Below are 136,380 nucleotides of genomic sequence, written 5' to 3'. Positions count from 1 at the left end.
CCATCAGTGTCAGCAGATATTAGCTTAAACTTAATTATCATTATCAGAATATGAAAACCTCTCATGATAATTACAACCAATACAACTGCTGTAAATATCGGCTGTGTGCATGAATAATTCTGTGGATTTTCAGGCAGGATCTACAGACCTACATCAGTGGAGTCCTTTTCTGTGTTCATCTTCAGTCTTTAACCAATAAGTGGGTTTTAGAGAACTGAAGTTTTAGGTCTGAACTACAGTCAGCTGAAATAAAGTTGTAAATACTGGTGTATCAGATATCGGCTTAAATCTAAACTTAATTTATCAGTTTGGACTTTAAGGTTGTTTTCAACCCTGGTAGTCTGGACTTGGTTTGGTTCAGGGCTCAGCCTCTAACACTGTTGAACTTTCATGTGATTTGGTTTGTTTTTCCCATTGCACTTGTACAAACGAGCCAAACCATCTGGACAATGTCAAGTGGTTATAAGTTTATGGTGCTGTCGTCCAGAACTAGGAGCAGTGAAGAATAAATGAAAACGTAGAAGAAGATTAAACTGGAAAACTATCTCCTTACTCCATTTTGTTTTTAAACCACATAAACAATGAAACAAGATCATTTTTGGTGTCTTGGATGATTTACATATTCCTTTAAACAGAGTCAGAAATTTAAACATTTTTATGTTCTGGTGGTTTGACTTGTACCTGATTGTAGAGGTTGCTGCAGGTCCCTCACTACCCGTGCTACCCATGTTCCTGACATGAAAATTAAAAATGTTAATAAATCTGATCCAACATAACAATGCTGATATCTATTACCTCAGTAATAAAACATGACACAGTTGTAAAATACCATGACATTGTCACTAAAAATAAATGTAGTATCAGAGTAGTTCAGATTATACAGGTGTTATTAAAACAACACTAAGTGTTTGTATCTTCTCATTACTTTCTTTTGTCACATTTTGGAGAATGTCATTGCTAATGTGGTGGAAACATCAGGTAGACAAATTCCGGTTTTAGTACAACAAAAGTAGAGTAAATATTTGAAGTGTAGTACTGTCTTCATGATGTGAGTTTTAAATCGTATTTACAGGAGCAATAAAAAGAACAGTGATACAGTTTTAGTAGAAGTTAAATCAGAAACAGATAAAATGGTATGTTAGCTTGAGTACAGCTTCTGTGTGAAATGACTTTCAAATTGTACTGCAATTTTTCTGTGCTATAACTGTAAAAAAGTAAAATGAATCTTAAACAGCCCAGCAGATATTTATAATGTTTGTATTCAAAACATTTTTCCTTTTGTTTTTACAGAGCCGCCTCCAGAGCCGACCAAAGGTGAGATCTTCCCTTTTTAAATTGTCTCGTTGAGTGATTAAGATTTATTTCAGTCTTTGTGTTATACTAATCCTAAAGAACTTCATATTTAAATAATTTTAGAAGGATTGCATCACCATCCAACCTAGTTTAAAACCCTGTTTCTACTGTCTGTATTTAAATGTCACTCCCTTTATCAGTTAATCCATCAATCAATCAATCAGTCAGACTTTAAATGCAAAGCACCAATTCATTATCAAAGTTAACTCAAGACACTGTACAAAGAGGGCAGGGCTAGACCATACTCCAGATTATTAATAAAGACCCAAGATTAATCCAGCATGAGCTCAGCACTATGAAACATTTACCAAAGTCACAGTGGAGAGAAAAAGACTTCCTGTAAAAGGCAGAAACCTGGAGCAGAACCAGACTCATGCTGAACAGAAACCTGCTGAAGCTGTTTTAGGGAAGGTGTTGCATGCCTTCCCCTGCACACAGCTGTGATGACTGCAGAGATTCTTACTCCTTTGTCTCAGTGTGTCACTGCACCCTGAAGAAGGTGGAGGTCATTACGTTGGTGTATTTTTAATGTTTCTATCCCTTTGAATGAAAGGCCTTTTACATTTATCAAATCATCTTGAGTGCCTCGACCTGGATTATCTTTGCCACTGTTTTTGGTCATTGGTCAGCTATCTGGGGTTGAAACAGGGTAGAGGCAGGGCTGTACAGTGCAACATATATTTGTCAAATGCTACAAGAAAATTGGTCTGTGCTAAAAGGTTGCTGCTCCTCATTGTGCACAGGTGCTATGACAAAGTGAGAGAGGTGCATGCATGTTAGGAGCGCAGATGAGACTTTAGGTTTTACTTGTTTCCACAAAAACTTCACTTCACTTTGATTTGAGATTCGAAATTCATGCCCAGTCCATTCATTTTTTATGTCTAGCACACTTTAAATCCAAATATAATGTTATTTCCTCTTGTCATGAGACATTATTAGTTCCACTGAAAAAATGAACACCAAAGCTTTCAAACTAGGACAAGGACAAGGAGAAAGTACCCTCCTTTTATTCTTTTTTGTCTTTTGTGTGGGTAGGGGACACACAACAACATTTTCTCTGCCAAGACAAGCTTTCAGTGTGGCTCTCTGCTCTGGTTTTAAAAATAAATGTGGTCCAGTTCTGTTTAAACTGCCACGTTCTGACAGCGACATCCAAGCTAGCAGCTACCACAGCAGCAGCCCCTAGATACACCAGACAAGCCAAACCTAATGATCACAAACCCATCCTGAAGCAGACAAGGAGTACAAAAACATCTTTACTGTCACAGAAAGCTTTCATTGTTGCTCTCTGTGCTTGTTTTAATAAAGAAATGTTGTCCAGTTCTGGCAAAAGTGCCACTCTGGCTAATAGTTTCACTAGCAGGCATTGTATACAAACATGCACACAAGTAACCCTTTCCCTCTTTCACATAGTCATGCTGAAGCAGGTTGGCAGAGGAGTGAAAACATCTTTCCCAACATGAAAAGCTTTTAGGGTTGTTTTTATTCTTTATTTCCTACAGAAACGTGGTCCAGTAAAACAGACACAATGCTAAAGCTATGTCTGAGGTGTTTACAGCAGTGGAGGCAGCCATTACTGAGTCCTGTCACTCCCTCAGTCAGATACAGTACATACAGAGGCTTCTGTAAATGATTTAAAAAATACAAATCCACTGGATAAAATACACACTGAGACCAATTCATTTATTTTGAAGTGTCCTGTTAGAGCATTTGCATCATTAATATCTTTGTTTCGATAAACATCAGTGATTTTACACTAACTATCCAACTAAATGAGCTGTGACTGTAGTGTTCCCTACAGGATTTACCATGGTGGGGGACTCGAACTGTCTAGGGGGTCCAGGAGCATGCTCCCCTGAGAGAAAAACTGGAATGGAACTTTAAAATGTGGACATTTTAAAGTTTAGTGAACAAATTAGTGAACAAGAGACACAAAACATCAAAACAAGATAATGACATGTTACAGTAATACATGGCTGAGGTAGAATATAGTGTTGATTAGGGAGATGTTTGATCAGGAGTTTTTTTTCCTCAGGTTTCTTCCCTTCCCATTTCAAACATGCAGTGGTTCAGCTCCTTCTTAAATAAAAACAAACCTTGACCCAAATATTTTATCCAATGTTAGACCAATCTCCAAACTTCCATTTTAATCAGAAATTCTAGATAAAGCTGTCTATCAACAAATATCTCATTTTATTTGAAACGCTCCAATCTGGTTTTAAGGAAAATCATAGCACTGAGACAGCTCTTCTAAAGGTTCTTAATGATTTGTTTTTAGCAGCAGACATGGAGACTGTGCCATTCTAATCCTTTTAGACTAAAGTGCCTCCTTCAACACGGTGGATCACAAGCTGCTCACTGCTAGACTTGAAGGCTGGGTTGGGATACAGGGGATCTTAACTTTTTAAATCTTACCTGAATAACAGAAGTTTTAATGTGAATAGGGTAAGTGTACCCATTAAGCCCAGGCACCATTTAAGCCCACTTGCAACTTTGAAGTCAATTTTTTGAGGGGCCTGTCTAATGTTATACATTATTTTGTCCAATCACACAATTTCTTAATAATATGTGAGTTTTTGTTTGACACCAATCACATTTGTCGATACTGAAAAAGGCTCTCCTACATTCGTGCAGTCTCAAGGAGGCTCAGATAAAGTCGCCTCAAAACTTTGGTGTTTTGGGACCCCTCAGAAAAAAACTCTTTCAACTATTTTCAGCCACTGACTTGGTAAATACGTTCATATTATGTAATTTGAGAGATTATTGATTTAATTTTTGTGTATAAAGAAGTAGTTTTTTGTCATTTCTTACTATTTAGTTTTATGTGAAAAGATGAGTCATGCTAGCTAGCGTAGCGAGTGAATTACTAGTCAGTACATGTAGCCCTACTGATAGATACACTGCTTCAGGATTAAAAATGATAAGTACACAAACTAAGTGTTTTCTGATTCATTTTACATAAATCTTCAAATTGAGACACAAAAATGGTTTGGGTGGGTGAAATATTTTCAAAAAATGTCTTTTTTCCAAGGTGGGCTTAAATGGTACAGTGACCCAAAAAACAGCTAGCGTGAGCTAACTTTGAACAAGAACTCCTTGATAATTCAGAAGGTTTGGCAAAAGAGGGATAACTGTGATGAGGATACAGGCATTTCTTTATACATTTGTTTCATTTTAAATATTATCTTTATTTCCCTGGAAGTCACTGTAGAACCATTTAAGCCCATCTGATGTGTTTCAGTAGGAAATAATGAAATGTTTGATAGCTTTTCACTGTAATCCTGTGTTGGATGTTGTTATACTAACTTCATTAACACGAGTACATCACAGATCACACACTGCCCAGAAGAATTGTTATGTCAGTTAATTTTGCATAATAATTTGTTTACAGTGAGAAAAATGCCAACAAAAAAGAAGAATTACAGCAACTGTCCTAAAATCATCATTGTTACAAGCCAAACATTAAATCCAAGATCACTAAGATATTGTTGATGCACTATAATGTCATTTAATACTTTTAAAAACAAATACATTTTTTTATTTTGTCAATATTGAATCAAATTTTGTCAATATTAAATAAAATGTTCAATGAAATGTTAAATACTGAAGCCAATAAAATTAGTTTTAGGCCTACTTAGTCATGTTTGTGGTGGTCCATTTTCACAAGCCAAACATTAAATCCAAGTTCAAAAAATCAATTTTGTTTAACATGTATAACATGTTACTGAATGAAGATGTGTTTACTACCTGAAAAATATCAAAAAAATGTATATTTCTGTCAATAAATGTGGTTGTGGGCTTATTTGGAACACAAGTGGGCTTAAATGGTACTTAGGTACCAATTAAGCCCATGCCAGACTTTTGACTTTATTCATAAAATTTCTTTAATTTGTTCTTTAAAATATGCATAAGTAAATAAATGTACTTTCAAATGAGAGATTAATTCTTCATTTTAACAAATGATCATGTTTATAAACCATCTTTGTATCTATGAAAAATACGTGAACTTAGATTTTGGTGGGCTTAATGGGTACACTTACCTTAACTGTTCCCTCACAGCTCCCCTTTACCTATGGCATCCCTCAGGGCTCAGTTTTAGCTCCTCTTTTATTTTCTCTTTACATGTTTCCTCTGGGTAGCATTATGAAGAAACAGCATTTCATTCCACTGCTTTGCTGATGACACTCCTGAAATCCCACAGCCCTCAGTCCCTACAGCCACTCCTCAATGGTTTCCAGGAAATCAATGATTGGATTGCTCAAAAGTTTATAGAATTTAATCAACATAAAACAGAAGTACTTCTCTTTGACCCCCCTGCCCTCACCACCCAAATCCAAAATCACCTTGGCCCTCTGTCAGCCTGTGTCAAACCCTCTGCTAAAATCCTGGGTGTGATTTTTGATTCCTTTTTTACTTTTGAAAAACAAATAAACTCTAAACTAAAGTGTTTACAGTGTGTCCAGAACGCTGCTGCCAGGTTTTTAACAGAAAAACGTGAACACATCTCCCCTGTGCTCTTTTCCCTCCACTGGCTCCCTGTCCATTTTAGAATCCATTTAAAAATGTTATTACTTGTTTTTAAATCACTCAATGGTTCAGCTCCTTCTTATTTATCAGACCTTTTAACCCCCTACACTCCAACACAACCACTCTGGTCCTCTGATCCGTCTCTCCTGGTCGTCCCTCAGACTCTATGGAAACTCAGAGGTGACCGTTCTTTTTCAGGTGCAACTGCCCCCTCACATTAGATCTGCCAACTCGCTGTGTTCCTTCAAACTCAGCTAAAAACACGTCTTTATTCCTTGGCCTTTGACTCAAGTTAGACCGCTCTCTCATATCCCTTTCTGTTAAACCAACACTCCCGGTATTTTAACATCTGATAACACATTGTGTTTATTGTTTATTGTGCTTTGCTGTTTTTTGTATATGGTTATTTGTATCTTGCCTTTCTCTGTAAAGCACTTTGGTCAGCTAATGCTGTTTCTAAATGTGCTGTATAAATAAATTTGACTTGGCTTAACTAGCAGGCCTTGTGTATAACCAGTCACAACAACCAACCCTTTCCCCGTAACTATTACATACTGGCGGCGAAGACAGGACATAGTTTTCTGTTGTGGAAAGCTTAAAGAAGTAGTGAACACACACAACATTTTTTTCAGCTGTACACTGAAGTATCTGACTGAACTGTGGTTAAATACATCAATGCTGCAAATATATCTGACATTTGCGCCAAAATGATAGAAACCTACCATTGGTAGGTTTATACGTCACAAACTCTATGTAAATGGTGGAGCGTTAACACCTCTACCTGACCTTCCCGGCCGCTGCTGGAGCAAGCGGCGCAAATAGGTAGAACTTAGGACCACCACACTACAGTAATGTTACTCAACCCTGCTCAGCCTAAGAGCCAAATTGTTGAAAAATGCCTTTGCAAAAGCCACAATCTAAGTGGTGAAAAGTGACTAAAATTGGTTGAAGTGCAATGAAAATAAGTGAAAGGTGGCAAAAATGGTCAAAAAGTGGCAAAAAATGAGGGGAAAAGGGGGGAAGTAGGCATACAATGGAGAAAACTGGGTGAAAATGGCAAAAATGGGTGCAAAGTCACAAAAAAATGAGTTACAGGTGGTCAAAGAGCTGCAAGAAATGAGTAAAAAGTGACTAAAATTGGCAAAAAGCTGTATAAAGGTGGGGAAAATGGGGAAAATTGGCATTTAATGGCAAAAGATATCTTAAATGGGAGAAGAATTGCAAAGAAGCAGGATAAAAGTGGCTAAAACTGTTGAAAATTGGCAACAAAAAAGGGACAAAAGTGGCAATAGTGGTCGAGAAGTTGCTACAATAAGTGGTAAAAATTGGCTAAAAGCAAGCGGCAACCTCCGGTCCTGAAAAATGAAGCCAATGTGGAGGTGCAAAAAATTGCAATGAAAATAGAGAAAAAAATACAGTTTGACCATTTAAACCTACTGTATAAGTGTGGGAAACAAACTGATTCATGTGATGATTAATGGATAATTTCTGAGGTAAAAGATTCCATTTGTCAGGTTTTTGGGGGGAATAATGTTTCAAATTAAGACATAAAAGAGCCACAAATCATCACAAAAGAGCCACATGTGGCTCCAGAGCCACGTGTTGAGTATCACTGCTCTACAGCCTGCTTCAGGGGACTCTGGAGGGGAGAAATCCTCCTCCTCTAAAGATCGCTCTGAGGCAGCAGTGTTGTGAACTCTGTGTCACTTTACATTTATGGGACATCACTGTCACTCCTAACCTGGCACACCAGATGGATTTTTTTCACCAGTGAGAAAACACAGAAATGGGCTTTTCCATCTGCTTTGCAATGTTATGTCTGCATCCCCTCCCTCCTCTCAGTACCAAACTGCCCACTTTCTGTGCATTTTTTTGAAATCCTAAAGTGGACAGAGTTAGCTTTGAGCTGGGGGTTCACTTACACTTTAAGGAATGCTGTCCATTTCTGACAAAAGTGCTGCTATGGCTAATTTTGAGCTGAGAGCTCCACTAGCAGGCATTGTATACAAGCATTCGCACAGGAAACCCTCCACCTTTACTATCACACACTCATGCTGAAACAGGTTGGCAGAAAGTTACATCTCTCCCCACATGAAAAACTTACTGGGTTGTTTTTATTCTGTATTTCATACAGAAACATGGTCCAGTTCTAGTAGACAGGATGCAATGCTAAAGCTGCATCTGAGATATTTCCAGCAGAGGAGGCAGCCTTTTGAGGACTGTCAGTACAAGTAAACCCAACTCTAGATCACTCAGTCAGTCAGACACAGACATTGGCATCTGTAAGGCTGACCTCAGCGGTCAGCCAAAAAGTCCATGTTTGTGAAAAAACAAGTTTATCATAGTTGTTGAAAGGACAATTAGATTTGATGATTTGATGAATTTGTGCTGTTTTCTGTTTTAGATCAGAGTCAGTGGTGTCTCTAAATGTTGAATAATTCTGTCTCAGTAAAAAGGTAAATGAAGTCCAGATGTTCTGGGTGTCTTAATGTTTATTGTTTTAGGTGATCTGGGGGTAAAAATGCTCCTTTGGGTGCTCAGCATGTACACTTGGGGACAAAATTATTAGCCCCCCCTATGAAAATGTCTGTTTTTCTAAAGTATTTCCTAAGTGCTGTTAAACTGAGGGGAGAGTTTTTAACAGGGATGTTCTGATACCATTTTTTCCTTCCCAAAAAAATCCCCATACCAAGGTGTTGGGTATCGGCCAATACCAAGTACAGATCCGATACCAGTCTGAACTTTTGAACTGATTGTTCGGACTAACAAATTATCTCAGACCTATATTTGACTCAGAACATGGCTCAACTATTAGAACCATAATGTACAGCATCTCTGTGAGCCTAAAGTTGTTTTTCTGCTGATTATTAAGTTTTGCTGCTAAATATTAAAATAACAATAATACAGGGGGCTGCATCACAGGCTCTATCTCTCTCTCCTTTTTTTAAATACAAACTTTATTGCACTTTTCCAAATACAATGTAAAACTTACAACTGGCATATTAACAATTAATGTATATAGATATGTACCTAATGTATACAGTTGTATAAATCATCAAGTGCATTGAACTTCTCCTCTCCTTTCTGTGATTTTTGTACAGCATCACGTGATTACGGAACAGCCTGCTATTGGCTGACAGACACTCAGAGAGAAACAATATGGCGGTTAGTATTCGAGCTAGCAGTAATAAATGATCATAATTTGGTTAAAATGGATAAAAACACGTTCAATATCGAGTTTACTGGTGTGGATTTAATTATTTAAGTCCCCAAAAGTAACACGAGTTCCAGGCTCACTGAAAATGCTGCTGCACGGGATTCAAAGGCATCAATAGCATCAATGGGATGACACAACGGCTAGCTTCAGGAGGAAAAACGAGTAAGAGGTTTTTAACGATTTATGGTGGAAAGTTATTTAACTTTTTATAAACTTGTACGACAGCGCCAGTCGATCACATTCTGAGAGAAACTGTCACACAGCCTCCATTCTTTGCAGCTGCAGCGGGTCCCGTTGTTGTTCTTTGCTACTGCTGCGCTAAAAACAGAAGCCGTTCATGCAGCGGCACCGAAGACGAATTGATTTCCGGTTTATAGCGCTAACAGTTAGCATGGCTAAACGTAGCAAACTATAAAGTTAAACCCTACAGTATAGGATATGCCTAAACTTGTGTATTCACCAATACCTGCATTTTAAGCAGGATTGGATGTATTTCTGATCCTGGTATCGGTATCAGAACAACCCTTTTTTTTTTTTTTTTTTTTTAACATATTTTATTGTGTCAAAGGCAGTTGATACAATTAACAGTAACAATGTCCAGTGTCCTTTGTCCCCCCCCCCCCCCATCTTTGTCCCTCCCCCAAATTATGAACATCCCTCAGCAACAGAGAGACCTTTGCAGCCATCACATTGACCTCCACCAACAGTGCATGAGGAAATAAAGGAGAGTGGGTCCTAGCAAAGTCTCAAAGTTGAAAACGCTGAAAGAAATCTGAGCTCTATAAGAGCATAACTGATTGAAGCTAGCAAACAGTCCATCTACGTACAGGTCTCCCAGAGATTTAAGACCTCTGTTTGCTAAGATGGAGAAACGTGGGTCAATCTTGGCTGGAACAAATAGATGATTATTACATAAGGGGGTTGCTTGGGGAAGAGTAAGCCAACCAAAGCGACATCTAATTTGCGTCCAAATCTTTAATGTGTTTTTAATGATAGAACTAGCTGTAAAGGTCGAAATAGAGAAGGGTAAAATACTACACACCAAAGCTTGAAGTGAAGAAGAGCAAGAGCTTGCTTCAGTCAGGCACCAACTGTCTTGTGTAGAGATAAACCAAAGTACAATTTTTTGTACATTTGCCGCCCAATAATAGCCTAAGAGGTTAGGTAATCCTAGTCTGCCTAGTGATCTGTTTCTCTGAAGGAGACTTTTATTTGCTCTTGCACGCTTTCCAGCCCAAATAAAAGTGGAAATCATGGCGTTTAAGGATTTAAAATAAGATTTCGGAAGAAAAATTGGAATGCACTGGAAAAGGTACAGATACCTAGGGAGTACATTCATTTTTACAGTTTGTACTCTGGCTGGCAGGGATAGCAGTATACAGTTCCACTTCTGAAAGTCTAATTTGACTGCTGTTGTTTAAGCGGTAAAATTTTCTTCTCGTAGAGAGCAGAGAGGTTGTGTGATAATTATGCCAAGGTATTTAATTCCAACTTTAGCAGTTTTAAAAGAAATGGAGGAAGATGAGAGTTCTACAGCCAGCTGATTAATAGGGAGACACTCAGTTTTAGAGACGTTCAATTTATAGCCAGAGAAGGAGCCAAAGGCATCCAACAATGAGAGGATGGGTGGAATGCTTGATAGAGGGTCACTCACATAAAGAAGAAGGTCGTCAGCATATAACGAAACACAGTGTTCGACTCCCCATCTTTTAATACCCTTGAATCCACACTATGACTTAAGCGCAATTGACAGTGGCTCAATAGCAAGTGCGAATAAAAGAATGGCATTATATCCGGATATAAGGTGAACTATGAAAAAGTGAGATACTACCCCTTACTAAGTTTGAGCACAGAGACCTGTGTCATACAAGCTCCTTTAAGTGGACCTCACAGGAGATAAAATATTTGGGTATTTGGGTGGATAACAACTTAAAAAATCTGTTTAAACTTAACTATCCCAATTTAATCCAAAATATTGAAAATGATCTTAAGAGGTGGTCAGAATTACCCTTAACTTTATTTGGCAAAATAAGTTGCATTAAAATGAATATTTTGCCCAGAATAATGCATTTATTTCAATCCCTCCCTGTGTTCGTCCCTAATAATATTTTCCAAAACCTGAATAAAATTGTTAACAACTTTATCTGGAGTGGTAAAGTGCCACGTCTGAGTCTGGAAAAAATATCATGGAACTATAAAATGGGTGGTCTTCGTTTTCCTAATTTCAAATACTACTATTGGGCAGCACAATTAAGATTTCTGTCATCTCTGTTTGATAACAGCCTCGCCCCCCCATGGACACAAATTGAAATGTATGATCTAGATGAAAAGATGGGAAGTGACTTTATTTACAAATGGAACGAGAAAAACATTATCAACAAAACTGAGAACCCCTTTACTATCCATCTTGTACGAACATGGCATGAGATCCATAAAATACTAGGAGTGAAAAACAACATTTCTCCTAAAATGCCCTTATGGGAAAATAAACTTATACCAATGATTTCTGATAATGAAATTTTCAAGTTCTGGCTTGACAAAGGTGTAAAATATCTTGAACATTGTTATAGTAATGGTAGTTTTATGTCCTTTGAACAGCTAAAAGAGAAATATGAATTATCGAATAAACATTTCTTTTGTTATTTACAACTAAGAGCCTTTCTGAGACAAGCCCTGGGGGAAAGAATGTTACTACCTGAGATGACAAAAATCGAAGAGATCATCCACAGCAAAAGTGGCTCAAAAAAGTTTATTGGCAGGGTGTACTCTGTAATAATCGATCAATATCCAAAACAAAATGTACATCGATCAAGAGAGAGGTGGGAATCTGATTTATGTATCTCCATAGATGAAAATCTATGGTCTGAGCTTTGCCAAAACAGTGTTTTCACTATTACAAATGCTAGATTCAGACTCATCAATTATTATTTTCTTCATCAGCTTTACCTTACCCCTCACAAACTACACTGATATAATTCTAAAATACCAGATCTTTGCTTTAGATGTGGTGTTACGCAAGGAACAGTGCTTCACTGTACATGGCAATGTACTAAATTTACAGCCTTCTGGCTTGATTTATGTGAAGCACTGTCTAAAATAACGGACACACCATTTCCACTTGACCCACAGATCTATCTTCTTGGGAATACAAAATGTCTGAATCTCCACCCTGTCAAAAGCCTTCTCGGCGTCAAGTGATATCACAACCTCTGGATCAGTGGGGGATGTGGGAGTGTGGATGATGTCAAGGATTCTCCTGACATTTGAGAAGGAATGCCTCCCTTTTATGAATCTTATCTGATCCTCTGAAACAATTGCGGTCATGACAGGCTCCAAATGACGCGTTAAGGGTTTTGCAAGAATTTTAACATCCACAGGGAGGAGTGAGATCGGACGGTAAGACGCATGGTTTAAGGGGTCCTTGTCTTTTTTATGGATGAGAGAAATAGAGGCCTGTGTAAGAGTGGTTGGTAGAGAGCCGCTATGGTAAGAGCGATTAGACATATCCAGAAGTAATGGTGCTAGCTGGTTTGAAAAACATGTAAAAGAGTCCACTGGATAACTAGTGTCTTGCCACTATTCTTTGAGTTCGCTTCCTTAATTTCTGTAAGTGTTAAAGGGGCGTCCAATAACTGACTATCCATGGCTAATGCTCTAGGCACATCAAGGTTCTCAAAGAAGGCATTAAGTTGAGTTTCATTGTCAGGAGACTCAGATTCATAAAGTTGGGAATTAAAATAACTTAAAAGCATCATTTATTTTATCTGGATCAGAGGTAATAAATCCTGATTCATCCTGAATTTGTGTTATTTGTTTGGACGCCTGTTTAGCTTTGAGCTGATGCGCTAAGAATTGCCCAGCTTTGTCTCCATGTTCATATATTGAGCCACAAGACTGCAGAAGTTGCTCAGCTTCTGTAGTAAGGAGATTGAGCTGTGTTTGAAGTCCCAGTCTCTCCTTATACAGGTCAGCTGTATGATTTACAGACAATTCTCTGTCTATGCTAGCAATAGATTTTTCTAGCTCCTCCCGACGGGCCCTACGCGGTTTGTTTGCATAAGAAGTATAAGAAATAATCCTACCTCTGATAAGAGCCTTTAGAGTTTCCCATAACAAAGATGGCAAGGTTTTATCATTCTTATTAGACTCGCAAAAAAGGGTGACTGAGTCTGAAATAAATTTACAAACATTTTCCTCAGCTAACAATAGAGGGTCAAGACGCCAAAACTTAAACTGTTTGGGCTTCAGATTAAAGTGAAGATCTAAAATCACGGTTGAGTGTTTAGAGACAGTTATAGATGAATACTGTGTCGAAACAATTGATGGAATAAGCTTTTTATCGATAAGGAAAAAGTCTATCCTGGAAAAGGAATGGTGAGCGTGAGAGTAGTAGGAATATTGCCGAGATGTTGGGTTGAAGAGTCTCCAGGGGTCCACATAGCCAAATTGGTTCATGAAAGTAGTCAGAGTCTGTGCCATTTTGGAGAGAGAGGTAGGCCGAGAGCTGGATCTATCTAAATTCAGGTCAATAACACAGTTCATGTCTCCTCCTAGAATTAAGGTTTGGGAGTTCAAGTTCAGTATGATAGACAGCAACGTTATCATAAAATTCTGATCATCCCAGTTCGGGGCATAAATCCATGCAAGAATCACAGGATTTTGGTATCAGCATTCAAGTTTTTGATGTGTGTCATAACTTTTGTGCTTGGCAGCCAATATGCTGGATTGATCCTGAGATGTGGGCAGCAGAGAATGATTAAGACAGCATACATAGAAACATTAATATGCAAAAGCCAGTGAACCAAAAAAGAAAAACATAATCACCACAAACAACATAGACAAAGGGGTCCCCTTCCTTACGAACCCATGGGATTGGTCCTTCTCCCAAGAAACAGCTTTCCTCCCAAAACTAACTTTCCCAAAACAGATTAAGGCTTCCCTCCCTTGTCCCTCTCTTATACTTCCCTTTTCCAAACAAAGAACATCCCTCAAATCCTCAGTTAACACACCAAATGTATACTTCCCTTTCTGAAGCATCTTTCCTCTATAGATCATCTCAAACCCCACAGCTAATACTTAAGATAACCAGCCTTAAGTCCCTAACTCATCATTGTACTCTGTATGATCGAGTTGGGTGGTCTTCACTGAACACACGTAGACAAAAGCACTGGCATATCCTTATTTATAAGGCTATTCTAAATCTGCTTCTATCATATTTGTGTGGTTACATTAATGTGAAAAGTTCTGAAAGTTATAGTCTTCGCTCTTTGACTCAGTCACAAAATGTACTTTTGCTATCTGTGCCAAAGGTCCGTCTTGAAATGGGTAAAAGGAGTTTCAGGTATGCTGCTCCTGCAGCCTGGAATCTGCTACAGGAGACTTTATGTCTGGGGAAGCTAGTCTCTTTAAATGTATTTAAAAGTAATTTAAAATTACTGGAGGATGAGGCATCTGGCTGTAGATGTTTGGACTAATGACGTATTACTCTGTGACATGGATTTGTTTGATTTGTGTTCGTAATGATTTTCTCTGTTCTATGTTTCTAACCCTGTTCATTGTGCTGCTGCCTGTCTTGGCCAGGACACTCTTGTAAATGAGATTCTTGATCTCAATGAGGTTCTCCTGGGTAAATAAATTTAAATAAATAAATGAATAATAGTTAGAACAAGAAATGCTTGTAATAACCCTTTGAACAGGTAATGAAGTGAAAGATTAGCCCTCCAATCCAGACGTGAACCTGCAAAGAGTGTTACAGCTAGCCTTAAGCAGTGTTAAATATTAAGTTTCCCTTGGTAACAACAACATCTTAGTAACCTGTAATCCTGACCAACGTAAAACGATATTCCTTTGTTCAAGTAGCAATAAGAATTGGTCATAAAGCCCCAAACAAAAAAGAGAAAAGCTCAAGTTGTAAACAAGTTGACCTGTAGCACATGTGGGCTTAAATTATTCCTGTAAACATTGTCGTGCAATATTGGGGTAAACAGGTACAAGAAATAAGGAAAAGAAAGTGTAAAAACATAAAGTGTCCGAGAACAATAGAACTCAGAGTGTTCATCATGAACGTAACCTATTCCCCTTATTTAGCACTTAGCAAGTTAGCCCCAGGTCTGTGTAGCATACTGCTTGCTAGTGGTCAGAGATACACAGGCCCACAGTTCCAAATAAAAGTCAAAGTTCCTTTATTTCAGCCAGACAGTATATTGCAATCCCAGAACACTTGTAGTAGTCTGGATGTAGTAGTGATCCCTAAATAGTGTTCGACAGTCTTGCAGATTTAGTTAGCCCATCTGACGTTTAAGGTAAGCCCAGCTAGCGGCTAAACTAGTCAGGCCTCGAGTTCCGCTTGAAACTTGCCACGAAGGTGGTGGCTTCTTCAGGGGATGAGAACGTCTTCTTCACCCCGCCGTCCAGCGTTACCTGCAGTCAGGCCGGGAAGAGTAGAGCTGGCTTTAGGGCTAAGTTGTACAGCTCGGCCATGACGGTTCGATATTTGGCTCATTCTTTGACTAACTTTGGAGCGTAGTCTTCAAATATCTGGCCTGGAGTCCCCCGGTACCGGAGCTGGCCCCGTCTCTTGGGGGCCAGAGACGGGGCCTGAACTGAAAGAGAACTGAAAATGGTCATGTGTTGAATTTGCAGCATTAGGAGGTCATATTTACTGAAATCAAAGCTATTTCAATCAAAAACATCTTAACAGGCCAAGTTCCATGTTAACATAGCAGCCCTTCTTTGTTATCACCCTCACTATTCCTTCATCCTTTCTTTGCAGGATGTCAGAATATCCTCTCAGAGCTGCTGTTTTGATGTGAACTGCCTCCCACCCTCATAGATCTTTAGCTTGAGGATGCTCCAAAGGTTCTCAACAGGGTTGAGGTCAGGGGAGGATGGGGGCCACACCATGAGTTTCTCTCCTTTTATGCCCATAGCAGCCAATGGCACAGAGGGATTCTTTGCAGCATGAGATGGTGCATTGTCATGCATGAAGAATGTTTTGCTACAGAAGGAACTGTTCTTCTTTTTGTACCATGGAAGAAAGTGGTCAGTCAGAAACTCTATGTACTTTGCCAAGGTCATTTTCACAGCTAAAGGGGCCTACCAGCTCTCTCCTCATGAATCCGGACCAAAACATGACTCCACCCCCTCCTTTCTGACGTCTCAGCCTTGTTGAGACATCCACCAACCATCCACTACTCCTCCATCTGGAACATCCAGGGTTGCACAGCACTAATCAGTCAACAAGACTGTTTGAAAATGAGTCTTCATGTATTTCTGGGCCCACTGCAATAGGATTGGGCAGTAATACGGTAATACCATATACCGGGGTATTAGAAAATAGCCACGGTATTGCCTCAATTACCGTCATTAAGAGGGACCATGTGATGAGTGCAGGTTTTTAAACAAATGCCTTGAAAACATGTGTCTCTCTCCACCAGCAGCACCACTGCCAGTGTGTGAAGATGCTTTAACATGATAAATGAAATCCTGCTTATGATTTCATTTCAATTTGGCAAATGATGAAGGCGCTCAGAGCTATACTGGAGTTTTTAAACTCGTGGCAACAGAGTTTTCCCGCGCTGCACAACACAAATATAAATAATTAAGGCAGATCGTTATCTGTTTAGAAGCACATGGGACATTGCTTCACACTCATAGATGCTGTATTATAACAGTTGAGGATTTTTATTTTAATTTTTCCTCGTACAATAGGGTAAAGATGTCATATATTTAAGTTATTACGCACAGAGACATGGAGAGAAAGAGAGCGAGGGAGAGAGAGAGGAAAAAGGAGACGAAGGATGAGTTCATTCTGCCTTATCTCTTCTTGCCTGTAAGGTGTGAAAGCAAAGGCTTCAACTTAAAGTCACTTCCAGCTAGAAATGAGTGATATCATATGCCGGGGTATTAGTAAATAGCCATGTTATTGCTTTAGTCACTGTCATGAAGACAGTACTGCTTAAAAAAGCACACCTTTATTTAAAAAATGCCTTGAGAGTCTGTGTCCATTCCAACTGTAGCACCAGTGTGTCTGTGTGAAGATGCTTCAGAGGTGATGAAAGAATTTCTGTTAATGATGTCAGCCCAATGACGAACGCGCACATACATACTGACACATAGAAACTCCATCAGCATGCCATCAGCACTGTGCACGCGCTGGACGGAGGACAGGGCTCGGCAATGTTGAACTACGAGGAAATAATATTAAAGGCCAATCTTCTATCTGTTTAAAAGCACGCTGGACATTACTAAACATTCCCATGTCCTGTATGATAATAGGTTATTATGTCTCATAATGGCTCTGGAAGGAGCGGAGGTAAGACAGAGGAATAAGTGCACGTCTGTGTGGAGAGGAAAAAGAGAGAAACGTCATTTGCGGTTAATAAGTAAATGTTTACTTCTATGATAAACATGCTCACCTGTTAATCACATCATGAGCTCCTGCAAACGTCTCCCTATAACCTTTTTGTAACTGAAGCATTTTGATAAAAGAATAAATAAAGCACTGTAGAGGTGTGTGCCGTCGCGCTGCTGGGGGGGAATGACGGTAATACCGTATACCCCGGTAAAATTTGGGGATGGTATGACAGTGTTAAAAAGTGGATACCGCCCAAGCCTACACTGCAACCGTTTCTACTTGTGAGCATTGGTTAGGGGGGGCTGAATAGTAGGTTTATACATGACTGCAAGCCTCTGGAGGATCCTACACCTTGAGGTTGGTGGGACTCCAGAGACACCAGCAGCTTCAAATACCTGTTTGCTGCTTTGTAATGGCATTTTAGCATCTGCTCTCTTAATCTGATGAATTGGTCTGTCAGAAACCTTCCTCATTATGCCTTTATCTGCATGAACCCGTCTGTGCTCTGAATCGGACACAAATTCTTTCACAGTATGATGATCAGGATTAATTTTTCATGAAATATCTCATGTTTTCATTCCTTGTCCAAGGCATTACACTATTTGACACTTTTCGGCAGCAGAGATCATTTTTCTTTCCTATATTGCTTGAAACCGGTGGCCTGCTTAATAATGTGGAACGTGTGGAAAAGTGCATTTAGAGGTTTTTATTTAAAAAAAATTTTGGTTGTCATTATGAAGTTTGTTCAAAAACATTGGAATTATGCTCTAACGGCTGATGACTTGAAAAATACTCTGACTGTCATTTGCATTAATATTTAGGAAAATAAGAGAAAAATGTCATTTGCTTAATAATGTGGAAAGCGGTGTAGATCAGAGAAGAAACTCATTGGTTTGGGACCCTCGATGGATTCTGGAAGGATTCTGGATCCATATGTTATTCTGGCGACTCCGACTCTCCAGGTCTGCCGTCCTCGCTAACTGCTTGGTGTTGCTATCAGCTAAAGCAGTATATTTCATCTCCAGTTCTTTGATACAGTTGTCATTCAGTTCCACACTCACTTCCAAGAGACAATTCGTTCATCGTGGTCCGTGACTTTTGACTGTATCTTGTCCAGCCTTAGTTCCAAGGCAGCGAAAGAGTTCTTAAAGTCCGCCGAGATGCTAGCTCTGAGGCTTTTGAGTAGGCCAGCCATGTTAGTTAATTTGGAGTTAGCACAAGTTGTTGGCGTGCTACTATCAGTCTTTCCCGACAGAAACCTCTGCATTCTAGAGCTCATTCTTCCATATTTCCAAGATAATAAAATATTTCTGGCCACTTTGGATGGTTTAGGGCATCAAAGAGTGTGGGTTTTTAATTTAAGTTGCGGGAGACAGAGACTACGTCGCACTCACATGCTCACCCAACCGGAAGTCCTCACAACCCTAGTTTTTAACACAGCTTTTCTGAACATCCTAGTTTTATTTAGGATGCTTTGCACACAGAAACAAAATTATTTCACAAAAAAACAAAAACTACCAGAGTCAAAATTATAAGCCCCCTTTAGACCTGACCTTTTAGTCCAGCCATAGCAAAAACATTTGCAAAGCTCAAGGCTTGAAAAATAAAGTTAAAACCAACAGTTATTTTCCAGTTTTACACAGAACAAAAGCCTCAGAAAGGATTTGAGATGTCACTTGAGAAGGCACCATGCCAAAACCAAAGAAATCAGTTTAGACTGAGAAAAAGAATTGTTGATGCTCACAAAGCAGAAGGTTCTATAAAGTTCTCACAGTGTTTCCAAGAGTCAAGAACTGGAGTGAGAAGTAAAATCAAAGAGAGCCACACAGTCCAGAGGGAGGAAGAGAAAGAATACTGGAAGCGTGTCCTTTGGTCAGATGAGACTAAACTAGAGCTCTTTGGCCACAGAGACATTGGTGATGTTTGGAGAAAGAAGGGAGAGGCGTGTCACCCAAAGACCACCGTCCCCACAGTGAAACATGGTGGTGGGAGGATTATGCTGTAGGGATGCTTCAGTGTGTCTGGAACTGGAAACCTTGTCAAGGAACAAGGAACCATGAAGAAAAAAAGAACCATGAAGACAGAAGGAACCATGAAGAAAAAAGGAACCATGAAGACAGAAGGAACCATGAAGAAAAAAGGAACCATGAAGACAGAAGGAACCATGAAGAAAAAAAGAACCATGAAGACAGAAGGAACCATGAAGAAAAAAGGAACCATGAAGAAAAAAAGAACCATGAAGACAGAAGGAACCATGAAGACAGAAGGAACCATGAAGAAAAAAGGAACCATGAAGACAGAAGGAACCATGAAGACAGAAGGAACCATGAAGAAAAAAGGAACCATGAAGACAGAAGGAACCATGAAGAAAAAAGGAACCATGAAGACAGAAGGAACCATGAAGAAAAAAAGAACCATGAAGACAGAAGGAACCATGAAGAAAAAAGGAACCATGAAGACAGAAGGAACCATGAAGAAAAAAGGAACCATGAAGACAGAAGGAACCATGAAGACAGAAGGAACCATGAAGACAGAAGGAACCATGAAGAAAAAAGGAACCATGAAGACAGAAGGAACCATGAAGACAGAAGGAACCATGAAGAAAAAAAGAACCATGAAGACAGAAGGAACCATGAAGACAGAAGGAACCATGAAGAAAAAAAGAACCATGAAGACAGAAGGAACCATGAAGAAAAAAAGAACCATGAAGACAGAAGGAACCATGAAGACAGAAGGAACCATGAAGAAAAAAAGAACCATGAAGACAGAAGGAACCATGAAGACAGAAGGAACCATGAAGAAAAAAGGAACCATGAAGACAGAAGGAACCATGAAGACAGAAGGAACCATGAAGAAAAAAAGAACCATGAAGACAGAAGGAACCATGAAGACAGAAGGAACCATGAAGACAGAAGGATATGTGGAGATTTAGAAAAAAACCTGAAGCAGTCAACAAGACTGGGTCTGGGTCGTCGCTTTTTCTTCCAACACAATGACCCAAAACATACGTGGTTCCTGGTGAAGAACTACCTTCAGAAGACCAAAGTGAGCACAAAGCCCTGACTTAAATCCCATTAGAAATCTTTGGGCTGAACTGAAGACGAAGGTCCATGCTAGAAGACCATCAGATCTGGAGGAGCTGGGGAGATTCACCAAAGAAGAATGGGCTGGGATTCCTCAGGAGAAGGAGACCCTACTGACTATTAGCACCAGGGGGGCTAATAATTCAGACCCTGGTAGTTTTTGGTTTATGTGGTGTATTTTCATCTCTGTGTGCAAAGTAAAATAATGTAAGCATCCAAAATAAAACTAGGATGTTTGGAAAAGCTGTGTTAAAACTCATCCTTATGTGTATAGCTCTCATGTAACACTGGTTTAGACCCTGTAAAGTGAAATCCAAAATTTTTGTCTTATCTAAAGAAATGTTGGAATATGGTTGGTGAAAACACTGAGATCTACATGTGACTGAATTCTGGATTTAGACTGTTAGAAAGTTTTAGCTTCAGCTCATCAAACAGACACACCCACACCATCCTGGAGCAGATTTTACTGCCTCATTTTTCATGATTTTGAAGCTTGATTTTATAAACTCAGAGATTTTTTATCTGACTGAAACTTGATTTAGGGGTTCATAACACAGTGACCTGTCATACAACAAACCTAAATACAGATTTATTTTCACTTTACAGGGTCTTTAAGTGAATTCAGATTTTGTTGGTGCTGATGAGCAGCTCGTCTCAGAAAGATGAAGCTCCAACATCAGCCTCCTCACTGCTGAGAGAAAAACCAGATCAGAGCACAGAAAACATCACTGTTCATGATCACATTCAGCACAATGATGATTTTAGCTTTTCTCTGAGTCCACTCTGAGCTCCACTGACACCAACTTTCCCTTTTCAATTTCAGAAACCCACTATGGATGGATTATTACTTCTGGGGTTCTTCTTGTTCTTGTTCTTGTTCTAGCTGGTTGGCTTTGCAGAACAAGAAATTCTACCCCAGGTAAGTTTAGTTTCATATCTCAGCAAATTCACAACATAATTGATTTTCCACAGACGTACACTGTTTAAAGTGATTTCAGTAGCTTTATCTCCTCAGACATGTTGTATTCGTCTGTTTTTACTCCCAGTCAGATCAGTCAGTTGTAGGGGTGTGACGAGACGCTTATCTCACGAGACGAGACAAGACGAGATTTCACACTGTTTTTTTTAATTTTATAAAAAAAGTAGATGGGTGGATAATATGTCCTTTATGCAGCTAAAAGTCATAATTGCAAAGTATTCAGGTCTATTTAGAAATGTTTAAACTTATTCCTTTTCTACTGAATAGGCTATCAATGCTTACACACAGTTTGTCTAACTCTGACTCAAACTGTACATTTTAATGCTCTTCAAATCAGACCTTTCATTTTAACACTCTACAAAATCTTTATTTTACTACACTATGCACTCATCGCTACAATTACAATCATTATTTTTAATATTATATTTAATTATATATAATAAAAGCATTTAGATTATTTTGACAGTACTTTAAACACAACAGACTGAGATATAAAGAGCTGCATCAGTAAAATCAAACTATTTCTCATCCTGTTTTAAGGACATCCATCTGTCTGTATCTGTCTGTCAACACCTTAGCTGTAATTTAGAGAAATAGATTATTTTAGCTTTTTATGGTCTTTTTCTCTCATATGAGCTTTGACAGTGTTGGACACGACACACAGATGAGGGTGTGTGTTAATGTGTGTGTGGGGGTGTGTGTGTTGGTGAGTGTGTGTTTTAATGTGTGTGTGTTGGTGAGCGTGTGTTTTAATGTGTGTGTGTTGGTGAGTGAGTGGGTGTGTTAATGTGTGTGTGTGTTGGTGAGCATGTGTGTTAATGTGTGTGTTGGTGAATGAGTAGGTGTTTTAATGTGTGTGTGTTGGTAAGCGAGTGTGTGTCTCTGCTCTGTCTGCTGTCAGACTAACAGGGATCGTTTAACTGGAGCTAGAACTTCAGATTTTGGAGCTAACAGTGGACTCTATGTCACTCAGACAGTTTGTTTTGCTAAGTTTACCACTGCAGTATTCAACGACCCGTCACGCTACACATGACTGATGATACGCACAGCTAACAGCTGATGGATGAGTGACTGACAGACGGTGAGACGAGAAGGAGACATGACGAAGCAGCAACTGAATCAAAGTTACAAAGTCACAGATACCAGCACTATGAGAGAGTCTGCACTCAAACACAGACTAAACAAACGCTGTATTCTTCTCATGGAGACTGCTCAGGTTTCCAGCAGAAGCACTGAATCATTTCACACCATTATGATGAACTTATTATGCATTGGCGGATCTTGTGCGGCCCCAAGTAACGCACATGGAGGAGGTGGGGTTTGAAGCGTTGATCTTAATGGATAACGAATCAGCTCTGTTTCTTTATTAGCTGTCAAACCAACAATTATAAAAAGTCCAGGGCATCTTTGTGATCTTTTATCATTTCCAGTTTGGTATTGTTTTCTGTAAGAAGAGCTGCTGCTCCTAGTGTCTGTGCAATTTTGATCTTGCAAATAGATTTTTCCACGACGAGAAATGTCGTGGCGTTTTGATCTCATGAGATCTCGTGGCACGTCACACCCCAGTCAGTTGTAATTTTGTCCCTGTTAACTTTGACTTTAATTTTTTCTTGAACCTACAGGAAGGACAGCAGTTCCAACCAACTAGTTAAAAAGAGAAATGGACTGTTCCAGAACCAGAAGCAGTGTGCTGATAAAGTTTGTGTGTGATCATGTTTAATCTTTACACTGTAATGGCGACATTTTGGCTTCTTCAAACTGATTTCAGACAGTGTCAGAGTCCAGACCTGATTTTGAAGTTTTACTTAAATTTCATTTAGGTCAAAGTTAGAATAAGAATTTATTTCAAGGCAGCTAGATTTCCTGGTTTAAAAACTTAGCTCATTTAAGTTTAGTATTGACGTATGTCCCATTACCACAACCACAAACCTGATGATTTGTCTCATTCCAACAGTTTGAAAAGAAAATCAACAGAACTAAATGTTTATCAAAGTGGACCAGAATATTGTCCTGTTTCATAGCTGGCAGATTTGAAAAAATTACCCTACATCTGTTAAATTCAGATCAGATGATGATAAAGAACTTCTGTTTCATTTCTCAACAAAGTCAAGCTATTGGCTGTTAATTTATCCAGCTATGTGTATGTGTTCAGTGTGCAATGCATATACTGTATATAAATGATAAATATAAATGCTCATTTTTATATATTTATCCTTTATTTTACCCACTGAGACAGAGGTCTCTTTTCCAGGGGTGCCCTGCTGCAGTACAATAAAAGAAGGAACTGAAAAATACATAATTAACATTTACAAATACATTTAAAAACACATACTCATCCTTGTTTTCCCATGCCCTGATTAATAAATCAGATTTTGAAACCTCTGTAATCACTTTCTTTAAGCAGTCTAGGCACAAGCTCTTCAAAAAAATCCATCATTTGGAAGTTATTCCACATAATGGGGGCAAAAACATGGCAGCAGTCTTACCTCATTCAGTTCTAAACCTTGGTGTTTTTAAAGTTGTCCAATCAGATAGTACAGGTTGAGATGTTTGTAAACAGGAGAGTAGTCAGGTAAGAAGGGAGTTTACTAATAAGTGCCTATAAAATTTAAAGAATACCGTGATGTTTCCTACAGTGACCCAGAGAGGGACGGCCAACGGACTGATATATAAGTCACAATAATGAGTTCAGAATCTAGCACTGGTGATAAAATGAAGAACACTGTGGTATACAGCATCCAAAAGCTTCAATATGAAAACAGTTCATGTGTATAGAGTGTTTCCATAGGCAGAATTATAGCTTGAACAATCTGTTTTCTTTCATTAATTGTTGAGCAAGTTTTATTCCTGTAAAGAAACCCAGCTGGGACTTTATTTTTCCAATTAAATTTGAAATGTGTGATTTAAAAGACAAGTCCTGTTCCAGCCAAATACCTGATTTGTTAAACACATTCACTGATTACATTGTTAAACCTAGAGAAAGAAACATCAACATATACAAACTTGAATTCAGAATCCACCATTTTTTAATCTCCTCTTCAAAAAGTTAATGTACATAAGAATTTTGTAGTAGCATGAGTTGAATTTGAGTTGTATATAAATTTTAAAAATCTGAGTTTTTTCTGATTCATTCACCTCTAAATCAAAGCAGAGGCTCTCATGCACATTGTTCAAAGAAGCTAATATGGTCCAGCTGTTTAATCCAGTTTCACTTCTTGTGTTTTGAAGGTGCAGTGTGTAACATTCTAGAATGTGATGCTCATTTCTCTGGTGATAACTGTGGAAACTAGAGGAATATTTTAAAAAAGTGTGTTATCTGTTATTTTGTTTCCTTCTGTGGTACTGTAAAACATGCACAGTGCAGAAATCCAATGTGGATAAACTATTTTTTTTTTTTAAGGCAATGAAGCACTAGACAGACCTACTTATAAATATTATGCTTCATTTTTACCAAGTTTGTTCCTCTTAACACTGCTAGCTAAATATTACACACTGCACCTTTAGGAACATTGGGAGCAGTGTAGCAGCGACCACATGAAGATGAGAGCTTCAGCTCCAGCTGGGATTTTACAGACCAAACAACTTCTGTATTTATTTTGTTTCTATTTTTATGTTTCTTTTTGTTTTACTTCAAATGTGTTCATTGTTCCATTTTTAACTTGTGCTCCTGTAAATACAGAGGCAGCTGCATGCATTACAGCCATAATCATCAGAGATAACCGCAAACAAAGTAGAAGTTCATGTTCCTTTTTTTAACTGTGAAGCACTTCAGTCAACACTGGTTGTTTTAAATATGCTTTTTAATAAAGCTGACTTAAAATGGACCAACCGTATTACACTTTGTGTACAAAAAACAATCTCTTTTTTATAAAAGTGGTCCAAGATCAGCGGCTCTTCTCAAGATAAATGTGATAGTTTTGATTTTTTTCCTTTGAGTCTTTGTTAGAAATCAAACTGTTAATCTCAGTGGCAGCAAGTGAAAGATGCAGGAAATGTTTGAATTTTTCCTCTGAGGAAAAAGTTCAAATCCAAATGAGAGTTTCTGGTTTGATGCCTGAAGCGTCCACATGTTGAACAGTGCTTTATAATCGCTGCATATGAAACAAATACATGCATGCTGCCTGTAGCTGTTAAAGGTCCAAACTGAGCTAAACATGAATGTTGAGACTTTATGATGTAAATTAAAGTGAATATTTTTCAGCCAAAGTCAAATGTGTTTGTTTCTTTTTAATTTTCATGTTTGTTTGTAGTATGTGTGCTGAGCCTGAGTCTTCTTTTTAATCCAGAGTGTGTGAGGTACAGTTACACACTGAACTACAGGCTGTGTCCACTTTATTAAGTACACTGAGCTTAAATAGGTAGCAATGAGCTGAATAAGAGAGGAAATGTTCTGTCTAATGCACTCTGTTTTCACACCTTCATTACTGAAACTAAAGTTCAGCTGGTCTGGAAGTGTTTTTTTGTTGTTGTTCTTTGCTGACATTTTAAATCACTTTAAGGTTCAGCTTTTGTTTTCTTTTTTAATACTTTGATAAAATGGGAAAATTTTAGACTAAATGGCGTATGACTGTTATGTAAATTTTATTCACTGTTTGCATGTATGTCTTTGCATTTTTGCAGTAATATTTGTCATGGTTTTCAGTCCTTCAGCAACATAAAGGGGAAAAAGAGGTACTCAGAACATTCAAAAAGGTAAAAATGAGGGGGATTATTTAAAAACACATAGATATGTGCTACTTTTCAGTTTTTCTTCTTCTTTTCACATTTTTAATGCTTTGAGTGTCTGGATTCTTCCCTTTAGTGTTGAGAAGTCTTCCTCAATTTTCCAACCCTATTTTACATTACCACTGACCCATTTTAGCAGATATCCCCCTTTATTTTCAACCAGAAATGTCATCAGATTTTAACGTCTTTTCTTCTGTCTCAGTCAAATAAGAAAAGTCATTTTGAAGAACTTGAGGAATGGGGTAACTTTGTAGTTCTAGGATGGATGTCAAGTTTGATGTTTTTGAGTAATTTATAAATCATCTCTTTAACATTCAGGGAATAAAGCGTCTTTTTCATTCCAGTGCATAGCTTTGAATGCTTTTTCCTTTCACAAATAACATATTTCACATCTTTATGGTGCAAATGTCATATTAAGGTTTGTTAGAAATTAAAGATTTTGTGTTCAGTGACTGAACTTTTTTTCCTCAACACATAAAATTTTAGATTTTATGAATGAGGTACTTCTTAAGGCAATGGTAAATGGTAGCAATGGAAAAACATTAGACAGTCCTACTGAATATAAAGCATTTTCTCAACATTAAACCAGCCAACATTATGACATGGTAAAATTATGACAGCCTTAAATATCTTCACTAACAAGGACCACACCAATAAAGGAATGGGTTTAGATCGTTTAACTCTGACATAATTATAAGGGTCAGGGGTTGAGGGATGTGGGGATAATGGTCAGGTATGAGACTAACACTTGAGCAATGAGCAGATGGGGTGAGGATTGAGGGATGAAGAGACAGGTAAGGGTCAGGTGATGAAGGGCATGGGGATAATGGTGTGGATGGAGGGATGAGTGTCATATTGCAGGGATGAAATTAGGGCATAGGTGAGGGTCAAGGGACTGTGGAATGAAGGGATGAGGATAAGGGTTGAGGGACTGTGGAATGAAGGGATGAGGATAAGGGTTGAGGGATGGTGGAATGTAGGGATGAGGGTTAAAGGTTGTGTGGTAAAAGGATGAGAGTATGGGTTGAGGGATGTGGGGATGGAGGGATGAATTTGAGAGGAACCAAGCAGATAATTCAGAGATGATGCTGTGCACTTGAGAACTGGTTTGATCTGAGAACACCTGAGGATTTGAGACCTGAATAGATGGAGCTGGTTATGGTCTGAGGCAGATGACTGACTTGAGTGGGCAATGATGCAGAGTAAGGAAGCTGGAGGAGTCAGATAACTGACTGCTGTCTGATGACACAAAGTAAACAGGGGTGTTAGACTGTGTGTGAGGAAACCGTCTACTTGCCTCCCTTAGTAAGGAGCCTTTAGTGGTTCCAGTGTTAAGATAGAGAGAAGTTAGAATAAAAGGGGTTTTGGGTGGGAGGCATCAGTGGAGTTAGGGGGTGGCTACATGAGCTTAAGCCCCGGATGTTTTCATTAAAGCCCAGAACCTTTTTGGTCTCAGAGCAACTCACTCCTCCGTTTAGTCATTGACTGTGTGTGAATTTGGGATCAAGTGAGTGCTCTTGTGTGAATATGCAATCTTTGGTAAATGCCGAGCAGGGGTGGAGCTAGGTGTTGCCAACATTAGGGGCTTAGCCCAAACCTAGGGGGGTCTGGGGGTATTCTCCTGGTGAGATTTTTCCTGCTTTACAGACACTATTTTCATTGATTTATGCCATTTGTATTCATGGAATGCACATATTTTAATTGGGATGAACTTAATGTACCTATTAAAACAGTTTCTATAATTTTTAAATGTTGAGTTTATACAGTGCTTAACAAATTTATTAGACCACCCTAACCCTAACCAAAGTAAGGTTTATGCCACAGCTGCCCTAAATTAACAGCATTGGTAATTACCAAAATCATTTTTGATGTTTCTGCAATGGTTAATACACCAATATGTAGAAGCTCTTTAACCCAAATGATATTTTTAATGCTAAAATAGAATTATTATTGTTATCCATGAATTTTCAAATTTACTGATTTACAAAAAAACTGAAAAAATAGTAGAGCACATTAATATTTCTTGATTAATATGTCAAATTATAGTTATTTACTGTCATTCCTGAACAGAAATATTAGTTTTAGTGGTTGAATGTTATGCTTGATTCATTTCTGACTTGTCAGAGAAGCCCAGTGAGCCGGCTCAAATTTGGGTATAAAAAGGTGAATTCAGTTTGAAATTCCTCATTCCTGTTCAAAATGGTAAAACATGGAGAGCTCACTGAAAATGAAGAGTCCGCATAAAAGCACTTCATGATGCTGGATGGTCTCTGAGACAAATATGACAGGTGGTCTAATACATTTGTTAAGCACTGTGTATGATAATATATGATAGTATTATTATAATTAATTATTATCATCATCATAGGCATCATAGTATAGTTATTATTGTTGTTGTTGTCATTATTAATATTATTTTTATTTATTTATTTATCTTTTACATCATCATCTGGGGCATCAGGGGCCACTGCATTAAAAACAAACATGATTCTGGACTGGAAATGACTGCATGGACTCAGGAACGCTTCCAGAAATCATGATCAGGATTTTGGTAGGTAACCTTTTGGACACTGAGGACCCTCGGGTGTCCCTGGGCATGGGTTTGAAAACTTCAGTGTCATTCATCTCTACTTCTGCTCATACTTTTGATCATCTTTATTAAAAGAAAATGAAAAATTCAATCTAAAGTGTAAAAACAAGGAGATGATAAGAAGTGAATAACCTGTGAAAACCTCTCTGATGTCTGACTGTAGCAGTCATCTCCTGTTCTTCAGTCCCTCTCACGTTTATAATGATGTGGCGCCATCTGCTGTCTGTCTCTAACCCTTGAACCTAATTTCTTAATCTTCTAAACCCTTCTAAGGAGAGTCTTTCTGATAAACTGCCCTTTTTCAAAATTCTTATTCATCTCTAAATAAAGCATCTCAGAAATGTTGTGGACCTACTTATAAAACTGATTCAGTTGGTAGCAACATTTCAAAACAGAAGTCCATACTGACAGCATAAACCAGTTCTCCCAGTGTTTCATAGGTTCATACTGACAGTATAAACCAGTTCTCCCAGTGTTCATAGGTGAATCAAACTTTAAGAGATGTATTTATAGTGAGAACTTTTAGACTTAATTTCAAAATGAGTGCTCTGCTCCACCAGTGTGGTCTGAAACCAGGACTCAGAGCTAGGAGACAGCTTCAGAGAGCCTATTCCGTTTCATACACAGCTACACACCGTTAAAGAGGGCGTACATGTGACGTCACAGTCAGCGCGAGTCTCTGCAGTTCCGGAAGAGTTGATTAAACTTTAACTTTTGTGTTTCCTATTCTTGTTTTTGTAGAGTGTGTAGTGTAATAGTGTGGGCGGGAGCTATCGAGGATCTGATCTGTAATCTGTGCAGAGCAGCAGACAGGTTTCTCTGTGCGATGACGTCACGTGTGTGTTTGCAGTGAATCTCAGGCTGTTTCAACCAGAGTGTAGTTTACAGTACCTCCAGTAGAGGGCGCTAGCGTGTCGTGTTTAAAGGTGTGCCCCATGCTTCAGTGTGAACTGTGGAGTAAATCTGAAGCCTTGCAGCTGCTCTTGTAGACTAGTTCCTGTTTTCTTCCTGACATTTGTAATGAATTGTTGTGTCTTAAAACTGTTATTAAAGTATAACATTTGTATTTTTGTTAACCTGCATTCTGTGATTATTTTGGTGGCTCTGATCTGGTTGCAGTTCATTTTTGCTGAAATCTTTGAACCCAGTAATTATTACAGTGTGTTAATAAAGATATAAATGAAGCTGGACTATTACAATAAATACAACAAGCATTCAGTTGGTGATGAATCTAAACTCCACTCCAGTCTCCTTCCTCTTACCTCAAAGGAAAATTAAGACCTTAAATTTCAGCAGATTAACCAGATGGTAAAATAATATCTAAGGAGACAGGCATTTAATGACAATGGATTGTTTTAAAGCTGTTCATATAGTCCTGTGGTTCTGACTAGTGTGTCTGGTGTCATATGGCAAAGACCAAAAGACTCGAGTCCATCAATATATCACAGATTCATTTAAATAACCTCTGAGGTAATCACTGCAATCATGTGATTTCTGTAACACTCAGTGAGACTTCTGCACCTGTCCCAGGTATTTTGGCCCACTCCTTGTGAACAAACTGCTCCAGTTGTCTCAGGTTTAAAGGGTTCCTCCTCCAGACTGCATGTTTCAGCTCCTTCCACAGATGTTCACTAGGATTTAGACCAGGGCTCATAGAAGGCCTCTTCAGAATAGTCCACTGATTTGTTCTCAGCCATTGTTGGCTGTTTCTAGCTCTGTGTTTGGGTCTTTGTCGTGTTGGATGACCCATGACCTGTGACTGAGAACAAGCTTTCTGACACTGGGCAGCACATTTGGCTCCAGAATGCCTTGAAATGAACAAACAGACAAAATAGTAGTTTTACTCTCAGGCTGTAAACGTGTTTCTATCTGCAGTGAATGTGGACATTTTAATATGGGACTAAACAGGGATTGACTCACTTTTACTGCCAGCTTCTAGTGGACAGATGCAGAACTGCACCTTTGAGCCACATTCACCCTGGTTTCTTTAAATCACTGAAGGTTTCCATTAATTACCCATGATCCATCATGTCTGGGTCAGTGTTTCTTCACCATTCTTAAAGTGGATGATGAGAAGATGATTGCAGAGTGCATTTTGAAGTTTCAGTACCAAACTATCGGGAAATGAAAGAGGGTGGAGACTGGAGGAGAAGTGAGATTTCCTGTTTATCAGGCCTCCTATAGTCCACCTCACCAAGGGGGACAGTACGTGTTAAACTACAGTGTTAGTTTTTTAAATTGCATGCTGTGTGTTTACAACAGCACAAGAGGAAGGAAATCTGACACCTTGAACCCTCCATCATTCTTCACTCTGTGGTTTCCTGTTTGATTCTGGTAATATTCAAACATTAAGACAGCAGATCATCTTCATAACGAGAAGAAGGTAAAAGCAAAGCAGTGATAAAAACAACCAACAACACAGATATTAAAATAATTAGATTGTTTATTCACACAACTTTAATCAGCTCCTTCTCTTTGTTTTGGCTACATTAGACTGCTCATGTACTCCCTTTATCTAACTAGATAACACTAGGACGTCTGCAGGACTGAGTGTTGGTGACACTGATCACCTGAACACCAGGTAAATTGGTTTAAATGTGGAGAAAATCATATTTTTTTTATAATGTGTAGGGATCGTACTTAATGAATGTACATTTTTGGTAACACTTTAAGTGGGCCCTAATTCCATACTAATTTTAAAGTAATAAATGTAATGATCTAGTAAATTACTTAGTAATAAGTTGGTATTTTACCAAGTAATATCTCAGTAATATTAGGCAGCATTTACCTTGTAATAATGTATTCATTGTCAAACAATTCCTTATAATTTTGTGGTAATTCTCTGGTAATTCGGTGGTATTTTACCAGGTAATTTCTAAGAAACCAGATGATAATTTTCTATATAAGTTGCTTTATCATGTCCAGGTCATTTATTTATTCTGGTGCACTAAATGTGAGTTCTTCCTGAATAATTATCAAGTCATTTCTAGGGTTAGGGTTAGGGGTTAAGGTTAAAGGACCACCTTATTACCAGAGAACTGTCACATTATTACATAGAATGACTTGATCATTCATACATTATTACTAGGTAAATACTTCCTTATATCACCATATTTCAGAGTTATTACTCAGTTAAATACAAACTTATTACAAGGTCATTCTTACCTTATTCTGGAGAAATGACTAGATAATTACTATTATTACTATAAAATAACTCAGTCATTGGAACCCACTAAAATAAAGTTTACTAAACCATCTGATGATAACTGAAGCATAGAGGTCTATTTATATTGTTTATTGTCTGTCTCTTGAATATGTATGATTTAAAATGACGTGTGCTGCTGACCTCTTGGTCAAAAACAGAGATCTCAGTGGGTTTTATCTGGTTCAGTAGTTTGTTTTGCTTTTTTTTTATTAGAGCTGTTTAGTAATATCTTTCCTCTGTTTCTCTCATTCCTATTGGCTGTCCCCCACTTCCTCATCCCCACAGACATTCAGGCATCATGATGGCTGTAAACCACCTATAAGCAGAAAACGTGTACAAAATATTATCATGTAAAAACACAAAGTAAGAAATACATCAGATTAAAGATCCCCTGTTACAACAAAGACCAAATATTAATGTTTTTATTACAAAATAAGTCCTCAAAAACTATTGACCAACTAAACTAAACTAAAAATATATATTGGGTAAAATTTGCAAAAACAAACCCGGTATGAATCGGTACATCAGTTTCACTTCATTTTGAACTCGAGTTCTTACTCATGCTACCAAGCTGTCATCAGCAGCGCTGCTGAATAAATTTTATTTATAAAACCTCAACACCACCCAAGTTACATCCTGGCCTGAATTGCAGGTGATTGGCTCACCGCCATGACGCGTCTGGACCCCCCTAAGGCTATAAAGGGCCCCGCGCACCTGCCAACATCATTCGAGCTTATTCAGCCCGCTGCTTACAGTGTTACACCACTTATCCCTACTCAAGCCTTTGCAGGATGGTCCTCCGTTGTCTCAGAACCGAAGTTGGGCTACCAGAACATGCCACCTCTGGAGGAGTCCGTGGCCTCTCACCTCTCTTCTTCATCCCGCAAGCGTCAGCTCACAACCTCTCTGGCGGAGAAATCCTACAGAGCGGAGGGGCAGGTGGCTGCCATGACTAACAACCTGGCCATCCTGCAAGCGTACCAGGCCTATCTCCTTCATGACCTGGAAGGTAGGCCACGGCGGAGACCTACACGGAGCTCAGAAAGGCTACCGACTTCTCCCTGTGCATGATTTCATGTGCCGCTCAGGACGCCGGGAGAATTATGGGCTTCTCGGTGGTCACCCATCGCCATTTGTGGCTTAATCTCACCCAGATGTCCGACTGGGAGAAAAAGAGGCTCCTGAATGCCCCTGTTTCCACTACGGGTTTATTTGGTCTTGCGATACAAGATATCGCGCACAAGTTTGAAAAACAACAAAAAGATTCAGTGGCTTTTAAATCTCTGATGCCCCGCCGCTCCCGTGAGCCCGCAGCAGCGGACCGTTCACGTCCTGCCCAACCCAGTCAGAGATATCGCCCTGGCCAGCGCTCCGCGAGCTCCTCCCGGACCCGGGAAAGGCCCCAACAGACAGAGGTAAACCATACCGCCCAGCGCTCCGGGGAGCTGGCTCCCATACCCTCTGCGCCAGCAACAGCAGCAGTCCAGCCAGGCGAGCAGAGGAAGAAAGCCTCGCAGGACCTAGTTACCACCTGTGGGGGAGAGGGGAAAATATGTGGCCCTCTGCTGCTAGGTCGCACAGTCCCACAGCAGCCAGGTGCATTAAAGAGAAAGTTAGCGCTGCAGTGGCCCTTACCAGTGAAAACCGCTCTGCACAATCAGTCCCCAAGCACACGCCCTCACATTTACTCCCTCCCCAAGCACATCTGTCCACTCAGCTCTACAAGAACCGTGGTTACAGAAAGCACTGAAATGATCCCGAAGCCCAGTATAGGGCCGGGACATTTACATACAGGTATAGAACAGATGGAACAGAAGCAAAATGCTCATCTGTAGTTCCCTATTTTTGTTATAATTACACAAAATTACCTGGTAGTTGTCCACAAGCCTGAGAGAAACTCTTGAAATCCAAGATGCACTATGTTGTTTGTAGCCCCTCCTTCCTTTGTTTTCTTCTTCGTTGGTTGTTTGTATATATTCTTTTCGCCCCCCTCCCCTCTCCCCTTTGAAATGACTCCCAGTGGGAGAGAGGATCCGGAGCTGGCTGTGTGTTTATTGGAGTTTCTGTCCTTTGGTTAATGTTTGCCAGTGCCAGTGCCAGCCAATTAAAGTGGTCAAAGTGAGATCCAGTGTCGCAGTCTCATTCCATCCACCATAAACACAACGCAGAGATACTGCCACCGGTTAAACTTGGTGCCGTTTGACCCGCCACATCGCGACCAGCGATCGACGGCTCCGCCGGGTTCGGCTGCCTCCTCCGCTCCTCTCCGCTGCTGCTCTGGGCTCCGGGGATTCCCCTGCTGCATCGCCCTCGAGGGGGTGTGCCCCGCGCATTGCCTGACAGGTGTTTAAAGTGTAGTGATGCCTGCTCGTAATTAAAGTTTGCATGGACGTTTTGAATGAATTGAAAAACAAAAAGTTTTCTCTTCCTCTTTTATTGAATCTTTGGACTGAGAATAAGTGAAATAGAGGGGGAGGGAAAGGGGAAAAAAGATAAACAATTCCTGATCATTTTAGTAGAGTTAACATTGTTCTGTGCCCCGTTTCTTGACTGATATTAGTGATAATAACCTTTGAATTTTATTTTGGGTTATTTTATATCACTATGATGCAAAAAGGGAATTCTATTATTCCATTATAAAGCTTACACAGCTTCCTGATTGTTTCCCACACTTTTCAATGTCATTTCTGTAACATTTCTGTGATGTCTGGTGAGAACACTACTGCTATCAGTAATATGTCTGAGCAGGACTATATGGAACACAATGTTCATTTTAACATAGGCCGAGGACAGAGACTTGCTTCATTGTGTCCTGGTAGGGGGAAGCCAACTGCCCCTGGTAATGATGAATGCACTGTAGGCCAGTCTATGTTTCATCCACCATCAGTCCCTGCAGCTACCTCCACACCTATTAGCCAAGGACCTTCTCAATCCACACAGCTTGTCACAACAGAAGTTTTGGGGAGTGTGATTTCTGATTGGGCTAAACAAATTGGGGAGGGTATTAAAGCTAGCCTCAGCACCAGCCAATCCACACCCAGCCTCAAAGTCCTGATAGCCAGCCTGTGAGTCACATTGATCCATCCCAGCTGAAGATAGTTAATTAGTCTGAAACCAAAGCTCCCCCATACTACAAGGGTGATCACACAGACACCTTCTCCATTCATGAACGGGAGGACATGATGAAGTGTTACTTATCAAGGATGAAATGGGAAACACACACACAGAAGTTTGACCTGATAATGTCAAGACTATCAGGCAAAGCTAGGGATGTGGTCAAAGTGTCACTTCGCTGCCACCCTGAGTTGAGTGATGAGAAAAAGATTGCTGCTGTGTTTGACATCTTGAAGTGTAACTTTAGTGAACTGATGTATTCAAGCATGCCCATGAAAGACTTTTACAGCACTGTGCCACGACCAGGTGAGGATGCTATGGATTACTGGATCCGTCTAAACAAGTCTATTGATTCTGCTGATGAGTGTCTTCGCAGACAGGGCAGGCTGGTAGAAAACCCCAGTGCAGAAGTTGTCATGATGTTCATTAATCATTGTCCTGACCCAGTCCTTGCTTTGTCATTTCAAATGAAAGCTCCTGAGGAGTGGTCTGCAGCAGAGATACAGGACAGGTTAGACAGTCACATGAGGAAACTGAAGACAAGTACAGGTCATTCACAGCACGTTACATGTCTATCAGCCTTTAATCAGTACCACCCTGATGTTACCTGCCACTCTCGAACCAACACACAGTCTCTTAACTGGGTGACGAGTGAAAAGGTACCACACCCTTTGCCCTCCTTTCCATCAGTTACAGCTGATCAGCCTCAGTCTTTGAGTGAAACCCCAGGTCCAAGTCAGCTGCCTGTCTCGAGCTTGTTACCTCCTCTTCATGCCACACCTTCTTCGCCTGCACCTTCTAGCACGAATGCAGCTGCACCTGACACACAAAATATGGTGGCTATGTCTGACAAGGTTTTATCCATGTGCACTGCCTCCCTTGCTGCTGGGCAGAAACGCTTACACCAGCCTGCCCATCCTCGTGGCCAGCAGACCGCTCAGCGTGCTTCATGCAGAGTTTGTGGCTCAAGTGAGCGCTCCACCCATGCTCACTGCAGGCTTTACAGGCTGTGTCTCAACTGCTTCAGCCCTGGGCATGTTAAACATGACTGTAAACAGTCCAACCCAGTGCCGCCAGTCACTCCCTCCTCCAGTGCTGATTTAAACTAGCCAGCCCGTGTGATGAGAGGGGCAACATGGGCAGTTTAGAAGAAACCCTCATCAGTGCAACAGAGTCTCACTCAGCTTATGTTGACAGTTGCAAAAACCTACCTGACAGCAAGACAGTCATTCTTGTGGGGTCCTAGAGAGTTGAAGGAGCAAGTGAGTTGTTTTATGCTCCAGTGTCCATGGGCGGCCGGTGTACCCTGAGGGGGATGCTTGATTCAGGAAGCATGTCTTGCACGTTGAGCAAAGAAGCTGAAAATAAGTTGAGAAACTCTGGTGTCATTCAAAATTCTCTGCCTGTACCTGACAGTGTTGTGCTGGTAGGCTGTGGTGGCCTTCTCACACAGCTGAAATGTATCTATGACTTGGACATTGACATTTATGGATTCAGATTTGTTGTACCCACATTGGTAGTGCCTAGACAAAAAGACGAACTCATCATTGGGAGCAATGTGCTGCGTCCGATCATTCAGGGGATGAAGTCAAGTGAGAGGTACTGGGAGCTTATCTCCTCCAGTAACATAGACCCAGACTGTGAGCAGTTTTTGCAGCTGCTGAGCTGTATCTCCAGGTGGTCGGGTTCTGAGATCCCAGATAAGATAGGCACAGTAAAACTGCAACGAGCCATCACCTTGCAACCACGACAAGAATATGTGGTGTGGGGGAAGCTGCCCCCCTCTGCTCCAGTGTCACCAGGGAGCACTGTCATAGTTGAGCCCTCTTCTGCTCGTTCCACACCTAAGAACATCATGATTGGGAGGGTTATAACACCCATGTGGGGTGATCGTTGGGTACTAATGAAGGTCCTGAATCCCACTGAGAGTCCCATCACACTGCGACGCAATGCTAAGATTGCTGATGTTTTTCCTTGTGTTGCCTTGGACCCATCGCTCAAGGGCTAAGCAAAACCCAAGGGTCAACTTCCACTGATCATGCTCCCTCTCCCAGCTCTGTGCCCTCTTCTCACTCAGCATGTGACCCTGTTGAGCTGCTCTGTGATGCTGGGTTGGCTGACATCGACGTTGACGGCTGTGAGGTTTCAGATGAGTGGAAGAGGAAGCTGGCTGAGCTCTTGTTGAGCTATAAGGACATCTTCTCTAAAGACAAGTTAGACTGTGGTGAGGCCAAGGGGTTTGCTCACCGTATTCACCTCACTGACGATCGCCCCTTTCGACTGCTTTTGCACTTCCAAAAGCTGAGAGAGGTTTTGTCTGAGATGGAAATGAAAGGCATCATCAGCAAGTCCATCAGTGAATATGCTTCACCGCTGGTGATGGTCTGGAAGAAATCAGGTGACTTGAGAAACTGTACAGACTTCCGCTGGCTAAACGCCAAGACCATTAAAGACGCCCATCCTAAAGAATCCTATGTGTAGCTCTGGATGCAGCTAAAGCATTTGACAGGGTGGAGTTTGACTATCTTTTTGATGTGCTTGAAAGATTCGGACTTGGATCTGATTTTATTAAATGGGTGAGACTGCTTTATAGTGCCCCAGTGGCAAGAGTGTTGGTTAACGGCTGTGCCTCTGACGCCTTTAAACTGGGACGAGGAACGCGGCAGGGATGCCCCCTGTCCCCGCTCCTATTTGCATTGGCTATCGAACCGCTTGCAGAGGCTGTAAGGTGCTCTAAAGATATCTCTGGTGTATGTCTTGCTGGAACTGTGCATAAGCTAGCCCTATATGCGGATGATGTCATCCTCTTTATGACTCAGCCTGAAATGTCTATTCCTGGGAACAAAAGTAACATGTTGAACTTTTCATTTAAGTGGTCTGACTCTGGCTTTACATACTTAGGTGTCAGGGTCTCAGCCAATTTAGGCAATCTGTTCAAAATGAATTGTCTTCCCATTATTTCTGCCATTAAAAGTGATCTTCTTAGGTGGTATGACCTCCCTCTCTCTTGGTTTGGTAGAGTCAGTTTAATTAAAATGAACATTCTCCCAAGAATCCTGTACCCAATGCAAATGCTCCCACATGCGCATAGTGTCAGATTGGCTGAGACATTTTCTTGATTCCAAGCAGGAGACCCATGTTGATATCTGGCACTGCCCCTCTTTATCTTTAATTGGTCTCATCACATATAAATTATCTCTTCTTCCAGCTGAGGTACAAAGCAGCCCAATTTTAGTGAATACAATCAAAACCTGGGAGAGGATTGTTAAATTTATTCAGAGAAAGGGGTCCTCATCTATTTTACAACCCATCATCCACAACCCGGCCTTCCCTCCTGGTTTGGGTGCAAGTATTTTCCTACACTGGTATGATTGTGGTGTTAGGATTGTTGGAGATCTGTTTGAAGCTGATAAGTTATTATCATTTGAACAAGTCAGAAACAAATATAACATACCCTCTAAACATTTTTACGGTTATTTACAGGTGAGACATTTCATCAGCAGTCTTGACCTACCTGAAACTTTGCCTAAAGCTTCTGACATTGATTCATTTTTGTTACAATTTTGCCTCAATAAAAAAATTCATATCCCATGCCTATAGGAAGTTAGAGTCTCTCAAGACATTAAACATCAACAAAACTAAACGTTTATGGGAGAGGGACCTTGGGATTGAGTTTGGGGAGCAGGCTTGGTCTGATGCTGTAGAGTCCGTAGGGAAAACTTTTTTGTGCAACAGGATATCAGAAAGTCAGTACAGAATCCTTCACAGATTGCAACGTACACCCCAATCCCTTAATACCTTTTATCCTGAGTTGTCTCCCCTTTGCATAAAGTGTAAGAAAGAGGTCGGTTCTTACATTCATTGTATCTGGAGCTGTTCTGAGGTATATGATTTTTGGGTAAAAGTTTCACAGGAATTAAATCTTATCTTTGGTTAGACAATACAGGTAAATTCCAGTTTGTTTCTTTTAAACACAGCAAGTGAGGAACTCTGTTTGACAAATGTCCAACATAAACTTTTGAGCAAGCTTACTGTCTTGGCAAGAAGATGTGTTTTATTTCAGTGGATTAAACCCAGACCTCCAACTATCAGTCAGTGGCGTGGAGAAATTCTTAAAGTTTTGCCGATGGAGCGTTTAAGTTCAAGGTTGAAGGGAAATGAGAAGTCTTTTGACAAGCTTTGGGGGCCCTTTCTTGACTATCTTCAAGACTGCATAACAGACTTAATAAAGAGGGGGTGTTGTGATGTAAACTGGCGCCCCTCATGTACTCTTCAGAATCCTTGAGATTCTCTAATGTGTATCTTATTTTAATATTAGGTTATTTTATTGTGCTTTATTACCTTTCCTGCTTTGTGGATTCACTGAACCACATTTGATATCCAATTACAGTGATATAGAAATGTCTATGTGGAACCGCCTGTACTAGCACATCATGCTTGTTATAGGGATATTTTGACCATCTCGTTTTATTTTGTCTGTATTGTCTGATCCCACTTGGTTTATACTCTGCTTATTCCAGTACTTGCTGTCATGTGTTTTTTGTTTTTTGTTTTTTTTTTTTTGGTTTTCCTCTTTTTTTTTCCTCTTAAATGTTCAAAAATTCAATAAAACATGTTTAAAAAAAAAAGACACCCATCCTCTGCCTCATCAGGCTGACTGTCTGGCTGCTCTTGGTGGAAACGGCTTCTTCAGTACCATGGATCTGACATCTGGGTTTTATAACATCCCTCTCCATGAGTCTGACAGGCATTACACAGCCTTCACCACTCCTCTCAGCCTTTATGAATATAACAGACTCCCACAAGGCCTCTGCAACAGTCCAGCATCCTTCTTGCGGATGATGCTAAGAATTTTTGGAGACCTGAACGTTTCCAGCCTTATCTGTTATCTTGATGACTTGCTGGTGTTTGCACCTTCAGAGGGGGAGGCCCTTGAAAGACTGGAGGTTGTCTTCTCACGCCTGAGAAACAGCAATCTGAAGCTTGCTCAGAAGAAGTGTCACTTTCTCAGACACTCTGTGAGGTTTTTGGGTCACATGGTTGATGCAGATGGTGTTTCTATGGACAAAGACAAAGTGAAAAAACGTGTTTTACCAGCATTTCATCCCAGGCTGCTCTCGTGTTGCTAAGCCACTCTTTGCTTTGACTGCTGGTCAGAAGAGGAGAGTCAGAGGCCAACGCAAAGCTGGAACATTCCGTGAACTAACACCTCAGGACTTGACTGCTGCTTATGAAAAAGCATTTGAAGATCTCAAGAGTGCTCTTCTGAACTGTGTGGTGCTGGCACACCCTGATTTTAAAAGGCCCTTCCTCCTATCCACAGATGCCTCTATGGATGGTCTGGGTGCTGTCTTGACTCAGGTCCCTGCAGGTGAAGAGAGAGCAAGACCAATTGCCTTCGCGAGCAAGTCCCTCAGCCGCAGCCAGGCCAAGTATCCTGCACACAGGCTGGAATTCTTAGCTTTCAAGTGGGCTGTGTGCGATAAGTTCAGTCATTGGCTCAAAGGTCACAAGTTCACAGTTTGGACTGATTATAATCCTCTCACATACATCCTGACAAAACCAAAGCTGGATGCCTGCGAGCAACGCTGGATCGCCAAACTTGCCCCCTACTCCTTCGAGATCAAGTATGTCCCTGGTAAGCTCAATGTTCTGGCGGACACCCTCAGCAGAGACCCATTTGTGAAGCCCTTGGCTGACCGTCTGCTGACAGAACCATACACCAGCCTTTTAGGGGAAGTTGAGAATCTGAATGACACAGGCATACAAGATGTCTTTCGCTTGACCTACCAGCCACAGTCTCTGCGCGACCCTCCCCTTTCAGCTGCCGTCAATCTGTCCTTGTCTGAGGATGATGTCTCTTCTGTGCTGTCCTCCATTAGTGACTGGGAATCTGCTCCCAGGCAGTGTGTAGCATCCCTAGCAGATCACCTGTCAACACTCGCCTTACCTGATGATGACACCTCTGTTTTCCCCAAAGCTGATCTCATGGCTCATCAGAACAAAGATCCTGTGGTCTTGAGAGTTGTTTTGTATGTGGAACGAAAGCGCCGGCCCTCCAGACGTAAGCGCTATAATGAGAGTCAACAAACACTCAAACTTCTCAAACAGTGGGACAAGCTTACCCTCCTGGATGGTGTCCTCTACAGGGTCTTAAAGGACCCTCTGACCAGAAGCAAAAGATTCCAGTTTGTTGTACCTGAGTCTCTGAAATCAGAAGTTCTGTCTGGTATTCATGATCATGCCGGTCATCAAGGCCAACCACGCACGCTTTCTTTAGCTCGTCAACGTTTCTTTTGGTATGACATGGAGAGAGATGTCCGCAACTATGTGAGCTGTCACAGATGTATCCTCAGTAAGACCCCTGAGCCAGCTGCAAGAGCACCTTTAGAGAGCATAAAGACCAGCGCTCCCCTTGAACTTGTATGCATTGACTTCTGGTCTGCTGAAGATAGCAACAACAAGTCTGTCGATGTTCTTGTGGTCACTGATCACTTCACAAAGTTAGCACATGCATTTCAATGTCAAGACCAGACTGCTAAAAAAGTAGCAAAGAAGCTTTGGGATGGATTTTTCTGTGTTTATGGCTTTCCACAACGCATTCAATTGGACCAAGGAGCAAATTTTGAGAGCAAACTTCTATCTGAGCTTCTGAAGTTGAGTGGTGTTTCAAAGTCTCACACCTCGCCATACCACCCAATGGGAAATGGGAACACAGAGAGGTATAACCGTACCCTTGGAAACATGTTGAGGTCCCTCCCCCCAAGAGCGAAGGAGAAATGGCCTTAAATGATTCAGACAATGACGTTTGTATATAACTGCACTGCTCATGAAACCACAGGCTTTGCACCATTCTATCTGATGTTCGGAAGGGTTCCCAGGCTGCCTGTCGACCTCATGTTTCAAAATGTCCTCCATGATAACACCATATGTGACTACAACACCTATCTCCAGTCTTTGGTTGATGACCTGCGTGCTGCGATGTTACTGGCTCAGAGAAACAGCCAAGCTGAACGAAGACATCAGTCAGATCAGTACAACAAAAAAGCGAAAGGCATGCCTCTTTCACTGGGTGACCAGGTGCTTGTGGCTAACAAAGGAGTCAAAGGCAAGAAAAAGCTCTCAGACAAATGGGACCCTGTTGTCTACACTGTTGTGGATTCCAAACCCACTCTACACATCTACCGGATCAGGGACAGAGATGGCCGTGAGCGTGTGGTGCATCGTAACCTTCTCCTTCAGGTTAATGGATGCCACTCTGGATGATGATGCCCCTCAGCCTGCTGCAGGTGTTACCAATGTCACCTTTGTATCTGGACAGCCTGAGACACAAATGTCAGACATGGATGTTGAGTCTGAGATGGATGGACTTTCTGTGGCCGGTTCCCTCTCCCCTATCGGTGACTGTGATGATGGCCGCACGTCGTCCTGGGTACAAGAACATGCCCCTTCTTCTGCAGTCTCAGAGGCTGCTCCATGCCCCCCTCCCTGTCAATGACATCCTCCCCTACCCCTGAGAGGCTTGCTGATGCTGTTCCCCCCCCCCAGGCTCTTCAGTTAAGCCCCTCCCCTTTCCTACTGACAGTGCAGGGCCCACAGAGTCAGATTTAGGCCATAGGCTTACTACCAGGTTTGGTAGGGTTGTTAGGCCTGTTTGTCGTTTAATTGAGTCTATGGCTCAGGTTGAATCACTCTTTGGTCTTGACCAGGTTCAGCCTTCTGTTATACATGTTTAGTTCTTTGATGTGCTTGTGTTTACCTTTAATGTGTGGTAAACACTGGTTGCTCCTGTGAATAGTTTGTTTTGAGAGATAATGCTGGTGTATTTCTTTTAATTCTGTGCCCACTGTATATGTCTTTTTGTGTGGTGTAAAAGGCATCACTTACTGTCTGTAGAGTTATCCTGAGATTTTGCTAGGCGCCAAGCATGTCTCAGGCCTTTTAACCTGTTCTATAAGGTAGCTGTATGCTGAACTGTCACTTGTTTTAGTGAAATTGTTTAAAGCCAGTTTTGTTTTGTTGGTGAGTTTTGTATGATGTTTTTCTATTTTGTGTAATTCTAGGGGGGTGAATGTAACAGAAGCAAAATGCACATTTGTAGTTCCCTATTTTTGTTACAATTACACAAAATTACCTGGTAGTTGTCCACAAGCCTGAGAGAAACTCTGAAATCCATGATGCACTATGTTGTTTGTAGCCCCTCCTTCTTTTGTTTTCTTCTTTGTTGGTTGTTTATATATATTCTTTTCGCCCCATCCCCTCTCCCCTTTGAAATGACTCCCAGTGGGAGAGGTGGGTGTCCATTGTTTTGTTTAAGTTTGTATCTGTTTCCATCTTTATGTTAAACGTTAAATCTTGTATATATATTTTTAGTTCTTATAATGGCTTTAGTTATTTTTCCACTTGTTTACACGTTTATTTGCTCTAAGTTTCTTCTCTCTTTACTTTTATCAATGTTTGTTTGCTCACGTGCGCATCGTGCGCGGCTAGCTTATGTGCATATTATGTTAGCTAATGTTATGTGCTATATGTTTCATATTGTAGAGGATCCAGAGCTGGCTGTGGAGTTTCTGTCCTTTGGTTATTGTTTGCCAGTGCCAGTGCCAGCCAATTAAAGTTGTCAAAGTGAGATCCAGTGTTGCAGTCTCATTCCATTCACCATAAACACAACGCAGAGATATTGCCACCGGTTACACAGAAACAAATGAGCCCGAAGCCCACTATAGGGCCGGGACATTTATACATATGTCAAAGGCAGGAAAGTCAGGGCCTGAAGCCAATCTTATGGCCAGGCCCTTGCCTAATGTCAATAAAGAACATAAAACCGCAAACAGAGAGCCTGACAGCAGCAGACCCGCTGTCTGCTGTTTCGCCTCCGCGGGTTGACCTCAAAGAAAGGACAATGCTGCCCTATTTTGGCGAGAGGCCGACATTGTCCAACAGAATCTTAACATGCAAGCGGCTTTGTTGCCCCTCTCCATGGGTTCTCAACACTCTGCAGAGGGGCTATGCATTGCAGTTTGTTCGCGGGCTGCCTCGCTTTACGGGTGTCATTCAGTCAACGGTGCAGGCCAGTCTTGCCCCAGTTTTATCACAGGAGATATCCACCCTCCTAGAGAAAGGGGCCATATGCCCAGTGAGGGAGACAGAGTGCAGTTTGGGTTGCTACCACAGATATTTCCTGATCCCAAAGAAGGATGGGTCGAAACGCCCCATTTTAGACGTGAGAAATCTGAACAAGTCACTGAGAAGGATGCCGTTCCGTATGTTGATGCAATGCCATCTATTCAAAGCGATCAGACGGTTGGACTATTTCACATCGGTGGATCTGAAAGACGCATTTTTTCATATCCCCATGGTGGAAAGACAAAGGAAATATCTGAGATTTGCTTTTCAAGGAAAAGCTACGATCAGGTTTCTCAATAAATTGAAAGAAAAGGTCACTGGTACCCAAACAGGTGACGACCTTTTTGGGTCTGGAATTGAATTCCCGGTCGATGTGGGCGCGCCTGTCTCAGGACAGACAGCTGCGTATTCAAAGAACAGCGCAGACTCTGCATCAGAGTCACACAGTCTCAGCGCGTCAGTGTATGGTGATGTTGGGTCTGATGGCTGCAGCATCATCAGTTATTCCACTCGGTTTGCTGCGCATGTGCCCTCTTCAACGATGGTGCATCAGTCAGCGTGTAAATCCAGTGACAGACCGTCACCGCAGGCTGGTGATTATGCAGCAGTGTCGTCAAACACTGACAGTCTGGACCAGCCAGCATTGGCTGACAGCTGGTCATAAAGACAGGATGGTCATAAAGACCGACGCATCCTTGTGGGGATGGGGCGCGGTGTGCGACGACCGCGTGGCAAATGGGCCGTGGGCAGTGCAGGAAAAGCGCCACATAAACATAGAGTTGGAAGCAGTCTGCCGGGCTCTACTATGCTTTATGGAAAAGATAGAGGGTCAACATATGTTGATACGCTTGGAAAATAAGGCCACAGTATCGTATATAAACAGACAAGGGGGGGTCCGCCCTCCAGCTCTGAACCAAGTGGCAACGCAGGTGCACTTGTGGGCGCAAAAACACTTTCTGTCCCTGTCAGTGGCACACATACAAGGCCAGCTAAATTGGGGAGCAGATCTCCTATCGAGGGGCAGTCCTCACCCAGCAGAGTGGACCTGCACCCTCAAGAGGTGGAGGAGATTTGGACTCGGTTCAGCCGTGCACGCGTCGATTTGTTCGCATCCCGGCTCGCAACGCACTTCCCGCTGTGGTTCTCCATTCACAACGACGACCCACCTTTAGGGCATGACAAGTTGGCACACCCTTGGCCAAGAGAAAGATTGTATGCCTTTCCCCCAATCCCACTTATCCAACAGGTTCTGGACAGAGTGAGGGAAGCCAGGCTGCAGGTCATCTTGGTAAAGCCTCATTGGCCATCACAGACATGGTTTGCTGACCTAAGCGCAATGGCACAGGGGACCCCTTGGGCACTCCCGGTGCGCGTGGATCTCCTATCCCAGGCGAGAGTAGAGATTTTCCATCCATCGCCACACAAGTGGAGGTTGGTGGCTTGGGTCCTGAACAGGAACGCCTGCTGGGTGAAGGTTTACCTTTAGCAGTGGTAGAGACAATACAGAGTACCAGGGCTCCATCTACCCGTTCACTGTATGCCTATAGATGGCAAGCTTTTATGCGCTGGTGTGCGGAACGTAATGAAGATCTCATATACTGTGGTATAGGGATTATTCTGTGTTTCTTACAGGGTTTGCTAGAAAAGGTTTATCCTCTTCTTCCCTAAAAGTCTACTTGGCTTTGATTTTGGCCTGCCATGTAGGTATAGAGGGAAAGTCTGTGGGGTGCCACTCCCTAGCATCTTGGTTTATGAAGGGTGCTCGCCGTCTGCGTGTGCCCATTAGACGTGTGTTTTCCAGATGGGATTTGGTTATGGTGCTGGAAGGGCTCTCTGTGCCCCTGTTTGAACCCAATGAAACAATTGATTTAAAATATCTGTCCTTGAAGACAGCATTATTATTAGCCCTGTCCACAGCAAAGAGAGTCAATGATTTGACTGCATCATCGGTGCAGCCATCATGTCTGATTTTTCCAGCTGATAAGCGGCGTGTTATGCTGCTGCCTAACCCAGCTTATCAGCCAAAGTGTATTGAGGTTGGTTTTAAAGCTATGCTGGTGGGTCTGGGGGCATTTTACCCCCCTCCATTCGCTGCAGCAGAAAAGGAGCGCTTGCACAGGCTGTGCCTGGTCCGTGCGCTCTTGGCATATTTGGAGAGGACACACTCGCTGCGCCTTTCTTACCAGCTGTTTGTGTGCTACAGGTCTCAGTCCCGAGGTAGAGCTTTATCCAATGAGCGTCTGTCTCGATGGATAGTGGAGGCTATAGAATTAGCATATTCCTCTTTGGGGAAGGATTCCCCCAGAGGATCTGAAGGCGCATTCCACTCGGGGTGTTTCTACCTCATGGGCGCTTTTACGCGGTGTGTCTTTAGAAGACATGTGTGCTGCTGCTTCATGGATGTGTCAAACGCGCCATTTGCGCACGTTGTATTGCCTGCTGCCAGACATTGAAACGTTTTGGCATTGGCAATTACTGGTAGGGGCTATGTGCTTTTGTCATGGATAACATTGAGTCGCCATGGTTCCCATGTTGCCTTGTCCACTGGTCAAGAGGGTTGCACGTGGCTGTGTCCTCTCATGGCCAGCAAGGACGGTGGTATACGTTGTAGCATGAGTAAGAACTCAAGTTCGAAATGATGTTCGAATGTAAAACGTGAGGGTTGTGCTGCAGCCCAGGTTTTACGAGTGAAGAACGAGAGTTCTTACTATTCCAGCCTTGCTGTCCCGTGTGCGGACGCGGGCTGAAAAGCTGCTTCGAATGATGTTGGCAGGTGCACGGGGCCCTTTATAGCCTTGGGGGGGCCCAGACGCGTCATGGCATTGAGCCAATCACCTGCCATTCAGGCCAAGATGTAACTTGCGTGGTGTTAAGTTTTTATAAATAAAATTTATTCAGCTTGCTAGTATGAGTAAGAACTCTCTTTCTTCACTCGTAAAACCTGGGTTGTAGCATAACCCTTCAGTTTTATTTAGTAGATTTTAGAAGTTGTATGTAATCATGTGATCCTATCTGTGCCCCACAAACATGCTGATTTTAAACAGAATTAACCCTGTAAGGAGAGCGACCGGGTGAAGAGGTGCTGTTCACAAACGAGCCTGTTTTACGAAACAGCTCTCAAATGTGGGCCACTGTAGCTAGCTCCAGTTTGACTACCAGTTTCCTTTCCTCCATCCTTTTGTTGTTTTTTAATCCACATTTAAAAATCCAAACTGGTACCAAATGAAGAGCCGTTTGTGAGCTGAACAACCAGCTGAGCTGAACTGAATGATCTGATCTCTGAAAAGAGACGGATTCGTCACAACCAGCACGGGTAAGATCAGAGTTTAAGGAGCTGAACCATGGGCAAAACTGAACTGAATCAAACTGGACCGCTTTGTGGAAACCAACAATAAACTACAATGTGAGACCGCTCATCCAGACTAAAGCTTTTTAATTCCTGCCTGCTGCTGTTTCTCCATGAGTTTTATAAAACTTTCTTGCCTGAATATTTCACCACTGTCAGGACATGAAAGTTAAGAATCAAGGATGTTTATATTTTGTCACTTTGAAAGCTTGGCATCGTCATAAACAGCTCAAAACATTTGTAGTTTCTCTATGCAGAAATCACTACCTGCCCCCCAAGGGGAGTTTTCCTCCACATCATCTTCAAAGATCCTAAAGTTTGTTTTTCATAGTGAAGATAAAAGCTGGTAAAGGTGTCCAATAGTGGAGAGAAATGAAATCAAGTGCAATGATATAAAGTTCATTCATGCTGACATCCTCTCATATTAAATCTATGGTTTAATAGTTCATCATTACTCTGTATATTGTAGAGGTGAAGTTGGTCCAATCACATAATAAAAAGGTTCAATATTAACCAGGGTTTCACAGTAAATGAATGACATCTCTGGTGTCTGACTGCATGCAGCAAAAGCCTCTTAAACATCCTGAGTCCATCTTTGATTCACAAACAGAGGAGTGCTCTCTTCTTTTATTCTGAAGCTGTGTGGCCCTTTCTGTCCACAGTTCTAGAGGTATAAAGAGGAGGCTTTTATTTTGAAGGGTTTCATCCTCTGTCATGTGGTCGTTGCAGTTCCTGGAAGCTTTTCGGAGATGAAACCGAAAGTAGTGAATAACAGACCAATCAGGTCTGTGGGAGTGTCAGAAACGTCCTTAAAGTCAGGGCTGTACCCACAGAGAGGTGAAGTCTGTCCGCAGTGATGCTTCATGACCAGAGAACCATGGCGCTCCTCTTCCTCCTCTCTCTCCTCCTCATCCAGACTCTGATCTCATCTGCTGCTGACGGTAAGAAGTCTGCCGTTATTGCTCACTAGTTTCTGATGAATCATGTAGAAAAATCAGAGGAAGGAGAGGATGCAGAAGGCGTCTGGAGCCTTTTGATTGAAATCATCACATCTCCGGATCAATCATAAACATCATTCTGTTATAAAGAGGGTTTTAATGATCATCGATCACTAATGCAGGTGCGGGTCTGTGCCCGCGCACGCGTGCATGTGCGTAGCAGGGCGTCGTCCAATCCTGTCGCAGGAAAACAGCTCAGTGATGAGTTGCAGACTCACTGTTCACCATTTACAGGAAACAACCTGATGATGTATGCAGAGACTGAGACTTTGGACTCTGATTGACCCAGGAAATCAAAGATCTGTGCGTGTTTGACAGATTCAGGAAGAAAATAAGATTTAAAATAAGGTTTTACAGGATTCAGTGTTTGTTTTTGTCCTAATTTAAGGAAAAACAAGAACAATTTAAGATAATAATAATAACTAATTTTGAAATTATTTTGGATTGAGAGAGCGCTATGGTAACTTAGAGGCTTAATACATTAAACAGGTCACAGACACAAAAACTAAAAGTTGAACTAGAAGCAGAAAGACTTAAAAGAAAGGAGCTGATGATAAAGGACAAGAGCACCGGAAGTGTTCACTTTGGGTTCATAATGTCAAAATATGAATTTCACCTTCACTGCTCAACTTAATTCACACTGTTGTCTGCAGGGCTTAATTTGGGCCGGATCCCGGCGGAACAAGATCCGGCGCCTCTCAGATCATGACCGGCACTTATTTTATTGGATCCAGCACCTCCAGGGGAGGCGGGTACATGATACATTTCTGCCAGTGAGTGTGTAAACATAACGTCTAGTGTGTAGAGGAGTACTGACTGTGTGTGACTGTATGTTGTAGCCTATGGGTAGGCAGGCTAAACAAAAAAAAGCGTCATATCCACGTAGCCTATCACATCCTGACTTGTGCGCAAAAGCATATCGGTAAACAACCGACCAATCACAGACAGTCAGGCGCTGTTTTCTAGTGGTGGGCGATACTGCAAAATTTAATATCGATCCAATACCAAGTAAATACAGGACCAGTATCAGCGATACCGATACTCGATACGATACTTTTTACCTATAAAAGCAACGGTATACATAATTATTAAATTGATATGAATAAGGCCAATAAAAACTCAAAAAACATAATCTATCATTTATTTATCAGTCTTAATAAATAGAACTGATTCTTTAACGAGTTATCTTTAACTATCAACTAAGTATTTGGGGTAAAACATATTTCAAAGCAGGATTTTAACTTATATGTTTTTTGTAATATGGGACTTGATTTTATCTTTTTTGTTTTCCCAGTGTACCTAATGGTTAGACTGTTTAAATTAGTTCATTAATCCGTGGACTATTCAATGTGTGGTTTGAGAAAATGCTGCAAAAAACGTTTTAAACTTTGGAAAACGCAGTCAAATTATAGAAGAAAAACTGGTAAACAGTAATAAAGAGGAACACATTTAGAAGTAAACTCTCAAAGTCAATTAAAATTAATCGCAAATGTATCAGAGTCAGCTACAGAACTTCTTTCGTTCCTGGTTTTTATGACTAACGGCACTAGCTGTGGCTTTGGCTCAATGAAAAACACCATCAATGTCTTTCTTCGGAAAGTGAGCGGTGCAGATTTGTCATGAATCTCACATCCTCTTCATGCATCAGTTTTTTTATAACTTTGAGATAAAAACTTATTAGACACTGGAAATGCTGACTCAGCTTTGCATTTTTGTGGAAAGTTATTTCACAAAGCTGCAGCAGTTTATTTCTGCCATTCTCTCCAGTTTGATACAGACATGAGGCCTCTGAATAACCGTGTGTGTGTGCCTTGAGTGTGTATGTGTGCGTTTGCTCTATCTGATTGGTCGCCAAAGTCACGTGACACGGAAAACTGTGCAGTAGCGGACCTTTGGCCCAACAGACAGACGAGAGCGACTGCAAACAAACAGATGGGGTGCATGGTTAGACGTTTTTTAAAGTACCCATTTAATATCGATACTTTTAAAAAGTACTCGATACCAAATGAGTACTTTGTAAATATCGATATATCGATACTTTAGGATCGATACGCCCACCACTACTGTTTTCAAAGTTAACACTAGCAGCGAGAGTTAATTTCAGCTAACAAAATGGACAACCGAACATTTATGAAGGTAAAAGATAAAAACAGCTGCGTCTCAGGAGTCATCAGCAGCAGTCACTGAAACAACAGCTGATGCACCTGCAGACACTGAGTTACTGTCACCTGTACAGGCAGCTGAGAGCTGAGATGAAGAGTTAGCAACACCCGCTAGCAGGCTGCTATCACTGGGTACCTGAATCACAGCAGGACAAACGGGACAGCCCATAGGGAAAAAGGCAGCTGTTCATCCGTGTCACAGTGTCACATATTGCTATATTAAGGTAAGACCAAGTTATAATTATAAATTTGGCCACCATGCCTTAACGCTAGCTCTTTATTTTTGCTATCATTATTTTTGGATGCATTTATAGCGTTATTACGAGATAAAATAAGCTGTCAGCAGATCATTCAGTGACGCCTGAAGTGTGTGAATTCTGACGTGAGCAGTGCAGGGCTGTAGTTTCAGCCTTTCTACTGTCTGTTTTGGCATAGATATAACGTAGGCTTGTGTGCTGTGAACTGTGGAAGCAGTCCACAGATCTTTGAATGAAAAGGCACTAAGATGAGAGACAGAGGGTCATCCATGATCAGCTGATAGAAAAGTTTAGTTTTAGCAGACAAGCTCTGATTGGATAACAGTAATATCTACTAAATACTAAATGAAGTGACAGGTACAATTTCATAAATAATTATTTCAACAGAATAAGCTGTGTGTTGTGAAAGTTTAGTAATGTTTATGCTGAGAGAGGCTAAATGAGCTGTCCTTGGTGCTGAAACACGGCAGATTTGACTGACAGCTGCCGCTCAGAGAGAGTGAGTGAGGGAGAGAGACGGTCTCCGTCAATGGGTGATTGTACGTGCTTTTCTGCAGCTGATTTTTTTTAATCATTTAGGTTAATAGGTTGTTTGCAGTCACACGATCTTCTTGGCCCGTTTTTACACATGGCACTGATTTTTTCGTTTTTTGATGTATTCCATGACTTTTTTGTCTCTGCCTTACCGCCGGAACAACACCCGGTCTGCGTTCCGGGACCTGAACATTTATAAATTAAGCACTGGTTGTCTGACTTATTGGCTGTATGGATGTGCATGAATGAAAGTGTAAAGATTTTTAATCCTGTTTTTTACATTGGCATTTATTCAAAGATTGCATACACAGTATTTTTGTCCCTGACCTGATCAGCAATATTACTCAAGAGATCTCCTTGGCACATGTACAGTGTCTATGAAAGGTATTCACCTTCTTGGATGTTTGATCCATTTACAGGCTTTTTACAATCAATATATGCTGATATTCACAGAAAAATATCAGATGTAAAAATGGGCAGAAATTTTGATATCTGCTGATTCTGATATCAGGCTGATGATATCGTGTATCTCCAGACATCGCATTTTCTGCTAGAGAGAAGAATTCATGGTTCTAGTGGTCCAGGTCCTGGTCCAGACCATCACACTACCACCACCATGTCTGACTGTTGGTCTGATGTTCTCCTGATGAAATGCTGTGTTAGTTTGACTCCAGATGGAACGGGACGCACACCTTCCAGAAAGTTCAGCTTTTGTCTGGTCAGTATTTTCCCAAAAGTCTTGGGGATCATCAGGATGTTTTTAGTCAAATGTGAGACGAGCCTTTGTGTTCTTGTTGCTCAGCAGTGGTTTTGGTCTTGGAACTCTCCCATGATGCCATTGTTGCCCAGTCTCTTTCTGATTGTTGAATCATGAACTCTGACCTTAACTGAGTCAGTGAGGCCTGCAGGTCTTCGGATGTTGTTCTGGGTTCTTCTGAGACCTCCTGGATGAGTCACCATTCACCTCTGTTCACAGTTTTCTCCGTGTGTGGATAATGGCTCAGAGAGGTTGGTTGGAGTGTTTCAGCCCTGCTCAGAATGGGCAGAGGGGTTTTTAGACATACAAAAATCCGAATGTTATTTTCTTCTTGTGTTTTTTCAGCAACAAACTTCATGGATGGTCCAGATTTTGCTAGGCTAAAAGAGATAATTAGTAATGAAGCTCCTTTCATTATCATTTAGAGAATTCAAACAGCCTTTATAATGGCTGACACTCAAATACTTCCAGGTCATTTCACTCTAGTGATGAGAAGTTCGGCTCTTTTCAAAGAGCCGGCTCTTTTGGCTTGGCTCCCAAAAAAGAGCCGGCTCTTTCGACTCCCAAACGGCTCTTTATTTAGGATCTTTTGTAGCCCTATATTTTAGAGAACAGCACTGAGGCCCACTGGTTCCTCATTCAGAGAACAGTACTGAGGCCCACTGGTTCTTTCAGAGAACAGCACTGAGGCCCACTGGTTCTTTCAGAGAACAGTACTGAGGCCCACTGGTTCCTCATTCAGAGAACAGTACTGAGGCCCACTGGTTCCTCATTCAGAGAACTGTACTGAGGCCCACTGGTTCTTTCAGAGAACAGCACTGAGGCCCACTGGTTCATTCAGAGAACAGCACTGAGGCCCACTGGTTCCTCATTCAGAGAACAGCACTGAGGCCCACTGGTTCCTCATTCAGAGAACAGCACTGAGGCCCACTGGTTCATTCAGAGAACAGCACTGAGGCCCACTGGTTCCTCATTCAGAGAACAGCACTGAGGCCCACTGGTTCATTCAGAGAACAGCACTGAGGCCCACTGGTTCCTCATTCAGAGAACAGCACTGAGGCCCACTGGTTCATTCAGAGAACAGCACTGAGGCCCACTGGTTCCTCATTCAGAGAACAGTACTGAGGCCCACTGGTTCCTCATTCAGAGAACAGCACTGAGGCCCACTGGTTCTTTCAGAGAACAGTACTGAGGCCCACTGGTTCCTCATTCAGAGAACTGTACTGAGGCCCACTGGTTCTTCATTCAGAGAACAGCACTGAGGCCCACTGGTTCCTCATTCAGAGAACAGTACTGAGGCCCACTGGTTCTTCATTCAGAGAACAGCACTGAGGCCCACTGGTTCATTCAGAGAACAGCACTGAGGCCCACTGGTTCCTCAATCAGAGAACAGTAATGAGGCTTTGCAAAAAATAATGGTAAATGGCGCATGTGCAAACACGCCTTTACATCCGCTCGGCTTTAGGTTAGGTTTAGCATTTTAATTTCCACTGGTTAAGGTTAGAACTAATGCTGAGCAGAAGTAGACGAGTGTTTGCACATGCGCAGTACAAGTCGGGTATCCGGGACGGATCGGGTAGCGACACCCCCCTCTGTGTTTTCACATATTGGTATAATCCTTTATCCTCACATGTGATTGGCCGCATGGCTGCCATGCCGCCATGCAAGGTTCTGACCAGAGCTGGGGCTGAACACTGTGAGAGCTAAGCTGTGAAAGGAAAAAACTGGGAGCCGGCTCTCACTCTATGCGAGCCAGCTCTTCTGATTCACTACAAAGCATCGGCTCTCAGAGCCGCAGCTTTTGCTCATGACCCATCACTATTTCACTCTGTTAGGATTCTTCCTAAGCTAAAAGGACTATTCATATGGACCCCAGGTGTCCTCTCTCACTAGTCTCCTTCTTGCACGTTCACTCAGTTTGTGAGGACGGTCTGATCTAGGCAGATTTACACATGTGACATATTCCTTCATTTCTTCATGATGGATTTAACTGAACTCTGGGGGATGTTCAGAGCCAAGGAGATGTTTCTGTAGCCATCCTCTGACTCAGAACTTTCAATTACATTTTCACTGATATGCTTGGAGTGTTCTTTTGTTTTCATGGTGTAATGGTAGCCAGAAATACTGATTAACCAGTGACCGGACCTTTCAGACACAGGTGCCTTCATTCTACAACCACTTGAGACACATTCCCTGACCTCAGCTGATCCCTATTTCACTAACTGTGAGACCACTAGCACCAATCGTCTGGACCTCTGTTGAATAAGATAAATCTCTTTAAAGGGGCTGAATATTTATTCAGTCACTTATTTTACATTACAGATTTATATTGAATTGGCATTACCTGTTTTCACTTTGATATTACAGTTTTTGTTGTTGTTGTTGTTGTTTTTGTCAAAAAGCCAAATTATTTTACCATGATTGATTTTTAAAACAAAAACAGGTAAAACATCCCAGAGAATGAATACCTTAAAAAATTATCTATCTTTCTATCTATAGGCACTGTGTAAAGTTTTGGTTTTGAAAATGACTGAAAAATTCTCCATAGGACTTCAACAGATACTTTATCACCATTAGTTTGCATTAATTGTTTTTGGATAGACTTATTGATTACTTGACTCATCATTGATAATGCCCCTTTTTAACTTTGAGCACCTACCCATCTAAAGGTCTCTGCAGGGGTCTGCTTTCATGTGACTGTTTAAGTGCCTTTGCATGCAAACAAACTGATCCATCCATGTGTTTGTATTTCAGAAACAGTGCTGAAAGTGGAAGAAGACAGAGACGTTGTTTTGCCATGTTCCCTCAGCTCCAAGGACGAGAACCTTGAGTCAAAGCTATTTGGCTGGAAGAAAGACCTGAACATTGAGGTGTTTATGTACGACAGTGGCCACTATTATGGCCACGGTTTTTCAGGTCAAGATAAACAGTTTGAAGGTCGAGTCTCACATTTTCAAGATGAACTGAAGAACGGTAATGCCTCCATAAAGATCACAAAGGCAAAGTTGGCTGATAGGGGAAACTACACCTGTATTTTCCCACGTCAGAGTCAGAGTCAGACGTTCCACATTCAGCTTCTTGTAGGTAAGTTTTGTCATCAGATGCTTTTTAGAGTTTAAGACACACAGGTTGCTTCTGGCTGGTTTTAAAGCCACAGGTGATTATAATGGAATTTCCCCTTGTGGGGCAAATAAAGGAATATCTGATCTTATCTTGATAATTAAGTCAAGATCTTGAAAAAACAACATCTGAAAATTACTTGATATATTTCTGAAAAACTTATCAATCAAAATACATGGAAGCATGTCCACTGTAGGCTTTGGTCACTTCTCATAATCCAAATACTCTAAATCAGCGATCACATGACTAATATGGCAGAAATTTACTAGCTATGTGGACCTCATATAATTTCAAACATTTGAATCTTAGATTGGTTTAAACAATGAAAAGACATTTTATATATATTTATACATATTTTTCAGATTCTGTTATTATTTACTACTTTAACTATTACTACTTTTAAAGGCAATATTTTTTTCTGTTTTAATTTTAAATAAATATTGTAAAACATGTAATTCAATGAGTTCTTAGGCTTGTAGCCGACTGGTATTACCCTGAGGCAAAGCAGAGCCAGCTCTGTTGTCTTACTTCTAGTCTTTGTGCAGCTGGCTTTAAATAGATTAAGAGAGATAAATGTGTGGTATCCAGTTCTTATTTTACAGAGGAATATAATCAAAAATACCTTAAAAAAAGAAAAAAGGTCAATAAGAGACAATTATGATTAGTTTTATCAAACAACTAACAGTTAGTGAAGCTGAATCCATTTCTATCCTGATTATTTGATTGGAGGAGACTCTTCCAGGTTTCTTATCACTCAGAGTTAGGGGTGTTTTAAAAATGTCTCACAATAGAATTATAAAGAGGCCATTAAATGTTTTTGAGTTTAATCTCCAGGATCAGAGCAGAAAAGACTGGTTGTGAATTTACTGCCAGCTAAAAATGTTTTTAAATCAGAAACATGAATGTTTTGTATTTATTTCATAAAACTGGTTCTAATTCTCATTTATATGGCAGTGATATCTGTGTATCATGTTAATAATATCATAAAACAATCTAATCTTTTTCAGTGTTTTGATTTTCTTCCCAGAGTGTATCTTAAAGGACCGAACAGCAGAGAAGAAACCAGGTGAGTCCTGATGGTGTGCACACACACACACCCCCCCACACACACACACACATATAACTTTCTGATTACTATTATTATGGGAAATTGATTCAGTCCTGAATAATTCAGTTACAATTGTATGAGCTCTATTGGCTTGGAAAATGTGTTTGCATTGCCAAAGCAGTGTACTTATAAATTATATATTTGATACATCTATAGGACAAAAATATAGCATAATAATAGCTAATAGTAAATACAAAAATAACACGTAAGTAATTATAAAATTAGTAGACTGATTAATGATAAATTATTTACATTGGTAAGAAACTGAGAAATATTGCTGTAGATACAGGCAGATAAAGTTTTGTACTTCACCTAGCAAAGATGGATGTAAGGAATGCACAATATTGGATTTTTGCAGATATTTTAAAATCCTTTTCAGCAAGTATTTAAATGTATTTAGACTAAAGCTGGGCATTTAATAGAAATTTAGATAAAATCACACTATTTCTCACTGCAATTTTCAAATCACAGCAGGTGCAATATTTTTTTTATCTGAACTGTGTGTCAAAATACCAGTTTAATACAGTTTTTGAGGCAGAGATGTTATGCTTGACACGTCATGCAAACATTCAAGAGTAAATTTATCTTCAAGAACAACTTCAAAAAAAAAAGTACTTACCTTGTTTTGATGCTTGACAGACATACAGACAGGATGTCCGCGCATCCTTAAAAAGTCTTAAAAAGTCTTAAATTCATGTATCTAAAAATTAAGGCCTTAAAAGGTCTTAAATTCATTAAAAATGTTATATGCTGGTCTGAAATTCATTACTCATTTTCGGGGCAGGACTATTTAAAGGTTTTTTTTTTTTTTTGGTTTTTTTTTTATCTTTTTAAATCTTATTTTTAAACCTTTCCTGCTCCGGCACCCCGACCGTAGTCAGAACGCACAGGACAGAGTGGCTACCGCTCTCTCACTCTCACTCGCCCCACCCAGACGCAATTTGACCTGAAAATACGCTGGTACGACTTTGTCTCTCTAAACGACGCAAAAAGCTGCGGACATGTGAGTTCTGAGGGAAATGTGCACCATCGTACTCATGTCTGACAGCAGATGCAGCAGCCTGGTGAAGCAGTTTAAACTAATTATGCAGAGTAGCGGAGAATAACGAGTCTGCTGAACCGTTATATCCCCGCTCCCCCTCCTTCCTGCCCTCTGCCTCCCTCCCCTTGGAGGTGAGAGAGGTGCGCTTGCCAGGCGCGCAGTTTTACCTGTTGCCACAGAAACTTCACTTTGATTTAAGATTTGAAATTCATGCCCAATCCTTTAATTTTTATTTCCTCTCGTCATGCATAATCCTCTGTGTCTGGAGACTGAGCGGCCACGCGCCGCAGCTGATACGATGATGAGAAAGTGACCTGCACGAGCTCATACGTCACGGTGTGTTGGCTGTCAGTGAGAGGACAGAGCGCTCAGTCTGCGCTAACTTCTGATTAAAGATTAGTGTATTAAACGATGCATTTTCTCTTCACTAATATTGTAGCTGCTGCTGTTTGGTTAACAAGCTAATAGGAGTCTGATTATAGCATACAGGTCTGATATGACACGGACAGACAGACAGCAGTGTCTGAGAGAGAGAGACAGGAGCACACTGCATAAACTTTGTGTGTATCGTTAGGGTAAAGACACGATTTGGTGATAGATTTTTTGTTTTATTTACAATTAAACTCCAATAGTGCTGATGTTATGATTACACTGTTAGAGAGATCAGCTCTATAAACATCAGACTCAGTGTGATAGTACAATATCCAAACTCTAGCAGTGTTTAATGAACTTCTAATAATGTTACAAATATTTTCCTATTACTCTGAGTATTAGTAAATATGTAAGGGGTGTCCAAACTATGGCCTGTGGGCCAACTGTGGCCCTTGGTCCTTATGAATTGGCCTGCAAGAAATCCATTAAAAAGGCCCACATAAGAACATAAAACTTGTACTTCACTGTTTTTCTTAGTTTGACTAGGCTTAACAATATTGAGGTTTATACAATATGGAGATATTGGCAAATTAGATTTAGCCAATATCAATACCAATATAAAAATGCATAGACCTAACACTTCAGTCCTTGAAACTCAGGTAAAGGGTGAACACAGAAACATACTTCAGTCTCTAGAACACACTAAAGTTTAAGTAAATAGGATGAACACAGAAAAAACTTCAGCTGTCTGTTGGTCCTGCCTAAAGTAAAAAAAAAGAATGATAAAAGGATTACAGCAGCAAATAACAGCATGAATGGAGCTCATTTTCTCCTCTGTCTGATCCATCTCAAAGTGTGATTTCCAAATCATATTGTTGTAATTGTCTTCAAGCACCAACACTTCTATAAAGTTAGTCAGCTTCCTGCAGGTTGCTCTTGTTTTGTGTCTGAATGTGGAGATGGACCATCAGCGTCTCTATTCTATGCTGCACCCCAAAATCCTTAACAATGATTGGCTGTTAGCTTTGTTAGACATTAATGTAGGGCTCTAATTTAGGCTGTTTTTCAAGTACTTTCACTTACTGAACATATATTTTGGTTACATGTTGGTAACCATGTAAGAAATATTTTATATATTGTGCTACAGGTTTTAACTTTAAGAGCCTCCCATGGACAGGTGTTGAAAATTAGCACTTTACTATAAACACTTACAGCGGTGCATCTGGGACCTGTGTATGAGTAAATGTCACAGCATCAGTGTTACTGTGTGTCCATGTCAAATAAATGCTTAATAAATACAAAAAAAATATTTGTTCTGTGCTACAAGATTGTCAACCTCTGTAGCACCAGTGCTATGTATATGTATGTGTTCCAGTTCGTGAAGCAATTCAGACAGTGAATGGGGAAATTACTGTGTGCAAAGCAAAGGAGTTGCAAAAATCTGTGAGAAATGCCACTCGACTCAAGTGGTACTCAAAATATTTTGCCAAGGTTGGCAGGTCTAACATAATTCTCGCAGGACTTTTCGAGATATAGAGAGGCTAGTTTCTTACTAGCTGCTGATATAAATGGTTATCTGCATGCTTGCTAGCTAGTCTGCGATTATGGGTAAGTGCAAATTTATTGAGAGTTGGCTGGACGACGTCCGTTTTCGAAGTTGGCTCTTGTCTGTTGCCAACCCAGACGAGGCCAGATGCATTCCGTGCAAAAGGACCTTCAAGCTCGGCACCATGGGGGTTAAGGCTCTCGAAAGCCACATGCAGTGCGAAAAGCACAAAACCACTGCCAGGAGCCACAAACAGACCCCAGCCATATCACAGTTTTGCGTCTCTGCCCCTGGGCCAGCGCCGCAGACAACGGTCCCGAGTGACACACATGCTATGCTTGGGTTGTAATACAGTGGGATCCCCCAACCATCGCCTATATTTATAGTGTTTTTGGTCTTAAATTTCATTCAAGGTGGCATTAAAAAGGTCTTAAAAAGTCTTAAATTTGACTTGCTGAAACCTGCAGATACCCTGACAGAGACATCAGATCATCCTTCCCTTCAATACAACAATTCATATTGAATGTAATGAGTCAAAATAATCACATTTAGATCTGTTTTCATTTAGATATGCCTTTGTTGAATCTACCAAATATTGTGTTCATAAAAATATAGAATGATTTACTGCTTGTTTGTTGAGAAATACATAAGATGAGGAACTTAAATATTAATTGCAAACTGCAATTACAATGTTGGGAAAAAATAATTGCATTTTCCCAAATTGTTCAGCCCTAGTTCAGACCTAAAATTTCAGTCTTTAAAACACAAATTTGAAGTTTGAAAATGAACAGTTAAACATATTTATGAAGAATAAGTTTGTACTTTAAATTTATATACACTTACTCACATATGTGTGTGTGTAATATATGTAAGGGTTAATGCCCAAAGAGGTGTCCAATTATTAGGGATTAATGGACTTCATGGAAGCCTGAACCGTCCTCCACTGCCTATATATATAATCTCCACACACACACATACACACAGTGTATGAAACTGGCTCATCAATAAAAAGAGCTCAGCACATAGAACTGTACAATTGACTCACTATGACAGTTCACACAACTGTAGAGCGCTTACCACTCTGGAGTTGTTCACTGTATACGCATCAAGGCTTACATGCACACATGGGTTCACTGCAGAGTAGACTGATGAGCTTTACTGCATTGTTATGTTGGTGAGGCAAATTAGACGATGAAGGTCAAATTAAGACTATGGTGGAGCAGCATGGTCTAGGTGATGGGGGACAGATGGGAAATGCTGCTTTATCCTGGGTACACTGAAGTGAAAAGTCTCAACAGGTCAAGTTATTCAGTCCGTCTAGTTGGTGAAGTCTGAGTGTCCTAATAACAAAAGGAAATACTGTTACATCTAGTATTTGTGTTATGATGAGCAGGGTTGTTGATTGGTACTTTGTGGAGTCTTTTTAACATGTCCCTGTGAAAAACACCAGGATCTTTAATTGAGCCTTATTAGGATTTTTTGTTCCTGTCTCTTCCTCTTTTTTATCTCTTAATGCACATGTAGTATACATGCAGATATGTGATAAACAAAACAATTACATTATTATATTTCTAATGTTGTAAATGGTCTAAATTAATATGTTCTTGTTTTCTGTTGACAGGTGCATGTCCAGAGCCATATATCACACTTGATGAAACAAACAACAAGGCAGAGCTCCAGTGTAAGGTTCGTGGAGTTTGTAATGACCTTAAAATAGAGTGGAGGAACAGCTCTAATCACAGCCTCTCTGCTACAAATACAACACACAAAAGAGAAGATGGCAGCTACGACATCGTCCTCAATGCTACTGTGACCAAGTCTGACACCTACCGCTGTGTTATTACTCAGGAGGACATTTGTCATCAGGTTTCCTCTCCACTGAAAGTGGCCATCAATGGTAAGACTCTTCATATTGATTTAATGTGAAGATAATTTCTAGAACTTTTTTCTATGTAAAGACTAAAATCATGCTAATTTACCTTAAACGAGGTAAATAAGATAAAGTCACATTTCCACATTTTTTTATGTTTCAAAGTGACTGAAAAAGTTAATGCATGAAACTTTGACACTTTGATAAATAAAGTTAGTTCATGCAGGACATGAAGTCATATACCCTGCTGGAATCAGCTGTCTGCCTGCTGAATGAATTATTCTCAACAGCTCATTCTCTCACCAAGGCAGTACATTTAAATAAGACTACCTTGTTACAGATCAATGCTACACCAACACTGATCACCTCGATCTGCTGCTACTCCACCACCCCAGTCTCCTCTTTGATAGTCTAAAGTTTTGGTTGTACCAGTACCAGTAGAAACAGGAACAGGGGCAACTAGTAGAGAATGAAAGAGACGTGGCTAATCCATGTAGAGGTCCTGGACACATCTGTCAGCCCAGACACATCTGGTACCAACACCAGGTTAACATCATCAAAAATGCGTCCTGAACTCATAATACCGACTTCAGACATAAGTCTGAGTAACCCCCAGTACCTCCAGTTACAAGTTTGTAGCAAATGGAACACATTCAACTAGGGTGTGACATCATTCCCAGTTTCAACATCCAAGGTAAATAGAGCACAGCATCAACATAGCTTTACTTGTCTAAACCAGGCTTTGCTTGACTAGTGTGGGAGTTTTTCTGTGTTTCAGAGGAGGATGATGAAAATTTTTGGACTATGATCAATACTTTGGCAGAAAGTATGAAAAGGCACTAGGTTCATCTGCTGGAGCCCAGAAGAAGTTTTCAAATCAGACACTGAGACCAGTATCCATCAGTCTTGTGGGACTCGAGTCACGAGATCTGATTTGGAGGACTCGTGACTTGACTTGGACCCAGGTGCTGATGACTCGGGCTCAGACTTGAACTTGGACTCGAGCTTCAGGACTCGAGGATGAGAGAGGAGGGCTAGAACTTTTTTTTGCTGAAGACTATTTTATTCCGTAATATTTGTTGTTTTTGTGTGAGAAAACCCCTCATAACTGATCAGTGTTCATGCAGCACCCAGTGTGCGTTCACCTGCATGCGCGTTCACATGAGTCTAACCTGCTGTCTGTGAAAACAACCAGAGGAAAGAGAGAGGAGGAGCGGGCGAGCCTGGGTGACAGAGAGAGGAGCTGATAGGTTGATAGGAAGTTTAAGCTTGTGACTCTTCTCTGTAATCTACAAGAAATTAAACTAAAATGCAGCCAGCCTACCTGTAAGCAACCCCTTACTGAAGGATGGTCTGGCTCTCAAACTGATGTTTCAGTCATTTTTAATTTTTATGATAGTTCCTAAACCATTCTGTGCTGAAAACACTGTAAGAAGTAAAAAATCAAAACAAAACAAAATATTACTACACATGTGCACTGAAAAATTGATCATTTTAGCTCTTATAAAATTTCAGATGTATAAAACTTGACTTTAATATTATGCCATTTTATCCTTCACAGCGAATATTAGCTTATTGATTCTAACATGAATTTCACCTTTCTCTTTTTGTACATGAAAATTTCACATTAGAATGCACCAGGTAAACATAAACAACTCAAAATAAAATATTGTAACTGTCCCTTTTTAAATCTTAATCAATATGAAATGCATTTTGACCTTGTTTATGCACATTTTCACTTGTATTTGCAAATGCAATACGCACATTCGTTAATCGGAGTCATGAAATGCAGAAACTTGCTAGCCCACACACGTGCTACAGTTGAACAAAACTACTATTTAGCACTTAAAAGTAGCTCTCTAATGATGAAAATGTAGAACAAATAAAGTTCAAACCTTGTTCACCAAACAGCAGGGTGCTTAACCAGAAAAATCGCTATTATTTATGTCGTAATTAGGGTTGTTCCTAGGGATGCTCCGATCCACTTTTTTCAGTTCCGATCCGATGCTGATAAATATGTGCCAATACCGATACTGATTCCGATATACAGTGCTTAACAAATTTATTAGACCACCCTAACCCTAACCAAAGTAAGGTTTATGCCACAGCTGCCCTAAATTAACAGCATTGGTAATTAGGGCTGCAATAATGAATCAATAAAATCGATAAAAATTGATGATTCAAAAAGTTGGCAACGAATTTGTGTGTCGATTCGTTGTGTCGCACGATTATGGCGTCACTTGGAGTGACACGGAGCTGTTTACGTCACACGCAGACGGCTGATAAACTTTACTTTGGCTTGGTTTAGTACTTCTCTGATTATAATCCAGTGTTAGTATACCAGACTGAATAAAAACAACCGTGCTGGACTGTCAGGCGTTCATGTAATCCATGATATTTGCCTCACTTTGTGTTCTAAATATTTGCTTAAACAGGAGAGAGGAGGAAAAGCTTGAGCTGGATGGCTATCCATAGTTGGGTGTGTGTGTCTGTGTGACAGAGAGAGTTTGTGTGTCCGTCTGTGAGTTCGGGTCGGTCTGTCAACAAACATCAACAAACTAACATTAGCTTGTTGAATAAGTGAGTGATAAATGTTTAGTCATCATAATATCAATAACTTTAAGAGGCTGAGGCTGACCTGTGGCTTCTCTGGGATAAAATAATTGCAAGAGGACGTAATAAAAGCAGAATCCTACTATAAGAGTCTTTTATTCAAATCATATCATCAGGCTATTGCCATTAGTATGATCTTTAAGTGTTTATGTATGTTTGTAAGGAGGGAGGCAAAGTAATAGCATAGAAAATATTTTAATATTTATAAAATAATTTATTATATTTTTGGTGTTTATTCTGTGGAATGTTCAAGTTATTTAATTTAACAGAACTCAAAAATTATTTTTTTTTAGTTTTTAGAATAAAGACATTTAAACTCTAACATTATTTTGACAGCTTTGGAATATCCATGTTGAATTTTTAAATAAGGGACCCCGCCCCCGGAAACATCTGATTCATCGATTAATCAGGGAAATAATAATCCGATTCATCGATGATTGAAATCAGCGTTTGTTGCAGCCCTATTGGTAATTACCAAAATCATTTTTTATGTTTCTGCAATGAATTGAATGTTATGCTTGATTCATTTCTGACTTCTCAGAGAAGCCCAGTGAGCCAGCTCAAATTTGGGTGAATTCAGTTTGAAATCCCTCATTCCTGTTCAAAATGGTAAAATGTCAAAGCTCACTGAAAATGAAAGAGTCTGCATTAAAGCACTTCATGATGCTGGATGGTCTCTGAGACAAATAAGCAAAAAAAAAAAAAAAAAAATATATATATATATATATATATATATATATTTTTTTTTTTTACAATTATTATTGTTGTTGGTATAATGTGTGAGGTTACATGAAGCTGTAGTAAACCACCCAGCTCCTCTTATTACAAAGCAAAACAAAAATTACAAAAATGAATTGAATTTAAATGTATTCCAAACAAACTTATTTGAACTACTGCTAAAAAATAAATATCACTTTTTATCAACACGGGCTTGAAATCCCTGTCTGTAATGCTCTTTAATGAACCCCCCGCCACTAGAGACTGTTGTTGTATATTGGGGGTCACTGCCTCCTGTTCATGAGATAGTGCTGCCACCTGTTGGCGATAGCCTGTTACACACTACGTTTATGTGGTACCACACAACTGTGTGATTAAACCAGCCTGGCAGCAAGTTGAAGTTTAAGTCTGCCTCGAGTCTCTTAATCAGTTGTAACTAGTAGTATAAGTTGTAGAAATACACTAGTAAGGACAGAAAAGCTGTAGCTTCAGTTAATGGCTGCAGCCTTCCTCTCTGACCTTTCACCCAGTGTAAACAATGAGAGCTCGCCGGTGGCTAAGCTAAGCTGTAGTAGGAAGACCGTTGTACGACAGTTTGCCAAAGTAGTAAATGGTAATAAAGTGGTTTGTGGGCTGTCGTGGGTTAAGCTCAAGTATGACTACTCACCCAGAGTGAAAAGAGGCCAAATATCAAAGCACGATATTAATCTGCAAAGAGGAACGAAGGCGGGCGGCACTAGCTATCAGTGCTAGCCATGCTAACGTCACACCCCCTCTTTTTTGTGTTCTCTCATCTTTAGACCTAGTTTTGACTATTCTAAATATAGATTTACATTTAATCTCCTAGGTAATCATACCGCTAAGAACATCCCCAACTAATACTAGCTCAGTTACACACGGACTGTCTCGTGTTAGACTGTGGTGCGTTCATGGTCTACCGCAAACTGTAGGATGGATTTGGATCAGTCACTTGGATTGGTGCCGTCAGTCAGATATCCGATCTATTAATTCCGTCCATATCAGACCTGATACCAATATTGGATCAGATCGGTCCCATCCCTAATTCCAATACCAGTATTGGAAATACAGTACATCTGATACCGCTTAAAATGCAGTTACTGGTATTAGCGAGTACACGAGTTTATGCATGGATCCGATACCATTTGGTTTAACTTTAGATTTTGCTTTGTTTAGCCATGCTGAATGTTAACGCTATAAACTGGAAATTAATTCTTCTTTGCTGTTGGAAAGCAGGTCATACATGGGTTACCGTTTTTAGAGCAGCGAAGTAGAAGCAAAGGACCCACTGCAGCAGCAAGGAATGGTGTCTGTGTGACAGTTTTCCTCTGAATGTGATCATTAAAATGCCTTCCAGACCGGCGCTGTTGTAAATGACAAGGATTGACAGTTTATCAAAAGTTAAATAACCTGTATTATTGTTATTTTAATATTGATCAGTAAAACCCAATAATCAGCAGGAAAACAACTTTAGGGTCACAGAGATGCTGTACATTATGATTCTATTTGTTGAGCCATGTTCTGAGTCAAATATAGGTCTAAAGTCATTTATTAGTCTGCACAGTCAGTCTAGAAAGTTCATGCTGGTATCAGATCAGTACTCGGTATCGGCCAATACCCAACACCTTGGTATTAGAATCATATCGGGAAGGGAAAAATGGTATCGGAACATCCCTAGTGAAAAGTGACTAAAATTGGTTAAAGTGGCAAAGAAAAGAGACTTCCGGTTATAGCACCCACGCAGATGGACGTGTTTTGCCTCGCTGTTGCTTCTAAAATAACTTCTAAAAAACTACTGCTCACGCACAATATCGGTAAAACAGAAGCATTATGATATCGCTAACCCAAACAAGACACAAAAGGGGAAGAATGAGCCGCCATCCAAGCAGACGAAGCTATTCGACTACAATCTCCGTGGCAGTGAAGCTCCGAAAGCTAGCAATAGCATGGCTATGCTAGACACTGATAAAGAGCCTGCAGACGGAGAGCCAGTGGTCGGCAAAGAGGGCGGGTCTGTGGGAGATAAGGTTGACCAGGTGTTGGCCATGTTGAGCTCAGTAAAAGATGAGATTGCTACAATGAAAACAGATTTCACCACGAAGCTCGACAACATGACGGCGGCCATACGAGACCTGATAAAGGAGATGGGCGAATGTAATGAACGCGTCTCACAGGGGTAACATCGTATATCTGGCACCGAGGATGAGGTGCTTGGCCTGCAGGCTAAAGTGTGCATGTTGCAAACTAAAAACAAGGATATGGAGGACAAACTTTTGGACTTGGAGGCCAGGTCACGTTTGAACAACTTAAGACTCGTCTATATGCCAGAAGGAGCTGAGGGAACCAATGTGTGCGCTTTCTTAGAGAGATGGATATGAGAGGCACTGGGAGGAGGTACTGGAGAGAGTGCACAGGATCGGGCTGAAGAGGGACAACACATCGCGCCTAAGAGCATTGATAATGCGTTTTCTCAACTACAGAGATAAGCAGGCGGTCCTCCAGGCTGCGTGGGACAAAAAGGACATTCACTACAACAACCAGCAGGTTCGTTTCTATTCAGATTTGGCCACAGGGCTGCTCCAGCAGAGGAGGAAGTTTGATCCCATCTGAGAGGAGCTCCAAAAGATGAACATTAGACATGGAGTGGCTTATCCTGCTAAACTTTTGGTGACTTATAGGGGTAAGACACATGTAATCAAAACAACTGCAGAAATGAATGTGTTCCTCAAGAACATCCAAGAAGTCTCAAGCCATGAAGAGCAGTAAAGAGCAGTAGAGTGACCTGATGGTCTGACATAGGGCAAGTGGACACAAATGACTGACACTTTATGTAGCACTTTTGTTAATTTGGTGATGTTCATGTTATCAAACTGAAGGTGGATGCTACGTAGGCATTTGCTGGATACATTTTTTGTTTATTTATGTATATAAGATGTTTACTTTTAAATGCATACATTTAGTTAAATGCTATGCGTTGGTGTTATGTTTATGTTACAAAACTAAGAGTGGAGGCTAAGTAGGCCATTTGTTTTATACATGTGTTTTTTAATTACATACATTTAGTTAAATGCTCTGTGCTAGTAATTAAGTGAGCAGGAGTTAAAACAAGATCATAATATGGCAGCAGCAGTGATTAGCAGTTTAGGGAAGTGGTTCAACCGATCCTCACTAGTGGTCCTTAGCGATAACAGGAGATGAACTGGGGGTGGTTGGGGAACACCCAGTGTGGGATGTGGGTAAAGGGAAGTGTTTATGTTCTACCTGTTGGATGTATGTTCTATCATCTGTTTTTGTTGTGCCCAAAAAATATAGTTTCATATCACAAAGAAACCTCATAGCCAAGTCACTATCAGTGTTGGCACATAACTTTAAAAAAGTAATTAGTTATAGTTACTAGTTACTTCTCCCAAAAAGTAACTGAGTTAGTAACTGAATTACTCCACTATAGAAGTAACTAGTTACCAGGGAAAGTAACTATTGCATTCCTTTTTTTTAGTTTAAATACGTCTAAGAACTTGGATTTTTTTCTAAGCAGGTTTCACAAGTCAGTTGCATAGAGCAACTTTTACCACTTTTTCAGCCACATTTCCCAGTTTGATATACCCGTTTATGCCAGTTTCTGACTTTTTCTGCCTTTGCTAACCCTTTTTTGCCAGTTTATCTCAATTTTCATCCCATTTCACAAAATTTCCACCTATTTTTTCCACTTTAACGCAATTTCAGCTACTTTTGAATTCACTTTTACCACTAGTAAATTTTTTGCCTTTTTTGGTTATTTTTCCATGTTTATCCAATTTTTGGCATTTCTAACCATTTCTGCTACTTTTAAAATCCAATTGCACCACCTTTCCCACCATGACTTGCCATTATTAACCAATTTTAGCTATTTTTATTGTATTTGAATTCTGTTTTCAACAAAAGGATTTACATTTTTAAGAGGGCTACTTACTACACAAATGAATCAAAATTTGTTTCTTTGGTTAGAGTGGTTATTATTCAGGATAAATATAAAATACCACAACTTTACAATGGACCATGATTTTGCTGGCCCCCAGTTTGGCTGGGCCCCAGAAATTTCTCCCATTTCCCCCCTAATGGGCAGCCTTGTCTCCTCATGACTATTCTCTGAATGTGCATGGCTGTGTTCAACCACCTTCAAGTACAGTGGGGGTCCCCGGTCTCTGGCATCTTTATTTTGGGGGTCGCAGGCTGAAAAAGTTGAGAACCCCTGGCATAGAGTAGAATTGCATAGACAGGTACTTAAACAGAACTTTTCCATTCAGTTCAGTCTGTGTCACAAGTTTTTGTGAAGCTGGAACAGAAAAATCCAGCTTTAGCTGCTTGGACAGCATGGCTCCGTATTCTTCCTTGTTAGCAGAGCTCACGTTAGCCACACTGCTATCATCATCAGCAGTGTCAACAACAACAGTGGTTTTGGCCACTAGTTTTGTAGAAGCGCGGGCCGTTGAGAGATGCTTCATTAGCTTAGAGTTGCGTACAACGGACGTGGACAAACACTTCACTCCGGGACATAATCTACCCTTCACATGTACGTTCTTGCCTTTTACCTCAAGGAGAATAAAGTAGTGTCTGTACTTCCACTTTGAAAACGCCAACTTTCCCTCCAGACTCTCCATTACTGTAGCTTACCTCTGATAGTTTTGGTGTGTGCGTGTGTGGTTTGTGTGTAAACTGAACACTGCCTCTGATTGGCTTACCATGAAAGCTTACTCTACTTTAGCCAATCATCCTCAGTTATGCAGTTGTCTCGTCCCTCCCTCCTCCCACACCAAAGAAAAAAATAAACAGTTTTGCAGCTCCTGTGGCTGAGAGCCAAGTTGGATGACAAGAGCTTCAATGAGTAGCTTTAGTTTATAACACACCCCATTTAATTCTCTGTAACGGTAATGGCGTTGTAACGATGGAAACAGTAATTAGTTAGATTGCCCGTTACTGAAAAAAATAACACCGTTAGTAAGACTGTTTATTTTAACACCGTTATTCCCATCACTGGTCACGATACAGTACTTATGTCTCAAGTTGTAGATCTTAATTTTATAACATGGAACTGTAGGGGCCTGCAACGCCTCCAAAAAGTTAAACAAGTTATGAATAAATTAAAGGAGATGGATTCCAAAATAGTGTTTTTGCAGGAACTCATCGTCTTGATGACGGGGGTGAGGAGGAGATGGAGGGGTAATGTGTATACGGCACCATTCTCATCCCAATCTAGAGGGGTCACGACACTAATACACGAGTCAGTTCCCTTTCAAATTAAAAACACTATTAAGGACAAAAGAGGAAAGAATCTGATTCTCCAGGGCGCTCTTTTTTCTGAATTTCTAAATCTAACAAATATTTACAGACGTAATGTTGGATGACAGTAACTTTTACGGTGATCTTGTCAGAGTTCAGGCAAAAAACTCAAAATGGAGGACCCAAATGCAGATAAAACGAGGATTTAATGAAACGAAAGAACTTACTTGAACAAAAAACCAGGAATCAAAATCAACTAAACAAAATCCAAAAGAAGCCCGAGGAGTAACAGGAGTAACAACGGGGAAGACATCAAATGAACCGACACAGACACAGGGAGACAGAGAGCTTAAATGCACAGGGAGTGATTAACAACGGAGGACAGGTGTGGACAATCAGACACAGGTGGAACTGGTGAAGGTAATCACAGTGGAGGGAAACTGAGGCAGGAAGCAAAACTAGAATCACACACAAGGGAAGGTAACTACAAAATAAAACAGGAAACATGGAACCTAACACAAGAAGCACATGAGGACTAAATGACAAAACTAAACACTAGAAGCTGAACAAGGAAACACAGGAGGATACAAAGAACCAAACACAAGGAGGGAAACTCAAACACATGGAGGAAAACTGAACATGAAACACAGGGAGTAATTCTAAACATGGAATAACTAAACAAGAAGCACAGGGAATAAACTACACAAGAAATACAGCAAGTAAAACTAAACATGAGACACAGAAATTAACTAAACATGAAACACAGGGAATGTAAAACTAACAGGAAGCAGGGAATTACTAAACATGAAACATGAGGAGTAAAACTAGACATGAAACAAGGAATAAACTAGACAAGAACTTGAACTAACATAAGGCACAAAATACACAGAAACACAAGGACTACAAGAAACACCTAAGAACTAAACACCAGAAATATACAAACTAGAAAACTTAAGTACAATGTAAAACTAGAAACATGGAAATCACAGAACAAACAAGGAAAACACGAGGGATCAAGAACTAAACTGAACTATACAGAATAAACACAGGAAAATACTAGAGAATCTCAAAAACATAACAAATCAGAACCTGGATCATGACAGATCTTTTTTTTGTTAACTCTTTCTTCTCTTCAGGGTTCTCACATAATTGGGGGAGATTTTAACTGTGCGTTAAACCCAAAATTGGACAGATCAAGTGGAGTAGATGAGTCACATACTAGCTGTAGAGCTACAATTCATAGATTTGTACAATTCATAGATTTGTGAGAGACTTAAAGTTAATGGATATATGGAGGGAAAGGAATCAAAATACTAAAACCTATTCTTGTCATTTAGGTACTCACCAAACTTACTATAGAATAGATTTTTTTCTCCTCTCTACCAAATTGCAATCCAAAGTATATGATTGCTCTTATGATAATATTGTGATCTCGGATCAGGCTCCCTGCTGCTTGGTCCATAGAGATGCTGAGCTTAAAAGAGACTCTCCAAGGTGGCAATTTCAGCATAAATGGTTACAAGATGAAGACTTGGTGAAATATTGAAGCAAACACATTGATGATTTTTTTTTTTAATTAATACTACACAAACAAAAGCATGAACTAAATGGGAAGCATTTAAGGCATTCCTTAGAGGACATATAATTAGCTATACAGGTTTTAAATCTAAAAAGAATCAAGAAGTTAGGTCACAATTAGAAAGTAAAATAAAAGTACTTCAAGATAAAGTTAACAGAGATCACAATCCACAATTAGAAAAAGAACTGTTGATTCTGAGAGCAGAATACGATAAGCATTCTGCTTTTAGAGCTGCATCAAGTCTTTTGCGTCTTAAACATTCAGAATAACAGACAGTGCATTAAATTTAAAGGCAACACTGACATGTTCATTTAAACACCACCCTGATTAAGGTTCTTCTTTTCCTCTCTGACTGAAGGAAACTTAGTAAAACAACCACATCCTTTTTATGCTTAACAGTGCAAAGAGGAAACTGTTTCTGATCTCTGGAAAGTTCTTGCATAATAAAAACTGCAGTACACTTCAATCAGCTCTCACAGACAGCAGGCTGATCTTTATTTATGCTGTGCTGTTACTGTCCTCATCTTTAGATGCTTAATCCAATAAGGCCAATTGTTTTGTTCACCCAGATAACTGCATATCAGCTCAGCGTCTCTGCTCGCCTGGGTGTATGTGTGATGATAGGCCTACAACACAGTGAGGGGAGCATTAAAGCGTTAAAGCTGTACCTTTTGACTTTTTTACAAAGTTTGCGAGCACACACTTTTTTGTGAAGCTTTACAGGAAAGAAGACTGATGCTGGTTTTGCGGAGACAGACACATATTCAGACATATTTACCAGCATCAGTGGCTATGGCCGACAAAACAGCTATCATTCCGTTATTTTTTAGTGGATTATTGTAACAGCAGTGTGTGACACATCCCTGTATTATCTTGTTTAATATCCATTCAGGAGAAGTGCTTTAAAGAGAGAATATTTTGATCAGGTATCGTTGAAGTGTATCTTTTAATTCAAAAACTTTTCCTTGTGGGCATGTTTCAACAAAGTTCAGTTGTTTTTCTGCTCTATCACTAACATTTATGAGCTTGTGGCAAATAAAACACATTTAACTAGGGTTTGATGTCATTCCCATCTTCAGCATCCAAGGTGAATGGAAGATAGCACAAATCCCTGAATGATGACTTGGCACAACATTTTGGGAGTTTATTAAAAATCTATACATACATATGAATTTTTCATGGCACCAGTTTCAAACAGTACACCCAAGAAGTGTTCTGAGAGTATCAAGGACAATTGAAGCAACATTGTGGTGTGCAAATCGATACAGACACACACATAGAAACACCAATTATAGTAGTAAGATGAGCAGCAGGTCATCCACTTCAATGCTCCAGAGCCACTAATGAGTAGGATTTTTGATTCTTAGTAGTGACATAATGAAAAAATGAGTAAACGTGGCTCCTTGTGACATCTAAACTTTTTAGAAGCTTTTAAAACAGCTGAAGAAATACATTTATGTAACACAGGAAGGATGGCACACTGGTAGATTAAGTAAAGAAGGAGCAATGAAGGACAGATTATTGATCTGTTATAAATGGTAAATAAATGAAAGTGAATGCTTGGCTTGAGTTTTGTTGGGGTTTAAAAAACTGCTTTAGATGGTCATATTATCAATGACATCAGAGTGCAACAGGACTTGGCTGTTTCCAGTTTTTAATGCCTTTTTAACCATCCTAAAATTTTCTGCAGTACACATTATTAGCACCAAATAAATATCACATTATGTAGGAAGGAGGTCAGACCAAGCAATGAAGCACACTGAAGTGTGTATGGAACATGTTACAGGCATCAAATTCAGAGTGTGTGCATATTTCCATCAGTGTCAGCAGATATTAGCTTAAAGTTAATTATCAGTATCAGAATATGAAAACCTCTCATGATAATTACAACCGATACAACTGCTGTAAATATCGGCTGTGTGCATGAATAATTCTGTGGATTTTCAGGCAGGATCTACAGACCTACATCAGCGGAGTCCTTTTCTGTGTTCATCCTCAGTCTTTAACCAATAAAGTTGGTTTTAGAGAACTGAAGTTTTAGGTCTGAACTACAGTCAGCTGAAATAAAGTTGTAAATACTGGTGTATCAGATATCGGCTTAAATCTAAACTTAATTTATCAGTTTGGACTTTAAGGTTGTTTTCAACCCTGGTAGTCTGGACTTGGTTTGGTTCAGGGCTCAGCCTCTAACACTGTTGAACTTTCATGTGATTTGGTTTGTTTTTCCCATTGCACTTGTACAAACGAGCCAAACCATCTGGACAATGTCAAGTGGTTATAAGTTTATGGTGCTGTCGTCCAGAACTAGGAGCAGTGAAGAATAAATGAAAACGTAGAAGAAGATTAAACTAAAAAACTATCTCCTTACTCCATTTTGTTTTTAAACCACATAAACAATGAAACAAGATCATTTTTGGTGTCTTGGATGATCTACACATTCCTTTAAACAGAGTCAGGAATTTAAACATTTTTATGTTCTGGTGGTTTGACTTGTACCTGATTGTAGAGGTTGCTGCAGGTCCCTCACTACCCATGTTTCTGACATGAAAATTAAAAATGTTAAATAAATCTGAATAAATCTGATCCAACATAACAATACTGATATCTATTACCTCAGTAATAAAACATGACACAGTTGTAAAATACTATGACATTGTCACTAAAAATAAATGTAGTATCAGAGTAGTTCAGATTATACAGGTGTTATTAAAACAACACTAAGTGTTTGTATCTTCTCATTACTTTCTTTTGTCACATTTTGGAGAGTGTGATTGCTAATGTGGTGGAAACATCAGGTAGAAAAATTCAGTTTGTTAGTACAACAAAAGTAGAGTAAATATTTGAAGTGTAGTACTGTCTTCATGATGTGAGTTTTAAATCAGATTTACAGGAGCAATAAAAAGAACAGTGATACAGTTTTAGTAGAAGTTAAATCAAAAACAAATAAAATGGTATGTTACCTGAGTATAGCTTCTGTGTAAAATGACTTTCATATTGTACTGCAATTTTTCTGTACTATAACTGTAAAAAAGTAAAATGAATCTTAAACAGCCCAGCAGATATTTATAATGTTTGTATTCAAAACATTTTTCCTTTTGTTTTTACAGAGCCGTCTACAGAGCCGACCAAAGGTGAGATCTTCCCTTTTTAAATTGTCTAGTTGAGTGATTAATTAAGATTTATTTCAGTCTTTGTGTTATACTAATCCTAAAGAACTTCATATTTAAATAATTTTAGAAGGATTGCATCACCGTCCAACCTAGTTTAAAACCCTGTTTCTACTGTCTGTATTTAAATGTCACTCCCTTTATCAGTTAATCCATCAATCAATCAATCAGTCAGACTTTATATGCATAGCACCAATTCATTATCAAAGTTAACTCAAGACACTGTACAAAGAGGGCAGGGCTAGACCATACTCCAGATTATTAATAAAGACCCAAGATTAATCCAGCATGAGCTCAGCACTATGAAACATTTACCAAAGTCACAGTGGAGAGAAAAAGACTTCCTGTAAAAGGCAGAAACCTGGAGCAGAACCAGACTCATGATGAACAGAAATCTGCTGAAGCTGTGTTAGGGAAGGTGTTGCATGCCTTCCCCTGCACACAGCTGTGGTGACTGCAGAGATTCTTACTCCTTTGTCTCAGTGTGTCACTGCACCCTGAAGAAGGTGGAGGTCATTACGTGTTGGTGCATTTTTAATGTTTCTATCCCTTTGAATGAAAGGCCTTTTACATTTATCAAACCATCTTGAGTGTCTCGACCTGGATTATCTTTGCCACTGTTTTTGGTCATTGGTCAGCTATCTGGGGTTGAAACAGGGTAGAGGCAGGGCTGTACAGTGCAACATACATTTGTCAAATGCTACAAGAAAATCGGTCTGTGCTAAGAGGTTGCTGCTCCTCATTGTGCACAGGTGCTATAGCAAAGTGAGAGAGGTGCGTGCATGTTAGGAGCGCAGATAAGACTTTAGGTTTTACTTGTTTCCACAAAAACTTCACTTCACTTTGATTTGAGATTCGAAATTCATGCCCAGTCCATTCATTTTTTATGTCTAGCACACTTTAAATCCAAGTGTAATATTATTTCCTCTTGTCATGAGTCATTTTTAATTCCACTGAAAAAACCATCACCCAAGCTTTCAAACTAAGTGTAATATGAGAGTATAGACACCTATAGTCACAGGAACAAATATTTAGTTTATATTTATTAATCCTCAAGTGCGTTACTCAGGTCGCATGCAACCTCCACGTCTTAAAAGGTTAAAGGACCGAACAGCGGAGAAGAAACCAGGTGAGTCCTGATGAAGTCACAATACCATTCACCTGCTCAGTGAGACCCCACAGACCTGACACAATCCACAAACATTTAAAATCTTCATAATTCAATCTGTGGGACAATAAACTTCATTTAGCGATGTTAAGATTCACTACCCGTCAACAAAGAATTTATCACACCATAAAACAAGTGGGTTCTGCTTCATTTTATGATAGATAAAACACATTTTTTTAAACTAAACCCTCAAAAATTATAAGAAGAGTGGCTCAATTCTCGGGAGGGACCTGAATGCATCAGAGGATCTTCACATCACGACGGAAACTGGATGAGCGGCACCATATCTCGTCTTCTACTGGAAGTCACTTGAACTGAACGTCTTCTTCGTTGTTTCCTTCGTGCATCGCCGCCATTTTAATATAGGCAAGTTCGTTACATAAGGAAATATAAGTAGACCAACAATATGTGACTTTTCAGACAAGCAAGCACAGTGATTACAATACATTAATTTTAATAATTGAGTTATGATCCAAATTCAACAGAAAACAATGAAGAAGACGTTCAGTTCAAGTGACGTCTGGTATTAGAAGACAAGATATGGCGTCGGTTTTCCGACTTCTGGTGTGAAGTTGAGGTCCTCAGATGCATCAAGAACTCTTTCAGTTTTCTAGACATTGTTTTAATCAGTGTAATATTGTTTTTATTAATGTCTTAGCATTGTTTAAGGCATTTTTGCTTGTAGAAATAGATAACTTACTGATTGTATCAGTGCTGAATAATTCAATTCAGTAAACTCTGATATGGAAACGTGTTTGCATATCAAACCCAGGTCAAAAGGAAGTGTTCTGAAGTGGGTAACAAATTTACTCAAAATTCTCAACATATGTTCTATTACATTTATATTTCATTTGCACTTACATAGAGTAGATTTAACATGCATTAATCTGTACTTGAATATACTTTTTAAAAATATACTTCACACACGGAAAATAGATATGTAGTATACTTTTAAAAGATATGTTAAATTGTCAGTATATTAGAAATTTAATTGTAGTGTATTCACCAAAAGTACATTGTTTTCACACTTAAAATGCCATTTAGTTTTATTTTATTTCCGTACATTCTTAAATAATCCACTAATAGTGCACTAAGGCATTTGTCTACTAACTCTGAGTATATTTAATGAATATTATCTTCTACCTGAAATACTAAGCATATGCTTAGTTTAGTTTAAATGAATAAAATTAAATGTATGCATATTTACTTAACATATATTTACCCATTCTTACTTTAAATACCATTTGATTTTGCTTTGTTTCAGTACATTCTTAACTCATCAGTTTTAACTGTTCTAAAAAGGCATTCTTGTACAGATGCACTTACTTTAAAGTAGTGTAAAAGTAAATTATAGATTACATATCATATAAAACTACAGGAAAAACTGATTCTAGTATCATTAGACTAGTTATAAGTAAATATTATGATGATAATAAACTTATGAATAACACTTAAAGTATTTACAAATAATTAGGCTGATTTGTGATAAATAAAAATTCAAATTGAAACATGTAGAAACTCTAGATGTGTACAGATTAGTGGTGTTTTTGTTTGAACTGTTATTTACAGTGGTAAGAAATATTGGTTTAGATTCACACAGAAACGGCTTTTTTATGACAGCACCTCTGCCCTTCATCCAGCAGAAATAGAAGTGAGGGTTGCACAGTTATGAATTTTTGGCTATATCCAATAAGCCAATATTTACATAATAATTTTAGCTTAGACCATTTTCAGAATTGAAATTAAAATCTAGTTCAGACTTGAGCTGGGCAATACATAGGATTTTAGATTAAATTGCAAAATGTCCAACTGCAGTTTTCAAATCCCAGAAGGTGCAATATTTCTTTGACCTGAACTGTGTGTCGAAAGACCAGCTTAATACATTTTTGAGGCAGAGATGTTATGCTCAACACACCATGCAAACATTCAAGTGTCAATTTTTTGTAGAATAATTTGCAGAAAAATTATGGAGCTATATTTGTTGCAAAAGTATTTGCAAACGGTACAAAATCTGCGCACAAATCCACAAATGCGTGCACAAATCCACAAATGCATGCACAAATCCACAAATGCATGTACAGATCTGCAAATGCTTGCACAAATCCACAAATACATGCACAAATCCACAAATGCATGCACAAATCCACAAATGCATGTACAGATCTGCAAATGTGTGCAAAGTTTTGAAAATCTGTACAAAGATCCACAAATCCATGCACTAATCTGCAAATATGTAGACCAATTTGTAATTGTGGAATTAGTTCATTTTGGTTCAGAATCTGCCTCTCAATTGGCTGTCATACACACGCGACTTTTGTAACACTTGTACCGCAAATGATTTGTACTGAGATCCATAAGCGTGTGCTTGGATCTGTAAGCGTAGAGCCTGGGTCTTTGCCCTCAGTGAAGGCTCACAGGCAAGGCTGCCTTTCTCATCAGATACGCTTAACACAGGAGGCAGCAGTTAAGACTTAGTAACAGCTCTATATAACGTCAATGTGAAATGAAAAATGTTATCTTATTATACTGTTATATTATTATTATTATTATTATTGTTGTTTTGTTGTTGTTGTTGTTGTTATTATTATTTTTATTATGACTTCCTTATCTCCAAAGTCATATCACAGCGGTGGTTGAGTTGCCATCTCTACAAGACAGGGGGTTCATTGTGTCTTATTTAACAGAAATCACCATTATGACGCTGTATGAGCCTGGTGATGTTAGCAATAGGATCGATAGAGTGGTCTGTAACAAATATATATTTATATGAATAACATAGGAAGAGAAAGATTGTTGGTCTCGCACGGAGTTGAACGGCACTGACCAACGTTGATATCTAATTACATTACTCCGCAATGTCGGATTGTGTGGATCAAGTAGCTGAATGGCAACATCGCGGATTTTCCGTGCAGATCCGTGCATGCATTTGTGGATTTGTGCATGCATTTGCAGATCTGTGCACACATTTGCAGATCCGTGCATGCATTTGTGGATTTGTGCACGCATTTGCAGATTTGTGTGCAGATCTTTGTACGCATTTGCAAATACTTTTTCAACAAATATAGCTCCATAAAAAATCCTTCTTACCTTGTTTTTGTAAGCTTGGCAGACATACAAAGTCATCAGATCATCATTCCCTTCAATACAACAATTCATATCAATGAGTCAAAATAATCACATTTAGATATGTTCATGTCAATATAGAATGGTTAATTGCTTGTATGTTGAGAAATACATAAGGCAAGGAACTAAAGTATTAATTGCAAAAATGAACAAATAGGAATTGTATTATCTTGGAAAAATAACTGGGTTGAGAATTGAAGAACCCTTAAAGTTTAAAACATAAAGTCCTGTCAGCAGGAAACAGCTAACCTGATACACCAGATCACCTCATATCCATGCATGAATATATTTGACATTCATCTGGGAAAGCTCCAGTTCTTTAACGTTTCTTAATATGTAGAATGCTTTAATTTGTTTTTACATTAAACAAAAAACAAATTTTGACACAGCACGAAAGCCCTGATTCCCGGCCCAGTGGATTCACAAACTTCTCAGGGTTATTGACAATACTTGACGATCCCGGGCTGAAACTTACCCAGGTTTCCAGGTCAAAGACTGTCAGAAATGTACTCGGGGGGAGGGAGGGGGGTGCGGAGCTGCGGGGGGTTGGAGGATTTGTGAAGCTGTGAAAGCCCTCCCTCACTGCATCAACTCTCGCGGTCAGTTTAATTAACCTGTCAGTAAATAGGCTGCGTAGTATAATCTCATTTTATAATCTCCTTAAAGTGTTCACGTTAGCGTTAGCTTCTCTTACAGTCACACAGAAAGGAGAGGTGATGAAAGGCGATGTCAGCTGGTCATCAAGTCGCAACGAGCGAACTTTTTTCCTCTCACCTCCGTAAATAAACGCTGCATGCTGCCTGCTTTATGCTCATAAATGACACAGCGCGGGCTGGATCAAGTGATCCTGTTATTAGTTACTGTTACAAACGAATGAAAGACGATGATCTGAGGTTATTTTGTAGGCTGTATGAGTTTAAAGAGTTACCGCGCCGGGATCACGGAGATCAAAGGCAGGTGCGCGCTGATCGTCTCTCAATTAATTCTACTATACAGTAAGACGTGATGAGTAGAAAAGATGTGTTAATGCTTCCAAAGGCTTGTTACGTTCATTTTAGGATCATTTAGAGTACCAAGCAGGTGCAGTGAGGAGCCTGGATGGATTGAATTAGTCCCCGACGAGGTAACTTTTTATAATGAATGAATGTTTTACCTGAACGTCCAATTGATTAATTGGTGCCTGGGTGCGATTTTGGTCGACCAAGTTTTTCTTTGGTTGACTACAGCCCTAAATTTAACCAGTAAAACAATGTGTGATTGGTGAAAGAGAACTGTTACTATTGGTCGGACAGTACACCCCTGTGGGTAAGCCCCTCCCTTTTCATATCGTTACCATATTTTTATATTCATATTTTATCATAATGGAATAATATTCACCCATTCTTCTTCCTATACACATTAGAGCCCGACCGATATTGATTGATTGATTGATTGATTGATATGGGATTTTTTTTGGGCCAATGCCAATACCGATATTGGGGGCCAAAAAAAAAGCCGATATCCGATATATCGGCTGATATCTGATATATTGGCCGATAACCAATATTTTGGCCAATATATCAAATAAGAACATTGATATACACAGGATATATACTGTACATGAACACAAATGTGGACATGTGAATAACCAGTTGCATTTATCTTTGTTTATTTCTCAAAGATGCTACTTAGACGACATTAAATGCTGTATAATAGTCTTATACTGTGGCTGTGGACAATATTAGACAGGAAAATAACAAATGGAGAGCATATTTACATCATTGTGGCAAATATGCACATAGAATATGTTTACAATGTGTTTCTTGATAACCCTGAGGACGGCCACGAGCTTAAATGCCCCTGTTTTATAAAGTTGTTCTCTAAAGATCTACTATTAGTGAAACTTTCTGTCTCCACACTGGGAGAATATGTCACAGGAAAGATAAACACCGTATGAGTGCTTTTCTGGTTTGTGCTTTTCAAAGTAAAAGCCTGGTTTAGCATTTCTATAGAGAAACTCCGTTCACTTGTACAGAATGCTTTTATTTTGAAAAGTTCCCAACACACTTTCTCTGTACACTGAATCAAGTAGCTTTTAGCGGTGTTTACTGAAGTAAAACTTATGAAGTACAGGGCTTTGAGAGCAGGGAGATGCGGCTGACATGCAGAAAACTCGCGTCCTGTGTGAAAGCCGCACCGGCAGGAACCGGAGCTGACACGCGCAGCACACAAGAGCAGCAAAACACGATCCCAGTCTGAAACGGGCGTTAGTCCTCCTCTGCTGCAGTCGAACTGCACGAGGACGAGGCTGCCTGTGAGTGCTTAGGGACGGGGAGGGGCCCATGGCAGCAGCGCTGCTCAGTGAGAAGGACAACAACGATACGTGCTTTCACATCAAAGTCTCCAAAACTCTCCAGGAACACCAGAAGAAGTTGCTAGATTTGTCGCTAGTTGCTTTTTTGAAAAAGAGTCGCCAGAGGGGTCTGAAAACTCGATAAATATAGCGACGAAGTCACAAAGTTGGCAACACTGAGTGAGGGAGAGCTGCTGCTGCACTCTGCATCTGAGGGGGAGGAGCCAGGCACTCGGGCTGAGTCCAGCATGGACTCGGGCTGAGTCCAGCATGGACACACAACACAGGCAACACTGAGTGAGGGAGAGCTGCTGCTGCACTCTGCATCTGAGGGGGAGGAGCCAGGCACTCGGGCTGAGTCCAGCATGGACACACAACACAGAGCGACAGGAGACAATCACCACAGAGCAAAAAAAGTTAATATATCTGCTACATTTTGGCCGATGTTGATTAGTCTGTGAAACGCTATAATCGGCCCGATTAATCAGCCCGCTGATAAATCGGTCGGGCTCTAATACACATCCCTTCTACTTTATAAATATTATAAAGCTATATGTTTCAGGTTCTAAACATTATATTTATATAATATTATTAAACATGGCCATTGTAAAATAAAAAAGAAGGCAGATCAGAATGAAAAAAGCTTTATTTGCACATTGAAGAATCACGAGCATTCAGCCTTTAACGATGACAAACTCAGGAGAAAACAGACATTTCTGCACAAAACAAGGGAGAACAGTTCATGTTTTCTTGTCTCATCTGATGCTCCATCACTACATCATCTCCTCTGGTCTGTGATGCTCCTCATGGCTCCCAGCCAGGGGTGGATCTAGAAGAATATTCCTGGGGTGGCACGAGGTTGGCAGGAGATTCTTTAGGGGTGGCATCCCATGGCAATGTGTATTTGTTGGTTCAATCACATTATCAATGAATATTTACATGGAAAGCCTCCAAATGAAATTATGTTGACTCAGTAAAGTTTGGCTCCCTCATTTTGGCACATAAGTAAATCTACTAATCAAAATGTACAAGATGAAAGACAATAACTGAATGAATTATAACCAGATAACTAAATTATACTGCTTTACAACAAAATACTACTTTTTACACTATTTCACCAGCAGCGGGCACCTAGTCTATGCAAAGGCTGATACAAAAAAGGTATTAATTACACAAAAAGTCAGTCAGTGTTAAATTGGGATATTTCTATCAGCTATTGATCATTAGTCCAACTTGAGCGCAACAACCATTTTATGAACAGACTTCATTATCATACATTCAGTATTAATTAAAAAAACAGCTGATAACTGAAAATGTGGATGCATATAAAATAGTCAGATCTGACATGAGCACAGAGACCACTGTCTTTGAGTTTGGTCTTTTAATCACAGCGCTAACCAGCTGAAATAAAAACAGTCTTCAGGTCAGGAGAAAATGTCAGGAAGGGAAACAATTAGTCCCATCTTCGGACTGTGGAACCTTCTTTAGCCTGCTTCATGAAGGTTCTTTGGGAAACAGTCCTGTTTCAGCTTAGCTGGCCCTTTACACCTGGATTTGGATGTCTAAAGGAGGAGATTAAAAAAGATCTAAACTTAAATAGAGCATTACTGATTAAAATATATATGAACTACTATTAACACGATGTGAAGCTGTCACTGATAAGACATGTTGAACTCAGGTTGTATTTCAGCACAGAGCAGAACATTTTGGCCTGGGTGTGCATTTCGTTAATTTTGGAGTTTCAACCTCAAATGCCATAGTAGTTCTAAAACACAGTGTACACAGAACACAGTGGCTCTCCTCTGAATCACAGATTTTTTACTAAATCCCACTAAAAGCAAACACTTTAATTAGAATGAGTTTTCCCTTGTTGCTCAGTGTCTGTCACCTTAGTCTTTAGTGAGAGAAAAATGACATTGTCATCTTTTGTATTCCTTATATAAAGTTCTAAGTGACTTTACTGTGGTTTTCCTTTAATTTTAACTGTAATGTATATATTTATAGTAATAATGGTCTTCATCTTAACATTAAATGCTGGGTGTGTAAATGGCTGTTTTCCCACTTACTGTCTAATTCCACTGCCTGTAGCGTGAGCTTCTTAAGACTGGAATCCAAACAGATTTCTGCAACAAGATTCAAAGTTTTCAGTAAATGAGAGCTTTCTTTGTGAGCTGAATGGGATTGTTAAGCCTTTAGATTTTTGTACATCCAGGGGCCAATTTAAGAAAGTGATTTAACAAAATTATTCAGAGCAGAGAGTGATGGAGTATCGAAGCCACATAGCAAAATAAAAATGTTGACATTAAAGTTGTAATATTTAAAGATTAAAGTGATATATTCATGGGAATGAAGTCCTAAATGTTTTAGATTAAAGTGGGGAATTTACAAGTAAAGTTTGAATGCAAGTCCATGGTCAGTTGTTTTATTTTGAAGCCTTCATATATTCAGGCTATATGCTATATATTTCAGCATTTGCTTTCAAATGATGCTTGGAATCATTTACAGACAGTATGAACATGACCTATGATGCATACTCGTTACAACGAAACCTACATGGTAATTTTAAGCTTATTATTTGAACTTTGAAGCATATTAACATTGGACAATCAGAATAAAACATCGTCATGAGAGATTTGTAAATTAACATTAAGATAACCTTGCCTGCTTCAGCCTATGTTTCTCTCTGAAACGGACCTCTGCTCAGTGACATCTTACATTTGAGCATGCATGAAAAACCTCAGTAAGTGTTCCTACATTAAACAGACCTGACGCCAGACCTAGCTAACATTACATACAAACCAGGAAAGTGCTGTGAGTTGCGTTTTTCCAACAAGATTTATAAAAGTATCACAACACCATTAGCCATACACTTTTTGGATTATTGTTTTATTGCAGATGAACAGGCAATAGAGGGAGTTGCGACAAGTTAATGACACAGACAAAAACTCTATCGCCATCATGGTAGAGTCAAATAAAACATCACATTTAAGTTAACTTACTATGAAATGGAATATTTCTCCTCATTTTCTAGCCAGAGCTGCAAACAGGGCTGTTGTGTTTAACAGACATAGTGGGAATTGGCTCTTAGGTGAAAAACGATGAAGGAAGGAGCAGTTTAGTGAACGATGGCTTACTTTATTTCCAGAGGTAACATTCTGCTCTCTCTGCCTCTTTCAGACTACATTACTGAACACAGGGCACTCCACAGCACATTACCGCCACCTTGCGGTGGTTTTAAGTAACAACACTATACCTCAAAATAAGATTGGCATTTAACAACGCATCCTTCTGTTTTCTTTACAACTATGCATTTTTCTTTAAACACCACAGGGGCCAGGCGGCGTCATCATAGCCTAGGGGTTCACATACTTTTTCCACCCTGCACTGTGAATGTTTAAATGGTTTGATCAATAAAAACATGTAAACATACCATTTTTTTGCACGGTATTAGTTTAAGCAGACTGTGTTTGTCTATTGTTGTGAATTAGATGATCAGACCACATTTGATGACCAATTTATGCAGAAATCCAAGAAATCTCAAAGGGTTCACATACTTTTTCTAGGGACTGTAGGCTTATATCTAACATTATCGACGACAAAAGGGAACATTAACGGCTAATTCAAAGACCAGCATTCATTGGGGATACTTCCAGCACACCACAGGTCATCAAACTCACCGTCCTGCAGCTTGTTTTGTCCCTTTGTTGTTCTCGCTGTTTAGCTGCTTCCTGTAACGAAGGATGACATTTATCAGTACTTTTGTTGAAAAAATAGACACATGCTACGCAACAATAATCACTTACAATCACCCGCCACGATACGCTGAATGTTTACCACATTTCGGGCAAAGGGAGCCTAAAAGGTAAACAACATGGACCATGTCCCGGAGAGCTAGCAAAACACGGGCATGAACTTAACCAGCTAACTGCTAGCATTGCTTTCTGTTCTTTACTCAGTCACAGGTACAGTCTCAAGAAGAAGAGAAGGAATCACGGCTGTGCTACCCGATGCAGGGAAGCTGAATAAACCAACCAACAACTAAGTGTGCATGCGTGGCGTTGCAGTGTGTCAGTGCGACGTTGCCCTCAGCCTCGGTTTAAAAAAAGGTGAAATACAGAGAAACTGTCGACTCATTCTGTGTAAAAGTTATTTACACGTTTTTGTAACATTATGACGGATAGAGGAGACCGCACTACGCGACAAAAAGAGAAAAAAGAAGACGAGGACGGCGACATGAACGCCATCCTGGTGGAACTCAGGTTGCACTGCGAGGAGTTCAAGACGCTGAAATCACAAAGTGTTTCACTACAATCACAAATTGGTGAGATACACTCATCCATTGAAAGACTTTTGGACTGTGAAGTGGAACATCTGGAGAGACTTATTACGGATAACAGGGAGGATCTAAAGGCAGAGTTGGAGAGAAAGTAAGAGAAATTCAAAAGAGTTTTGATCTAGATATTGGACATCTCTCTGCTCGAATTGATAGGATGGAGGCAAAGCTAGATGAAGCAAAGCGCCCAGCCTTTAAATTTCAATCTGACGTTTCGATCATTATCGTGGGCCTTCCTTTTGAAGACGGGGAAATTCCCCTTGGAAGAGTGAAATCCCTCCTGGCAGACGTGCTGCGCTGTGACCCCATACCAGAGATCATTAACGCGGAGCGGATAAGACCACGCGGACGCAGGCCAGGTGTAATCAAGGTGGAATTTCGGACTCACCAGGATAAAGTGGCCGTGCTCCGTCGTAAACAGACTTTGAGAGATAACGAGAGGTTTAGTCACGTTTACATCCACTCTGCAAAGTCACATACGGAGAGGCTCATCAGCATGAACTTTAAAACTCTCCTCAATGAAATCCCTTCTGGAAAGGAATATTTCCTTTCAGGTAGTGGGAGACTGCTGAGGTGTGACCAACCGGGATCAGCAAACAGGATCAGCACGAGGAACAGAAGGATAACAAGAGACAATCTGGAAACCTGATAGGTAACTGCCCAACCCATAAACTCTGACAATATCACATTAGTGCACTGGAACGTGAATGGCTGGACAGCTTGGAACTGTGAGCTTAGAAAAAGAATATTACTGGACCATAATCCTGACGTGATCTCATTAAATGAGACACATTTAAAAGGGAATGAAATTATTGATTTTCAGGCTTATACCTGGTATGGACACAATAGAGCAATGCATAAGAGAGCAGTTAAAGGATCAGGAGGAGTTGGTTTTTTAGTTAAGAATAAATTGTTTGATTCCTATGATGTTTCGGGTAAAGACAAATCAGTGGAAGGAATACTTGCGTTACAATTTCAGAATAAGCTGTCTGGTTATTGCTTTGTTATTTTACTTGTTACCTACCTCCAGAGAGACCAACAAGAATAATTGGCTCTTAATCTTTTTTTGGTCATTTAATGGCCCAGATGTTTAGTTTGTCTGAGGTGGATGCAGTTTGCATATGTGGAGATTTAAATAGTAGTATTGGTAATCTTGATGATTGTATAAATGATGTGGACTGCATACCTGACAGACCTAATTTAGACAGTATTATCAATAGGTATGGGGAAATCCTTATTGAGTTCTTGAGAGAATCAAAATGCTGTGTAGTTAATGGAAGAATACCTTTGGGTAAAGATAATTTCCCCTCTGTCTCAGTTAAAGGTAAAGCCGTAGTAGATTATATTATCACCCCACATGAAAGCTTAGAAAACTGTGTTGCATTTTCTGTTCTCTCTCCTAGTGAGCTATTAGAGAGGTTAGAAGATGGATTTGGTTTATTGGGGGACAGGTGTAGGTTACCTGACCATTCTTTATTGATGCTTAAAATCCAGGTAAAGCCGATCTTTGCAAAAGAAAATCCACATTTTTCATAAAGGCAAGCAAGAAAAATTAGAGTACTAAGGCAACTTCCTGATTCTTTTTTCTTGTCTAGCCAATGTGATAATTTACTGATGGACCTTACTAAGCAGTTATTATGTACAAAAAATAACCAACAGGATATGGATAATTGGTATGAAAGATTCTGTAGTAGTATTCACACAGAACTAAGTAAATATGGGAAAGGGAAGAAGAAGAATAGTAATAAAAAATTTAGAAAACCCTCAAAACCATATTGGAACAAAGAACTGCAGACGCTTTGGGATAATCTGACTATAGCAGAGAGAAGTTTTCTTAGAAGTAAGGATAACCATATGAAGGAGAGACTGAGAAAGGAATATAGGAATGCACAAACCAAATTTGATAGGAGGCTGCGTTCTTTAAAAAGAAAATATAACAGAGGTTTTTCATTACATATTGAAAAATTACAAACTCACAACCCTCAACAATTTTGGAATGAAATTAATAGGTTGGGTCCTAGAAAGTCAAGGGCAATTCCTATAGAAACAAAATTTGAAAATGGTCAGTGTATTTCTGATTTAGAAACTGTGTTGGATAAGTGGGAAAAGAATTTTTCAAATCTCTTTTCTGGGTGCAATAATTCATCTGATGATGTATTTCTGAATGAAATTATTTCTCTGAAAAATAGAAAGGAATTTGAAATGCTATCTGATATGAACAATACCAATAGGCAAACACACAATTTATTTCAGTTCTGTTTCGATAATAGCATTATTCCAACACAGTGGCATAAGACTATCATTAAACCTATCCCAAAATCTTTGAGAAATGACCCCAGGATTCCCCTCAACTACAGGGGTATTAGTCTTATTAGCTGTGTGTATAAATTATATTCTTCACTGTTAAACTGGTTGACTATCTAGAGAGAATGGATGTACTAGTGGATGAGCAAAATGGCTTTAGAAAAAGAAGGGCATGTATTGATCATATCTATATAGTCACTTCAATTATTCGAGCTAGAATTAAAGAGAGCAGATCAATCTTTGTTTGTTTTATTGATTTCAAGAAGGCATTTGATTGGATAAATAGGGATCTTCTGCAATACAAGTTGTTAAATGTTGGTGTAAATGGGAAGTTTTATTCTGCCATTAAGTCACTATATCAAGCACCTGTTGCCTGTGTTCAGGTCAATGAATATACAACAGGATAGTTTCGGCAACAGTATGGTGTTAAACAAGGAGATATTTTGTCCCCAACATTGTTTTCTATTTACATAAATGACCTAGCCTCACAGATTAAAGCCTCTGATATTTGAGTTACAATTGAAGATCAGAATGTTGGAATATTATTATATGCAGATGACGTGGTTTTACTAGCTGAACATGAAGAAGACTTACAGATAATGCTGAACATGGTGGCAGAATGGTGCTTGAAGTGGAGACTTGTGGTAAACCAAGACAAAACACAAGTAGTGCATTTTAGGATAAAACCTGCTGAGAGAAGCTCTGCTGTTTTTAATTTAGGTTCATTGGTGCTGTCATACAATGAACATTATAAATATCTTGGTTTGACATTAGATGAACATATGACTTTTAAAGAAGCAGTGAGTGTTCTCTCTCAGTTAGCAGGTAGAGCTTTAGGATCAGTATTAAACAAAGCTAAACATTGTGATAATCTTGGATTTCAATCTTACACACAGCTTTATAATTCATGTGTATGCCCAGTGTCTGACTATGCCTCTGGTGTTTGGGGGTCCCGGGAGCACCAGAGCTCTAACTCTATACATTACAGAGCCATCCGGGCTTTCTTGGGAGTTCACAAATTCACATCAGTCCTGGCTATGAGTGGAGACAGGATGGGAGCCTCCAAACATCAGACACAAATGTGAAATGCTGCGGCTTTGGAATAGGCTTGTAAGGATGTCTGATCAGAGACTCACTAAAAAGATTTTTAGTTGGGATGTCTCTAATTGTCATCCCTGGGCCAAAGAACTGAAAATTGTCTTTAAAGCAAATAACATGTCATTTATTTTCCAAAACAAGTTAATATGTGACATCCAGGACATTAAGAGTTCTATGTTTTCTAAGTATAAACAGAAATGGTCTGTCGATATATGGTGTAAACCAAAACTGCGAACGTATTGTCTTATGAAGAATAGCTATGATGTAGAGTTTTATGTGAAATATAACCTCACTAGAAGACAGAGATCATTATGTGCACAGTTGCAGTCAGGAACTTTACCCCTGGCCATAGAGACTGGTAGGTTTAATGCCATTCCAGAGGAAGACAGAGTGTGTTTATTGTGTAACTTTGGTGAAACTGAGAACGAGATTCATTTTCTGTTTTACTGTCCAATTTATGATGATTTAAGGGACTTACTTTTCAGGAAAATGTCCTTGATTAATGCAGACTTCTTCTGGTTTGATGACTATGAAAAACTTGAGTTCTGTTTCATAAAAGGTACTTTTGCCATAGCAGATTTTATCTGCAAAGCTTGGGAGAAAAGGCAGAGTTTATTGTTTACTACTGAGCTGAGAAAAGATCACGCAACTTCGTAATTGTTATGATTTATTTTATTTTGTAAAACACTGCAATTGTATTTTTTGGGTGTCTTATAAACCCATGAAGGGTTGGGCACTTTTTGTGCATGACACGTAAATAAAGTACAATCATCAATCATCATCACAACAGAGCCCTAACTTACCTTTATCAGTGGATAGCCTCAACTTAGCTCCATTAGCGCTGCTCCCCTCCTCTTGACCACAAATGAGGGTCCATTCTTCTTTTCTTTTCCGTCACTTTCTTGCGATGAGGGACAGAAAATGTTACACACCCCACTCATTTGGTCGAGAAATGCAGCAGTAAATAACAAAAATACTCAACATTTTCTTAAAATGCCCCCGCTCTGGGACTTCCGGTGGTGACGATGTAAGAGAAAGTCGCTTGGAAGAGGTCTCTCGGTTAAACTGTTAATACAGCCCTGTAAACACCACTTTTTTTCTGAGAAAGTGATAGATAAAGTTTATAGCTTCAGCTTAATCGTGAAATGAGTGGTTCTAAATCCAGACCGAGTTATATACCAAGTTACCAAGGCACTCGTAGCGGGGCGGCTACTGTAGCTAGCAAACTTGCTAAAATGGCAGCCGCTAGCGAGGTTGCTAGCAAAACAACTGACCTCGTTAAAGACACGCCGGGCATTCTATCAACCAGCCAGCTGGTTTCTGAGCTGGAGAAGCAACGAGCCTCGCTTCTTAAGGACATGTCTGTGTTAATCCAGGAGTCTGTTAAACCATTACAGACCTCGGTAGATGCACTCCGCGAGACGGTGAATAACTTTAATGGCCGCCTCGCCGCTGCAGAGTCACTGGCTGGAGATAACTTTGAGCGCATAACAAACACTGAAAAGACTGTGAAGCTACTGCAGGCCCAGAATCAGTCTCTTCAGGACCGCCTTGATGATCTTGAAAACAGGTCCCGTAGATGCAACCCCCGGATAATTAATGTTCCTGAAGGCAGTGAAAAAGGATGGGACCCGACTGAGTTTATATCCGATCTGCTGATGGAAAACCTCGGCCCCGACGTCCTCTCCAAACCCCTGGAGCTCGAGAGAGCACATCGCTCTCTCACCCCAAAACCCAGCCCGGGAGGTAGACCCAGGCCCTTTGTGATATGCTTTCATCGTTTTCAGGAGAAGGATAAAGTGCTTCGCTGGGCGAGACTACATGAGCTTAAACACCGCGGAACAACGCTGCGAGTACACCCAGACGTCAGCGCCATCACTGCAAAGAAACGAGCTGATTTCAACAAAATTAAGCAAGCCCTCTACCAGAAAGGAGTGAAGTTCAGACTTCTCTTCCCTGCTCGCCTGCAAGTTTCATATGAGGATAAAACATTCACTTTCGAGACCCCGGAGGACGCACATGCTTTTTACAACGAGCGAGTAATGGAGAAGGAATAGGACACAATAGAAGGCTCCCGGCTGGGGCACCCACACCTGGGGCTCTCTTCGCTGCCGGGTTGGATGAGGCCGCCTGCTCCTGCTGCTGCATGCCGCCCGTGGACTTTCTGCTTTGCGGACTTCTTCGATGAGCGTCATGGTTACCATGGAAACGGGTAGGCGTGCGAGCTGTGTTAACTCTTACTTTGCTCCAAGAACGATGGACATAGACTTCTTGATTTTTTTTTTTTTTCTTTTCTTCTTCTCTGTGTCATATTGTGAACCTAATTTACTTCCATATACGGTCTGCCTTATGTGAGGTTACTACTGCCTTTTCTTTCTTTATTCTGAATGTGATGGTAAACTACTTAAGTTGGTTCCAGTGGAAAACTCAGTTTGACTGAGGTGCCTCTGATGTTCTTCAACCTATCCTATTTCAGGTATTGCGTTTTTATGCACTTTATTCATTTATTTTTTATTATTAATATTATTATCATTTATTTGTTTAATTATTTTTTTCCTCTTCTAACCTCACTACCTTTGTTTGTTTTTACCTGCCTGGGTTAAATGTTATCCTGCAGTAGGAGTTATTGAATCTGACGTTTCTGTAGGCGAGTTAAATATCAATGCAAACTTGTTGATGACCTGTTTACCTGAGTTAAATGTTAAGATGAACGTTGCCTTTCTTCATGTGTTCTTTATAGTTGTGGTGTATGTTTTAGATATTGTTCACCTGGATGACCTCTTGAGCAAGAGAAGGTTATGGAAGCAGAAAGTGTTATCCTGTTGGGATTGAAGATGTGGATGTATATGGTTTGTATGAGGGAATGGGAAATGGGAGGGATGTTTTGTTGTCTTTATTTTTGTAGGTTTGGTGTTTTTGTTGTGGTTTTTTTGTTTATGTTTTTTTCCCCCATTTTCTTTTGGCTCAGGAGTCACTTCAGACATGGCAGAGTTACCGCTCCTTGTTTTCTCTGAGATATGATGACTCAGGGTAAGAATCTTCGCTTTATCTCCTGGAATCTGAAGTGTGCCAACCAGTCCATTAAACGTAACAAGGTAATGACTCATTTAAAGCAACTCAGGGGTGATGTCTTCTTCTTACAGGAAACTCACCTTTGCTCCTCGGAGGTCAACCGTATCAAGCGACCCTGGATAGGGCATGTGTTTCACTCTAAATTTCCAGTAAAAGCAAGAGGGGCAGCTATCCTCATACATAGGAGTGTTCCATTTGAGTTATCAAACTCCGTTGAGGACCCTAATGGTCGATTTGTAATAGTTTCTGGTAGATTATGTGGCATGCCTGTGGTCATGGCCTGTGCTTATGCACCTACATGGGATGATGATAAATTCATTACAAGTTTTTTCTCCTCTCTTCCCAAAGTTGATGACCATTACTTAATTATTGGAGGTGACTTCAATTTAGTCTAAGACCCCTCCCTAGACAGGTCTTCCTCTAACCCTCAGGTGTTATCCAGGTCAGCTAAAGTCCTTGACTCATTTAAGACCAGCTTAGGTCTGTTTGACCCATGGAGACATAAATCCCATTCGGACAAAGCTTTTTCCTTTTTTTCGCAAGTCCATCATTCCTATTCTCGGATTGATTTTTTTCTCTTAGATAATTATTTTCTATCTGATGTCCACTCATGTGAATACCATAGCATTGTTATCTCAGACCACGCCCCTGTATCAATTGAGAATAGCTTCCCTAGTCATGTCCCCCCGTCCAGACAGTGGAGACTTAACTCATCTTTACTTGCCCAGGCCTCCTTTAAAGTTCACACTCACTCACCCACTCACAGATCTCTTTGTTCTTTGATGCTAATGACTCTCCAGAGATCTCTAGATGCATTTTATGGGAGACTTTTAAGGCTTACATGCGTGGGCAAATTATATCGTATGTCTCAACTCTAAATAGGATGGAGAGGGTGGAGTCGGAGCCACTCGGCAGGGAGATATTTAGAATTGACAATTTCTATGCCTTGGCTCCTACCCCCGCTCTTTATAAAGAACGCCTTCAACTTCAGTCCAAATTTGATTTATTATCCACAAGTAAAACACAGAAGCAATTATTCCTTGCTAAACAACGTTTCTTTGAAACGGGGGATAAAGCAGGTAGGTTGTTAGCGCACCAGGCGCGTGCAGCCACACTATCCAGATTGATCCCTGAGATCAAGTCCACATCAGGTGTAGCTACCTCTGACCCAGTTGAGATTAATAAGATATTTAGATCTTTCTACTCTAACCTCTACTCTTCACAATGTCCTTCGGACATTTGGGATAGGGATAACCCTCTAGATAAGATTGTTTTCCCTAAAGTAAATACGGATCTGTGTAAGGACTTGGGAAGCCCAATCTCTATTAAGGAGGTGCAGGAGGCAATTATGTCACTTCAGAATGGTAAAACTCCAGGCCCCGATGGGTTCACTGTTGAGTTTTTTAAGTTGTTTCCTGACACCATTGCACCAGCCCTCCAGAGAATGTATAATGAAGCCTTCGCAGAGGGCAGCCTACCTCCCACCCTGTCGGAAGCTTCCATCTCCCTCCTGCTTCAGAGTGATAAAGACCCGCTTATGTGCAGCAGCTATAGGCCTATTTCCCTCTTGAATGTTGACCTTAAGATCCTATCAAAGATCCTTGCCCAACGCCTACAACGGGTCCTACCAAGCATAATATCATCCGATTAAACGGGTTTTATGCTTGGAAGACACTCATTTCATTATACGAGGAGGCTCTTAAATATTATTAGCTCTCCTAGCTCGAACATTTCGGAGGTCATTATTTCGCTGGATGCAGAGAAAGCCTTCGATAGAGTGGAGTGGAGTTTCCTTTTTTTTGTTTTGCAGGAATTCAGTTTCAATCCAGAATTTATATCTTGGATAAAATTACTTTACGCTAATCCAGTCGCCTCAGTCATCACTAATGGACTCCGGTCTGCCCCTTTTCCCCTTTATCGTGGAACCAGACAGGGCTGCCCCCTTTCCCCCCGCTTACTTGCCTTAGCAATTGAGCCTCTAGCCATCTGGCTGCGTCAGGAGGATGGGTTTGAGGGTATCTCCAGAGCTGGGAAAGTGCATAAATTGTCTTTGTATGCAGATGACCTCCTTTTATGTCTAATCCTGCTGCTTCTCTCCCCGTGGTCCTATTCAGGTTATAAACTTAACCTCCATAAAAGTGAATTTCTTCCCATTAATTCTCCAGCCAAAAATATACCCCCATCTTTTTTCCCTTTCAAATATGCTAGAGACTTTTTAAGTACTTAGGGGGTCCATTACAAGGTCAATTAACCGACTTTTCTCCACAGATTTTTCTCTTCTCCTACTAGACTTTGACAGATGGTCTGTTCTCCCACTTTCCCTGGTAGATCATGTTAGTTTGGTTAAGATGGTCATTTTGCCCAAGTTTTTATATTTTTTTTCACACATTCCCGTCCTTATTAGACGGTCCTTTTTCAAATCACTAGACCAACTCATAAACTCCTTCCTCTGGGGCAATAAAAATCCACGCATCAGAAAATCAGTGTTACAGCTTCCGAGAGCCTTTGGTGGCTTGGCATTGCCTAATTTTACACACTACTACTGGTCCTGTAACATTCATAAACTTTTATACTGGATCAATAATACAGCAGACGAAGAACGCCCTGTGTGGGTCGATATGGAAGTTGCCTCCTCTAAACTCTCTCTCCATTCCCTGGTTTGTTCTCAACTCCCTTTGACTGCCCCCGACTTTACCTCATCCCCAGTGGTAGCTAACGCCGTTAAAATCTGGATGCAAGTTAAGAAAAGCCTGGGCCTCCATGAGGCCTCAAACCTCTCCCCTATTGTGAAAAATCACTTATTTTTGCCCTCTTGCACTGATTTGACTTTTCAGATTTGGTCTGACAAAGGGATAACTAAGTTAAAGACCTTTACAATCAGGAGACTTTCATGTCTTTTTCTGAACTCTCGAAGAAATTTGACTTGCCTAAATCCCACCTTTTTCGTTTTTTTCAAATAAGGCATTTTATTCAAAATCAAAATCCCAAGTTTCCTAGTCGACCTCCGGAAACTTTGGTTGATTCATTATTGGCTCTTGATCCTGAATGAAAGCGACTAATTTCTGTCATTTACAGCCTCATTAATTCTACTTTTGACTCCCCAGCATCCGGTCCCAAGGACTCTTGGGAGCAAGAGCTTGGAATCACGCTGCCTGATGGTTATTGGCGTCGAGTCTTACGGCTGGTTCACTCCTCATCCATCTGTGCAAGGCACGGCCTCTTACAACGTAAAGTTGTACACAAAATCCACTATACTAATTTGAGGCTCTCTCTAATCTATCCCAATGTAATTGACTCATGTAACAGGTGCAAACAATCTCCAGCCAACCACTCCCATATGTTTTGGTCCTGTCCCAGGCTTGCCACATTTTGGTCTGAAATCTTTAAAACCCTTAGCGCAGCATATAGCTGCTTGTGTGTGAGGGGGAGGGGCCAGGCACTCGGGCTGACTTCAGCAGGGACACACAGGAACAGAGCAACAATATATCGGCTACATATCAGCAGATGTTGATTAATCTGTGATATGCTATAATCGGTCTAATTTTTATTGTGGATATCTTGTTAAGCGGCAGTACGAACAGTTAGTGGCGCTCAAGCTTCTTGGCAGAGGAAGTGCTGCGCTCATGTTCTGCTTTACTGTCCAGGAGAGGTGTACAATTTCATCTCTGGTTTTCCTCTAACAGTAGCGGGTGAGTTCACCGGGATTTAAGAACAGATAAAAACATCACGGTACACAGCAGGAAGAGTGCAGAATGCATCTATCTGTTAAGATGCTGTCATGGATCATCCATGAAAGCTGTCAGCTGTGGAGAGGACAGGAAAGCGTACCGGCAACTGATGAGTTGTCCCAGTACGCCAAGGGGCAAAATTTAGAAGTGCCGGTACTGCGTACCGATGCATACCGGCCCACTTAAAGCACTGCTCTGTTGTAATATCCCATCCTGGGTTTACATGAGCTAGTCTAGGGTCCTTTACTGACGTAGACGAGTCAGGATTTTATACAAGTAACTGCTGCAGCGGCTTTTTTGATAAAACAGTGTAACAGAACTCTTCATAAATTATAAATATGATACATTGTTATAATAAGCACTGTACAGTATCACTAAGGTTAATACACAAATGCATTGATAAACAGTGTTGTACAGAAGTGAAGGCTACAGGAATCCAGTCGACTTGGTAAGCCGACTGCACATTTGAGAGACAAAAAAGGCACAACACAGAAAGTCACACATGCTTACATTGACAACACATAGCATATACTATAACTTAAAACAAAAGTAAGGAAATTTGTTTTTGGTAGATTATTTCTTTGTTGTAACAGTGCTTCTTGGTAATAAATCTAATACTGCTGGAAAGCCTGTTAATTACCCTTTTAAATGATGCCACATTTGTAACGATCATGCATTTGTGGGATGAGCAGCAGAGCTGAGTATGTGGGTTGTGCCAAATGTTCTCTGCCAATCAGTGGCGTGCACAGACTTTTTCAAGGGCAGGGGCGAAAAGAGAAAAAAAGGGCACATACAGCGCGTTCTTGCCACTGAAGAGGGCACTAAGTTTCGCGTGTTTTCGAGGCACTTTAGATATGTTTATATTTTATACAAGTGGCACATTATATAGCCTTGAAACAGACTAACTAGACAGACTACTCAAGTTAGTTTGTAGTCAGGATCAGCATCCACAAGAACTGTGTAGATTCAACATGGGACTGTGAAGAACACACAGAAATAAATAAATAAATCCCTGGGGGGTTTGGGGGTCTTTCCCCAGAACATTTTCAATTAAGTAGATGCTATTTCCTGTATTCTAGTGCATTTTAACACCATATTAGCACCAGATAATTCAAACTGGTTCTGTGAGATATACTAGTAGTTCTGGGTGAATATAGATCAAGAAAGGGCACAACATAAAAGTCATTGCAACAGTATTGTTTCAAAGTATTTCTTGGTACTAATGGTCTTCTGGAGTTTAGTGTGTTTTTTCCACCCAAGAGGGCAGTTTAGTGTGTTTTGTCAACCAGGAGGGCACTTTAGCACACTTTTTGGCTCCTAAGAGGGCACTTTAGCACACGTTTTGGCTCTCGAGGGCACTTTAGCACGTGTTTTGGCTCTTGAGGCCACTTTAGCTCACGTTTTGGCTCCCAAGAGGGCACTTCAGCTCACGTTTTCTCTCTCAAGAGGGCACTTTAGCGCACGTTTTTCAACAATTGGGCCACGAGGGGGGGCGACCGTCCCCCCTGCACCCCCCTTGTGCACACCACTGCTGCCAATGCCAAACAGCTTATTTTGCTGTTGCTATTGACTCTTGCTTTGAGCTTCTGGTACCCCCAGGTGCTGGCAGCACCTGTAAGCATGGGCCCTGCTACAGTGGTCAGTAGATGTCTGCTTCAAGAATTGGCATGTGTCGTGAGAATCTATCCAGAACAACTAAAGATGCAACCAAAATCTAAGGCTGTTGATATCACACCCTCTAAGGAGGAAAGATAATGATACAAGGGGGGAGAGGTCCTTTCTCCTTCCTAAACCTACACCTTCAGAGATCCTTCAGGAATGTCACTGAAGGGGGGGGGGGGGGGGGGATTCTCTTTCCCTCATGGCTGACAACTTATCAAGGAACCATGTTCGAAAAACAAGAGTTTCTCAGGCAGTAGGACTCTTTAACTGCCATTTTGATGAAAGACAGCTCCCAACAGAGATAAACACCTTAAAATCTGAATCTTTCGATTGGTCGACCAAATGGTGACCCTCCTTAGACTAAATCCTGTCTTCCTGAAAGCTGTAAGAAACTTTGCACTATGCCTCATAAATCTAAGGACTCTGTCTTCCTACAGAGCCATGGCAGAAAGCAGGCGCATATCGTAAATTCCTGGTGTTATCTCGACCACATGAAGCTGCAAGGATTGGAAGTATCAAAAAACTGTCTTAAATGTTATGTTTCTAACAGGACATGTTCATATTTGGTTGAGTCTGTTTACAAGGAACAGAATGACTTGCCATACTAATCTCTGGCATTTTCCCTTACTGAATTATGGTTTTATGATATAATTTAGATGTATTTCTCCAAGTTGACGAACAGAGACTGAAAATCGTCCCTGGATCAACATTGCCACCTCGTGGTCAAGTTCTGTCACACCCAAATGCAGAAACATTTTCTAATGTATAATTGTGCGTATAAAAAATTAACTGTGTTTCTAATGTTTGTGTGATAGTTTATTGATAGTATTCTAGAGTTTTATAACCATGTTGTGTTATCTCTACATTATCCGATTAACTTGATGATCTGGTGGAGTGGATTTAATCAAACACTGGGAGGGCTTCAAAACCAAAACCCCTCCCTCTTGTATAAGAGTAACTTCAGAACTCACAAGAGTTCAGAGAGAAGCAGAGAGTGTGGAGTTCGGTGTGCAGTTCCAGCGGTCAGGTCTGGACAGTCCAAGAAGATGCTCACTGAGGAGAGCTCTGTTGAGTCTCCTTGGGCCTCCTAGGCCCATTCTTGATCCAAGCATTGTGCCAAGTCTGATAAACAATCAGACTTAGAATTTTTCTTATCCAGTACAAGATTTTTCCTAACCTTTTTTTATAGCTTCGTGCTAGATTTTTGTAACGCAGAGTTTTTGTTTTTCCTTTTTATCACACAATCGACTTCACTGTGAGCCAGCAGTCACGTGGTGTCGATGCGTTTGAGTTTATCCGATTTTTAATTGGACGATCAAGAGCTGTTTTTGGAACGAGAGACAATCCTTCCAATTCATCTCTCTGGGGCTGATGTCTCCAAAGTTCCAATAAATTAGTTCAGATCTATTTTTCTTCCAAATTCACGCTCCAAATTCTTAACATTGGTTAAAATTTTTCCGTTCGGATTATTAGAATAATCCACTCTCACCAACTAAGTTAGCATCCTTTCTCTTTACCATATTTAGTCATGTTCTGTTTATTCATTTACATTATCTATTCATATAACCTGTGATTTATGTCTGTTATTTTGTGATTTTATAATAAATCTTCAAAAGACAGTCGTAGTTCGGGAATTCATTCTATTAAGCAGAGAAATAGAGTCAATGTTATGAGAATTTACTACTTTAGAAATGAGATTGATTTACAGTTAATGTTCTTGTTAATTAATTAAAGGTTTTGATTAATTAATAATTGCAATATTTTATTGGTTATTAAATAACCAATCCACGTAAGCGGTGGTGCCCTATTCTTTACGAGGTTTACTTGATAATATTAATTTATTATCAACACATTTTCACTACAGCATGCCTCATTTGACTGATCTGGATAGGGCCCATTGGTTGGGCAACTTCAAGCTGGTGTTCTACAAAACCAAGTTGCGGCATTGTTTGGAGTGAACCCTAGTACCATCTCCAAACTGAAGGCCAAGTTCCATATAACAGGGAATGTCAGAGACAGGCTGCGAAGTAGGCGTCCCAAGAAGATGACACCCCAAGAATACTGTTTTCTCACCGCTGCAGCAAGAACTCTGTCCTCCAAGATGACAACACTCACCCCCACAGAGCGGGGTTTATCAGAGACTACCTCAAGAATTTGGGAGTGGAGAGGATGGAATGGCCGAATAAGCTGTTTGGCATGGGCAGAGAAGATTTGGTACATTTTTCATGAGAGTAACCCACATACTCAGCTCTGCTGCTCATCCCACAAATGCACGATCCTTACAAATGTGGCACCATTTAAAAGAGTAATAAACAGGCTTTCCAATAGTACAGGGTTGCCAGGTCTGTGTGACAAAACCAGCCCAATGGCCGATAAAACTAGCCCAAAAACAAGCCCAATGCTGAAATTCAAAATAATACAGTTAAAACCTCTGCCATACTGCATATATTGCTTGAGTGCCTGCAGACATTCTGCTTTTCTGTGGGTGCCGTGTATGGCTATGTGCCATGTTCCATGTTTTCCTGCCTCTCTGCAGGTTGTTTTAGTTGTACTTGAGTGTAAATAGAGTAGTTTCTCTGCTACAGATATTAAATACTCATACACAAGACACAGGGGTGCAACTACCTACTTTCTGAGGGGTATGTGGATACATCACAGCCCCCCCGCCCACTTAGAGCTGTGAGAAGCTTTTCAAATAGCTGATGAATTATGGGTGTCTGGATATTTCTATTTCATATTTGGACATTTACTGTAGTTCTGTGACTCTGTAAATTTAAAGGGATGCTTTCTAATTTTTTTCCTCTAATTTTTGATACTTTTTTTCTTTGCCCTGGGCCTCCAAATGGCTAAAACCGGCCCTGCCTCACACCTGCAGCTCCCCCTCACAAATCGTTCTGCCAGTTTGTTGCATTCATTTTTCTGTTTCTGCCCTTTTGACAGTATTTATCATTACTACGTTTACGATCAAATAAAACACCCACGTTTGGACAAGTTTTACTCAGTTTTACATTGTTTTAAGATGTGATCCATGTGTGTTTGGCTCGTTGATGATGATGTGCATCATAAAAGTCATCATCAAATACAAGTATGGGAGAGCATCAGCAGGAAATGACTGAAGAAATGTGTTAAAACGAGAGCATTAGAAGCTTCAACACCAGACAGCACACCTCTATGAAGGTATTATGGACTTACTGAAGGGAAGCGCCGTCAGCGGACGTCCTCTGCGCTCTTTTACGCACATTCCTCTGTCCTGACCCGACGGTAATAATACACAAGTTTTCATTTGAATTTGGCAGTTAAAGTCTGTCTTCTTTGTGTGGACTTAGATTTATTGATATGACTTGTTGCAGTCTTTAGGCTACTGCTGACAGTTTTCACCTTTATAGAGGATTTCGGGAGAATTTTTTTTGTAAAGTAAGCCTTATAAGAGCCACGATTCAAATGAAAGCACCCTCATGCAGGAGGAGAGGTGAAGGAGCGGAGGGGCACCTAATCAGAGACGTGCCTCTGTTATTGATCATATCGTTTACACATGCACAAACAGCTGTTAAATACAGAAAATGCCGACTCGAAATAATTTTACCCCCATTGCTTTGGCGCTCCTATGCGCCGCATATAGTGCATACCCACTTTTTGCACCACTGACAAGACATAAAAAATGGGTTTGCTCAACCTGCGGACAACAAAATCTACCCATGGCAGTATGTTAAAAGTAGCCCAATTCCCCAGTAAGACCGCGGACCTGGCAACCCTGCAACAGTATAAGATTTATTACCAAAAAGTATTGTTACAACAAAGAAATAATGTACCAAACACAAATGTACTTACTTTTTGTTTTTAGTTATGTTTATCACTTCCTTTGACAGCTTCTGTCCTGAGTGTGACTCTCTGTACCCAAAGGAGGAAACCGGATAGGGAAACACTGTATGACGGGCTCCACCCCCGTGAACATAAATGTCATACACACCCGGAACAAATCTCTCTTCTCTGCCCTGCGTAGTTTGAGCAAGAGACACCCACCTGAGTATATTTATACTTCACATGTGATTTTTGGAATAAAGTTTGAGTCTAGAACTGAACTTAATCCTCTCTTGTCCTTCTGTCCAACAGAGAACTGGCTGTATTTATCAGCACATTTCTCAATTTGCATATTATGTTGGGGTTTTTTTTAAATTTTCAAATCAGGAGATGTTGGGCTGTTTTCTGTTTAGTTTTTCATTCAGCATATTTTTTTATTCCTCTTTTTTGTCTTACAATAATAATAATAATCTTTATTTATAGAGCACTTTTCAAAACAAAAGTTACAAAGAGCTTCACAAGAAAGAGAAATACAATGCAATAAAGGAAATACAATGCAAATAAAATACCAGTAGTCAGGCAGCAAAGTGGGTACAGGTAAAAAGATCTAGACATGTCAAACTCAGATAAAATCAGGTAAATAAGAGGAGTTGAAATTTAAGAAAAATCCAGAAAGGCTCTTCGATAAAAGTATTTCTTAAGAAGAGATTTAAAAGAAGTCACTGACTCAGCTAATCTGATTTCCTCAGGCAGGGAGTTCCAGAGCCCTGGGGCCCTGACCACAAAAGCCCTTGCGTTGATTATATCACGGGCTGTACCAACTTTCACTAAAAATTCTTAAGAACAGTTAGATTTAAATTTATATCTTAAACATGTTAAATAAAATTATTAGCTACACTAACGGCGGTTAAAGAAAAATAAAAATAAGAGAGGGAAATATAGCATTGTAAATCTAGGAGTTTTTTATTTCTTTTAATTGATGAACCGAACTGTGACCTAGAAACTGAGATACAAACTGAACTGTGACCTCTGTGATCTGTTACACCCATACTCAACAGTGTAGTTCATACATGCAAAGGAAAAACAATCAAATTTTGATGTAGACTTATAAGATCATGCCCGTGGGAAATACTGTTATAAAATCTCTGTACATTGTTGTATGCGGGGGGGGGGGCTCAATTACAAGAAGAAAAGTTAATGTGAAAGTCCATGTCTGTTAAAACACTGAAAAAACCTGAAAGATGAGAAAATGCTAATACAACTTAGGTATTTGATGAGTTTGTGCTGCTTTTTTTTTTTTTTTTTTTTTTTTTATCTGAGTCAGTGGTGTCTCTAAATGTTGAATAATTCTTATGCAGTTAAAAGATAAATGGAGTTCAGATGTTCTGGGTGTCTAAATGTAAATGTTGAAGGTGATCTGGAAAAATGCTCCTTTGGGTGCTCAGCGTATACAGCTGTGATGTAAACAGAGTGAAGTGGATTCAAACTTTGTTGGTGCTGATGTTTTAAATGGAGGATGAAGCTCCAACATCAGCTTCCTTTCTGCTCACAGAGCACAGATAACTTCTCTGTTCCTGATGACATTCAGCACACAAACAGACACAGAGATACATTTCTGCTCCATCAGCAGCTTCAGTTGTGCTGTTTCCACTCTGACCTCCACCTCCATCAGTAAGTCATATGAAGATATGCTCTGATATCAGACTCTCTCTTTTTGATTTCAGCTGTGTCCCATGTTGGATGGATCGCTTTGGGTGCATTTCTAGCTGGTGTTGTTGCTGGAATTGCTGGTGGAATTGCTTTTCTAGCCAAGCATGACTTCACAAAAAAATCTACAAAAAGGTAAATTTATCTAATTCTTTCAAACCGAGCAAAAAACAGATATTAAATCTTAAAAGCTGTTTTATTTCCTCGGGTATACAATATAAGCTTTATTTTTACCCTTGGAGATGGATCAGTCACTTGTGTTTTTTTTCTGGTAATATAATGGATTTTTTCTTTCTGCAGACAAAAGGAGGAGAGACCCCTGAAGAGCTCTACTGATCAAGTCCAAAATGGATCCAGTTAACATGATCTGAGGTCTGCTGATGAAGTGTGTTTTTGTTGATTTCAAAAGTAGGAGGACCAGTTTAAGTTCTCTACAGTACTCTGTGATGGAGGGGACATTTTATTTGTTCCTCATTTATGTCAGACAGTTTCAGAGTTCAGACCTCAAACGTCAAACTAATGTTTGGTTTAGGTCAGAATAAAAACTGTTTTGGAAGAGCGCAAACAAACCAACAAACTAATATGCCTGTTTTTCTGCTTTCATATAAAAATATTTCATGTTGCCACGAACATAAAGCTTTTCTGACAGTGAAAAAGTTTATATCAAATGTTGTCATAATAACTATGATATTGCATGATTCTGTACCAAAAGAATAATCACCACGTGTGCAGCCTTACATTCTTTGTCACAGTCTGAGGTGTGTCTGATGTGCTTTTTCATTTCTCATTTCACTAGCTCATTTTTTATTAAAGGGTTGGCCCTCCCCCACTTGGAGGAAAGTTCCACCGTCCTCTAACTGATCCTCTCAGCTACCAGCTGAGATGCTGAGATGGTACAGAATGCAGCAGCTCATGTTTTGACCAGAGTGAATAAATATGAGCATGTTACTCCAGAGCTGGCCTCTCTTCATTGGCTTCCTTTTCAATGTAGAGCAGACTTTAAAGTGCTGCTTCTAACTTATAAAATAGTAAATAACTGCACCATCGTCCTTGTCAGGGTTGGTAAACCTGTAGGCTATATACCTGCATGTGTTTTGCGTTCCCAGGGGACTGGGTTTTTGAGTGTCCCAAAGGTCCGTAAAAAGACTGTTGGTGAGCGAGCTTTTTCTTCCCATGCTCCAACATTGTGGAACAGTCTTCCTGTTTGGCAGGATCCTCCAATTGTAGTTTTCAAAGCAACACTGAAGACCCACCTCTTTATTGTTGTATATGAGTCCTGAATTGTTCGTCTGTTTCTCTAATGTCCCTTTTTTGTTTTGTTAGTGTGTTTTTATATGTTTGTAGTTTTTTAAATGCTTTTATTGTCAAGTGTTTTTGTTCTTTTAAATTTCCATGTACAGCACTTTGATTGAAAGCTCTTAATAAACAATTTTATTATTACTGCTATTATGAATACTATAAGTAACTTAATTTCTCACCACACATAGCAAATATTCATTCTGTTCCAAAACTTTAACCCCTTAAATGCTTTTTGTGATTACAACATGATTTTTATTTTAACCTCCTGTGTCCCTAGGGTTGTTTTTTTTTAAACCCTTTTGGATTTTTGTTTGTGAATTACTTTGGTTGTGTTGATACATATGGCATACACTCTGCTAAAGGTGTGGGGGTTTTTTGGGTGAATTTTGGTATTTCAGGAGAACAAGAAACATTTTAAAGTCTTTTATACACTGTGTAAAAAATAGCCATACCTGTGTCCCCTGCAGTATTTTTTTTATCCCATTGACTCCCATTTCAAAACATTTTTGAATACATTGCCGTTGTGTTTTGATTTCTTTTCTTTTTCATTCATTTGTTGAAATCCCTTGAAAATGTTATTATTTTGTTGTTTTCCACTAGTGGGTGATATTTTCTCATGTACTGTATATCTACCACTGAGAGGCCATGTCAGTTTTTTTTTTCAGTATCATATTATATCATGCAGTGAAGGCCAAATCAACTGATATCTAGAAGAAGGAATTGTAAGAGGGATGCCATAGTGTAGGTGTGTCAAACTCAGTTATGTTCAGGGGCTGGATTTGCTATATATAGATGTATTTATGTATGTATTTAAGACGGCTTCTTGCAAGTAATCTAAACAGGTCAGGCGTAAATATGCTGTCCTTGTTTCAAAGGGCAATTTTCCTTCAGATTTTTAACGCTTTTAAGACCCACTGATGTTAAATCTACAAGACTGGAAAATTCATTATAAATATACATTCAGCATGACTGTTTATGGCTTTAAAACGGCAACTTGTTCACAAAATCTTATCTGATCCTTATTTCACCTGGCCTGGGATCAGTTGACAGAGTCCAGAGAGGAGATGAGTGAGAGAAAAGAGGGGAGAGATGGGAGAGAGAGAGAGAGAGAGAGAGAGAGAGAGAGAGAGAGTATCCTGCGGAGACTGATTCCAGACTGCTGCGCTATCATACTGCTCATAGTGCTACAAACCCTCACCTGCTGAGTGAAAACTTGACTTTTAAGCACATGTCTGAGCCCAGTCGTTCTTCTGCATGTCCGTTCTCTCTGAATCATCCTGACATCTGTGCACGCGTCATGAACGGGGCCATCTCCATGCAAATTTGATGTATTTTAGCGCTGCACCAGATTAAAAATGCCGATCTCTCATGTCATAGGACAGCCTGTGTCCAGATTAGGATTAAATTTTCAGTTATTAAGAATCTGTTTTATCATCATAAGAGGAGTTTTTACCATTTGAAGAGACCTGGAGTTAAGTATGCTACAGGATTTATAAACTATGTCCTGCTTGAACATAAGTGACCAAGACCATAATTGCACTTCTTGTTGACATAAAATTAAATTGTATGTAAGCAAATCTAGTTGCTATTAGTTTGGCATCACACATTTTTATAATGAGGGGTTAAATCAGGCTGGAGACTGAACTGAGTCACTCATCAGGACAGATACAATGTCTGCATTTGTGGCTGACGAACTATTACACAGGGAAAGTGTTTGCTATCCTGAGAGCAGCTTCAATCCCCCACAGGGATAGAAGTTTAGTTTAACAAGGCAAAACCCTCTGACATTCATTCAGGCCCGAGAGAGGAAACAGGAAAACTGAGGTGCAGACTGGACCGGAGTCTATGAGACAGTGAGGTGCAGCTGTGCACGGTGGCTATGTTCTTCATCTTAATTGATTAATAAATGAATAAATAAATAAATAGATGAAATAAATCCCTCTCCTTCAGTTTCAAAAATCATGCAGTCTGTATCAGCATCTCTTTTAAAAAGGCGTGTTTGCAGAACCTAGATGAAGCAGCTGTGCTGCAGTGTGCTCTGATGTGTGTCCTTTTTATGTTCCTCTCTGCTCTAAAGAGAGTTCAACGTACCATATTTACTGATTTATTGCATTGTATAATGATCTTTCTTTTCTATAGTATAGATAGATCATGAAAAATGAGTGAAAATTGGTATTTTAAAGACCTAAGTCAGTAAATATCCACAATTTATATTTTTTAAAAATGTCCATCTTATTCCCCAAATGTCTAGCAGATGTGGCACCTGCTGGTGAGCTGTAAGTGGTCCGCTGACCCTAAGTTTGACACCCCTGCCATAGTGTAGTGTGCATGTTTGTGTTGAGGAATTTGTGTGTGTGTGTGGGTGTGTGTGTGGGGGGGGGGGTAACACTTCCTGTTTCCCCTAGGTTTACAGCTCAACGCCAAGGAACCCCTTCTGCTGGGCTGAGCCGTGCATCCATGTTGGCTTCCATGAACAATTGCTTTAAAAAAATTAAACAAAATTATTTCCATCTCCTGCCATGAAGTGATTTTCTATACCATGTTTGTTTCCTTCTTTAAAGTACATTCCATTTCATTCATTTTTAGTTAGCCTAATTTTATCTTTCACATCATTCAAAAATGCAACACTGGACTTCATTCAAAGTCGACCACAGTTTGGAGACTGCCTCGAATCATCCAAACAGGTGTTGAGGTTATGCAATGAAGAACAAACAGAAATCCACTTTACTTCATTTACCTGTATGTGTATTTGAAAAGAAGTTATCTTTAAACATCAGGGGCCTGTTGCACAAAACTAGGATAAGGGATTAAGCCGGGATATCTTGGTTATCCTGGCTCAACTTATCCGAGATCCGGTTGCACAAAAGCAGGATAGTGGAAAACGGGATATGTCATGGCATAAGTTACCATGGAGATTTATTCTGTGGAGCTAGCCTGCTCCAGACCAGGCTAAGTTCCAGGATCTATTTAATCTCATCCCTTATCACCACAAATGGAAACTAATAGTTATCCCACTGCCCACTACACAATGTTATCACAATCAACTAGACCCACTGTCATTATCCAAACATTTGTGATATTAAATTTCAATCATTTTAGATGAATGATTATTTTAGATGATTTTGCAATCATTAGATAATTTACAGTTTTCTAGAGACTATTTATGCCATATAAATATAAATACACATCAAAGAGTAACATGAAGTTCCTTTATTGAATAAGGATAAATCAAAGCAAGTAAAGCATCAGCTCCTTTCAAAACTGAAGTCACACAGTGACAAGATAGAAAGCACAGAATCAAAGCATATTATAGAACATAAGAATAAATACACATTCAATGGTCTGTATATAATACACCCCACATGTCTACACACTGAAATAAATGCAGGACAAATCCATACACAACAAATGAATGCATGCAGTAGTCTCCCTGCAAGCGTGTATACACACAGTATACAACACAAACATCATAAGAGGCCAAATCAGTTTAAATTGAATTTAAAAAAAAAAAACACAACTTCCTCTGCCAATGCATGTCATATTTAACTGAATTTCACAGCATGCATCTCTGCCATTGCAGCACATATTTAACTGAAATTTAAAGCATGCATGTTAACTCAAATAATTTAACACATATTGGTCCCTGACCAGCCGACCACTGTAGTCATCAGGGAAGATGGCAGGATTGTCCCAGTTCATGTGTGATGGCACTCTGGAGGCCCTCTCCTTCCTCAGGCAGGCCACATTGTGGAAGACAGCACAGGCCACAGTGATGTCACATGCCCTCAAAGGGCTGACCCTTAAGTCTTGAAGACAGTGAAAGCATGCTTTCAGGAGGCCAAAGGTCATTTCAATCCTGGCTCTTGTCCTGGCATGGGCATGACTGTAGGCCTGCTGTGCTTCCTGGGGGTCTGTGAATGGTGTCAGGAGAAAAGGCTGGCAGACAGACCCCTTGTCCCCCAGCAACATACCAGAGAATTCACCTGTCAATACAAAATCTCATCATCACAACCTCATAACAGAGTGACATTCTTGACAGAGCCATGACGTAAAAGTGGTTTTTAATAGAGGTTATGTGGCTCACCTTGTGATAGGCGCTGATAGATTCCAGAGGTCTGAAAGACTCGGGAGTCATGGACCGAGCCAGGCCACTTTGCCATAACATTGCTGATGAGACAGTCAGCATTGCAGACCATCTGAAATTATAAGACGAAGACTATTTAAACCAACCAATGCACATCACAAGCAATGCACAGTGTTCATTAATTAACAATTTGAAAAAGTCATGTTCACCTGAACATTAATGCGGTGAAAGGATTTCCTATTCACAAAATCCGCCACCCGTGCCTTGCTTGTGGGTTTTCTTTTTGACAGCTAAAACAGTACAGACAATGTGTGAGCAGGCACCCTCTGGGTACAATGTACGCATGTGCATTAAGTATTAGTCAGGGCACTTACCATTCTGCAAGATGTTCTTGTATGTAATCTTGACTTGCTGCCATGTCCGTTTTGGCACAGTCATGTTTAATCTACACACACACACCCACACACACCCCCCCCACACACACACAAACACACTTGGATACATATAGGCTAATTAAAAAGCAGAGGAACATGGAGCAAGAGGAGCTAAGATAAGATTTTACAATCTGATGGAGTTACATTTACACAATTTCACTCACATCTGCAGTCAATTTCACTTACAATTTCAAATGATTCATAATCAGAGTACAACTACGTTTTTGGAGATGTTAATTAACTATTTGGATTGTAATTGTGATGGTTTCAACGGAGCAATGAGTGTGTATTTGCACACTACTTACGCATTCAGGCGTTCTGCAATACTTTGCCACCTTTCTCTCGTTGTTTTACTGTGGCGGTGTTGCCTTTCTTTTATATTTGGTCCTTCACCTCCTCCTAAGCCTCCATGAGGATTTCTGCCTCTGACAGGGAAAGTACGCCGCCCTCGATGTCATGGTGAATCGCTGAATCTGTGATCAATGGTGGGGTCTATTTGAGGAAGCCACGTGTGCGCACTAATCCAGGATTGGTTTCACCTGGCTTGATCAATCCATGTCTGCTCATCCTGGCTTGGTCTTTGTGCAACCAATTAAGCCTGAATTCTCTTGTTTTGGATTTGATGAACCCAGCTCAGTCATTTATCCTGGATGTCTGAATCCTACTTTTGAGCAACGGGCCCCTGTTCTCTTCATAGAATGTTCCCATTTGTTTCCTTCAGTACACTGTTCTTACTTACATATATAAGGCTTTTTTCATACCACTCTTTGAGTGAACAATAGAATAAAATTAAACTTAAGACATAATTGACCTATGGCTAAGCCACGCCCCCTCCAGTCACTCGGACAAACAATGAACAGTCAGGGACAGGCGTTATGGCAGTTGTCACAGTTGGAGACATTTCACAGGAGACCACTGATAATTTTTGGAGACAGAAAGATCACATATCATCTAGAAGTCACCAAAAGGGTCTAAAGTACACACTGGAGGGATATATTAATCATTTTATTGACGAGAAGGTCAATAAAAAGCTTCAGTTACAAGCCAAAATTTACAGGTCCGAGTGCAAACGTGATAAACCCCATCTCGTTGCCATCACAATCTCAGACCACAAGATAGAGGATCAGCATCAAAGAGCCACTGAAGTTCAGGTTTTTGGCTCAGAATATGAGAAAAATATAACGGCCTTTTTACCAGCTTTACCAAGAGTGTCTCTCTGTTAGTCTGGTGCTATAGTATATTTACATTGAATCATTCAGCATAACGTTTGCCAACCTTTGTTGTCTCGGCTTTTACAGATAAGTTCATGAAGCTAAGCTCCAGAAGTTAATGTTAGTTTAACTAGAGCGCTTTGGACAACAGCTAACAATGATGTACGATCACCAAAGAACAAAAACTAGAACAAAAAAATGCCAATGAACTCCCAATAAACAACGTGACACAACGAACAACACAGCTAGGAACTAACGTTAGGCTAACTTCAGCTAATGTTAGAGATGTTAAAAATAACTTTATATTTCTTTCCAGCACAGTGACAACATGTAGCCTCAAATACAATGTTGGCTTACCTTAGGACAGATGTAGACATCTGTGTTAATTTTATTCATGTTGAGTTGATGTTGTGGTCTACCGTACAATTATATCCAAAGAAGACACTTTTGTCGGTTTAGATGTGGCTTAGAAAAGGGTTAAAAATACACTCCTTCACCCAGTCTCTCAGGATACCTTGTGTTGGAGTCGCATGTACCTCATGAACACTGTTTGACCATTTTTAAACCTAAAATCTCAAAAAAACCCTCATGAAACTGGATGAAAACTGACTTTCTCTGATTCATTTCAACGGACGTCCAGGCAGCATTTGTCCGACTGTATGGAATGGCTATACGTTCTGTGATTGGCTCATCACGTTTGATGGCGGGACTTAGCCATAGGTCAATTATTCTGACATAGCAGGGAATCATGCATTACTCCCAAAAGTAAGCATATCAATAATCCCTGACCTCATAACAAACTTTCAGTATGGGGATTATAAAGGTAATGAGTGGTCTTCAGTGTTGTGTTTAACATACTTTTGGCTTATGTTAGCCTCATGTTCGCCATATCAAACAGACATAGAAGGCTAGAAATAAAATTTTAGCCCAAGGTCAGGGGGGTGGGATTGTTGGTGTTGATTATTTATTCTTTCACACTTTTGTCCCATTCAAGGCCCATAGTTAGAAGTTCAAGAAGTACAAGAGACAATTGGTAGGTATTTGGCTCTGTGATACCTTAATGTGTTTTTTTCTGTGTTTTGGTGTTGGAAATGCACATTTGCATGTGACCTTTCAAATTGAAAAGTGATATTTTCTCTAGACTTACAGCCCCAGTTGCTGAAAGAAAGTTCGATGGAGGATCCATTAGATTGTTCAGGTTTAACAGACACTGTGTGTAGGACCTGGGAGACACAGCAGACACTGTCAGGTGAGAAATTGGAGAATGCAAAGCCACATCTCTTACAGTCAATGCTTTCAGCAGACAACTCTGCACAAGTAATGAGCAGTGGTGTAGTCTACATGATACGCAGGTACACGCCGTATACCCCCAAGAAAAGGTCAATGATTATAGAGAGCAACTCTAAGGGGGGTGCCGTCATGAGCCCTGACATTTTGAATAGTTCCACCGATGTAACAGATCACCAACTCCTGCACTCCTCTAACCTCTGCGCCCCTCGTTCGTGAAACAGTCCAGACTCGCCACTCTCTGTGTCTCTCTCCACACACACCCCATGCACACTGGGAGCCCAGCAAGACGCTGACATTAAAAGAAAGTTCTCTTTTTCCTCATTCACACAGTGTTGAACAGACAGGATGTTGAGATAGAGCCCTGTGTGGGACTGCTAACACCCTACCTGCCCATTCCTCTTGAATTCCTAACCGTGAACACCTGCCTGTGCATGGTGTGTCATCCCTCCTTCCCACCTGTACCTGCAACATGTGCGTTCAGCCGTAAAGCACAGACTCGGCGTTCAGTTTAAGAAATCATAATATTGCGTTCACTTAAGCACTGCCCTTGACATATAAGGGTTTTCATTATTCTGATCAAAGTTTTCTGACTGAATGAAGCATGAAAGAAAACTCTCACATCCTCATAAGACATAATGTTGCAAAAACATTGGCTCTAACAGCTGACAGCCTGGACTAATTTAGCCCTGGTTATATTGATAAGAGTAACGTCGGGTTCACGTCATAGACTTTATGTACACATTGTTTGTTTTTAAGAGCGTAGCATACTTCAGTCAGCTCCCACATTAGGTGGTGATGGTGCTTTTGAGGTGTTGCTCCAAGATGGCTGTTGTTCTGAGATGGCTGTTGCTCTGGGACGGGTGAGTGTGAGTATAGACAGCATACCGACTACAAAAAAATAGACCACACCTCTGGTTATGAGGCCGCTGCAACATGCAGCAGGCTGTAATCTGAAGTGGAGACTGCCTACCCAATGAACTGTTTTGCAGTGGCTGTGATATGTCCCAGCATAAAAATTGTGTTTTACACAATAGGGACTCTGTTTTGGAAGGCAGTTCCACCCACATGCTTTATACTAGTGGATGAAAATGAACAGTCAGTATCTGAACAAGGTACGTCTAGAAATTTAAATTTTAGGTTCTTGATATCTTAAAAATTTAATTTGTGTTTCTTTTTCTGCCTATTTTTTGCCCATCGCTTTGCCAAGTAGAATTTGTAGTTGTGATACTGTAGACAACACTGTTAATGCTGGGCGAGCCATAATCTTGGTCACTGTGAATGGTAAACATTGATCTTCTTAAAATGCATATTTAGAGCAGTAATTTATTGATTTGGGAATATGAAAATGTTCTGTGGCTTTATTCCACAGGACGCTTTGATCTCTCCCTGCCAATCATTACCTGTAACTCCTGCTTGACTTCTGGCCTTGTGGATCTCCAGGCCAGAGGTTTACTAGCCTGGTAATGTCGATTTTCAAACCATCTACACACCATCGATGTGTTTCACACCTTTGACAAGTTAAAAGTTACTGCACCAGGTTTATCCAAGCAAGCATAAGATGCTTGGCTGAGGACATCATGGTTGATGAGCTCAAAGGATTTATTACAGAATATGCTGACATGTTAAACCTTAACATGACAGTTTCTGTGACTCTGCATGGAAACTAACAGATTAACCCTCGTGTTTATTTTGCAGGACCAGTGCTAAGTGTGAAAGAAGGAGAGGAAGTTGTTCTACCCTGTTCCATCAATAGAAACATTGAGTTAGCAACCTTTGAGTGGATTCAAGCCGGTAAAGAGGTGTTCTTTTATGAGAAAGATGGGCCAATCAGCAACAGCAACCCTGGTCAGGACCAACAGTTTAAAGGTCGAACATCACATTTTCAAGAAGATCTGAGGAATGGCGACGCCTCTATTAAGATCACAGAGACAGAAGTGGCTGACAGGCGAGAATACACGTGTTCTTTCATAAATCCACCAGGTCCAACGTTCTCCGTTCAGCTTGTTGTTGTTGAGTTTTTTCATTAAATGGTTTAAAAATACCAAGACAGTCATTCAGTGTTTGGTCCAACCTCTGCCAGTTAAGATGAACTTTATGTCTCCTCTGTGACCAAAGATGGCCAATCTTAAAGACCCTGTAAAGTGAAAATAAATCAGTATTTAGGTTTGTTGTATGACAGCTCACTGTGTTATGAACCCCAGGTCAATTTTCAGTCAAATAAAACATCTCTAAGTTTATAAAATTTAACTTCAAAATCATGAAAAATGAGGCTGTAAAATCTGCTCCAGGATGGTGTGGGCTTGTCTGATGAATGAGCTGAAGCCACGCCCACTCAGGAGGAATAAGATCTTCTAAAATAGTAAAAATGCTTCAATCTGCATTTAGGAAAGCACTCATGCTATTAGCCTGTCTTTTGACCTTTTGTTGACCTTAGAAGAAGAGACAAAGTCCATATTCTGGCTCAAATCTCTGTTATGATGCTTTCAATGATCCATAGACCACTGTGGCTGATAGATTTAGTAAATTTACCTCACAATGAACAAATAACAGCATTTAACTGACTGTTAACTTTCAATAAAGGCAGTGACATCAGTTAACAACAGAATGGACTGAGATGAACCGCTCTGTGATCACAAATTATGGATTTTACTTTACAGTCATTAAGTTCAAACCAAATAACTAGAGTCAGCGAAGAGTTCAGTTTGGATACACAACTTTAGATAAAACTTACAGCGTGTCTTAACAGTACTTAAAGAGTTAAATTTAATACTGTGTCCAAGTGTATTTGGTCCTAACCAGAATTGGTGTTAAATTAACTCTTTCCACGGTGTTAAAATTTCAGAGTAAAATTAACTCAAAATTGAGTAAAAATTTAACACTGGTGAACACTGTACAGTGTTAATAAAACTTAACACTAAGTTACAGGTTAATCAACTCTGAACAGTGTAAAAATTACTCCCAGTTGTGTTAGTTATCTATTCTTCAGTAATAACAAATCAACTCTATATCAGTGGTAATTCAACTCCCAAAGATGTTTTTTTAACACCGTAGTAAGATCATTTTTTTCTAATGTGTTTCAGCAGATTGATTAATAACATAATCAATCAATCGTTTAAGTGTATTACTCAGGCAATTTAACAAGGCCAATACATGGTTGAGACTACACTTTCCTTATTTATGCAGCCTCTGTTGCTTCACACTGTTGCCACAGGCAGGAAGTCACTTACTCAGTAAACAATTTCACTCACGGTGCAAAGTTTAAAAACTTAAAAATCTTCAACAATCCAACAGAAACTTGAACAAAGGACAAAGGACTCCAAGAAAGGAAAACTGTAGAATAGGCATCATCTGAACATATCCAAACACAATCTAAAACATCAAACACAGATAAACATTCTGCATGAAGGCATCATGGGAAAATTATTCAAATTTTGAAATGAAAGTAGACGGAGCTTATATCAATTGACTCTCTGCAGTGTTGATGGGATCAACACTGTCAAACAACTCCAACACTGAAGACCAATTAACTCAGGGTGGAGTTAAAGTTACACTTAGGGAGTTAAATCAAGGTAACTCTGAGAAATTAACACTCCAATTTTTGCTGTGAAGCAAGTATTAGCCAGGAGATCTTTTTTTCTTTTCTTTTATTCTAGACTAACAGCCTGTGGCTGACTTATAGCTTGTCCTAACTTCACACTAGCTTCAGATATCACCCTAGTACTGGAGCCTTTTTGGGTCAAGCCGTTACTTCTTCACATCAAAAGGAGTCCGTTTAGGGGTTTGAGGATCTAAATAGGATACTTCCTGGTTGTCTCTCTGTGGAGGTCATCCAGGCAGTTCAGCTGGGGTAGACCTTAGATTAGACCCAGCACCTGGTGTTCATCAACTTAACACAGGTGTAAACAATTCAGCAGTAGAAATCATGTCATGAATCCCACATAGGTTTCCGTTGACATTCTCTCAAGAAGGAAGATGTTGGTGGCTAAGGCCCAATACTGGGACAAAAATTAATTTTACCACTGAAATATGATTGATAATTGGGTATACTCTAGAGAGTAAAAAAAAAAAAAAAAAAGTGGGCATACTCCCTGCTCGACACCACTGGGCTACAGTCTCTGATGCCCCGGTTGCAGGTTTGAGTCCTAATCCTGGAGCATATTTTGCATGTTTTTCTCCATTTTCCCCTCCATATTTCCTGTCTCCCTTCAACTTTTCTATCCAAAAAATGTAAAGCCACAAAAATAGTCTTTGAATAAATAAACAGGCTGAGATCTGAAGATAACCGAAAGAAACTACTTGTTAACACAAGGAAACTGAAAAGATTGAAAATACATGGATGCAGATGCACTAATGCTTTCATGCATTATGAGGCTTTCTCCACCATAGCACAGACTAGTGTTGTATTTCTCCTTTAACACTTCTGTGATGACTACACACATGCCACACGTGATGAGGAAGGTAACACTGCATTGACTTGCCAGCTAGAAAGCTGTGGTTTCACTGTTCTGTCCTCAATTCATGTGCCGTATACAGTATATCTTGACAGACGGGTAAGGAGCTGCAGAGCTCAGAGACAGAGGCTATCAGTCCAGGCTACAGAAACATTTCTGCTGCTCTGAAGGTTCCCAAGAGAACAGTGGCCTCCAGAATTCTCACACGAAGAAGTTTAGACTAGGGGTGCACCAATCGATTGGCCCCGATTTCCTTAATTTTGGGGGATCCGCGATCGGCCGATACATATGAAACTGATCTTATCTACCTCTACCTACTAAAATGTGAAAAATGAACGACTAAAGGAACTGATATAAATTAGTAGTTTGGACAGCAATGCTCTAAACTTCTCATTTATATTTGAGAGAACTACCTCGTGCAGTTGAAACAATAAGTTTGTATTGTTTCACGGGTATTGTTCAATGTTTTTCAATAAAATAAGATTGGAACATTGAAGGTGTATGCTGTCAGTTATAAAAAAAATTGGTATTGGCCAACAGTGGAATTGGCAGGTCAGGCTTTTCAGAAAATTGCAATTGGTGCACCCCTAGTTTAGACCAACAAGGACTCTTCCCAGAGCTGGTCGCCAAACTGAGCAATCAGGGGAGAGGGTCCTTAGTAAGAGAGGAGACCAAGAACCTGATGGTCATTCTGAGTGAGCTCCAGAGTTCCTGTGTGGAGATGAGACAAAGTTCCAGAAGGACAGCCATCACTGCAGCCCTCCACTGATCTGGGCTTTATGGCAGAGTGGAGAGATTTCCATCTCCTCCTCACCTCTCCTCAGTGGAAAACACATGAAAACCCACACTGACTTTGCCAAATAGCAACTGAAGGACTCTCAGGCCTTGTCCCCACTGAGATGAAAACGATATATTTCCATTTCGTTTTGAAAAAGTTTTTGTTAAACACGGGACTGTTTCAGAAAATATCTGTGTAACCACAGAACCTCTGAAAACGACTGGAAATGCTATAGTTTATATGCCAAGCCTGTACGTGGTGTAAATTTCATAAATTACGTAATTTATGTAATTACGTAAATTTCACTGCCGTGCTAGGATGGTGATGATGAGGAGTGATGAATCAAACCCGTGTATAGTAAAAATGTGACACATTATCCTGACGACAGAACCAAAAGATATATTGTGATTGATTGTGCAGTAAATCATTTCACTACAGAGTTTTTGTGTTTTCTCTGGTCTCGTGTGCAAAGAGATTGTTTTCAATATGTCGCCATCTGAATGTGGAACTATTTGAAAATGGAGATGGAAAACAAAGCAGAACGTTGTTGTGAAAACACAGCCTGAGTCTACAGTTCACACAGGTGCACAGAAACTGGACAAAAGAAGATTCCCTGGTCTGAGGAGTCTGGATTTCAGCAGCAACATTCAGATGGTAGGGTCAGAATCTGATGAAACCATGAATCCATCCTGCCTTCTCAACTCCTCAGGCTGCTGGTGGTGTAATGGCATGGGAGATATTTTCTCTGCACACTTTGGAGCATGGTTTAAACCCCCCAGCCTGCCTGAGTATTGTTGCTGACCATCTCCATGCCTTTATGACCACCATGTTCCATCTCCTGATGGCTACATCCAGCAGGATCATCCACCAAAGCTCAGATCATCTCAAACTTGTGTATTGAACATGATAATGAGTTTACTGTACTCCAATGGCCTCCACAGTCACCAGATCTCAGTCCAGATCTCAAAACCTCTGAGGTACATTTCAACACATTGTTGAAGCTATGCCATGAAGAATTAAGGCAGTCCTGAAGGCAAAAGGAGGTCCAACCCGGTACAAGCAAGGTGTACCTAATAAAGTGGCCCGTGAGTGTATGTGTCTGTATCCTCTGTGTTCCTGGAGTAAACCTCTAGAGCAGGTGTTCCCAAAATGTAAGAATATATGAATATAACAGAGCAGTGGCATGATTTAATCAAGACAGACTTTTAAATGTGAAAAAATGTTTCTTGTACAGTGCTTAACAAATTTATTAGACCACCTGTCATATTTGTCTCAGAGACCATCCAGCATCATGAAGTGCTTTAATGCGGAATCTTTCATTTTCAGTGAGCTCTCCAGATTTTACCATTTTGAGCAAGAATGAGGGATTTCAAACTGAATTCACCCAAATTTGAGCCGGCTCACTGGGCTTCTCTGAGAAGTTAGAAATTAATCAAGCATAACTTTCAACCACTAAAACTAATTTTTCTGTTCAGGAATGCAATTTGACTGAAACACAAGATACTTGTGCCCTATAAAGAGGATCAGCGCTCAGTGAAGAAATCCCTAATCCCTTACTATTGCCTCCACAAATCAACCGTGGGTAGTAAGAAACCAGCACTTCTCAGGGGTTGTCAGGTGGGAAACCTCCTTCGTCAGTGTTTCGTCCAGTTAGTCCCACGACACCTCCAGAGGGCTGAACAGTGATCTCCAGCATCCCAGAGCCACTCCCCTCCATGCCAGCTCTCACCACCCACCATGCCAACACGCAGACATCATCTTACCTACCTTACCACATGGCCCACACAGCCTCAACAGCATGACACCTTCAACAGACCCAGGCTCCGTACATGCAAGCTCCAGGTAGTGACAATGCCGATACTACCTTCCTTAACACCACTCATGATTACAGTGCAACAATTATTACCACCTCATTTTCATGAGGGAAGACAGAGTAGAGAGAGGATTAAACAAAAGGAATGGATAGAGAAGTTACAGGGTTTTGTCAACCTTCATTTTGCCCCAGCTGGCATTACTCCTCCTCATCCAGATCCACTGACTGGCCTGAGCTGCTTCATCTGAGATCTCCTTAACTGTCTTTCGCAAATTCTGTCCCTGCACTCCCAGCTCTCTAAGTAATGAAACAGCTGACCTTGCTACAAACCCTCTACATCCCACTTCTACTGGATGAGTCCTAACTTTCCATCCTTGCTGTTCAGCTTCTGCTCCTAACTCTGCATATCTCAGCTTCTTCCTTTCATAGGCTTCCTCCACAGAATCCTCCAGGGAACTGGCAGACCACAGCACTATGTCAGGCCTAAGATTGGTGCAAACTATCTCCTGTGGCACAACAAGTTTCCCTCCTAAATCTACCTGCATCTCCCAGTCCTTAGCATCCTTTAACTGGCCTAACTGGTGTCTACCTAAAAACCTGCCTCCTTTAACCTTCTCTCCTTCTTGTACAAACTGAACCGTCCTTGTTCCCTGATTACATCCTGCATTCACCTCTCGCCTTCTGTCTTCTGACTTCTGACTTTTCAAAACCCTGTCATGCCTCCATGTATATCTACCTTGTGACAGACTGATCTTACATCCTGTCAAAATGTGCCTCAAGGTTGCTGTCTTGGTGCACAAAGGACACAATGGGTCCCCGTCAACCCAGCACTTTAGGTTCTGGGGTGATGGTAGGACATCATAGATAGGCCCTAGCAGGAATTGATCTGCCTATCTTCCATACTCCATAGGTCTCTCCAACTCAGCTTCCTCTTCTCTACACTCTCCCAGTTCATCCACTTTCCCTGCTTAGCCTGAGTCACAGCCTTAGTACACCTTACTACTTAGTCCTGTCTACATACCTGTTCCACTACCAGTCTCCTTCTATCTTTAGGACCTGCTTTGTTCCACTCCGGTCTACCTGAGCCAAGACCCAGGCCTCCCCGACCTATCTGGACATTGCCTACAATCTCAGCATGCCTAAGAGCTGCCTCTGTCTCCTCTACTGCCCGTCTTGGGTTCCTTTTCCTTCCCCTGATTGGATTTGGAACTACACTGCTAACTATTCTATCTTTGCTCCCTGCTAACAGTAACTCTGTTCTAACCTTTGAGCACTTGAACTCTTCTGTTAAGCTAGCGATCGGGAGTCTTTCCAGCTTCTCTACCTTTGATATTGGGATCTCATAAACTGACATGGGCCACATCAGTCTAGGAAATAGCCCAAACTGCAAGCACCATAACTTCAACCTCCCTGGGAGCCCTGATTTATCAATCCTCCCTAATCCCTCCACTACATCTTTTCTAAACTGCTCTACCTGTTCACTGTCATTAAGCTCTTCATTATACCACCTCCCTAAGCTTTTTACTGGCTTCTCCCTGATCGATGGTATCTCCTCCTCATCTACAACAATTCCTGTCAACAATCTTCCCTCTGGATACTGAGATGCTCCTGGACTTACTAGGCTTGATCTTCATGCTAGCCACCTTGAGATACTTATTTAGCCTCTCCAGTAGACTTCTCGTGCATGGTACTGTCGTGGTGACCAGCATCATGTCATCCATGTAAGCCCTGATTGGTAGGAAGCACATCCCATCCTGCCATCTTTCCCCTCCTACCATCCACTTGGAGGCTCTAACAATGACCTCCATCACCATTGTGAAAGCTAGAGGGGAAATCATGCAGCCTGCCATAATACCTAACTCTAGTCTCTGCCAGCCTGTCGTAAAGTTCTTAGTACTAATACACATCCTAACATCTCTGAAATACATCTTCACTAAGTTTACCACTATCTCTGGCACTCTGAAGAAATTAAATGCCCTCCAGATCAGACTATGAGGTACTGACCCAAATGCATTTGCTAGATCTAAAAATACTACGTGTAACTCCCTATTCTCTGCCTTAGCTGCCTGGATCTGATGCCAGATCATACTGGTGTGCTCTGTGCACCCTGCAAAACCTGAGATCCCTGCTTTCTGTACCGTTGTGTCTATTAGTCTATTTACCTCTAAATAACTGGATAACCTCTTTGCAATTATGCTGAAGAAAATCTTCCCTTCCACATTCAGAAGTGATATAGTACGAAACTGGCTCAGATCAGAGGATTCCTTCTCCTTAGGAATCAGGATCCCCACTGCTCTACACCAGGCCTTTGGGATAGACTGTTTCTCGCAGACTAACCTTAATAACCACCACAGGAACCTCAGGACATCAGGCGTGTTTTTGTAAACCCTGTAGGGGACTCCGTTTGGCCCTGGGGCCGAAGAAGCCTTTGCACGCCTAACTACATCCTGCACTTCCTTCCATCTTGGTGGTTTAACATCATACTAAACTCTATCTCCCCTAGTGGTGGCATGTTGGGTGGGAGGCCCAACTCCCTATTCTGTCCTGGAGCTGAATGTGTTCTTTTTAAATACTCCTCTACCTCCTGCTTTGATGCTCTAAGCTGCCCTCCCTTTTCCTGAACGAAAAACCCTTTAGTAAACTTAAAAGGATCCCTATAAAATGCTGTCCTAGCTCACTCCTTCTGCTTCCTTTTTTTCCTCTTCCTTGTCCAAGTAAATAACTATAATTTGACATATTGATCAAGAAATAATAATGTGCTTTACTATTTTTTCATTTTTTTTTTTTTTTTGGAAATCAGTAAATTTGAAATTTCATGGATAACAATAATAATTCTATTTTAGCATTAAAACTGTTATTTGAGTTAAAGAGCTTCTACATATTGGTGTATTAACCATTGCAGAAACATCAAAAATGATTTAGGTAATTACCAATGCTGTTAATTTAGGGCAGCTGTAGCATAAACCTTACTTTGGTTAGGGTTAGGGTGGTTTGATAAATTTGTTAATCAGTGTACCTTTAATAAGAAAACAGGAAAACAGGGCCTCATTTATGACGGCAGATGCAGATCTCAGATTAACCCTTTACTGCCTCTTCTTTACAGCTGCATGGAGCACAGCCTCCCTTTACACTTCATCTTCTATTTCTACAAAAACATGTGATGTAATTCTGCTGTAGAAAAATATCATTTTTACCAGAATAAAGCATAAATCTCCTGTATAAACGTGACACACTGAAATGTTATCCAGTGAAGCTGCTGTAAATCATTTTTAAACTTTGTATTAAAGATTTCCATCAAAACAAAGTAATTCAAAGTTCATTAGTTCATTTGGATGATTTAAGGGTCATGTCTTTGAGTTAATGAGTAGAAACACCACAGGACCTTAAAGGTTTACTAAACACCTTGACATGTGGCAGAGGAGTTAAGTATCTTGGAGTATTTCTATCCCAGTAAATGTGGTAAAGTGTGGCGCTCCTGTTTGTTGTCTTTGGCCCTGCGGCGTCCGTCCCTGCAGATACGGTCCGGGAGAATGAGCTGCTGACAGTGCAGCGAGTGTCCCGGCCCACGCTGTGGAGCAGAGGATGTTATGTAACATACACAGACTGGTAGACACACATATGAAGAACATAAAGAGGCTGTGTACTTCAGCATTTAATTCAATCTGCCTGCTGGACGCTCAGAGAGCCAAAAGCAACAGTTCATCTCTGACTGTGAGATTCATTCATTCAAATATAGAAGAGAAGCTCCACTCTTAATAAAGACAGGAAGTTTACACCACTCATTACTAAAGATAATGAAGCCTTTGTTTAAACAGACCCATTTCCAAAAAAGTTGGGGCGCTGTATAAAATGTAAATAAAAACAGAAGTCAATGATTGTTAAATCTCATAAACTCATATTTATTCATGATAGAACATAAAAAACATATCAGATGTTAAACAGACATTTTACTGTTTCATTGAAAAGGTTAGATTTTGAATTAGATGGCAGCAACAAAATAGTAGGGACAGGGCAACATAAAGTTTGGAAAGTAATGAAAAATGGCTGGAGGAGCATTTTACTACTAATTAGGTTAACAAGCAACAGGTCATTAACAGGATGGTATAAAAGGAGCATTTTAGAGAGGCTGAGTCTCTCAGAAGTAAAGATGGGACGAGGTTCACCAATCTGTTAAAAACTTCTAAAACTTGTGGAACAATTTCAGGAAAATGTCCTGAATATAAAATTGCAAAGACTTTGAATATCCCATCAGTCCGTAATATCATCAAAAGATTCAGAGAATCTAGAAAATATTATCTATTCGTGCTATTTTGATTCTTCATATCTGTTATGCTCTTATAGCTCTGGTCTTTGGGTCTGTTTCATGTAGTTTGGTTCCTGTATTGCCTGGATTTACCCAAGGTATTCTGGGTTTTTATGTTTCTGGGTTTATATGAAGTCTTTCTTCGTTGATCTGGTATGTCCTCAGGTTTTACAATGTGACCCCTGAGTTCTTCTGTTGTCGGGTTTTGTCTTTCTTGTTGTGTTTTGATGCTTTGTCTTAATTGTGATTCTGTTTATTGTCAAATCACTTAATGAACCTTTTTAGAGGTACTACACAAATAATAATAATAAAAATAATTATAACAATAACAACAACAATGATAATATGTTATTATTATTATTATTTATTATTATGATTATAATTTAAATAATAAGAATAATGATGACAATCTTATTGTTGTTAATAATAATGATAATGATTTTAGATATTTATTTAGTTATTTATTTATATATTTCGTTGTTTATTATTATGATTATGATGATGATGATGATAATATATTATTTTAATATAATATATGATAATTTATGATAGTATTATTTAAATTAATTATTATTATCCTCATATACATCATAGTATAGTTATTATTGTTGTTGTCATTATTAATATTATTTTTATGTATTCATTTATATTTTGTACATCATAATCTTAAGGTATCAGGGGCCACTGCATTAAAAACAAACATGATTCTGTACTGGAAATGACTGCATGGGCTCAGGAACACTTCCAGAAATCATGATCAGGATTTTGGTAGGTAATTTTTTGGACACAGGATTGAAAACCTAAGTGTCATTCATCTCTACTGCTGCTCGTACTTTTGATCATCTTTATTAAAAGAAAATGAAAAATTCAGTCTAAGGTGTAAAAATAAGGAGAAGAAAAGAAGTGAATAACCTGTGAAAACCTCTCTGATGTCTGCAGCAGTCATCTCCTGTTCTTCAGTCCCTCTCACGTTTATAATGATGTGGCGCCATCTGCTGTCTGTCCCTAACCTTGAACCTAATTTCTTAATCTTTTAAACCTTTCTACAGAGAGTCTTTTTAAGGTACTGTCCTTTTTCAAAATTCTTATTCATCTCTAAATAAAGCATCTCAGAAATGTTGTGGACCTACTTATAAAACTGATTCAGTTGGTAGCAACATTTCAAAACAGAAGTCCATACTGACAGCATAAACCAGTTCTCCCAGTGTTTCATAGGTTCATACTGACAGTATAAACCAGTTCTCCCAGTGTTTCATAGGTTCATACTGACAGCATAAACCAGTTCTCCCAGTGTTTCATAGGTTCATACTGACAGCATAAACCAGTTCTCCCAGTGTTTCATAGGTTCATACTGACAGTATAAACCAGTTCTCCCAGTGTTTCATAGGTTCATACTGACAGCATAAACCAGTTCTCCGTGTGTTTCATAGGTTCATACTGACAGTATAAACCAGTTCTCCCAGTGTTTCATAGGTTCATACTGACAGCATAAACCAGTTCTCCCAGTGTTTCATAGGTTCATACTGACAGTATAAACCAGTTCTCCCAGTGTTTCATAGGTTCATACTGACAGCATAAACCAGTTCTCCGTGTGTTTACAGTATAAACCAGTTCTAGTACTGACAGCATAAGTCTCTGCAGTTCGGAAGAGTTGATTAAACTTTTACTTTTGTGTTTCCTATTCTTGTTTTTGTAGAGTGTGTAGTGTAATAGTGTGGGCGGGAGCTATCGAGGATCTGATCTGTAATCTGTGCAGAGCAGCAGACAGGTTTCTCTGTGCGATGACGTCACGTGTGTTTGCAGTGAATCTCAGGCTGTTCCAATCAGAGTGTAGTTTACAGTACCTCCAGTAGAGGGCGCTAGCGTGTCGTGTTTAAAGGTGTGCCCCATGCTTCAGTGTGAACTGTGGAGTAAATCTGAAGCCTTGCAGCTGCTCTTGTAGACTAGTTCCTGTTTTCTTCCTGACATTTGTAATGAATTGTTGTGTCTTAAAACTTTTATTAAAGTATAACATTTGTATTTTTGTTAACCTGCATTCTTTGATTATTTTAGTGGCTCTGATCTGGTTGCAGTTCATTTTTGCTGAAATCTTTATAGTGAGAACTTTTAGACTTAATTTCAAAATGAGTGCTCTGCTCCACCAGTGTGGTCTGAAACCAGGACTATAAATGAAGCTGGACTATTACAATAAATACAACAAGCATTCAGTTGGTGATTGAATCTAAACTCCACTCCAGTCTCCTTCCTCTTACCTCAAAGGAAAATTAAGACCTTAAATTTCAGCAGATTAACCAGATGGTAAAATAATATCTCAGGAGACAGGCACTTAATGACAATGGATTGATTTAAAGCTGTTCATATAGTCCTGTGGTTCTGACTAGTGTGTCTGGTGTCATATGGCAAAGACCAAAAGACTCTGTAGACTAGTTCCATCAATATATCTGACATTTGTAATGAATTGTTGTTCATTTATTAATAACCTCTGAGGTAATCACTGCAATCATGTGATTTCTCTAACACTTAGTGAGACTTCTGCACCTGTCCCAGGTATTTTCAAACTGCTCCAGCTGTCTCAGGTTTAAAGGGTTCCTCCTCCAGACTGCATGTTTGATTTAGACCAGGGCTCATAGAGGGCCTCTTCAGAATAGTCCACTGATTTGTTCTCAGCCATTGTTGGCTGTTTCTTATTACAGTGTGTTAATCAAGATATAAATGAAGCTGGACTATTACAATAAATACAACAAGCATTCACTTGGTGATTGAATCTAAACTCCACTCCAGTCTCCTTCCTCTTACCTCAAAGGAAAATTAAGACCTTAAATTTCAGCAGATTAACCAGATGGTAAAATAATATCTAAGGAGACAGGCATTTAATGACAATGGATTGTTTTAAAGCTGTTCATATAGTCCTGTGGTTCTGACTAGTGTGTCTGGTGTCATATGGCAAAGACCAAAAGACTCGAGTCCATCAATATATCACAGATTCATTTAAGTAACTTCTGAGGTAATCACTGCAATCATGTGGTTTCTCTAACACTCAGTGAGACTTCTGCACCTGTCCCAGGTATTTTGGCCCACTCCTTGTGAACAAACTGCTCCAGTTGTCTCAGGTTTAAAGGGTTCCTCCTCCAGACTGCATGTTTCAGCTCCTTCCACAGATGTTCACTAGGATTTAGACCAGGGCTCATAGAAGGCCTCTTCAGAATAGTCCACTGATTTGTTCTCAGCCAATGCCTTGAAATGAACAAACAGACAAAATAGTAGTGTTACTCTCAGGCTGTAAACGTGTTTCTATCTGCAGTGAAAGTGGACATTTTAATATGGGACTAAACAGGGATTGACTCACTTTTACTGCCAGCTTCTAGTGGACAGATGCAGAACTGCACCTTTGAGCCACCTCCACCCTGGTTTCTTTGAATCACTGAAGGTTTCCATTAATTACCCATGATCCATCATGTCTGGGTCAGTGTTTCTTCACCATTCTTAAAGTGGATGATGAGAAGATGATTGCAGAGTGCATTTTAAAGGTTCAGTACCAAACTATCGGGAAATGAAAGAGGGTGGAGACTGGAGGAGAAGTGAGATTTCCTGTTTATCAGGCCTCCTATAGTCCACCTCACCAAGGGGGACAGTACGTGTTAAACTGCAGCGTTAGTTTTTTAAATTGCATACTGTGTGTTTACAACAGCATAAGAGGAAGGAAATCTGACATCTTGAACCCTCCATCATTCTTCACTCTGTGGTTTCCTGTTTGATTCTGGTAATATTCAAACATTAAGACAGCAGATTATCTTCATACTGAGAGGAAGGAAAAGGCAAAGCAGCAATAAAAACAGCCAACACAGATATTAAAATACTTACATTGTTTCTTCACACAACTTTAATCAGCTCCTTCTCTTTGTTTTGTCTACATTAGACTGCTCATGTATTCTGACATTAAATTCTCAGCTCTCCTGAATGTTTCCTGTGAGTGCTGCACGTGTGAATGCAGACGCTGGAATCTGCACCACCATGTCTGTCATCAGGCAGATCCATCTTTCAAAGCTTCACGCTGATAACGCCCAGTCTAAGAATGATCAGACCATCAGTCAGGGGCAGCAAGACTAGCACTGCTACCTGTTAAAAATGAAAATGAGCCTTTTTTTTCATCATTGAAAAGTTTTTCTGAAATGTGTGTGGAATCAGTTACTTGTTCAGTATGCAAAGCTTCTGTTCATAACACCTGTTTATAAAACTAGTATGAATTCTGTGGACTTTTGGGATGTTTTTACTGTTTTCATTAAGATGCACCATTTTCCCCACAATTACCTCTGATATACATTGATGTTACCAGACCATCGCTGAATAAATGTTAACAAAAGAAAAGAAGGGCTTACTGTTCTGGTTGAGAAGATTTGAAAGAGTCACATCTTACAGCAAAAATGTATTCTGGTGACTGACTTGTTAAAATTACCATCTTTAATTTGTTGCAAAGTATTCTAATATAACAAGGATCTAACCTGACATGTCAGACGGATTTCTTTCACACATCCATCTGGCAAACCTCTCATACACAGTGTTTGGGAAAGGGCAGAGCCTTTAAAAAACACTCTGAGTACACAGCGTGTGTGTATCTGCAAATATTTCTGTGCATGTGAACAATCTGAAAAATTTTCTACAATTTTTACTATTTTAGTATTAAGGCAAGCATACTAAAGATGAGAATGCTTTTCATTATGACCAACAGTGTGTAGTTGATTAGACAAAAACCTGGTAATATGAATGAAGTGTGTGCCATTTGGTGCAAAAGTTTGATTTTGATAATGCTATATGCAGTGTTGGGCACGTTACTTTAAAAAATTAGTTAAAGTTACTAGTTACTTCACCCAAAAAGTAACTGAGTCAGTAACTGAATTACTCCACTATAAAAGTAACTAGTTACCAGGGAAAGTAACTATTGCATTCCTTTTTTTAAGTTTAAATATGCCTAAGAATTTGGATTTTTTCCAAGCAGGTTTCACAAGTCAGTTGCATAGAGCAGGGGTTCTCAACATTAGGGTCGGTACCCAATTTGGGGTCAGGAGACACTGAGAGGGGGTCTCCAGATGCCTTAAAAACTAAGAACATATTTTAAATGACACTGTTGCCACTTACATCAATTTTGTCAAATTTTAACCCATTTTCATCACTTTTTTCCCACCAATTTTATCAAATTTAACACATTTTTGCAACTTAAAATATGTTTTTTGTCAATTTCAAACCCTTTCCACCACTTTTTCTGCCTGTTTTTGCCACTTCTAAACCAAATCTTGCAACTCTCTGCCTATTGTTGGCTCTGTTAACACATTATTGCCACTATTAACCCCTTTTAGCACTTTTCAAGCCACATTTCCCAATTAGATATACCCGTTTATGCCAGTTTCTGACTTCTGCTGCCTTTGCTAACCCTTTTTTGCCAGTTTATATTAATTTTCATCCCATTTCACAGAATTTCCTCCTATGTTTGCCACTTCAACGCAATTTCAGCTACTTTTGAATTCACTTTTACCACTAGTAAATAAGCCCATTTTTGCCTTTTTTGGTTATTTTTCCATGTTTATCCAATTTTTGGCGTTTCTAACCATTTCTGCTACTTTTAAGATCCAGTTGCACCACCTTTCCCACCATGCCTTGCCATTATTAACCAATTTCAGCTATTTTTTATTGTATTTGAGTTCTGTTTCCAACAAAAGGATTTACATTTTTAAGAGGGCTACTTACTACACAAATGAATTAAAATTTGTATCCTTGATAGGAGTGGTTATTATTCAGGATAAATATAAAATACCACAACTTTACAATGGACCATGATTTTGCTGGCCCCCAGTTTGGCTGGGCCCCAGAAATTTCTCCCATTTCCCCCCTAATGGGCAGCCTTGTCTCCACATGACTATTCTCTGAATGTTCATGGCTGTGTTCAACCACCTTCAAGTACAGTGGGGGTCCACGGTCTCTGGCATCTTTATTTTGGGGGGCCCTGGGCTGAAAAAGTTGAGAACCCCTGGCATAGAGTAGAATTGCATAGACAGGTACTTAAACAGAACTTTTCCATTCAGTTCAGTCTGTGTCACAAGTTTCTGTGTAGCTGGAACAGAAAAATCCAGCGCAGCATGGCTCTGTATTCTTCTCTGTTAGTGGAGCTCACGTTAGCCACACTGCTATCATCATCAGCAGTGTCAACAACAACGGTGGTTTTGGCCACTAGTTTTGTAGAAGCGTGTGCCGTTGAGAGATGCTTCATGAGCTTAGAGTTGCTTACAATGGACGTGGACAAACACTTCACTCCAGGACATAATCTACCCTTCACATGTATGTTCTTGCCTTTTACCTCAAGGAGAATAAAGTAGTGTCTGTACTTCCACTTTGAAAACACCAACTTTCCCTCCAAACTCGCCATTACTGCAGCTTACCTCAGATAGTTTTGGTGTGTGCGTGTGTGGTAAACTGAACACTGCCTCTGATTGGCTTACCATGAAAGCTTACTCTACTTTAGCCAATCATCTTCAGTTATGCAGTTGTCTCGTCCCTCCCTCCTCCCGCACCAAAGAAAAAGATAAACAGTTTTGCAGCTCCTGTGGCTGAGAGCCATGTCGGATGACAAGAGCTTCAATGAGTAACTTTAGTTTATAACGCACTCAATGGAAATAGTAATTAGTTAGATTGCCTGTTACTGAAAAAAATAAAGCCGTGAGTAACGCTGTTTATTTTAACGCCGTTATTTCCATCACTGGCTAAAAACCAGTATTTTGATAAAACCAGCCTAATTTGCAAAATTGTGTTTTAGAAGTTGGAAAAAACTGTAAACTGAACTGAACTGTGTTGTTTTTGATTTGGAAAAACCGGAACGGACTTTTATTTTTGATGAACTGAACTGAGCTGATGACAGTGAACTAACATACACACACACGCACCCCTGGCAGCAAAATGTGAACACAACTCCAACACAGCTGTCATCTTTTACACACAAAAACTCAAAATTGAACACACATGTTTCTAATGATGTGATCAGACCAACTGGGCAGTTCAGAGTGCACAGGTGGCACATGTACTTCATCTACAATGGACAGAAACACACAGAGAGGCAGAGGAGTTCGTATGAGAGGTGGTGGACGAGGAGGAAGGGGACGAGGAAGAGGCCGAGGAAGACCAAGAACAATCATCACTGATGAAATTCAGGCAACTATCATACACCATGTCCTTGTTCATGGGATGACAAAGAGAGAAGTAGGACAAAGAGTCCAACCCAATTTGAGCAGATTCTCTGTGGCCAGCATCATCAGGACATTCAGAGAAGAGAACAGGTAATTGTTTCTTGTTGTGCAACATTTTACATACAGAATACTATACTGTAAGTACTGTAATGCTCATTACAATACTATTTTTCATGGCTGTATATGTTTGTAAGTACATTTTCCTCTTTGTAGTATTGAAAGATGATCAAATGAGGGTGGAAGGACTGCTCTTTTCTCCAAACAACAAGAAGCACTCATTGTTGACATGGTCCTTCAAAATAATGCCATCCGACTCAATGAAATCCGGCAGAAATTGATTGAAGACAATGTCAACTTTGATGGAATCAACAGTGTGTCTCTGTCAGCTATTGACCGTGTCCTCCAACACAACAGACTTAGCATGAAACAAGTGTACAGAGTTAACCTGACACGCCAGATGGATGTGTGAAACACATCCATCTGGGAAAGCTTCAATAGGAAACATTTGAGAAAAGGCAGAGGATTTGAAAAGAGTGTGATTGAATGAACGTTCTGTCTGCCACATCTTCATGGGCCAAACAGAGCAACAAAAAACGTGACGTAGCCGCTATCGAGCGGCGCTTGTGCTGCTACCAAGGATTAACACGAAACATGGCGACTATAGACATGTAAGTACTCGACTTTTGTCGTTTTTGAAAAGAAAACAACTCACTGCTGATCTTTGTTCTTCTTTTCATGAAGACATGTCATCAAGTTCTGACAAAACTGGTGCTTTAGCAGCATCCACGCTAATCTCTTCCTCCATAACTGCACCAGCTCTTGCTGCTGCTTGTTTAAGTCACGACATTGCCGTGCCTGAAAGTACTGCCCCTCGTCGCTGATTGGTCCTGTCACTGGCTAACCGGGCCCAAACGGTTCAGATGGGAGCTTAACAAGATGGATTCGCCAGTGAAAAACAAGGAAACGGGCGTATCCATCTGCTTTGCAAGGTTAGTACAGAGTACCCTTTGATCACAACTCCACAAGAATCAAAGATCTAAGATATCAGTGTGTGCAAGTAAGTGTAACCTACACACGCTTTGAGTACTGATGTTTTCAGTACAATTCTATGCTCATAGGCCAACTGTTACTGTAGGCTAGTAGTTGCAGTTGTTACTTTTACAGTACAATGAACTATATTGTAATGTATGTAAATCTGGAGTGCATACTGTAAATACAGTATTGCAGAAGTCTGTCTTTCTGTATTACTTACTGTACTAAACTCCTTTTTAATGTATTTTTATAGAGAGTGTTTGAACTGGATTCCATGGAAAGGCCCCATGAATACATTTTCATAGATGAAGCAGGGTTCAATCTGGCAAAAAGGAGGTGGAGAGACAGCAACATAATTGGTCAACGTGCCATTGTGGAAATCCCTGGCCAGCGTGGTGGCAATGTCACCATTTGTGCAGCCATTAGTAACTGAGGGGTTCTCCACCATCATGCAAACCTGGGGCCATATAACACCGAACATAACACCGACATTTCTGGGTGGTCTACAGGATATTATGACTGCACGTGAGCAGCTGGATCAGCAAGCAGTGCATCCTGTACATGTCATAGTTTGGGACAATGTGAGCTTTCACCATGCTGTCCTGATACGTGAGGGGTTCACCAACAACCAGTGCTTCTTTAAGGTTTTTCTTCCACCCTACAGCCCCTTCCTGAATCCAGTAGAAGAGTTTTTTGCTGCATGGCCGTGGAAGGTCTATGACTGATTCCCCTACACCAGGGAACATTTATTGGAGGCAGGCTGGTGATGATATAACTGTGGAGTCTTGTCAAGGCTGGGTTCGGCACACCAGACGGTTCTTCCTCTGTTTTCTGGCAAGGGAAAATATAGCCTGTGATGTGGATGAAGTCCTCTGGCCGGACCCCGCACAAAGACAAGATGATGGAGACTGAATCTCAGTGACTTTGACTATGCAGTAATGTGCTTTTCATTTTTTTGTTTGTTTGTTTGTTTGTTTGTTTGTTTGTTTTTTAGTATGAAAGTGCTGAATGTAGACTTTGACTACGATAATTTTTTTGCTCAATGCATTTACTATAAACATTTTCTGTTAACTACATGCCCTGGATGCTGTGTCCTAAATTATTTTATGTAGTGTCTAACGAATGCTCTGTGGTGAACATATTTTTACTTGCTGTGTGTATGATCTGAACACATTGTTTGGTTTTGAACACAGGATAACTGGTTTTAAGGTGATAGTTTGATTGTGATAGAAAAGTCTGGGGTTTTGTGAATTTAGTTTGAATTTTTGGATTTGTGTTTAAGGTTTTGAGAAAATGGGTGGAGGTTTAAAGAATGTGTTTTAGGAACTGTGAAAAACTGTAAATTGCATGTTGAGCAAAGCTGTGAGGTTACAACAGCACAAGAGGACGGAAATCTGACACCCTGAACCCTCCATCAGTCTGCACTCTGGTTTCCTGTTTGAGTCTGGTAATACAGTTTTTCACAGGAAGTTTGAATTTGTGTTAAAGGTTTTGAGAAAATGGGTGGAGGTTTCAAGAACTGTGTTTCAGCAATTGTGAATTTGCATGTTCTCTCTGTGCATGCGTGGGTTCTCTCCAGGTACTCCAACTTCCTCCCACCATCAAAAACATGCTCATTAGGTGGAAATATTAGAAATATATTTGCTTATATTTCACTTATTCTTAGGCTGTAGGGAGGTCAGTTTTAAGCAATCTCAGCTTAAAACCAGCATTTTCTGCTTATTTAAGCCTTTTGAAGGGTTCTGCCGACTTACTTATTACTAGATTTAAAAATCTTATTTCAAGATATCTTATCAAGTCAAATGATCTTGCTGCATGGACAGATAATTTCACTAGTTTTGAGGACCTTTCCTCTCAGTTTTAGTGTTTTTATCTTATATCAAGGCACCAATTTTTTGCAGTGTGTGTATGAGAGATTTACCAGATAGATGTGTGAAACAAATCCATCTGGTGTGCAAATTCTTAGACCAAATTAGACCTACACAAAATTAAAAGAAATGTAAATACTTCATCAGCTTCACCTCAGTATTTATATCTAGGTACTGCAGTGTCTGCAGTCGACATGAGTGAACAAAGATCAGTGTTAATGTGCATCAGTGATTATTGAATAAAGGGGCTGTTACATTAGCATCTGTTGAAACAGCTGTGACATTTAAACGCTCCAGTCTACATGAGTGAAGAGACAAAGATCACTGTGTGCTGTCTCTGCAGTAACAAAGAGGCCTCTTAAATCTAAAAGTTTAAACAGTTTATCAGCTTTTAAGAGCATTTTACTTTTGGTTTCATTCTTACTGCTCCTAAAATGTCGTTAAAGCAGAGCCCCAGGCCTCGATCCTTCACATAAAGCTCTTCTTTGACACTTCAGTGTTGTAACACATTATCATTCTTTATCTGGTGTTTCTGAGGAAGTGTCATGTGTGGGCGTGAAAGGAGCTGGAGTTTACTAACATCCACATGTTTGTCTCAGTTACTGGCAGCATAGTTTCTCATTCTGTGCTTTTTCATTCTACATTCTACATTATTATGTGAACTTTTTGCTCTGGAATGTCAGAATAAAAAAATAAATGTTATACATTTCATTCTAAAAAATATTTTATCATAGAGTACTTCCATATCCTCATACTGTATATGCCTTATCCACAATAGATCATTCCAGAATACAAGAAGGGAGGTTTTCAGAAAGCCTTCAACTGTACTGGTCCGAGAGTTTCCCAGTTACCTAAAAATAAATTCAGGTATTGATGGAAAATTGCATAATTCTCTACAGACTGTCTACCAGAACCCACTATCATGTGTGCATGACTACAGAACAGACTGCTTCCCAACACCATTTGGTGTCAAACAGGGATGTGCCTCTCCTTCACTGTCTGTTATCTGTCTAAATGATTAAATGATCAAAATCAAACAAGCAGCTGTAGGTGATCAAGTAGGTGAATTAAAGGTGATTAAAGATGATCCAGTCCTCCTCAAAAAGACTGAAAATTAGCTGATTATTGTCTTCTGTTGATGCAGTGAATGGGTAAATAGCAGGTAAATAGAGATGAAACTCAGATGAATATTAATCTCCAGGATTCAGTTAAACCCATCATGAAGAAATGAAGGAATATGTCACATGTGTAAATCTGCCTATATCAGACCGTCCTCACAAACTGAGTGGGCGTGCAAGAAGGAGACTAGAGAGAGTCCACCAAGACACCTATGACTACTCTGAAGGAGCTCCAAGCTTCAGCAGCTGAGATGGGAGAGACTCTGCAGACAACAACTGTTGGCCGGGTTCTTCACCAGTCAGAGCTTTATGGGAGAGTGGCAAAGAGAAAGACACTGTTGAAGAAAACTCAGATTAACTCTGGACTAGAGTTCACCAAAAGTCATGTGGGAGACTCCATGGTCAAGAGGAAGAAAGTTCTTTGGTCTGATGAGACCAGAATGGAGCTTTTTGATGATCAGACAAGACACCCAACACTGACATCACCACAAACACACCATCCCCACTGTGGAGCATGGTGGTGGCAGCATCATGCTGTGGGGATGCTTCTTAGCAGCCGGCCATGGAAGGATTGTAAAGGTAGAGGGTAAAATGAATAAATATAGGAAAATCCTGGAGGACAATCTTTTCAGTCTTACAGAGAACTACAAAGATTTATTATAATTCTAGATATTCTAGATTATCAAAGATAATTATAATTCTATATACTGAGCTGAAGTAACCTTACAAACCTTACAAAGCAGATGGATACACCCATTTCCTTGTTTTTCACTGGCGAAGCCCTCTTGTTAAGCATCCGCCGAACCGTTTGGGTCCGGTTAGCCAGTGACAGGACCAATCAGCGACGAGGGGCAGTACTTTCGGCAGTGTCGTTACGCAAACAAGCAGCAGCAAGAGCTGGTGCAGTTATTGAGGAAGAGATTAGCGTGGATGCTGCTAAAGCACCAGTTTTGTCAGAACTTGATGACATGTCTTCATGAAAAGAAGAACAAGGATCAGCAGTGAGTTGTTTTCTTTTCAAAAATGACAAAAGTCGAGTACTTACATGTCTATAGTCGTCATGTTTCGTGTTAATCCTTGGTAGCAGCGCAAGCGCCGCTCGATAGGGGCTACGTCACGTGTTTTGTTGCTCTGTTTGGCCCATGGAGATGTGGCAGACAGAACGTTCATCCAATCGCACTCTGAGTTTTTTTCAAATCCTCTGCCTTTTCTCAGACGTTTCCTATTGAAGCTTTCCCAGATGGATGTGTGAAACACATCCATCTGGCGTGTCTGGTTAGAGGCGAAGCATACAGAGAAAGCTACACAGAAATGGTTTAAAGAAAACAAGCTGAATGTTCTGGAGTGAAAGCGCCAAATGAAACACTTTTTATTCTCTGGCCCTCTGTACCACAAATCAAATGCCTGCAGACTGTCCAGGTCTGTTTCCTATGTCTGATGAACAAAGACACTTCATGTTTGACTTGTGAAAACTACTGCTGCCTACTTATCAGTGTAAGTTAAGAGGTACATTTTTTACCCTTAATGGTCATTCACCACATTTTTTGGAAGTTGAGTTCAGTCTCTCTGTCCACATCCAGGCCTGATTACTGTCAGACCGGTTGAATCTAGAAATCCCTTAAATACAGAGGTGTATGCTAGCCCTATTAAAAATGAAAATGATATATTTTCTTCATCATTAAAAGTTAATCTGAAATGTGTGTGGAATCAGTTACTCGTTTAGTACGCAACTCTATTCAGAAAATGAATGGTTATATTTTGTTGCGTTGTTGCCTCACAGCAAGAAGGTCCCTGGTTCTCTTCCTGGTCAGGGCCTTTCTGTGTAGAGTTGTCATGTTCTCCCTGTGCATGGTGGGTTCTCTCCGGGTACTGCAGCCTCTTCCCACCACCAAAAACATGCTCATTAGGTTAACTGATCACTCTAAATTGGCTGTAGGTGTGAGTGTGCCTGGTTGTCTGTCTCTAAATGTCAGCCCTGCGATAGACAGGGTTAGTCCGGGGTGTACCCAGCCTTTTACCCAGTGACAGCTGAGATAGCCTCCAGCACCCCCGCAACCCCCAACAGGATAAACGATATAGAAAATGGATGGATTGATGCTTCTATTGTGGTTACAACGTTGGATGATAGTGTGATCAGCCAATCAGATTTTGATGTGTTATTGACAGGACGCCCTGTTGCCATTCAGATGAGCAGAGGTGATTGGCCCATGGGCAGGTGCAACGTGATGACACATTGTTAGCCAGATATTATGGGAATGCTGCTAGATTTGTCAGCAAGCATTGATACAGTTATGGACCTTTTTCAAGGTGCTCATTTGCCAAAAAAAGGGAGATTAGCAAAACATAATCTTAGCGCAGCTTAGCTAGAGGAAGACCAAAGACAGCAAATGCTCTGTTTACCATTTAAC

At 40.1% G+C, this 136,380-nt stretch overlaps 1 protein-coding gene across 3 annotated transcripts; it reads left to right on the top strand.

The window, feature by feature from the left end:
- The first annotated feature begins 48,383 nt into the window (after positions 1-48,383).
- On the top strand, positions 48,384-104,486 carry LOC121507192 (CD276 antigen-like). Of its 3 annotated transcripts, none has more exons than XM_041783397.1 (7): positions 48,384-48,562; positions 55,090-55,413; positions 56,477-56,515; positions 61,139-61,414; positions 74,678-74,701; positions 103,080-103,197; positions 103,363-104,486. In XM_041783397.1, exons 1-7 carry the CDS (start codon positions 48,478-48,480, stop codon positions 103,421-103,423), a joined length of 927 nt encoding a protein of 308 aa, XP_041639331.1. In that variant the 5' UTR covers positions 48,384-48,477; the 3' UTR covers positions 103,424-104,486. The 3 variants fall into 3 exon arrangements, with proteins under 3 accessions (XP_041639331.1, XP_041639330.1, XP_041639332.1); XM_041783396.1 differs by having other exon boundaries at positions 55,084-55,413; XM_041783398.1 differs by lacking the exon at positions 56,477-56,515 and having other exon boundaries at positions 55,084-55,413.
- The last annotated feature ends 31,894 nt before the right edge of the window (positions 104,487-136,380 follow it).

This window comes from Cheilinus undulatus, linkage group 3 (genome assembly GCF_018320785.1).
Source record: "Cheilinus undulatus linkage group 3, ASM1832078v1, whole genome shotgun sequence".
Lineage (NCBI taxonomy): Eukaryota > Metazoa > Chordata > Actinopteri > Labriformes > Labridae > Cheilinus > Cheilinus undulatus.
This window is presented reverse-complemented; position numbering and strand designations above follow the sequence as displayed.

What these genes read in the sequence shown, in the direction of transcription:
- LOC121507192 (XM_041783396.1), top strand. Translation starts at nt 48,478, where the DNA reads ATGCTTCATGACCAGAGAACCATGGCGCTCCTCTTCCTCCTCTCTCTC. An exon ending in ACTGAAAGTGGCCATCAATG is followed by an intron (nt 61,415 to 74,677) that starts GTAAGACTCTTC and finishes TTGTTTTTACAG; the next exon opens with AGCCGTCTACAGAGCCGACC. An exon ending in GTCTACAGAGCCGACCAAAG is followed by an intron (nt 74,702 to 103,079) that starts GTGAGATCTTCC and finishes TTTTGATTTCAG; the next exon opens with CTGTGTCCCATGTTGGATGG.